Genomic DNA, 101,571 nt, shown 5'->3' on the forward strand with positions numbered 1-101,571 from the left:
TGTCTCTGTGCACGTTTTTCATGCATTTCCTTGTAGCTGACGACCTCAGGTTGTAGCTGCTGGTTGGTGCTGGGAAGGAGTGAGCGAAGTCTGCGGCTCATCAACAGCTGGGCTGGTGATTTGAAGTTGTCAACTGGAGTGTTGTGGTATTCAAGGAGACTAAGATAGGGGTCTCTCTTTCCTGATTTTGCTTTGTCCATGAGTGATTTAGCAATCTGCATTGATTTTTCAGCAAGGCCATTACTTTGAGGGTAATGTGGGCTTGTGGTGACATGTGTAAACTCCCATGCTTTTGTGAAGGATTCAAACTCATTTGATTTGTAACAGGGCCCATTGTCAGATATTAAAGTCTCTACAATGCCATGCCTGGCAAAGGCTGCTTTCAGCTTGTATATCACAGCTGCAGATGTGGTGCTGTGAAGCTTGTCGAGTTTGAAGTATCTGCTGTAGTAGTCCACTGTTACGATGTAGTCCTCGTTGTTCCAGGTGAACAGATCGGTTGCCACGACCTGCCAGGGTCGGTCTGGGATACAGTGAGGTAACATTGGCTCTTTAGTGTTTGAGGGGCATCGTTCAAGACATATGGCGCATTTACCAACAATGTCCTCTATTTGTTTGCACATTCCGGGCCAAAACAAAATGTCCCGTGCTCTCTGTTTGCACTTTTCCATGCCCATGTGTCCAGCATGGATCTTTGTCAAAATCTCTTCTCTGAGACTGGTAGGAATAATGATTTTCTCTCCTTTGAAAATTATTCCGTTGATCTGTGATAGTTCATCACGATGGTTCCAGAATTCTGAGACGCTCTGAGGGCATTTTCTCCTCTCCTCAGGCCATCCATCCTGTATGACTTTCCTCAGCTGTGCGAGTTGTGAGTCCTTTTCTGTTTCTGCTTGGATCTCCTTCAGTTTTGTGTCACTAACTGGTAAGTTGCTGTACACAGTGTGCACTTGCATGTCCATGCCTTCACTGAGGCTGCTGTCCTTATAGGTAAGAAACTTCCTGGAGAGCGTGTCTGCGACAGGGATGTCTTTGCCTGGACAGTGAGTGATTGTGAAGTCGTATTTTTGTAGTTGAAGAATCATTCTCGGTAGCCTTGGCAGGGCTGCGGCTAGTGGTTTACTCATGATTGACTCAAGGGGCTTGTGGTCGGATTCCACAATGACTTGTCGTCCATATACTTACTGATGGAAACGTTTACATCCGAACAGAATGGCGTAGAGCTCCTTTCAATTTGAGCGTAGTTGATTTCACAGTCTGTGAGAGATTTGGAAGCGTAGCCGATGGGCTTTCCTTCTTGCAGTAGCACTGCACCTAGTCCATACTTCGACGCGTCCACTTGGAGTCTGAGCTCTTTGTCGGGGTCGTAGTAGGCAAGGATTGGTCCTGGTTCTCTCGTGATCAAGTCTTTCACATTCTGGAAAGCAATGTCGTGTTGCTTGTCCCAGAGAAACTCACTGGACTGCTTTAGCAGTTGACGCAGGGGTGCATTAGCATTGGAGAGGCTGGGTGCGAACTTGGCTAAGTAGTTGACCATGCCAAGCACTGTTTCCAGCTCTGCACGGTTCTTTGGTGGCTCCATTTCTTTTATGGCTGAGATCTTCTGTGGATCTGGCTTGATTCCAGTCGCTGTGAGAAGATGTCCGAAGTAGCTGACCTCTGTAGCGCCGACTGTGCTCTTCTCGGGGTTGAGCCGGACTCCTCTCTCGCGGGACCTTTGCAGCATCGCGTGGAGGTTTCGGTCGTGCTCCTCTTTGGTTCGACCATCGACAAGAATGTCGTCCACAATTGCCCCAACTCCGTCGAGGCCTTCGTACACTTCGTCGATCTTTCGCTGAAACTCGTCTTGGGCTGAGATAATCCCAAAAGGCAGGCGACGGAACCTGTAGCGTCCAAACGGTGTGTTGAATGTTGTGAGCTTAGATGACTCTTCTGTGTTGATAGCCCAGTAGCCTGATCTAGCGTCCATGACACTGAAGTAGTGTGCTCCCGCTAGCTTGTGTGTGATGCCATCTAGCATCGGTAAAGGATAATGGAGGCGTTTGATAGCCATGTTCAAGTCTCTTGGGTTGAGGCATACTCAGAGCTTGCCTGTGCATGGTTTCTCCACCACCACTAATGCATTTACCCAGTCAGTCGGTTCTGTAACCTTGGGGACTATGTCAGATTGCTCCATGCTCTCCAACTCTTTCTTCAGACAGGCACGGAGAGCAAGGGGAATCTTTCTCGGTGGGTAGACCACAGGGGTTGCGTCTGGGTCAAGGTGAATGGTACATTCTCCTGGGAATAATCCTATTCCTGTAAAAACATCAGCAAACTCCTCCAGTACATTTTCTGTCTCTACTGGTGCTGTCACTGATAAAACTAGCTTGATGAGGTCCATGTCTAAACATGCTGTATTCCAAATACAATACGGTCCCTGACCATCTCATCCTTGTTTGCATAATCACAGTCTTTCACAAGCAGACGCAGCTCTGTCACAAACTGTTCAAAAGACTCGCTAGCTCCTTGTACTTTCTCATGGAATTTGTACCTAGGGAAAATCGTATTGGTCTTCGGCACAACATATGCTTCAAAACGATCGTAGTATGTTTTCAGTACCTTTGATTCAGCCTCGGTAAGTGTCCATGTGTTGTAAATATCTCTCCCTTTTTCACAGATCCAGAGGAGCAAGTAGCTACACTTTTCCTCTTCTCCTCTTACCTTCAGAGGACCAGTGAACATTAGCTCCACATGCTGTTTGTACTTACGCCATGCATCGGGTAAGTTTGTAGACTCCCAGTCCATTCGAGGTGAAGGAACTCCAGAAAAATCCATATTTTAAGACCTTTTACATTTACATTTTACATTTAAGTCATTTAGCAGACGCTCTTATCCAGAGCGACTTACAAATTGGTGCATTCACCTTATGATATCCAGTGGAACAACCACTTTACAATAGTGCATCTAACTCTTTTAAGGGGGGGGGGGTTAGAAGGATTACTTTATCCTATCCTAGGTATTCCTTAAAGAGGTGGGGTTTCAGGTATCTCCGGAAGGTGGTGATTGACTCCGCTGACCTGGCGTCGTGAGGGAGTTTGTTCCACCATTGGAATTTTACTCTGACACCATGTCTTGTTTTGCACGCTTTGTACAAAATAATAAAATGCAGTACTACAGGATATTTGTTAACGTAACTCTTTATTAACTAGCTATAACTTGCATGTTCACGTATCTCCAACCATGATCAACTGACCATGACCTAACCATCTGGGTTGTCTTAACCAATCATAGCACAGTATGATACGGCGGTAAAATGCATCCAATTATAATTCAGTATGTTTACACATATGAATATTACAGTGGTGTCCCATCCTTTCAGGCTGTTGGCCTGAAGTAGCACTAAATATATTTAAATAGTGGAGCATGGTATTTATTAATACTTTTTGTGAGTGTAGTGTTAGATGGTAAGGTATTTGTTGAATCATTTTTAATATTTAATTTTTTTAAACAAAGTATAAAGGAGTTTCACTCCGGTCTAGTAGGTGGCGGTAATGCAACATTTATCGGACGCCAACCGCCGTTAAACCTCATCGAAGAAGAAAGAAGCTTGCGTGCATGACAGATTCATATGCTCACTCTGCTTTTTCTGTCATTCTGCGCCTCGACTCAACCATGTCTCTGTTGAAGTCCTGCAAGGTGATCTCCAGTATTGGGACTTTCTCCCCATCTCTGGGAGTTTTGTCTACACGTAACAGGTAATACCAGACATGCAATCTCTGTACTGTCATGTTTGACACGTAGCTACTTTGGTAGTTTGCCATTGAATGAATAGCTAGCAGCACTTAGTAAGCTAGCTAGCCATGCAGCAATGACTCAAGTGGCCTAACTTCAAGTTTATGAATGGGGGTCCGAAGCGGTCATGCACTTACGTCTCTCGCCGTAGTTTAGCTATCTACCTAATATTTAAATTACATTTGATTTGGTTAACTAACTGACTGAAACTCGCATTCATTAATCCTCCGCCTGTCGTGACTGACATTTCCCGTTCATATCTTTGGGTTTAGTCGAGTCATACTTTGTAGACTTCAAGGCTCAACCAGTTCACTGACAGTCGAACTTGGCAAGGTTACTTTACAACTATGGATACTGATACTGTTATTTGGTGGCTCTGTAAAAATATTATTCAGATTTCAGTGATAGGCTATCTGTATGTTGTCATCATATCATAGTGATCATTCAGTTCTTCCCGTGAAAGTTAAATTATTCAATTATTTTGTATTATTTTAGTGTCGCAGTGGCATTTTGCCTTTGAGATTCGACATATTTTCTCGGTTTGATCTCCCTTGCATACCGTAGCTCCCTAATTCTAGCGTGATCATTGGGTATCGTGTGCAGGCCCCTGGTCGCTGATTGGCCAAGGGATGTCCCGGTTTCTATTGAGATGTGACGACAGTAACTGGTGTCTTTTCGCTTTCCTCTTGGAGGGCAAACTCTGTTTCTCACTTATAAGATACCGCTTCACATCTCTGGAAAACAGGCTGTGTTCGAAAAGCATCAGCAAATACACTCTGCGTCACTGTCTTGTTAGAAGACCGTGCGCCGAGTTACCTTATTCTCATTCAAAAATAATTTCGGTCTGTATTCAAGTGCATTTTAGTCCATTAGCAGGCTAAATTCAAGTCTGTGACTCAACATTGGATGGCCCCTCATTGATGCTGTCATCGTGGCATAAATAGAACTCAGTCAGTGTACTCCCTGGCCTATGAAGTGTTTACCAAGCATATTTGTTTGCTCGACATCTCGCAAGTTAAAATGTTCAAAGGTTCTGTGTGTATGTAGTATGCACATACTGCTGATAATAGTAGCAGTATGCACCAGTGGGTAGGCTGATAATATACCCAGGTTCTTCTCACTCTAACAGATTTGTCAGAATCAGATAACAAGTATTCATATTTGTTATCAGTTTTACTGATTGAGGATCTGATTTTAATGTCAAGTCCCAATGTTTCTGAGTGGCTGAGTGTTCAATTTTAGTCACCTTTTTTGTTATTGGACAATGGGTGTTCTATAAGGACGTTCTATAATGCTATGTAAACAGGCTCTATGACAGGTGACTGTTCAGTGTGTTCCCTAAAACTCGAGGTGGGTGTCATGTCATCATTCTTGTCTATAGTCTCATGTTGCGGTCTTGGCGTTGCTGCCCTTTGCGAAGCATTCGGCTCAAAGTATCGCTGTGAGTTCCAGGGTGTTTGAACACAACCGTTGAACCTGAATCTCAGTGAGCTGCAGAGTATCACTGCTCAAGTCATAGTGGCTCACCACTACATTTGACATATCAAAACATACTACTGTACCAGTACGCACTGGTGAGTAACATCAGACACAACACGGTTTTAGAGAGTTCAATATTACAGAAGGCTCCAATAGAAATGTTGGGAGTCTTGCTGTGAACTTACATTTAGAACATTGCATGGAAAAAATGTATCTCTAGTTCAGCCTCAGCAGGCCTATAGCCTCCACTACAGCAGTGAGAGGAATATGTCAGATTAGAGGCCCTGCTTGCCCCTCTTTCAGAGGTCATGTGGAAGAGGTCAGGGGCAAGGTCATGTGGAAGCAGTATGTGTGTGTGTGTGTGTAATTCTATTAGTTCCTGACCTGGGCCCCTGATAATTTTCTGTTCTTTCCTCCTCATAAGACACATTCCATACAGGGGGAGAGAATTGTTTTGTGTGTGAGAGCATATGTTTGCAGTGCCTGACCTTCGTGTGTGTGGCTGTGGAAAGGGAAGTGTAAAGTATTGGATGGATAATGTCGTGGAAAATTGTCTCAGAAATATAACACTCTTACAAGAACTTGTGAATTCAATATAGACTTTAATACAAAGTAGCAAAGCTGAGCCCTTCCATGGAAGGACCCTATCACAAACGTAACAGAGCCGAGCCCCTCCATGGAAAGAGACTAAATTCTCATATTAGAGTCCTGCTTTTATAGGATTCTGCCTTAGCATAACGTATAGAGTCCCCTCCCTCTATATGAAAATAGCTTCGCTTGACCTTTCTCCATTATTATCTTTTCACCTCAGTTCTTGCTTGTTAACGCCCACATCTGACAGCTGTATAGGTTATATTGGTAGCGGGGCCCTGGTCCTATATGTTCCATTCCTTATATAGCCATTCTGTCTCAGCTCTTCAAAGTGGAAAGCCTAGATGCTGCTAATATTGGAAATGTAATCATAGTCACGAGTTTTGCTCCCACAATAATCAGCTTGGTGGGGTCAGTGTGAAAGGAAGACCAGGCTGTAATGACCAGATCCAAAGATATGATGAATGAATGTGTTCTGAATTTCAAAGAACCAATCGTTGCCTTTGTTTCAACCACTCCCCCTGCCCTTTAGAGTTGTCATTCTGGTAGTGTAGTGGCGATGGAGAGAGATGTTCATGTATTTAGTGCAGTACATCTCCTCCCTTTTAGTGACTCCCCCTAATGCCATCCAACCCGGGCCCTTCACCTCAACAGACTTCAGCTGTGTGTAGTGGTGATTTTGTAGTGTGTGTGTGTGGCTTTTCGCTGTGCAGGGACCAGGCATTCACCAGGTCATAGTCCAGAGTGTTGGTCTACTGTGGGTGGGTGGTGCTACTCTCCTCTGGTTAGGTGAGAGCAACCGTTTCTTGAGCAGAGTATAGTACTGTTTCCGTTGAGTTTTAGTCTTTTATTTTAAGTCCAGTTTCTTGGAGAAATATAAGTCTACACTGAGTGATTAGAAAAATAAACTTGTCCACTGTGAAACAAATATGAACACAAGTCTGCAAAATGATAAATTAAGCTGCTTCTGTTTGTTTCTCCCCCTCCCCTCTGTTGCAGTTCATGGTGGGGTGGAGTGCAGATGGGCCCCCCTGACCCCATCCTGGGGGTGTCGGAGGCCTTCAAGAGGGACACCAGCCCGAAGAAGATGAACCTGGGGGTGGGGGCCTACAGGGACGACCACGGCAAACCCTTTGTGCTTGATTGTGTCCGCAAGGTAGGAATACCATGACAACCAGTGTAACTACCCAGGATTCCACACAGACACAGACAGGGACTAGATAACTATCCCCAGTTTCACCCAGCCGTTCGTATTTTGTTGAGGCTCACTCCTCAGAGGAAAGGTGAGTAGCTACGGCGGCTCTTATTGTTTTGTAATCCCGAGCTCGGCATTAGGGAAAGGCCAATCTAGTCACACTGCTACTAGCCCTTTTATGTAAGAACCGGATCAGTTAACAAACACGTAGAAGCATGAAAAAGGAGGTTTTCATGTTATTGAGCTGATTCTCACTATACAAGCTTTTGTGGAGTTGCAGGCCTGTGTGTTTCTGATTGGTGCATTTCTGCACTGTCATCCTGAGCTTAACTCGTATAATGTATACCCATATGGAACCTCTATTACTGTGTGGATGTGTGTTTGCATACTTTTTGTATGTAAGTTTGAGGTGCAGGCTCCAGCAGACCTATGTGTTAGACATTAACAGTATTTCTGCATAGTCGTTCTGCGCTCAACTCATACAGCCCTGCTAAACCCCAGCTGTGTGTGTTACGCTATTAGCTCTGATTTGGCAGGGCTTTGGATCTGTCAAGAAGTGGATGCCGAGAAAATGTCACCATTAAAAACCTTTCTACTTCCCCTCACACTCACTATTTCTCTACCATCCTCCCCGACCCTCTCTAGGCAGAGGCTCTGATTTCTTCCAAGCAGTTGGATAAGGAGTATCTGGCCATCGGTGGTCTGGGGGACTTCACCAAGTCCTGCGCTCAGCTAGCCCTGGGGGCTGACAGCGAGGTCCTCAAGAGTGGCAGGGTGAGTGGATGTGTGGGTGGTAGCTTGGAAGCACATTTGCTGTCTGTGTGTTAAGTGAACGATAGAAATGCTATTAACATCTCTCCTCTCTTCAGTACATCACTGTCCAGACCATCTCAGGAACCGGCTCACTGTGCATCGGAGCCAACTTCCTGGTAAAGACCCATCTCTTTTAGCAGCTAAACAGGAAGAGAATGAATGCACCTACACTACCACGGTTCCATTTGGGCCCATAGCCCCCTAGAACAGTGCACCAGCCTAAACATACCTGAAACGACTGTCTTCTCTATAATATATATGCATTACAAATTATTGTGTTCTATAAAACAATAATTTCTTTATACCAGTAGTACTTCGGAGTGTGTATGGTGTCAGTCAGTTAATTCATTATATTTTTCTCTAGTCTCATTTCCACAGTGCGTCCCGTGACGTGTACCTGCCCAAGCCCTCCTGGGGGAACCACACACCCATCTTCAGAGATGCTGGCATGCAGCTGAAAGCCTACCGCTACTACGACCCCTCCACCTGCGGCTTCGACTTCAGCGGGGCGCTCGACGACATCTCTGTGAGAGAGGGATGGGAAAGGGGGGGTTGTATGATTCCACACTGACATGGAGGACCATTACCACGTCTTCTGAGATCTGTCTTTATATTGTTATGTTGACTTAATAAGGTTAAGGTGTGGGGGTCTATTTCCGTCATGAGAATCTGATTTGAATGTTAGTGTAACACTATTTTCCCTCTGAAACAGAAAATGCCAGAGAAGAGTGTGATCATGCTGCATGCCTGTGCCCATAACCCCACCGGTGTGGACCCCAAGCCTGAGCAGTGGAAGGAGATCGCTGACCTGGTGAAGGTGAGTGTGCTTACCATAGATATGAAATGTTAAGTTCATGTTTTAAGTATCCCTATATTTCTGTTATTACGGGGCTATCATTCAGTCAAGAGTGCGCCTGTGCAGGGAGTCTTGTTGTTGATGGACCTAGCCTGGAGTGGAATGGCTACCTTGTAGTATGTTCATATAGTAAACTTTGTTAAACTGGAACCTTGTGTCATTTCGAGTTAACATTGGTAGCAGAGGATGGTTAATAACTACAATGTGCCACCTCGCTTCGACGAGAAGAGGTCGTACGAAAGTTGGAAAAATGAACTTGGAATCTGGACACGTTACTAATCTGGACGTGAAAAAGCAAGCACTTGCAGTGGTATTATCGCTCGAGGGAGGAGCGAGAGATACAGCACTGGAAATATCCGTTGAGGATTTGAACAAGGATGACGGTATGGTGAATTTGATCAGAGCACTGGATTCTGTATTTCTTAAAGAAGAGAAAGACCGTGCCTACGAGGCATATTCAAACTTTGACAGTGTTACGAGAGATATTTCAGTTGCAATGATGGACTACATCATTGATTTCGAACAGAGGTACAATAGGATGTGCAAATAAGACATGGTTCTCCCGGATGCAGTGTTAGCTTTCAAGTTGCTAGATACTGCCTGTCTATATGGTAGGCTTTGACTGCTTGTACTGTGCTGACTTCTGCATCGATGATTTTTGGTGTAAAGACATCTGTCGCGCCAATAACAGGTGGAAAGCAAGTGAGTGACGCAGCATATTACACTGAGCAGCAGAGAAAAGGCGCCAACAAGTCACGTTCTCAAGACAACCAGAAGAGGGCGCCATTTCCCGGCACAAATCCACTGGACAAATATGGAAGGAGATCAAAATGTGCTATTTGTCAAAGCACTTACCATTGGGTTAGACTGTCCTCATAAAAATGAACAAGTTAAACTAACAGAGGAAAATGTAAACACAGAGATAGAGCAGTGTAACATTATACTGTTTTCAAATGAATCTTCTGATACTGAGATATTTATAGTTGAATCCTTAGGATCTGCTGTGACACACCAAGCAACAGAGCTTTCAAATTTGGAGATGGGAGAATTGTCCAAGAGAGTTAAGAGTTAAGATACCAGCAAAAATTGGTCAGACAAAGTGTCACATTGAAACAGAGGTGGTCCCTACAGATATCCCCTTACTATTAAGCAAAGCTTCCCTCAAGAAGGCAGAGGCTGGGCCTCCCGGGTGGCGCAGTGGTCTAGGGCACTGCATCGCAGTGCTAGCTGCGCCACCAGAGTCTCTGGGTTCGCGCCCAGGCTCTGTCGCAGCCGGCCGCGACCGGGAGGTCCGTGGGGCGACGCACAATTGGCCTAGCGTCGTCCGGGTTAGGGAGGGTTTGGCCGGTAGGGATATCCTTGTCTCATCGCGCTCCAGCGACTCCTGTGGCGGGCCGGGCGCAGTGCGTGCTAACCAAGGGGGCCAGGTGCACGGTGTTTCCTCCGACACATTGGTGCGGCTGGCTTCCGGGTTGGAGGCGCGCTGTGTTAAGAAGCAGTGCGGCTTGGTTGGGTTGTGCTTCGGAGGACGCATGGCTTTCGACCTTCGTCTCTCCTGAGCCCGTACGGGAGTTGTAGCGATGAGACAAGATAGTAATTACTAGCGATTGGATACCACGAAAATTGGGGAGAAAAGGGGGTAAAAAAAAGGCAGAGGCTGTACTAGACGTAAAAAATGACAAGGCAGTGATGTTTAAACAACCAGTGACTCTTGAACTTACTACCTCAGGCCACTATTGTGTAAACATTTTAGACAAAGACATCACACAGAGTCCATGCAAAAATGAGATTCTGACTGACACAGAGCACATGGAGATTCTGACAGTCACAGAGAACATGAACACAAAAGAAAAACTCAAGTATTGTTAAAGCTTCACAAACAGTTTGGACATGCTACAGTTGACAGACTTCAGAAGTTACTCAGCAGTTCAGGGAATAATGATGATGAGAAGTACGAAACTGGAAACAAAGTGTACTACAAACGAGTTGACTGTCAAGAGTGGAAAGGACCGGGAGTAGTCATTGGTCAAGATGGTGTGGTAATATTTGTGAGGCATGGAGGCATCATTGTCAGGGTGCATCACTCAAGATTGCGGAAAGTAAATGATCAACAAGATAGAGGGGCTGTTGCTGAGAATCAGTCTCGTAATGAAAATGACAAAAAGGACACAGTAACAGACACAAACCTACCAGATGTCGCATCCAATGATATGGACACTGAAACTGACACAGGAAATGGAGCAGAGACCTTCAACCATGCCACAGGTAATACTGTTGAGCGTTCAAATGAGGAAAACATTCAACAACAACCACATGTGTTAAGAGAACATGGTTGTTCCAATCTGAAAACTGGACAAACTGTTAAATACATGGACAGAGAAAGTGGTATTCCACATACAGCAACCGTCATTGGACGAGCAGGAAAAGCAAAAGGAAAACACCAGAACTGGTACAACTTGCAGTACTCTGAACCAGCTACATTTTCTGGTACAACAGGGTCAGCTGACCTGTCACTTGTAGATAATATCAGAATTGAACCAATGGAAAATCGAGAAAAACAGAATGACATTCAAAATGATGATGTACTTGAAACAAAGGACGTGTCATTTGACTCAGCTAAGCTAGATGAGCTCAGTAATTGGAGGAAAAATTTAGTGTTTGAGGAAGTCAAAGACATTGGCCAAAAATGCATCTCAACAAGGTGGGTGTGTACCTTTTTTAAAGAATCCTTAACTGGAATAGTGCCTAATGCACGTCTAGTGGCTAGAGGTTTTGAGGAGCTGGCTGCTAAAGAACTCCCAAAAGACTCACCGACATGCGCCTCAGTCACTCAGATTGCTGATGTCAGTGATCTGCCAGAAAACTGAAACTTAATTTCATAGACATCAAATCTGCATCTTTGCAGGGAACAGAGCTGTCAAGGGACATTCACATCCGACCTATGCCTGAAGCTAAAAGTGAAGGAACACTGTGGAAACTAAAAAAGTGTGTGTATTTATTGGCAGATGCATCACTCTACTGGTACAACAAAGTCAAGACAACAATGCTGAATACAGGTGGAAAAATTCACAAGTGGATCCTGCAGTCTTCTATTGGCTTGATCAAGACTGCAATGTGACTGGAGTACTTGCCTGTCATGTTGATGACTTTATCTGGGGTGGCTCACAGACCTTTGCTTCAACTGTGATTCCACACCTCAAAGCTGTTTTCTAGGTTGGCCGTGAGGAGCATGATCATTTTTGTTATGTTGGCATAGAGTTTATTACAGTTGATGGAAAAATACTGATGCAACAGGAGAGCTATATCAAGAATCTTCAACCCATTCACCTGGATTCTTCAAGAGCCGTACAAAGGAATTCCCCTCTGTGGAGGTCAAAGCTAGGACAAATTTTATGGGTTGCTAGACAGAGTAGACTTGATGTTTGCAACTTGGCATCTAACACAAAACACGCCACTGTACAAACCATTCATGAGGCGAACAAAGTTGTTCGTAAACTGAAATCACAACAAGTGACTTTAAAGTTTCAGCATGTTGGAAAAGATGACTTTGAAACTAGTTGTCTTCAGTGATGCTTCGCTAGGGAACCTTACAGATGGAGGCACACAAGGTGGACATCTAATCGTGTTAATGGGTGAAGGAGGAAGATTCTTACCTATCTGTTGGCAGTCAAAAAGGATCAGAAGGTTGTCCGAAGCACACTTGCTGGAGAAACACTTACTCTTGCGGATGGAATTGACAATGCTATCTTTCTTGCAACTCTGTTCTCAGAGCTTACCACTGGTGAGACAAAGCAGCACTTTCTACCTGTAGTTTGTGTCACTGACAACTACTCATAAGTTGATGCTGTGAAGTCAACCAAGTCTGTCACAGAGAAAAGACTCAGCATCAAGGAACTTATTCAAGCACAGAGAATCCAGCGGATTCTGTGGTCAACCACAAAGGAACAGCTTGCTGACTGTCTGACTAAAAAGGAGCATTCGGTCTTGTGCTCCTACAGGCTCTCAGTAATGGAAAGTGGCAGCTTGAGTAATACAAATAACTGTCACACAACCCATTTGTAATGGGGATCTTGAATAATACTTGGACATTTAATTATGTTTTATTTGTCTTTAAAGAGAAGGGGGAGATTGTTAAGTTCATGTTTTAAGTATCACTATATTTCTGTTATTATGGGGCTATCACACAGTCAAGAGTGCGCCTGCGCAGGGAGTCTTGTTGTTGATGGACCTAGCCTGGAGTTGAATGGCTACCTTGTAGTATGTTCGTATAGTAAACTTTATTAAACTGGAACCTTGTCGTTGTGTCATTTCGAGTTAACATGAAAAGGCCCTAACTGGCTAAAGTCTCTGTCACTATTGGGACTCTACTGCTGAAGAGCTTTACTGCCCAGTGCCTACAGGTGTTGTGTGAAGACTGACATCTTTACTGTGCCAGACAACTATTTACACACACACACGGTCCTAATAATAACTCCTCTGCTGTTCCTTCAGAAAAGGGACCTGTTGGTGTTCTTTGACATGGCTTACCAGGGCTTTGCCAGTGGAGATATTGATCGTGATGCCTGGGCTGTTCGTCACTTCATCGAGCAGGGCCACAACATTGTCCTGTCGCAGTCGTTCGCTAAGAACATGGGCCTCTACGGTCGGTCTCATTATATATATATATACACACACACAATCTCACTCACAACTATGGTATTGACATAGGAGAAGGGTAAAAAAATCTCCCACCGGTATGGTATCTTACCTGTCTGTGTTTTGACAGGTGAGCGAGTGGGAGGGTTCACTGTGGTGTGTAACGATGCCGAGGAAGCTAAGAGGGTGGAGTCTCAGCTGAAGATTCTGATCCGGCCAATCTACTCCAACCCTCCAATGAATGGAGCCAGAATCGCTGCCACTATTCTCAACACACCAGACCTTTATAAAATATGGTAAGTGTGTATACACACACACACACACACACACACACACACACACACACACACACACACACACACACACGTTTGTCCATTTCACTGATGCTGTGATTTTATAATCTAGCTGACTGCCTAGGAAGGTATCGGAGTTCTCTTTGGAGTGGTCTCCTGTCTCTACGCAACTTCCATTCTGTTTCCTCATCAACCCCCCTGATTAACCTCTCTCTACACAGGTTGGAGGAGGTCCACGGCATGGCCAACCGCATCATCAAGATGAGGGAGCAGCTGGCGGTCAACCTGAAGAACGAGGGCTCCACTCACAACTGGCAGCATGTCATCGACCAAATCGGCATGTTCTGCTTCACAGGCCTCAAGCCTGAACAGGTACACACACAAACGACCACACCCACTCTTTATATCCACACCTGTACCTTACAACCTTATAAGACATTATTATATTCATATTGGTCATATTCATCAGTTGGAATTAAGTTCTAGTATAATGATAAATTGCGTTGACTCCAGGTGTTTGTGCGTGTCTACCCCAGGTTGAGCGTCTGACTAAGGAGTTTTCAGTATACATGACCAAAGATGGTAGAATCTCCATGGCAGGCGTCACCTCTGGCAACGTGGGATACCTAGCACATGGAATCCACGCCGTCACTAAGTAAAAAGGAGAATGCCGGGAGAAACAGTGGGGCACGGTGGCGCTGGACACAATCCATAACAAAATAATAATGGCCACTCCACCCACCCCTTACAGAGGAGCTGGACATACTTTAAGACTGTCAATTGTTCAAAAGTTCAACTTTGACCTCAACCCTCCTTGGGGTAGGGATGTTTTAATGGTTAGTTCCCTGTGACCTCCCCAACGAGGCCACCATGTCAAAGGTTGTTTAGTGATGGTCCAATGATCTGCCCTACATTTGACTAATGAGCTGATATCTGATGTCTTTCTTCTACGCTTATTTATTGTATGTCAAAGTTTAATATTAATTAACTTAATAAATGGCTTAATAGTGACAGGTTAATATTCTCTTTTAAACCTGCTCTGCCTGCTGTGGTCCAAATTGCTGTCAGGCTACAGATGAGTTTACCAACACTTAGGTTGTGTGTGTGTGTATGAACTGTGAACTCTTGTCTGTCATTGGATATTTTATGTAGGATGTGAAAGTTAATATTTTCCTCAACACCAGTATAGTAGCAGAAAACTCAGCATTTCCAGATAACAATTAGTTATAAGATTGTCTGGCACTACTTTTAGATGAGATACAGTAATTGATGTTTTAATATGCTTTAGAAATGGGCAATGTATGATCATTCTGTCCTTTCACTCTCTTGCATTATCTTGTCTTCCATATTCAATATAAATAATTATATTGCTGTACAAGTTTTGTGCTTTTTGCACGACTAGCAGGGTCTACTGCATTTCTGCTAAGTGTTGATGAGTGAGCAGTCAGTTAGCCAGTCTTAAACGCCCACTAACCCCCCCCCCCCCCCAAGCACTTGGTTTATGAGGTTTTAAAGGGGAATTATACAGAAATCACTCTGCCATTTCCTGGTTGCTAAAATTCTAATAGCTAATTTAAGTTTGACAAAACAAGTAATGTGTAGTACAATGATTCTCTATCTAAACCACTGTGAAATATATCTTAAATAACCAAAAGTGTTGTATTTTCAGCTGGTGTACAAAACTGAAAGTAAGATGCAAAAATGAAGCTTTGGTAAGCAGAACACAGAACAGATCTACTGTTTCTTAGACTAGTTTTCAATGACAATGACTGCTTTATAACTAAACATTTCTATGTGAATTTGGTCCAAAAAGTTACAAATTGCAGCTTTGAAAGGATAGACTGTCCTATGATGGTGCTCTTGTATTTCCACAAGAAAAGGCATTTCACAAGTGTTATTTAGATCACTGGGTGACTCCTATCCCCTCCGTTTCAGAACTAAGAGGTTATAGAACTTCTATTAATACATATAAAAAGTTGTATAGACAGTGTTTTGCTCTAATGATCAGCCTTCAAACATGTTCTCTGTTTGTGTCTTTCTGATTGTAACAAGACAGATTGTGCAGGTAAAATCACCTTTCTGCTGTCTACTCATGAAGATTAAGCTGCTCTGTCACCATGTTCGGGTTAGAGCAAAATAATAAAACAATATGGAGCATCGGTTATGTCTTTCTTTGAACAATTAATAAAATATCTATAATTGAAATAACTGGGCTTATTTGGAGTTCATTCTAAAAATAATATTGCCAAACCAAATGTAAGAAACTGAACTGATACTGTTGGACTACGGCAGTGATTCCCAACCTTTTTAAGTTACTGTACCACCAACTGAATTTTGTTCTGGCCGGAGTACCCCTGAAGTACCCCCTCGTGCATTTTACCAGTAGGACTATGGTCTCATGAATCTTTTCAAGTACCCCCTGTGGATAGACCAAGTACCCCCAGGGGTCCTAGTGTTCCTGGTTAGGAACCACTGGACTATAGTGTAGGACATGATTTTACTATGTAAAGCATTGGTTTTATTAGACACAATATACTCTTGTTTTATGAAGATGTATCTGTAGTACACAGGAGGTTGGTGGCAAATTAATTGGGGAGGACGGGCTCGTGATAATGGCTGGAACGGAATAGGTGGAATGGTATCAAAAACATGGTTTCCATATGTTTGCTGCCATTCTATTCGCTCTGTTCCGGACATTGTTATGAGCCGTTCTCCCCTTAGCAGCAGCCTCTGCTGCAGTATCTACCCTGCTAAATCCCTAATTGGAATGATTTGTGGTGTTCTCGTGGCCGTAAACTACAATTCCCACCATGCACTTCGTTTTTAAAGACGTCATTTTACATCGTCACATGACCTCATCCCAAACAAGTCACATGCCATCGTTGCTTGTTCAGCAGGAATTTCACTGCGCTTGCGGTTGTTGGAGAAAAACAAGCATCGGAGATCCAATAGAGAGGTATTTATTGAGTATTTGAGTATATTATATGCATTTTCATATTTTCAACTGAATAGGTTAAAGAATATGTAGATGGGGAGGTCGGTAGCAGCTTTCGGAAACTATCAGCCAGCTAGCAACAGCTGACGATGATGCGGTGTCCAGTTTGCTATAATAACATCACCAATCAGGTTCATTGTCGTGATTTGGGATTTTCTAGGTCTGTTGCTAGATCTGAATCTAAGATTCAGCTGCTTTATATGCAAAGTTGACTATTAGTAAAGCTACCAAATTTCTGTATTTTATGAATGTTTCTAGTCTTTGTTATTGTTTAGGTAGCTCCGGTGGTGTTACTATGATTTGATGACATTGGGGGCTTAGCCCAAATCCAGAAGGGGAACACTAGTAGGGGGGTCCGTGGGGATCCTCCCTGGAAGAAGACATTTTCGTTTCAATAGCTAAATGCATCAATCTGGTTAATTTTGAGATTAACATTGAGAGATTATAGTTATTAAAACTGCAACATGTAACTTTTTGGGTGGCTGACCAAATTCACATAGAAATGTGAATCATAGATCGGTCATTCTCATTGAAAGGAAGTCTAAGAAGCGGGATATGTTCTATGTGCGCTATTTCTATGCTTAAGTATCGTTTTTTTCTTTTACTTTCAGTTTTGTACAGAAGCTTCAAACAACTTAAATATATACCCTACCTTCAAAAGTTTTAGAACACCTACTCATTCAGAGGTTTAAAAAAACCCACTGAAATAACACATGGAATCATTTAGTAACAAAAAAGTGTTAAACAAATGAAAATATATTTTATATTTGAGTTTCTTAAAATAGCCACCCTTTGCCTTGATGACAGCTTTGCACACTCTTGGCATTCTCTCAACCGCTTCATGGGGTAGTTACCTGGAATGCATTTCAATTAACAGGTGTGCCTTAAGTTAATTTGTGGAATTTCTTTCCTTCTTAATGCGTTTGAGCCAATCAGTTGTGTTGTGACAAGGTAGGAAAATAGTATACGGAAAATAGCCCTATTTGGTAAAAGACCATATGATGGCAAGAACAGCTCAAATAAGCAAAGAGAAACGACAGTACATCATTACTTTAAGACATGAAGGTCAGTCAATACGGAAAATTTAAAGAACTTTGAACAGTTCTTCAAGTGCATTCACAAAAACCATCAAGCTCTATGATGAAACTGGCTCTCTTGAGGACCACCACAGGAATGGAAGACCCAGAGTTACCTCTGCTGCAGAGGATAAGTTCATTAGAGTTACCAGCCTTAGAAATTGCAGCCCAAATAAATTCTTCACAGAGTTCAAGTAACAGACACATCTCAACATCAACTGTTCAGAGAAGACTGTGTGATTCAGGCCTTCATGATCGAATTGCTGCAAAGAAACCACTACTAAAGGACACCAATACGAAGAAGAGACTTGTTTGGGCCAAGAAACACGAGCAATGGACATGAGATTGGTGGAAATTTGTCCTTTGGTCTGGAGACGAAATTGGAGACGTTTGGTTCCAACCGCCGTTTCTTTATGAGACGCGGTGTGGGTGAACGGATGATCTCCGCATGTGTATTTCCCACCGTAAAGCATGGAGGAGGAGGTGCTATGGTGTGGGGTTGCTTTGCTAGTGACACTGTCTGTGATTTATTTAGAATTCAAGTCACACTTAACCAGTATGGCTACCACAGCATTCTGCAGTGATACGCCATCCCATCTGGTTTGTGCTTAGTGGGACTATCATTTGTTTTTCAACAAGACAAAGACCCCAACACACCTCCAGGCTGTGTAAGGGCTATTTTATCAAGAAGGAGAGTGATGGAGTGCTGCATCAGATGACCTGGCCTCCACAATCCCCCAACCTCAACCCAATTGAGATGGTTTGTGATGAGTTGGACTGCAGAGTGAAGGAAAAGCAGCCAGCAAGTGCTCAGCATATGAGGAAACTCCTTCAAGACTGTTAGAAAAGCATTCTAGGTGAAGCTGCTTGTAAGAATGCCAAGAGTGTGCAAAGCTGTCAAGGCAAAGGTTGGCTATTCGAAGAATCTCAAATATAAAATATATTTAGATTTTTTTGGGGGGGTTACTACATGATTCCATATGTGTAATTTCATAGTTTTTACGTCTTCAGTATTATTCTACAATGTAGAAAATAGTAAAATAAAGAAAAACCCTTGAATGAGTAGGTGTTCTAAAACTTTTGACCAGTAGTGTATTTCAGTGGTTTAGATGGTAGTGATTCTCTACACTGAGGGCTTGTTTTGTCACATAAAAGGCAAACTATTTCGAATTTTTGCAACCAGGAAATGGCGGAGCGATTTCTACATATTGCACCTTTTTAAGAATTTGGTAAAAAATTATAATAAATGTAGGTAAACTATCCCTTTTTAAAATAGGTCTTGAAGAAAGTCCTGCAGGGGATATATTTCCCCTTCAGAGGGTTTGAAAATGTTCATGATAATTCATTTCTCCAAGTCACCTCAACTTCAAGAAAAATCTAAAGGTGGTTGAGGATGACTAGTTGCTGACACTTGTCATCTTTTAGTACGTAGACAAGATATTTTGTGTTTTTGGTCTATTGACAGGCCCCTTACCATGTCTGCCTGGCAGCTTGTGAACACAAACAAAATTACAAAATAATTGAGCAAAGATATGTAGTCTATTTCCCATTGACTAAATTAAGTGAGATTAAGTTGTTATCCACCTTGTATTTCAATATAACCTATTCTTATTTATGACTTACAGTCAACATGTCCATGACATAGCTTACCTACATGAATGACTACAAAATGCATTGCCTCTGACAAGCACTAATAAATAGCCTGTTTAGTGTGCAGGTCACACGCCTGACAGAGTGAGGTTTACAACAGTTATCTACTGTGACACACTGTGTCATCATGAGAACAGTGACCCTGATCACTGAAGTCCACTGTACTGTAATCCTTCTCATGGATATGAAGTGAAAATCTCTTGGGATCAGACCTATCTAAAACTAATGATCACACGTCTCTTTAGAATGTGTTTCTGAGGGATGCTGTAAAGCAGGGGTAGGCAACTAGATTCAGCCTAGGGGGCGATTAAAATAAATAAATATATATGTATATTTTGTCGGAGCGAATGGTCGGGAGGCCGGAACATAATTATAATAATTTTGAACACTGCAAGTTGACCACAATTAGGCCCAAAAAGAGATTGTATTTGAAAATAATTTCATACCTTGATTACATTGAGACACAATCATGTCTCTTTTTTTTTTATTCGTGGGAATACTTGGGACCAGATGTATTAAATTAAACTCATTTTTAGGCAAATTCCTGGTGATTAGTCTTTTTTTAACCAGTCTTTTTATTTGTTATTTTAATTTTGGTCACATTCTGGTGTTGGTGTGTAAAGCAAGGTCAGCCGACAGCACAAGGCAGGGGACCGGGGGGAGAACGCACTGACAAGAACGTGTAGGCTACTGGGAAAGCAGGTTGTAGCTTTACTAGGTAGTAAGCACTTAGAGAGAGCTGAGATAAGGTGTCGAGAAGGCCAAAGCTGTAATGTGTGTTTGTCTTGTTGCAGATTGAACTAAGGGTTGACTGCTGGGTGACAATACATCCACTTTGAGGATAAACTGACAAGCAGTCATCTGTGTCCTGAATGTCACAAGAGCCACAACAAACTTTAAACTTTCAGACTGACCCCTCAACCCAAACTCTGAATACCCTCAACTCAGCTCTTTAGTGTTGAAGTCTGTGTTGAACAGAGTAGGGTGAATTTGGGGGTGTTTTAGGTAGTGTTTTTGGGGCTGTGCCAGCCGGGTGGTGTCCCATGGCGATTAACAGTGAGGCGGGGGACTGGGCCGAGGCTGGGAGTGAAGATGCTGGTGAGAGGGCGTGGCTACTGCAGAGCCCCAGTGTGGAGTCCGTTCGCCCTCCTTTGTCAGACAGGGAGAGGAGTGGAGGGGTGTCTGCCACAGCCGCTGTCTTCATTGTGGTGAACGCTGCGCTGGGGGCAGGACTACTCAACTTCCCCGCCGCCTTCAACATGGCCGGAGGCGTGATTGCAGGGGTGGTGCTACAGATGGTGAGCGCTACATACACACTTTTGAGACCGAAGCCTGCACACTGTGGGACTCCAGGAGCAGAAGTGAGAAATACTGCATATACAGTGGGGCAAAAAAGCATTTAGTCAGCCACCAATTGTGCAAGTTCTCCCACTTAAAAAGATGAGAGGCCTGTAATTTTCATCATAGGTACACTTCAACTATGACAGACAAAATGAGAAAAAAAATCCAGAAAATCACATTGTAGGATTTTTAATGAATTTATTTGCAAATTATGGTGGAAAATAAGTATTTGGTCACCTACAAACAAGCAAGATTTCTGGCTCTCACAGACCTGTAACTTCTTCTTTAAGAGGCTCCTCTGTCCTCCACTCGTTACCTGTATTAATGGCACCTGTTTGAACTTGTTATCAGTATAAAAGACACCTGTCCACAACCTCAAACAGTCACACTCCAAACTCCACTATGGCCAACACCAAAGACCTGTCAAAGGACACCAGAAACAAAATTGTAGACCTACACCAGGCTGGGAAGACTGAATCTGCAATAGGTAAGCAGCTTGGTTTGAAGAAATCAACTGTGGGAGCAATTATTAGGAAATGGAAGACATACAAGACCACTGATAATCTCCCTCGATCTGGGGCTCCACGCAAGATCTCACCCCGTGGGGTCAAAATGATCACAAGAACGGTGAGCAAAAATCTAGTGAATGGCCTGCAGAGAGCTGGGACCAAAGTAACAAAGCCTACCATCAGTAACACACTACGCCGCCAGGGACTCAAATCCTGCAGTGCCAGACGTGTCCCCCTGCTTAAGCCAGTACATGTCCAGGCCCGTCTGAAGTTTGCTAGAGAGCATTTGGATGATCCAGAAGAAGATTGGGAGAATGTCATATGGTCAGATGAAACCAAAATAGAACTTTTTGGTAAAAACTCAACTCGTCGTGTTTGGAGGACAAAGAATGCTGAGTTGCATCCAAAGAACACCATACCTACTGTGAAGCATGGGGGTGGAAACATCATGCTTTGGGGCTGTTTTTCTGCAAAGGGACCAGGACGACTGATCCGTGTAAAGGAAAGAATGAATGGGGCCATGTATCGTGAGATTTTGAGTGAAAACCTCCTTCCATCAGCAAGGGCATTGAAGATGAAACGTGGCTGGGTCTTTCAGCATGACAATGATCCCAAACACACCGCCCGGGCAACGAAGGAGTGGCTTCGTAAGAAGCATTTCAAGGTCCTGGAGTGGCCTAGCCAGTGTCCAGATCTCAACCCCATAAAAAATCTTTGGAGGGAGTTGAAAGTCCGTGTTGACCAGCAACAGCCCCAAAACATCACTGCTCTAGAGGAGATCTGCATGGAGGAATGGGCCAAAATACCAGCAACAGTGTGTGAAAACCTTGTGAAGACTTACAGAAAACGTTTGACCTCTGTCATTGCCAACAAAGGGTATATAACAAAGTATTGAGATAAACTTTTGTTATTGACCAAATACTTATTTTCCACCATAATTTGCTAATAAATTCATTAAAAATCCTACAATGTGATTTTCTGGATTTTTTTTCTCATTTTGTCTGTCATAGTTGAAGTGTACATATGATGACAATTACAGGCCTCTCTCATCTTTTTAAGTGGGAGAACTTGCACAATTGGTGGCTGACTAAATACTTTTTTGCCCACTGTATATATATACAGGGATGTATTTGATAAAACGTCCTTTTTTTGTGTGTTGTAGTCCATGCTGATTTTCATAATCAGCGGTCTGGTGATCCTGGCATACTGCTCCCAGGTTAGTAAGTTAATACCCCCCTTATGAACACACAATCTACAATTAAAGACAGTCTTTTCCAGCAGTACTCATCCTAGTGACCCTGTGCTGTTTGTCTAGGTCAGTAATGAGAGCACCTACCAGGAGGTGGTGCGGGCCTCGTGTGGGAAGGTCACCGGGGTAATCTGTGAGGTGGGCATCGCCGTCTACACCTTCGGCACCTGCATCGCCTTCTTTATCGTCATTGGAGACCAGCTGGACCGCTGTGAGTGTTTCTCACACATAGATAATGAACATGTGTACACACACACACATTTTAAAGTACTTTATTTGAATCCACAAATCACATTACAGTCGAAGAATTCAAAAGGACACGGATATCTGGACAATTATGGATGCATTTACTTGAAAAGCAGTGCAGATGCAAAGTTTGGTAACAGAATGACGGCACTCGGTTACTAAACTTTGCATCTGCCACTGTTCTTCAGATAAATGTGTTTTTGGAAATTGTTAAAAGTAGGCCTTGTGCATATAGTTTTCAGGGTTGTTTAACTTTGCAATCATTGTTTTTTGTTTGACATTTTAAAGTGAAAAATCTAAGTCTTCGCATCACTTTGTTACTGTAGAATTGCCCACCAACTTCTCCAAACCGCTAAGCTGCCCATGACAGCTGACACACAAGGGGCTGATATTTCAGCAACTTGTCAGCAAAGGTCTGCTCTATGTAGGAGTCAAAAGAGTAACCCACTTGCAGAATGAGCTCCTCCCCTACAACAACAGTATCTGGCATATTCTGTATACAAGAAAACACATCAACATCAAACCAGCCTCCTCTGATGAGACTGTTTGTGAATAAGCACTGGTGATGTTACTGTCTGTCTCACCTCACTAGCTATCAGGTCAATGAGGCGGTCATGTATAAGTCCTTGAATGAACGGCAACCATTAACAACATGCCATAGACTCCATTACGTTTGACTTGTGTAAAATACAATACAGATCATGGTTTGCAGGGTACCGGAGTTTCACTCAAAGTTGCAGATTGTAGCATTGGCTAGCCTTTTTTACTAGGTTTCCGTTTCCTTTATACCTTCAAAAAAGGTTGGAAAGCCACCTTAGGTCAGTCTCAGATGGACTGACCCTGCTATCAGATAGCCAACACTATAACAATTCCACTTTAAATAAGACGGTAGTCAATGGAATGTTTTGTTTGCTCTGCTGCCTTTCCTCTATTTCTCTCACTTCCTCTACTCACTATCTTTGTCTTTCTGTAGTGATAGCTGCAATAGCTCATTTGCCAGACGGTGTGGTCGGTGGTCACTGGTACATTGACCGTAAGTTCACCATTTGTGCGACTGCTGTCCTGTTCATTCTGCCTCTCTCCATCCCCAAAGAGATTGGCTTCCAGAAATACGCCAGGTATGCGTATACTAAGTATACCTTCCCACACCACCCTTTAGTCTACAACTGATGATTGAATTAGAATTTGAAGCCTGCTTTGTATCAGTAGGCTACAGGAACACAGGTCCGTCTGATATTGCTGTTCTCCTGTTTGTAGTGCGCTGAGTGTTGTTGGCACCTGGTATGTCACCATTGTGGTTATACTGAAATACATCTGGCCTGATAAAGAGATGACGCCCAGCTACATTCCAACCAGGTAAGCTAACTGAACTACAGTACCAGTCAAAAGTTTGGACACACCTACTCATTCCAGGGTTTTTCTTTATTTGTACTATTTTCAACATTGTAGAATAATAGTGAAGGCATCAAAACTATGAAATAACACATATGGAATCATGTAGTAACAAAAAAGTGTTACTAATCAAAATATATGTTTCTTCTTCAAAGTAGCCACCCTTTGCCTTGATGACAGCTTTGCACACTCTTGGCATTCTCTCAACCAGCTTAATGAGGTAGTCACATGGAATGCATTTCAATTAACAGGTGTGCCTTCTTAAAAGTTCATTTGTGGAATTTCTTTCCTTCTTAATGCGTTTGAGCCAATCAGTTGTGATGTGACAAGGTAGGGTTGGTATACAGAAGATATCCCTATTTGGTAAAAGACCAAGTCCATATTATGGCAAGAACCGATCAAATATGCAAAGAGAAACGACAGTCCATCATTACTTTAAGACATGAAGGTCAGTCAAACTGGAAAATTTCAATAACTTTTTTCAAGAAGTGCAGTCGCAAAAACCATCAAGCGCTATGATGAAACTGACTCTTATGAGGACCGCCACAGGAAAGGAAGACACAAAGTTACCTCTGCTGCAGAGGATAAGTTCATTAGAGTTAACTGTACCTCATATTGCAGCCCAAATAAATGCGTCACAGAGTTCAAGTAACCGACACATCTCAACATCAACTGTTCAGAGGAGACTGCGTGAATCAGGCCTTCATGATCAAATTGCTGCAAAGAAACCACTACTAAAGGACACCAATAAGAAGAAGAGCCTTGCTTGGGCCAAGAAACATGAACAATGGACATTAGACCTGTGGAAATCTGTCCTTTGGTCTGATGAGTCCAAATTTGATGATATCCACATGTGTGGTTCCTGAAGTGTGGAGGAGGTGTGATGGTGTGGGGGTGCTTTGCTGGTGACACTGTCTGTGATTTATTTGCAATTCTAGGCACACTTAACCAGCATGGCTACCACAGCATTCTGCAGCGAAACACCATCCCATCTGCTTTGCGCTTAGTGGGACTATCATTTGTTTTTCAACAGGACAATGATCCAAATATACCTCCAGGCTGTGTAATTGTTATTTGACCAATTAGAGTGATGGAGTGCTGCATCAGATGCCCTGGCCTCCCCAAGCTCCCGACCTCAACCCAATTGAGATGGTTTTGGATGAGTTGGACCGCAGAGTGAAGGAAAAGCAGCCAACAAGTGCTCAGCATATGTGGGACCACCTTCAAGACTGTTGGAAAACCATTTCTCATGAAGCTGTTTGAGAGAATGCCAAGAGTGTGCAAAGCTGTCATCAAGGCAAAGGGTCGCTACTTTGAAGAATATAAAATATATTTAGATTTGTTTAACAATTTTTGGGGTTACTACATGATTCCATGTGTGTTATTTCATGGTGTTGATGTCTTCACTATTATTCTACAATGTAGAAAATAGTAAAAATAAAGAAAAACCCTTGAATGAGGAGGTGTGTCCGAACTTTTGACTGGTACTGTACATATACAATTCCCACTCATTCAGAACCGTTTCCTACACCCATGGTGCCAGACAGGACATAGAGTCCAGAAATGGCATTTCAGCCCACTGAAATGCACAGTCATTAAAGCACAGTCTACATCAAACTACTGTTCCCATCATGCTTTGTTTGTGTTAATCAGCCAGTGTGTCTGTTACAGCCCGTCCTCCTGGAGTGCAGTGTTGAACGCCATGCCCACCATATGCTTTGGCTTCCAGGTATCTGTCTGTGTTTGTGAGTGTGTATGAATGTGCAGGGGTGTGCACATGGGTATTTCTATTACTTGAATGCTTGAAGTTACTTACATCCTCTCACAATCTCTCTCTCTTTCTCACTTTCTCGAAAGTGTCATGTGAGCAGTGTGCCAGTGTTTAACAGCATGCGAAGAAGTGAACTCAAGCCCTGGGGAGGTGTGGTCACCGTCGGCATGATCATCTGCCTCTTTGTCTACACTGGCACAGGTGTGTGTGTGTGTTTGTGTGGCTCTATAGTCAGTTTTGAAGCATCAGTTTTTTTTTTATGACATTGCCCGTTTCTTGTGTCATTCGTTGATGTGTTAATAGTGCATACTCTCTGTGTCAGGTGTCTGTGGCTTTCTGTCATTTGGGTCTAACGTCAGTCAGGATGTGCTGATGTCATATCCTCCTAATGACATCGCCGTGGCGATTGCAAGGGCCTTCATCGTCATCTGTGTTATCACCTCCTATCCCATTTTACACTTCTGTGGCCGGTGAGACACTAACCTTACACTACAAAGCACTGTGTGCCACCCATGCCATTTCAGTACTACATTGTTGTGTTGTGTAACCTGTTTCTTCAGGGCGGTGCTGGAGGGGCTATGGCTCCGTTTCCGCAGCGAGCAGGTGGAATTGTGTGTGAGGCGTGAGCGGAGACGCAGGGTGTTGCAGACGCTTGTGTGGTTCACGATCACACTCGTCCTCGCACTCTTCATCCCCGACATTGGCCGAGTCATCTCCCTCATCGGAGGCCTGGCAGCCTGCTTCATCTTTATCTTCCCAGGTATGACCAGTGTGTCTGATTCTGTGTGTGTGTTTATATCAGCAATAAGCATAATGCCTGTATATAATGTCTGCTCTTCCCTGCAGGTCTGTGTCTGATTCAGGCAAAACTCTCAGAAACAGAGGTCCGATCTGCTAGGTAAGACTAGACTCACTACCTGTACGTAATCTCCTCATGTGACTGTTACTGAACGCTGATCTTCTCTCTCCATAGCTGGCATGGGATGGTGGTCTACGGTGTCATCATGGTAACCATCGGCACTTTCGTCTTTGGCCAGACCACCGTCAATGCAATCTATCAAGACTTCATCCACTATCCGGACAGCCAATAGAATTCTGACCAGGAAGGAGGATGCAGGTCTATGCTGCTATTCTGAACTTTATTGACTTATATCAGGATGTGGAGGATCCAACACACACATGCAAACACACTCCCTCCTGTGACATCTCCTGCATGCCGCACGTCTTGTTGTCTCCCTGACGATGAAACCGCTCCATAGCAAGCACTCGTGTCACCCATGGAGCGATGCTCTAGGATTGGACGAGAGTCCTGAGCGCAACCACTGACAATGACCTTTTTTTTTTTTTTGATTATGCAAATGCTATGTTGTTTTTATTACATTTTATTGTGGGAACAGTCCTCAGTCTTTTCACCCCGTTGTGGGCTGCAGTACTAAATCCATCTTGACATTCTCAGCCCCTCCTTATGCCTTTCCCTGCTGGCCCAGCATACACCACTGCACTACAGGTGGCATCCCATCCCTCATGAAACTGGGCAGTGAGAGAGGGTACCTCTCTCTGATGGGTGTTGTTACTGATGAGTAATGAACATACTGTTTTAAGAGTGTGGCCAAACATTTCCATCCATTTTTATAGTAATTTTACAATTCCAATGATTGTGGTTTAAAGACGTATCCTTCAACTGTAGTTCTGAAACCTGTGTAATGTGGCAAGTGTATAATTTTAATCGATTTTGAATGCCTTTGAGATTTCAGAAGTCTGGTGTCTCAGGCTGATTCCTGTGGTTGAATGATTGTATTGGGCTTAGCTTTAAACAGACAGATATTTTAAATGTGCTTTACCGACAGAGAGAGATTAGCTATAGGCTACAGAAAGAGGTAAGGAACAAAAATCTATCATGTTCAAAGGGATTGTTCTTAAGGGCAGAAATTACTGTTTTACAATGACTTGAATGAGATTGGAAATGCTTGAAATTCAATTACTTTTTTATTGTTTTATAACTTGTATTCCATAATTGGAGCCAAGGGAAATAGTTTTTTCTGAACTGAACCAATTTAGTAATCTGGTTGAACAATAAGCAGTCTTATATTATCATGAATTCTCCTGTTATCAATCTACATTTTAATAAACATGATGGTTTTGTCATTGAATTCAGATTGTCATAGTTTTGTCTTAAATCCTCATGTTAGTAAAAACATATTGTCTTATCAGGTGAATAGCTACAGTATACATATCTCCCTGGCATATTACATAATTTATGCTGCAGCATACAATACATGGACTCACCCTGTGCTGTGCTCACTTGAACAGGAAGGTGGCGTGGCAGTCCTTTGTGGGCAAATTTTGTCATCCAAGTCTGCCATTTTCTGAATTTATGGTTCTTTCAAAACAACTGGGAACTCAGAAAAAAACAATGTAAAATCATGATGACGTCATTGATCTTCAGGTTGTAGCTCTAAAAAGAGGATGGATTTACAATTCCGAGTTGGATGACCATTCAAAACATACTTTCCCAGTCGGAGCTTATTTATTCCCGACTTCCCAGTTGTCTTGAACTCACGGAAGTCAAGTATTTGCAGTTCCGAGTTGTTTTGAGTGTGGAACAAATCATGCGTCATTGACAGCATGACCAATGTTGAATGTTTATCATTTTAAACTTGGAAAAGAGCCCCTTAATCCCAGAAGTGGAACCACACAGCCACTGATTCCTTACCAACACACTCATTGTTGAATTTGCGATTTACGTCCAGTGGCCGATGAGCACCGATACTTTTTATCTATTATTTCTCTTCATATGACAAGGATTTGCCAGTAGATTGTCAACTTGTTTCATAACTAAGAATTACTGTTAAGATAACGTGATTTGACTTCATTTTATCTGTGACCAATGACCTTGAGCCTTCTTGGATGGGCACTTATGTAATTATGGCAGCACCCAAGGGACCAGAATTTAAGGTCTACCCTTAGACTTGGCGGTGACGTAGTGTCCCCATGAATGATAGAACAGGGCCAATCGTAACTCTCCATGTTTTCTGCTGGCTTGCCCCGCCACCACAGAAAGCACTGAGCTAGGCTGAAACACCTGCATGTTTGTGCTGCCTTCAAGAAAACAAGACCATGTTTGTATGTGGCTTTATTGACTATATATTTTTTTGCAAAAACGTGGGGCTTAAATGACAGGTCGCCACTGGTGGTGTAGAGACAATGTAAAAGAATTCTGCAATGATACACATTTTTCCATTGAGCTGGAAGAAAATGTAGCAGTTTCTAAACTAATTTCCAGCAATTCTACACAGTGAGACAATTTTGCCATGACTAATGCCTTGCGCCTCTGCTCAAAAAAAAGTGTGTTCCAAATACCTGTTTTTATTTTCTGTCTGGTTTTTGATTGTTCTCCAACACGGCATTAATTGTGTTTAAAAATACCAATATTTTTCCTCCCCAAAAGTCATTGCGGACCGCTGCAGTATCCCATTTGGAAAACGCATGGACTAGTCAAATGTGTTTATAAAACCCTTTTTATATCAGCAGATGTTAAAGTGCTATACAGAAACCCAGCTTAAAACACCAAACAAGCAATGCAGATGTAGGAAGCACTAGAGACATTGATGTATCCTGACTTTTGCAAGAAGGACTACCTGTAAGTCTTGAAGCAACTAAAAATATATAGCTTAATTTCAGTAACACAGGAATCACTAGTCATGTCCAGTTAATCTCTGCTACACTGATTGGCCTGTTGTGTACTGAATCTTCAGTATAATGGCTGAGGAGATTTTTGGTGCTCAATCACCATCCCTGGAATTCACCATTATCTTTACATGTCTATGGAAGTCACTTAAGATTACATGGATGTTTTTACACATTCGGTAATTAATCATGTTCAATAAAAAAAAAAAAGCTCTTAAAATGATAATGAGATACAAATGGTTTCATAAAAAGCATTTATTAGAAAGACAAAGAATGTTAGATTATTTTAAAGTGCTGATTGGCCTTTTGGCTATTTGAGTTCCGTGGCATTTCAGCTCCCCCAAGTGGTGACAATTGAAAACCCGATACAAAAACTGCATGAGGAAATTCAAAAGGCAAATGATAGTTCTGATGCGACTAATAAGCTGCTAATCAGTTAGAAAGCCAACCAGAGTGATTGCACAGCATCACCAAAGGAAGATTTGACATGTGATGCATCTAAACATTTCTATAAGGCTATTAATATGCAGTTTGCTTCAAATAAAATTATAATGGCTTAGTCCGATTACTCTCCTGTCACCCCAACTCCAGAGTTGTGTTTTGATCTAATGAACTTAGTTGGAGTGCAACAGAAACATTATATACGATCACAAAAACAAAACATTTGTTTACCCCTTTCCACCCAACCCTCCCTGAGAAAAATGGGCCATCATCCTGACCCACTAACAAGTTCCATTACAGACACTGGAAGCAGCCCCAGGAGCATGCTCAGTAGGGTTTGTTTGACAGGAAGGACTGGAACATGTCTAAGGCGGGGCCTGGAGCCCACTGCGGCACCATGTGACCAGCGCCCTGAAACAGAAGATGGGATTAGAACGCAGCAGCCTCACCCCTGTTGCATCCACTAATCTTTATGAACATGTCTGTGGTGTGTTAATGAGTCTGAAGACAGTGAATCAATGCTAATGTGCTAACTAAGTAAGTAGTGCTTACCTTCACAGTCAGGAGGGTGAGGTTTCCATACTGCTCGTAGAAGCCGGCAATCTGGTCATCAGATATCCAGCTCTGGTACTTGGTGGTTGTCTGGAAAAGAAAGAAAACAGTCTTCACAATGCATGCCCTGTGAGTTACAAACATGCCAAATACCCTGCAAGCCAGCATCCAAATCTCTATGCCACATGACCCAAATACCAGTTTTCAAGAGCTTTACCTTCTGGTTGAGCTGCTCCACAAACCACTTGTCTCCCAGGAAGTTGCAGGCCATGTCAGTGTCTCCGTTATAGACCAGTGCCCGGACACCCAGAGACAGCAGCTTCAGATACACATCCTTCACTGTCGGGTAGATGTTTGTGTACTGTCCTCCCACCACGTCACTACATAGAGTTATGGTAAAGATGTCCTTTTGTAGGTAGTTTACTGTTGTCAAGTTTTAGATGTCCCGTCACTGAATTTAGATTTCATGAGTGTTAGGGATGTGTGGGTACAAGTAATATACCTGCAGATGTCCCAGGGTGGAAGTGTATCAGGGATGTGTAGGGCTTTCCTCACATCATCCCGGTTGAGCCAGTTCATCTGAGCTGTGCTGTTAATGCAGGGAGGGACCTCACCCACAGGAGGAGTTTGGCCAGTGACGGACGGCACCTTCAGCAGCTACAGCGAGACACATTACTTACATAAAACACCAATATCTTCCCTCAACCACTTCAGAAGGGTTGTTCTCAAATTGTTTGAACACAAGACTAACAAAATCTAATGCCAGGATGGACTTGAACACTGTATTCCTCCATAGGGGGGCACTTACCTGGAAGGTGTCCCAGTGCTTCCTGTAGTTCCTGAAGAGGTGGCTCATGCTCCTCTCATAGGCTTTGGCCCCGACTCCACCCTCACAGTCCATGTAAAGTGCATACTCATTCAGCCCAGAATCATACACAATACTAAAGGCCTGGCTCAACTGAGAGAACAATAATGAGTGAGAGGGAGAAACAAGTATCCATTTATATGTTAAACCTGTGCATGTAATAGCTCAATTGTTGTATTTGATATATAATACTTCTTATCCGATTGTAAAAGTGTTTCCATGTGTACCAGTGTCTTGCAGGCCTCCTTGCTGTTGTTGAAAAAGTTACAGGTTCCCTTATCGCAGCAGTTTGTGTTCAGATCTGTCCACAGTCTGCAAGAGGATAGTTTACTTAAACGCATTGCAATTTCTTGTAACAGAAGCATCATACAAGCTTGGATTCAAATTGTGGGCCTTTCAAAAGGAATGATCCCTAGTCATGTAAACATAACTAAACAGTCTGGGCCCACATGAGTGAATGTGTTGTGAGTTCTTACTGTTCTCCGAAGAGGCCGTGGTAGTAACCAAAGTAGATCAGAGACTGGTCATTCAGGGCATAGCTACTGAGGCCATTACCCACTGCAAAGCCCTGAAAAACACATTAAAGGAGTTCTTTATAACTGTCATACATATTGGATTCATACCATCCTCTCCTTGCCTTCTCTACATAATCATTGACAGGTGGTTGGATAGGATTGAATTCCATTGCATTGCTTTTAACTTATGCTCAGTCTTTAGATTTTCAGAGAGCGTAAGAGTGTAATCCACTCAAAACAATCAAGTCGGTGTGTAAATCAACTCACCTTGAAGTTAATCTTTGCGGTTCCTGTGGCCACACGCTGGCTGAGTGTCGGGGCATATATCCCACCATAACTCTCACCGATGATGAAGAACTCATTCTGTGTGAAGTTTGGAAACTTGGCAAAGAAACTCTGCAGAGCTAGGTAGTTGTCATCAGCCACCTAATAGTAAGGGGGAGAAATCAGTTACTATTACTTTAGTATTCAGTAAGGAGGAGTGAACTGCATGATTTCTGAGCCGCTGTCAGTGGAGCACAACACTGGAACATTCAGATAGAAATACAGTGTGTATAACAGACATGCCTATGACAAGAGGTAAATAATTGTGTCTGATTTATTCAATGCATTCCACTCTCCCGAATGAGACCTTGATCTCACCTGGTCGTCGTCAGTTTTGTACTCCTGGTCATCAGAGTAGGAGTATCCCACACCTGCAGGGGACTCTAGGTACAGAACGTTGGCGATCCTGTTCCAGCTGAAATTATTCTCATACAGAGTGGCCCCATCATCATTCACCTGAGGAAGACAAAATTATGTTGTTATTCTGTGGGACTCAGAATCACTGCATACAATAATGTTACACTGGGACACAGGCACACAAACTGAAATCACAGGTCCTGCTAAGCTCATGCTGAAAAGGTAACGTGTGGGATAACTAACATGGAAGGGGCCGTTCTCTGACAGAAAGCCATCCAGCGAGCTGCAGCCTGGCCCTCCATTCAGCCACAGCACAACAGGGTCCTTCAGTGGGTCCCTCTGTGAGGTCACAAACCTGGGGAAGCAGGGAGGTAGAGTGCCAGGTTAACAGGAGATAAGAGAGCACCCAAAGACACACTTGGTGCACTCCGCACTTAGTTCTAGACCCCAGGTACAACAGTGTCTGCTGATTATGTTTATGTGCGCGTACATGGACCTGTGTGTGTGTGTGTGTGTGTGGCCTATAGAACACTAGAATAAAAGTATGTCATGTGTTATTTTGTCAATCATTAACTTCTCATAGCTTATGGCAAAGGATGTTCTAGCTCTTAAACGTCTCAATGAAAGGTACAAGCTACAACACAATGCATGACCAATGCTGGAGGAAGTAGCAAAAGAGGAAGTATAAATAATCATCTAGTCCAGCTTCAGAAGCGTTCTCTTCTGCCTGTGTAACTTTCTATTTGAAGTGTTGTTAAACAAGCTTCAGTTGTCTCTGTAATAACTTCTGTATTCATTTACTATTGAGCAATAGTCAATCTTGTAAGTTTATTTGATGACTTAAAAAGATAATACGGTTATTTATGCCATGCCTTGATTCATTTATTATTTTACCCATTTTGAATAAACCGATATATATAGATATTGTAGTAGTAAACTAATGTTGTGCACGAGCTGGAGTTTCTGAAAGCATCCCCAACCAAAACAAACACTAAGTTGTTAGTCAAGGTGGCGACGTATGCCGTTACTGATACTCACCAGTAATGGAGAAACTTTCCAGGGCTGGCTTTCAAATAGCCCGACCATTGCCGGTAGTTTGGTTTAAACGACATTCCCGGTAGTTCGGTTACCTCGTCAGGGGCGTAGTTAGCCCATGTAAGACACGAAACAGCAAGGAAACACACCACCAAACTAACAAAAAACATGCTGGTCATGTCGAGGACGAAACTAGCCTAATATGCCAACAATGTTGACCTCAAATGCTAAACTCGAAGTCATGTGTGCGGAACAATTGCCGTGTCCATGCCCTGTATTTGGAAGCACCACAGGTCATATGACTACTAACTGAGCTCTCTAGTCACGTGATCGATCTTTTGTTTTGACGTTCATCACCCGATTGCGTTTCATTTGATAGGCTACATTTCTGCATTAATAAATACTGCTGGCGTCTCGGTTATATCAAGGACGGGCATTTCGATGTATTAGTTACTCAATATGTTAATCGGTCGAAATGCCAGCGCGTAGCAAAACAACTATGGCGAGCTCTGAATCATCGAGAAAAGTATAAAGCTGAAAATATTACAACTAGTCCTACCAAGAATTGGCTACATTTGCCAACATTGTTCCATCATGGCGTAACATTTAACATATCAACGTTTGATGTAACATGACAGTGAAGAATGTGAGGGTGGTATAATTAGGTGGCAATGTGTATTAGGTGGGTGAGTGTCAGAGAAAATGGTAGCCTATTAGTCGACCTGAGTTTTCAATAGGCCAGTAAAAGAGTAAAAACAAAAAAGACAAGTGAGTATCAGTCATGCGTTTTTATAAGGGTCTCTGGCAAAAGATCCCAGATGCATGATTAAGGTGACGCATGTATGCATGTTAGGCAATCAAGAGTTAGACAATACATAGCCTAGGCCTACATTTAAGTTGAAATATGATCCATTGACTATTGCATGTTATACATTGACTATTATACCTTTTACATCAACAGTTAGACAATACATAGTTGTCTATGCATAGTCACTTTAATAACTACCTACATGTACACATTACCCCAATCCCTCGACACCTGTGCCCTCACACATTGACTCTGTACCGGTACTTCCTGTATATAGCCCTGCTATTGTTATTTACTGCTGTTCTTTAATCATTTGTTATTCTTATCTCTTACATTTTTGGGGGGTATTTTCTTAAAACTACATTGTTGGTTAAGGGCTTGTAAGTAAACATTTCACCTGTTGTATTCGGTGCATGTGACAAATAAAATGTGATTAGATTTTAATACACAGTGCTTGACTTGGGCAGGAGCTCACTGGAGCTGAGTACTTGCACCTCAATGTTACTACTGCTTGAGCTCCTGTACCTCTTATTTTATTTAACCTAGTCAGTTAAGAACAAATTCTTATTTACAATGACGGCCTACCGGGGAACAATGGGTTAACTGACTTGTTCAGGGGCAGAATTACAGATTTTTACCTTGTCAGCTCAGGGATTCAATCCAGCAACCTTTCGGTTACTGGCCCAATGCTCTAACCACTAGGCTACCTGCCGCCCCAAAATAGAATATTTTAGAATATCTTCTAGAATATTTGCTCAAAAGTATTGTGGAGCTCTTGCACCAAATATAAAAGTACTGGCACCCAAAGTGATTACCAGCACCCATTTCAGTCCAAGTCAAGCACTAACAATACATAGCCTAAGCCCTAGGCCTAAATGGAAAAAGTTTCAATATGGTCCATTGGCTATTGAATGTTATACCTCAGTGTGTTTTCTGGTCTTATTAAAGTGTGCGTGTGCACTATTATTAAGCCCCTGGGTCTGTGTGTGACCTCTGGGGTTACGCTGTAGTGCTACAGAATCTCTCGTTGGCTGTGCTTGTTCTGTAGCCTGCGGAGAACTGAGACACAGTGACCCTTACTAACCCCCATCCCACTATCTTCCCTCTGTGTGTTACTGTGTCCATGTTTGAGTATGTGTGTATGTATCAGTATCTGACAGAATAGTGACACAGATCATGTACTTATATGTGATTGAATAGTGCCCTGCGTCTCTCTCTTTTCCCTCTCAGGCGACTCCGATCAGTGTCTCATTGATGCAAATGTGTAAAGGGGTGTGTCTTTGCCACTAGGATTTCACAGTCCTTTTCTACACACCCTTCAATAATAGTACAATCATCACAGTCAGAAGAGGACAAGCCATCTGAGGCCTCCTAGCCAGCTGCTTAGACAGGGCATCCTCCAGCTTTCATTACCCCATGTGGTTAGCCATTCTTGCTGGCTGGGACTGAAATCCAGAAAAGATCCAGACATGATTACTGCTGCTTATGTCAGAGGACAAGTCACTCTTCTCTGATAAGGACACATATAAAGTTTTATGAGTGGAGATGTTTATGAGTTTCTTGTTAAATTGCCTTTCAATCCATTCTCTTAAATGTTTCAATTCCACCTGTGTCTGCGTCTGATGTTTCTCTACTTGTTAAACAGAGGCCAGAAATATATTGAATGCAATAAATGTATATACTGAGTAAGAACAAACTTGGATATTTTGCGTGTGCAGCCTGAATGTCAGTCTGCAAGACTTTTGAGTAAACTCATATTGAGCTTTATATACATGTTTTGTCGGGTGCGGGGACTCCTGTCCTCAAGCAAGAGTTATAGATGCAAAGGGATCCGAGGAAATAAAATCAACGGTCACATTTAAAAAAAATCTAAATCAAGTTTTTAACCATTGTTATTTTTTTTTACAAACACTTTGAAATAATATAGTATGATTTTTCTGTGATAGAAACACCATTCGAAGGATTTTAAAAATGGAAATACAAAGCATCAACAATAGATCCGACCTGCGACAAATTCTTCACCTGGAAGGCCCAAGACTGTCCCCTGAAATCAATGTTGGAGATCATTCTAAGACATCACATTGAAGGACATAAAGACATAATACATGGTAAAGCATACTGGATCATCTACGTATTGAATGATCATTCCCATATCTGCTCTTTACAGAACCTAACACAGATGATAAGGCATTACATTGTGGGTTAAACATTGTTAAACTACTGCTGTAGTTTTATTTTTCATGACCTAGTAACTGCTGAAGTTGAATGAATTACAGAATAAGATCTCCCTAGCTCTGGCAGAACTAGTGCTCCCTTGTGGAGACAATGGGTAGTTCACCCTCACTCGCTGCTACTCATGCGAAATGCCAAGTGGTAGGGCTTTTGAGACTTTCCTGCCAAAGAAGAGACTGAAATCTGGGACAACTCCATACTCAGGCAAGCATTTTTACATCAACAGTTGTCACAAACTGCTTTACAGAAACCCAGCCTAAAACCCAACAGAGCAAGCAATCCAGGTGCAGAAGAACAGTGGCTAGGAAAGGCAAAATCAAATCAAAGTTTATAGGTCATGTACATATATTTGCAGATGTTATAGCAGGTGCAGCGAAATACTTATGTTTCTAGCTCCAACAGTGCAGTAACATCTAGAAACAATACAGTAACCCCAAAAAGTAGAATGCTTGTTTTGGAACATTTGTATTCTTTAATTTATGTTAGTATTGTGGAGTAATTACAATGTTGTTGATCCATCCTCAGTTTTCTCCTATCACAGCCATTAAACTCTGTAACTGTTTTAAAATCCCCATTGACCTCTTGGTGAAATCCCTGAGCAGTTTCCTTTCTCTCCAGCAACTGAGTTAGGAACATTTATAGTGACTGGGTGTATTGATACACCATCCAAAGTGTCATTAATAACTACACCATGCTCGAAGGGATATTCAATGTTGGCTGTATTTTTTACTCATCTACCAACACTTCATTGACTCCCTCCAGTTTGCATACCGGTCGGAGAGAGGAAAAGATGTACATGCATTTGAAGGGCAGCAAAAACGTGCATATCATTTTCGAAGATTTTTCCTTTGCATTTAACACAATCAATACGTTTATCCTCAAGGACAGACTTAGAGGAGACTTCGGACTTGATTCTATGCTTATCAAATGGATCACCAACTTCCTCACTGATAGGTCTCAGCAGGTACGAGTTGTCAACACACTCTCTGAGATGTGCACTTCTTCAGTTGGAACCCCACAGGCCAGCGTTCTTTCACCGGTTACATACATATTGTATACAGACAGCTGCCGGAGCCAGTTTCCAGGGTGCCACCTGATCAAATATGCTGAAGACACGGCTTTGGTCAGTCTCCTCGAAGGGGATGAGACCGAACACGGACCAGCTCTGAATGATTTTACTGGCTGGTGTGAGTCATCCCATCTAAAACACATACAAAACAAAGGATATGGTGATTGACTTTCGAAGGAACACTACCATGCACACACAATCACTGATAAAAGGTGAGCCCATTGAAATAGTGGAGTACAAATATCTTGGGCTAGTCGTTGACAACAAGCTGTCCTGGGATCAGTGTACTGACACTATTTTTAAGAAAGGCCAACAGAGACTGTATTTCCTACGGTAATTGCACTTTTTTAATGTTGACCTAACCATTGTGGTTCTCTTTTATGAATCATTATTTGAGAGAATTTTGTCCTACTGCTGGAATATCAAGGTTGCACCAAAAAATAGGTTAGGCAAGATAGTCAGGACTTGCGGAAAAAGCAAGGAGCAGCAACAGTAAAAACTGTCATCTTTCTACCTGGGCAGAGCTCTCCAGACTGCAAATGATATAGCGGTTGACTCTTCTCAACTACTCCACCCCGTATTCCAGCTCCTTCCCTCTGGCCGCAAGTACAGACTACCTAAGGTTAAAAAAAATAGACAGGGCCAAGTACTCTTTTATTCCGAATGCAATTCGGTAATTTAACAAAATGTTGAACTAATTGCACTTTAACATGTAGCCCATTTTTACATTTTATTATGAAAATCCACTTACCCAGCCTAGTTGCTTGTAAACATCCTTTGCTATTTTTATTTTATTTAAATTTGTTTTGTTGTGTGATATGTTTTATGACTGCTGCAAAATGAATTGCCTCTCTGAGGACATTAACGTTTTCCGAACCTGAATAGTAATAACACTTCTTTGCAAATCATTGGAAAACCTCCCTGGTCTTTGTGGTTAAATCAGTAACACTTAATTTCATGGGGTCCTTATTACAGTGTAATTACATGTGTAATTACACTATAAAAACCAATAGTGTAATAACAACATGTAACTAGTAGTAATTGCGGTCTGTAATTACAAAGGTGTAACAATGAATGCTTGTTACCATGCTTGTTACAAATGGGCAGGTTTCCACTAAATTCACAAACTTAATGTTTTGATCCTTCTCAGCTTCATCTGCTTCAGCAACAACTGTCCCAAAGGTTGTGACCCCTCGGGGATGCGCTGGGTGTCTGAGAGATTATGCTCAATAGGCTCTAATTACACTCAACAAAAATATAAACACAACCTGTAAAGTGTTGGTCCCATGTTTTTTGAGCTGAAATAAAAAACTTCCAGAAATGTTCCATACGCACAAAAAAAAGCTTATTTCGCTCAAATGTTGTGCACAAATTTGTTTACATCCCTGTTAGTGAGAATTTCTCCTTAGCCAAGATAATTAATCTACCTGACAGGTGTGGCATATCAAGAAGCTGATTAAACAGCATGATAATTACACAGGCGCACCTTGTGCTGGGGACAATAAAAGGCCTCTTTAAAATGTGCAGTTTTGTCACACAACACAATGCCACAGATGTCTCAAGTTTTGAGGGAGCGTGCAATTGGCAAGCTGACTGCAGGAATATCCACCTGAGCTGTTGTCAGAGAATTTCATGTTAATTTCTCTACCAAAAGCTGCCTCCAATGTCGTTTAGAGAATAATGGCAGTACGTTCTCACAACCGTAGACCACGTGTAACCATTCCGGCCCAGGACCTCCACATCCGGCTTACCACTGTAGTGTTGTCAGCAAACTTGATGATTGAGTTGGAGACACGCAGTCATGGGGAACAGGGAGTATAGGAGAGGTCTGAGCACGCACCTCTGTGGGGCCCCCGTGTTGAGGATCAGCATGGCGGGGGTGTTGTTGCCTACCTTCACTACCTGGAGTCAACCCATCAGGAAGTCTAGGACCAAGTTGCAGGAGTTCAGACCCAGGGCCGTGAGCTTAGTGATGAGCTTGGAGGGCACTACGGTGTTGAAGGCTAAGCTATAGTCAAATAACAGCATTCTCACATAGGTATTCCTCTTGTCCAGGTGGGATAGGGCAGTGTGCAGTGCAATAGTGAATGCGTTGGATCTGTTGGGGCGGTATGCAAATTGTAGTGGGCCTAGGGTGTTGGGTAAGGTGGAGGTGATATGATCTTTAACTAACCTCTCAAAGCATTTCATGATGACATAAGTCATTTAGTTAGAATACCTATGCTTTTTGGGGTACAGGAACAATGGTGGATATCTTGAAGCAAGTGGGGACAACAGACTGGGATAGGGGGAGATTGAATATGCCCGTAAACACTCCAGCCAGCTGGTCTACACATGCTCTGAGGACACGGCTTGGGATGCCGCACGGCTGTGGCACCCTGTTGCTGGCTTGAATCTGCAGAACATTGTCTCAGGGCTGCCATTGTGCAGTAGCAACTCATTAACCCCAATGCTCCTCAGATGTGGGGGACGTGGCTCTGGTCCCTAAATCTGTGTTCATAACCAAGTGGTAAGGTGCTAATTACTAGTTGTGAAGTCGTGAATACCGGTTGGATGCCTTCACATGCTTTGAACTCGTTGAGAAACGGCGATTGGTTAATGGCCAAAAAGCTCCATTAACCATAAACTAAAAATACAGCTATCATGCTTGTAAACAAATTATAGTGTTAAAAAAACATATTGATAGATTGCCTCTTGTGGTGAATACCACCTTCCCACTTGGTTATGAACGCAGTCAGCTGCAGGATTCAGATACCCTTATCATGAAAAAGATGGACTTTTGGGCATTTATTGTTACGGTGATAAACTGCACTACAGGAGTGGTAAAGAACTCAGAAGGATTGCTATTATTGTAGCGGAAGATGAAAGATTCTTGGGAGTGAGGGATGTAAAGGGTGAAGGGCTGCATGAAGTACTGGCAGGAGCATGGCATCCTCTCAGGTCCTCGGATCTGTGTAGGGCACTGAGTATTTTTTTGTTTTGTTTTGTATGCTGTTTTCGGATGTTAGAGGGCATTATAAGTTTTGTTTTCCCATTTCCGTTTTGGATTTGTTTTCTGAGTAAGCTTGACCCTAATCCAATACAACTTTTCAGGATGTAGTCCCCCTTAAAACTCCACCAAACAAGAAGGTTGTGAATGCAGCATTATTAAAGGTAGACTCAGTGATGTGACATAGATGCAGAAAGTAAACAGCTTAGTGGATCAATTTCAGCAACAACTAAGAGCGTTGAAGCGTTAGGCTCAACTTCTTCACTGTTTTGGTCCCGTGGCTACCATGCTGTACACAGTCTAAAGCAAACCCATGCACATGCCAGATACTGTGTGTGACTGTGTGAGAGCAAAGTGTGGCATCTCTCTCTCAATATCTCCGGTGCAGCTCGTGGCAACATCATTTGGCTGAGTCTATCCTGAAGAAGGCATGGTGATGCTGAAGCATTGGTGGTTTACCCAATAAATTACTTGGAGCTTGTATGTAGAGCGTGCTACTCTCTTTATTTATTTTTTATAGTTGAATCTACCTTTAACACTCATTCCCTCACTCACGCAAAGAGACAAACACTCAAAAGGGGGTTAACCAATTCAAATGAAAAGGAGTCACTCAAATAAGTAAATAATATGTAAACCTAAATAGAGCACACTTTAGGAGTAATCAATATTTAAAGCACTTCTAAGTAAATAAATTCAAAATAAAGCACACATGAGGGAATAAAGAAAATTACTAAATTAGAGTCATAGGCACACAGTTAGGGGAGACCAGGTTTGGCTGTCTCGGGGGTTGGTTGTCACAGTGCTTATACTCCCAATCTAGAGGTTGCTTTGTATGAATTCTTTAAAATAATTTATCCACCTGCTCGTCAATTCATGTCAGCGTGACAAAACATTGAGGTGAGGGAAAATTGAGGTGAGGCCAAATTCCAAGTGGAATTTTGCATTCAATGTCACTATCAACTCCATTATAACTATTTGGGGGGTTGGTTGTCACAATCTAACCCATTATAACAACATTATTCGTGGACATTGCCATTGCCAGTATATAATAAATCCCGAGCTCCATTCTGGGCTTGTGCTATAAAGAGCTCCCTTCGTTGCCTCTCTCTCACACACATATTTTTTTCTGTCACACAACTACACACGCAAACATGCATGTGCAAACACGCATTCACACACAAATTTACTCAAAATGTAATATGTTGTTCTCAATGAATAAAATGCTGAATTTTGTTAGGAATATTGTTCGATCAAAGAAAGGCTATTTCAAAGACTGTATGGTATAGGCTATAGCTTAAAACCTTTTAAGGATCGGACCCTTTTTTTTCAATTTTCGCGTAAAAGGACATACCCAAATCTAACTGCCTGTAGCTCAGGACCTGAAGCAAGGATATGCACATTCTTGATACCATTTGAAAGGAAACACTTCAAAGGTTGTGGAAATGTGAAATTAATGTCGGAGAATATAACACATTAGATCTGGTAAAAGATAATACAAAGAAAGGGGGGGGGGGGGGGGGGGGCAGCAACCCCGTAGAGATTAATTTCTTGTTACAAAAGGAATAAGCTACTAGCAACATTGTGACAACCAACCACATTCTGTGTGACATCCAACCCTGCTAATAACTCCATGTCAACCCAAGAACTTGGTCTTTCTATTAATGTTGAAAAGATTATTGTAAGGGATATTGGTGCCTGAAAATACACACAAGAGTAAAAAGTGTGACAACTGCAACCCCGGTCCCGGTCTCCCCTACAGTCTTGATAGTCTATACTGACTTGTGTTTGAACAAAACCTTTTGATTGGAGTAGTTTTCCAAGCAACAAATTGTGATAACTGTGCAAGGGGGTGAATCAGGGTGGCACTTTACCAGACTATCAAGTAGGTCCCAACATTAATACGGAATTCAACAATGTTCAAAATGTGTTGAATTTAGAAGATTCATTAAATGTATTGAACTTATTAGAAAATCTATTGACCTACACAAGTTTCTCACAAGATATGAAAATAATGCACCAGTGATTGGTATTTCTTGTAACTTTTTGAAGAAGCAACAGCATGGGAATTCCTGTCTGTGTGGTGGGTGCTTGTCCATCACTTTGTATAGCCAGTTAGCCAGTTCGCTCGACCTTATTCATGGTTTCCTCGTGCATAAAGGTGGTGGAATTATGAGGGAAATAAGTAAAGGTCAGAATATGGCTTATCTGTAGACACACCGGTCTGCCATACCTTAATTTATTAGATCTCCACCTTGAAAGAAAAGCGGTGTGAACAGCATGCTATTTTCATGTTTAAGTTCAAGGTCAGAATATGCATATGGGGAAAAGTGAATAAAAAGAAATAACATTCAATTTATGGCTTAACTCAGGCCGGATTCAGGCCTTAGGTGCGCAATTAAAGGAATCTACACAAAAAAAAGGAATCTACACAAAAAAATCTACATTTGTTAGTTTTTTTCTTTTCCTTTTGATTTGATTGATGCATTGACATGGACTCAGAACATCCAATGTTGATGTTTCTCTATAAATAATTGGAGTTTTGAGAGTAAATAACTGAATCTGAAACTAGAAAAAATAAAACAGAGAAACTCAATTTGGGAAAAATCTAAACGGTATTGGGTAGAGGGTATGACATATTTAGTATGACAATTGGTGTGTTGTGTTCTTCTGTCTTGGAATATTAGTCACCCATCATCAGCTCCTACAAGATCATAGAAATCACATTCAGTCCTTTAACCCCCTCCCTCATACTCGCTCTCAAATTTTTCTCCTTCTTTATCTTCTGGCTCATTCTTATTTTATTGCGAGGAAGAGGCCCTCTCATTGTGTTGTTGTCTCTTTAGGATGGGGATGTGAGGTGGGAAATTCTAGTTTTGGTTTTGGAAGGAGAAGGGGGGGCATCTGGTTGGGTGTACTCTCCAGATACCCTTGTTCCCCCTTAGTCTCTCATCCTCTGTCCCATAGGGGCCAAATGCACTGTGGGTTGTCCTGGGCACCGTTAGCCTTTTGTCTGTCAAACAATGCCCCTGCCCCAACAGTGCAGGGACAGCACAGCGGCCTGGGCTTTCATGTTGTTCATTGTGCATTCATAGCATACGGCTGTCCCTGACCCCCAATGCACCCGTTTCCACACAACCAATGCATCAGGGGTTGTCTCTCCAATGTGACCCTCAGACCAGGGTTTAAATCATTTTGACCGTGGCTTGATCCAATACTCTGACCGTAAATGGTCCATGTTATTTGAACAACGTGGGTTCAATTCCCGCAAAGATCACATTTAAAAAAAAATATATATATTATGCACTCTGTCATACATGTCGCTCTGGATAAAGAATAATCTGTTAAGTGGCATATAGTAAACTGAACTAAATAGTACCATAGTATTTTATTGTGCTGCTCCTGCATCTTGAAGCATTGCTACATTTTGGCCTCCATGCTGAATTGAGGTGAGGGGGATGCTACCCCAATTGACTGTCCCACTCCAGTCTTCTCTGTCTGGGCTGGGCCGCCTGGGAAGGCTTCTTTGTGGGTTTATAACCACGGTAGACAGAAATAGGTCAGGCTGTAATTTTGGAAGGGAGATGCCCCTTTTGGCCCCTCCCCACCTTGTGCCCCTTTGTGTTTGACCATCACACCTTTAGCCTCTGATCCAGTGGTAGGATGCAGAGGTATAGCACACACATGCACACTCACACACACAAAAACACACACATTTGAAATACTTTATTTGAATCCACAAAATACATTACAATCCATAGGCCACACTGTCAGTTAAAGTACAAGGCCAAGACTGTCACACACACACACACACACACACACACACACACACACACACTGAACATAATTGTAACCCCAATCCTAAAGCTTACCCCTATGCCTAAAATAGGCTTTTTCCTCATGGGGACCTGGGAAATATCCCCACGAGGGAGAATTTTCCTTGTTTTACTGTCCTTGTGGGGACTTTTGGAGATTTCTGGTATCCATGATTTCTGGTCATTTCAATCTTACACTTGGGTACTTTCTAAAAACACTGCACTTCAGTACAAGTGACTTTTTGTAGAATGTATGGAGAGCATTTTCACTAACCCTAACACTTTTCCTGACGTTAACCTAATTCTCCTAAACTGCTACGTTAATTCTCCTAACCTGTTACGGAAAAGTCCTAGCTGTATCGAAGTGGAATGTTTTTAGGGAATCTACTTACACATGAGTGACTCAAAGAGGGTAGGGGCTTTGCGAAGTAGTGGAAAAGAGTCCTTGACTTGTCAAAATTATTTCTGCTTTTAAACTTGTCTGTGGGTGTATGGTTTATTGTTCATTCTCTACATTGTTCCAAAAATGTGAATGTCATCTTGACATAGTTCTGAAAGACATTCTAATACCGTGTTTTATTCAAGACACTGGGTCAATATACACTGAGTGTACAAAACTCCCCCCCGTCGGGACATGGACTCTACCAGGTATCGAAAGCGTTCCACAGGGATGCTGGCCCATGTTGACTCCAATGCTTCCCACAGTTGTGTCAAGTTGACTGTATGTGTTTTGGGTGGTGGACAATTCTTGATACACACAGGAAACTGTTGAGCGTGAAAAACCCAGCAGGGTTGCAGTTCTTGACACAAACTGGTGTGCCTGGCACCTACTACCATAACCTGTTCAAAGACACTTAAATATTTTGTCCTGCCCATTCACCCTCTGAATGTCTCACATACACAATCCATGTCTCAATTGTCTCAGGGCTTAAAAAAACGTACTTAACCAATCTCCTCCCCTTCATCTACACTGATTGAAGTGAAATTAACAAGTGACATCAATAAGAGATCATAGCGTTCACCTGGATAGTCTATGTCATGGAAAGAGTCGGTGTCCTGCATGTTTTGTACACTCAGTGGATATTACAATATCGTTTCATTTTGCGCTGTATCGTGATACTCTTCTATGTGTGACGCTCCCTAGCGCTAACGTGATTTCATTGGCTATCTCCTGCGTCGCTCCATGCCCGGTTCGGTGTCAAATTCGCTGTACGCGAGACATTCGTGAACAGGAAGAAAAATGCATTGGTTCTGTTGGATGAAAGATGCAGTAGGAGGGAGTTTTTAAACTGCCTTTCGAATATTAGTTGAGTAAATGCCCTGAGTGATTGCTTGCTTACAATATATCGATGAAACAAACTCAATTTGAATAGCATTCCAACGCTGTTTTGAGGACAACTCATTGGTAAGTACATACGACCATTCATCAGGACACTCGTGACAGGAGATAGCTAGGTACTGTAGCTAGCTAACGTTATCTAGCCTGTTGCTAATCGGGTGAGTTAGTTATCTTGCCACCTACGTTAACGAGAGCCAGTTTGCCACTAGCCATCGTTGTTTTAGTGATATGCATGTACCTATTGTACATGTACCTAATGTACACTACCTAGCTAGCTACCTTGTTGTGCTAACTACTGTAGTTAGCTAACGTAACTATGGGTGGTTGGCCAAAGAGTTGCCAAGCCAATCCAGTGGCGGAGGTCTAATCGAAACCGGTTTGCATTTACTGCTAACTTGGTATTTTGCACTCATACACAATCTGATCAAATCAAATTGGAGTAGGAACTCTAAGAGATATAGCTAGCTACTCTACTGTAGCTTCGTCTCCGTATGCAATGCATACAGCAGGTTATGGTACAGTGAGTAGGTGTGTATTTTTCGTTTCACTTTACCTTGGTGTCCTCACTTTGCAGACGCTCCCTACGCTTGAAACCATCCCAGCTTCCAACGGCTCGAGCATAGGACCTCATTGCTGGGTGGCTGCTTACTGTGTTCTGGCTCACGGGGAGACGAACTGGACCGACGAACTGGACCGACCACTGACCCGGTGTCGGCACAGCCTTTCTAGGGTTGCAACTATCCCTGCGGTTGTACTGGACTAGGACGGCCGAGGGCATAGGCCCAGTGCTTTACAGCATTTAGGGAAACCTCCCATTCACTAACGTTATATCGTCCAACCGATTCAGACTGGTTATGGCGCTGGAGGTGAGCCGAACCGAGCTGGAAGGTTCCGATGCTCCCCAGTCTCAGAGACACGAGAGGAGCCTCGGACTTCTCACCACGAAGTTCGTTACTTTGCTGCAGGAAGCGGAGGACGGGGTGCTCGATCTTAAAGTAGTGAGTTATGGGCTGCATCTCTTTTGACTGTCTGACTGTGTGAGAATTGTTAGCCATGGTTTGTTTATGTTTTAGTATAATCGCAGTCTTCAATTTTATAACCTATATAAGTCTAAGCACTGCCTTGTTTGATTGATATTGATTGCTACATTGTGTTGTAACAGATGTGCAACAAACTTCGAGGAGATGGATGTGGAATATGACATGCACTCAGACACCCACACCAGGGTTTCCACTAGAAAAATGTGTCCGGGAAGATTTTAATTACAATGTAATAGGTGTTGACTAACACTAATGCTTAAAGGGATACTTCGGGATTTTGACAATGAGGCCCTTTATCTACTTCCCCAGAGTCAGATGAACTCGTGGATAACATTTGTATGTCACTGTGTCCAGTATGAAGGAAGTTGGAGGTAGTTTTGCGAGCCAATGATAACTAGTGTTAGCGCAATGACAGGAAGTCTATGGTATCTGCTAGCATGCTAGCAGATACCATAGACTTCCAGTGTTTATGCTAACGCTAGTTAGCAAATGTGCTAGCACTAGTTATCAGCTTACTTAACTGCAAGCAGAGACATTAAAATGGTATCCACGAGTATCTACTTCCCCAGAGTCAGTTGAAAAGGGCCTCATTGCCAAAATCCCGAAGTATCTCAATAAATGGCAAATGCAAGGCATACTTCAATTATCAGTTGAGAAATAAAGCAATAGTAGCTATTTTTAATCATGACCATCAAAACCGTTTTTAACATGTGATTGCATTTAGAATTGTTGCCCAATGACACTCCAGAAGCATCGAGCTGAGGATCTGCAGCAGCAGCTTTAGCGCTGTTTGACAATTGATATTCTGTTAAAAATTGGCTCTGTATGCTGTGCACATGTAATAAATAAGATGCATGGCGACTAACAAAAATAAACACACCCCAATTTAATTACACAACATTTTGTCAATTGAAGCTGCACTATGCAGAAATCAATACCCCGTTTCCTGGTTGCAAAAACTGAAATTAGGCAAACAATTAGAATTTGTGACAAAACAAGCAAGTACCGTGTGGGGAATCATTCTGCCATCTAAACAGCTATGATATATATATACACTGCTCAAAAAAATAAAGGGAACACTTAAACAACACAATGTAACTCCAAGTCAATCACACTTCTGTGAAATCAAACTGTCCACTTAGGAAGCAACACTGATTGACAAATTTCACATGCTGTTGTGCAAATGGAATAGACAACAGGTGGAAATTATAGGCAATTAGCAAGACACCCCCAATAAAGGAGTGGTTCTGCAGGTGGTGACCACAGACCACTTCTCAGTTCCTATGCTTCCTGGCTGATGTTTTGGTCACTTGAATGCTGGCGGTGCTTTCACTCTAGTGGTAGCATGAGACGGAGTCTACAACCCACACAAGTGGCTCAGGTAGTGCAGCTCATCCAGGATGGCACATCAATGCGAGCTGTGGCAAGAAGGTTTGCTGTGTCTGTCAGCGTAGTGTCCAGAGCATGGAGGCGCTACCAGGAGACGTGGAGGAGGCCGTAGGAGGGCAACAACCCAGCAGCAGGACCGCTACCTCTACCTTTGAGCAGGAGGAGCACTGCCAGAGCCCTGCAAAATGACCTCCAGCAGGCCACAAATGTGCATGTGTCTGCTCAAACGGTCAGAAACAGACTCCATGAGGGTGGTATGAGGGCCCGACGTCCACAGGTGGGGGTTGTGCTTACAGCCCAACACCGTGCAGGACGTTTGGCATTTGCCAGAGAACACCAAGATTGGCAAATTCGCCACTGGCGCCCTGTGCTCTTCACAGATGAAAGCAGGTTCACACTGAGGACGTGACAGAGTCTGGAGACGCCGTGGAGAACGTTCTGCTGCCTGCAACATCCTCCAGCATGACCGGTTTGGCGGTGGGTCAGTCATGGTGTGGGGTGGCATTTCTTTGGGGGGGCCGCACAGCCCTCCATGTGCTCGCCAGAGGTAGCCTGACTGCCATTAGGTACCGAGATGAGATCCTCAGACCCCTTGTGAGACCATATGCTGGTGCGGTTGGCCCTGGGTTCCTCCTAATGCAAGACAATGCTAGACCTCATGTGGCTGGAGTGTGTCAGCAGTTCCTGCAAGAGGAAGGCATTGATGCTATGGACCGCCCGTTCCCCAGACCTGAATCCAATTGAGCACATCTGGGACATCATGTCTCGCTCCATCCACCAACACCACGTTGCACCACAGACTGTCCAGGAGTTGGCAGATGCTTTAGTCCAGGTCTGGGAGGAGATCCCTCAGGAGACCATCCGCCACCTCATCAGGAGTATGCCCAGGCGTTGTAGGGAGGTCATACAGGCACGTGGAGGCCACACACACTACTGAGCCTCATTTTGACTTGTTTTAAGGACATTACATCAAAGTTGGATCAGCCTGTAGTGTGGTTTTCCACTTTAATTTTGAGACTCCAAATCCAGACCTCCATGGGTTGATAAATTTGATTTCCATTGATAAGTTTTGTGTGATTTTGTTGTCAGCACATTCAACTATGTAAAGAAAAAAGTATTTAATAAGAATATTTCATTCATTCAGATCTAGGATGTGTTATTTTAGTGTTCCCTTTTATTTTTTTGAGCAGTGTATTTTCCATAATCAAAAATATTGTATTTTCAGCAGTTTGAAGCTGGTGTACAAAACTGAAAGTAAAAGATGCAAAAACGAAACTTAAGAACAGGAAGCATAGAAATAGAGCACATACAGTGGGGAGAACAAGTATTTGATACACTGCCGATTTTGCAGGTTTTCCTACTTACAAAGCACGTAGAGGTCTGTCATTTTTATCATAGGTACACTTCTACTGTGAGAGTCGGAATCTAAAACAAAAATCCAGAAAATCACATTGTATGATTTTTAAGTAATTAATTTGCATTTTATTGCATGACATAAGTATTTGATACATCAGAAAAGCAGAACTTAATATTTGGTACAGAAACCTTTGTTTGCAATTACAGAGATCATACGTTTCCTGTAGTTCTTGACCAGGTTTGCACACACTGCAGCAGGGATTTTGGCCCACTCCTCCATACAGACCTTCTCCAGATCTTTCAGGTTTCGGGGCTGTCGCTGGGCAATACGGACTTTCAGCTCCCTCCAAAGATTTTCTATTGGGTTCAGGTCTGGAGACTGGCTAGGCCACTCCAGGACCTTGAGATGCTTCTTACGGAGGCACTCCTTAGTTGCCCTGGCTGTCTGTTTCGAGTCGTTGTCATGCTGGAAGACCCAGCCACGACCCATCTTCAATGCTCTTACTGAGGGAAGGAGGTTGTTGGCCAAGATCTCGCGATACATGGCCCCATCCATCCTCCCCTCAATACGGTAGAGTCGTCCTGTCCCCTTTGCAGAAAAGCATCCCCAAAGAATGATGTTTCCACCTCCATGCTTCACGGTTGGGATGGTGTTCTTGGGGTTGTACTCATCCTTCTTCTTCCTCCAAACACGGCGAGTGGAGTTTAGACCAAAAAGCTCTATTTTTGTCTCATCAGACCACATGACCTTCTCCCATTCCTCCTCTGGATCATCCAGATGGTCATTGGCAAACTTCAGACGGGCCTGGACATGCGCTGGCTTGAGCAGGGGGACCTTGCGTGCGCTGCAGGATTTTAATCCATGACGGCGTAGTGTGTTACTAATGGTTTTCTTTGAGACTGTGGTCCCAGCTCTCTCCCGGTCATTGACCAGGTCCTGCCGTGTAGTTCTGGGCTGATCCCTCACCTTCCTCATGATCATTGATGCCCCACGAGGTGAGATCTTGCATGGAGCCCCAGACCGAGGGTGATTGACCGTCATCTTGAACTTCTTCCATTTTCTAATAATTGCACCAACAGTTGTTGCCTTCTCACCAAGCTGCTTGCCTATTGTCCTGTAGCCCATCCCAGCCTTGTGTAGGTCTACAATTTTATCCCTGATGTCCTTACACAGCTCTCTGGTCTTGGCCATTGTGGAGAGGTTGGAGTCTGTTTGATTGAGTGTGTGGACAGGTGTCTTTTATACAGGTAACGAGTTCAAACAGTTGCAGTTAATACAGGTAATGAGTGGAGAACAGGAGGGCTTCTTAAAGAAAAACTAACAGGTCTGTGAGAGCCGGAATTCTTACTGGTTGGTAGGTGATCAAATACTTATGTCATGCAATAAAATGCAAATTAATTACTTAAAAATCATACAATGTGATTTTCTGGATTTTTGTTTTAGATTCCGTCTCTCACAGTTAAAGTGTACCTATGATAAAAATTACAGACCTCTACATGCTTTGTAAGTAGGAAAACCTGCAAAATCGGCAGTGTATCAAATACTTGTTCTCCCCACTGTAGAACGGATCTACCGCTTCTTTAACTTGCTTTCAATAATGACCGATCTGTAACTCACATTTCTATGTGAATTTGGTCGTCGCCCAAAAGTTACATATTGCAGCTTTAGCCTATAGACCAATAAGCATGACAGTCAAATGTATTTCCATCAACGAATAAAAATGATTTGTAATTTTATTCTCACGGTCAAATTGACTAGCAACAATTTTATTTATTGTCTTTTAATATTTTTATTGTCCAAAAGCCAGCAATTACACATGCACTGTGATCGTGATGATTTATACTCTAAAATAGAAGCTTAAACTCTAATATAAAACTAAGTGTAAAACTGTTACATTATCTAGGTTAATGTCAGTAAGGAGTTCGAGGAATAAAAGAGGGTAAAACACAGAGAGTGTGTGTGTAAAAGAGACAAGCTGTGTCTCATCGCTCAGCGGGTAGCTGTGTCACAGTCTGTCATTATTGTCCGCATTGTTTAGTCCCCCCTCTGATAGGCTCATAGGGTTGTGACCTCTCCTATTATTGGCTACCAGGGCTATGACATATCCAGTGATTGGTTGACAGGCCCCTGTCTCACAGGCTTTGACCTTTTGTGATTTGTTATTAAACCCCACGCTGGATATGCATTTCCCTTTAAGGAAAATAGCCTTGGTAGGGACATTTGAGTGCTTGCATTTTAAAATCATTCATTAAGTTATTTTGCTTCTGATCAGAGAGGGTGACCTTTGACAGTTGTGTTGTGAGTAATGTCGTTTTTTCTGCTCTTGTAGGCAGCAGACACCCTGGCCGTCAGACAGAAGAGGCGCATCTATGACATCACCAATGTACTGGAGGGCATCGGCCTGATCGAGAAGAAGTCCAAGAACAGTATTCAGTGGAAGTGAGTGTACGGCCGCGGGCTTGTATGTGTATAGGTATGCACACAGTATGTGCTTACATTTCTGTATACTATCTGTCTAAGGGGAGTTGGGCCAGGCTGTAACTCAAGGGAGATTGGTGACCGGCTGATTGACCTGAAGTTGGAGCTTGAAGATCTGGATATGAGGGAAAGTGAGCTGGACCAGCAGAGGGTGTGGGTCCAACAAAGCATCAAGAACGTGACCGAGGACACACACAATAGCCCATATCCTTACTATGTACCCACATTCTCATACCTACACCAACATCTAAATTGTTACCCCAACCTAACCTTACATAGGTATCCATGACAGTCCACACCAGTAGAAAAGTATAGAAAAAGAGCTGCAGTGCCGTATTGTCTGTACAATAGCAGAGGATACACTTGCCAGCATTAACACTGTTATAATACTCTGTTAAGGTGTGTGTCTGACCTTAACTCTGACCAACTCTAGCCTATGTTAATCATGAGGACATCTGCAGTTGCTTCAAAGGTGATACCCTCTTGGCGGTGCGTGCTCCCTCTGGTACGCAGCTGGAGGTGCCCATACCTGAAGCTGTAAGTTAGTTTTGTTTCTGCCTCCTCCCCTCCTAGTCAGTCAGTCTTCTCAGGGTGAAAAGTAAGTGTGTGTTTGTCTCCACTTTTAGGTTCAAAGCGGTCAGAGGACGTATCAGATCCATCTGAAGAGCGCTGCTGGGCCCATTGATGTTCTGCTCATCAACAAGGACGCAGTTAACTCAACCCCCATGGTGCTGCCAGTCCCGCCCCCTGAGGAAATGCTGCAGAACACCAAGTCTGCTGCAGCCTCTGCAGACACAACCACTAACACACCCACTCACACATTTGTTAAGACCACCCAGAGCCTGGCCACCAGCAAGCCTAAAGCACATACAGCAGCTAAGCCACCAGGTGACCTCACTGTTATATCTCTCATGGTCTATGAAAATGTTGTCTGCTAAACTCTCAATACAATATCATTGAATTGTCCCATGTCTACATCTGTATACATATCTCTTTCTCTCTCTATCTCTACCTCTACCTACCTCCCAGACACCTCCAGCACTGAAAAAACTGCTCAGCAACCACCATCATTGGACACCCGATCCCTCCAGTCTTCTGCTTCATTGGACAACAACTTGACTGTCTTTGAACCAATCAAATCCGATTCATCTGACTGTGAGTTAGAATTCAATTTGATATGAATATGACTTAAGTTTTTATGCATGCTGGCTTTCTCCTGCCCCTCCCGCCGTGCTACTTCATGATCAAACAATTAGCTTAGAATGCCGTTAGATAATTTATCTCTAAGTTTTAGGTTGTTTTTGAATAACCTTAAAACATGATAGGCCTAAGGTAATAATGAAAGAGGTAGAACAAACAATAACAAGATAGAAAAAATCTAATTAGTAGTTTGTACAAACCTTACAGTTGAACAAAGCTTAGTCTATTATAAAATAATGCATGCAACCCTCCCTATTTCTGTTGTGAACCAAACGGCTAAAATCCAAATCCCACTAATTTAAAATAGCCTATCAAAAGCATGAAGTTAAAATTATGAATACAATTAACCAAATAGGCTATTCTAATGAAGTGTTTAAAGTCCTAAAGTTGCAGCTTTCAAATGCGAACATCTGTGAAAGGCAGTTGTTAGGCGATTCTCTATCACAGCTTTATTTTAAATAACAAATGTTACAGGCAACAAGAAGTCAAATTGAGGAAATAATATCAAGATGGAAAAATGTAATGATGTCAAAAGAACTTACAGCTGATCAAAGCTTATGAAAGAAATGATGTGTAGAGTAGGCCAATTTCCATAGCCTATAATTAGCAATGTAGTCTACAACCTACCTATACAACATATAGAAAGAGATCTAGGCCTAATAAGGGAGGAAGATTAGGCAAAAAATGTGTATCATTTAATAATTATCCAGTTATGGGGACAGCGGAGTTGCATGCTCTGCAGCTGAGCCCTTGATAATTTACAACCCATCACACGACACACAGCCAGCGAGGATCCTTGACTGTCACTTGCACTTTGGCACACAGACTAAGGCTGGGCGATATCAAATTAATTAGATACATTAGAATTTATGTTTTTGCACGATATTTCTAATGCCTGTATTGCGGAATATTTTTTTTGAGTGTGTATGTTCGCTTGTTCTCGTCTCCTTCGCTCCTTCTGTCCTGTGTGCACCTTCCCATTTACACCAGAGATCTATATATAATGACAGGATTCTCATGTCTCTGCCCTAACAATGGGGGGAGTCGTCCCAAAGGTGGGAAGGCATGCGACAAGCTTACCTCCAAAATAAGCCCATAGAAACGCATTGGGCTTATTTTGGACAGATTTTTGCGAGAAACATTTGTGAAACCTCTCACTCTGCCTCTTCCTCTCTATTTACACACACATTGATCCAACAGAATCGGTCATATGGAGACTGAAACACATTGAGACATTATTTTACTGTAATAGAGGAAGTTAACCTTTCTAAATGATACCCTTTTTATGTCTCAACTCCTCGAGTTGCTCACAGAGCGGACAGTACTAAAACAGGAGTTTCAATGAACATTGGTTCTGGAAAATGAATGCTCAGTTTGTCACGCACGCATTGCGGTACCACGTACAGCTAGCAGCATTTTAGTCAAAGATTGTTCTGCTAGCTGTCTAATTTGTTTGAGACCTGTGTTAATGTTCTATAAATGCCTGCTACAAGAAGTTAGTCATTATTAGTGAAAGTGCATTATACATGGTTCTGGTAAAATTTGTTACAAAAAGGCAATTTTCATAGACTGACTTGAAAGCCAGATCAGTGATTATTGCAAAAAAGCAGGTTAAACTATTTAGATTAAATTATTATTGGGTTTTATGGTTGTGGAAGGTGTATTTTTAGACTAGGTATAATTTCACAAGACCTGAATCCATTTGTTTATTGCTGACTAGTTGAAATGCAGTGTATTTGCCCTTTAATTGTACAACAAAGCTTATTTTGTGAAAACATCAACAACAAAAAATCTGGAAATATATATTGTGAATCGCCCATAGGTTTGAAAGAATCGAGAGATGATTTTTAGGCCATGTCGCCCAGACCTAATACCGGCACACACCAGGAATACACTACTAAAATAGATTTGGCTCCAATGTATATTTTATCATGATTCCTCTCGCTTGTGGTCCTTTTTAGCAGTCTTTTTTTTTAAAGGATTTTTTTACCTTAAAATATATATTTTTTTTTATTAAATACACTTGTGGGGTTGGCCATTAGGGGGCGATACCATCGTACATTACAATGTTTTATGGGTACTTAATTGCGATAAGACAAAGGTTGACTGCCCAACCATAAGCAGGAATGTGATGGAGGGAGATAAACCTTGGCACTGGGCTAGAATTCCAACGGTCTCTCTCTCACACGTACAGTACCAGTCAAGTTTGGACACACCTCTTCATTCAAGGGTTTTTCTTTATTTTTACTATTTTCTACGTTGTAGAATAATACTGAAGACATCAAAACTATGAAATAACACATATGGAATCATGTTATATCCAAAAAAAACTGTTAAACAAATCAAAGTATATTTTATATTTGAGATTTTTCAAAGTAGCCACACTTTGCCTTGACAGCTTTGCACACCCTTGGCATTATCTCAACCAGCTTCATTAGGCAGTCACCTGGAATGCATTTCAATTAACAGGTCTGCCTTCTTAAAAGTGAATTTGTGGAATTTCATTCCTTCCTAATCTTTCCTTCTTAATGCTTTTGATCCAATCAGTTGTTGTGACAAGTTAGGCGTATATAGAAGATAGCCCTATTTGGTAAAAGACCAAGTCCATATTATGGCAAGAACAGCTCAAATAAACAGAGAAACGATAGTCCATCATTACTTTAAGACATGAAGGTCAGTCAATCCGGAAAATGTCAAGAACTTTCTTCAAGTGCAATCGCAAAAACCATCAAGCGCTATGATGAAACTGGCTCTCATGAGGACCGCCACAGGAAAGGAAGACCCAGAGTTACCTCTGCTGCAAGATGGGCTCCCGAGCGGCGCAGCGGTCTAAGGCACTGCATCTCAGTGCTAGAGGCGTCACTACAGACACCGTGGTTCGAATCCAGGCTGTATCACAACCGGCTGTGATTGGGAGTCCCATAGGGCGGCGCACAATTGGCCCAGCATCGTCCGGGTTTGGCCAGTGTAGACTGTCATTGTAAATAAGAATTTGTTGTTAAGTAACTTGCTTAGTTAAATAAAGGTTAAATAACTCTAATGAACTTATCTTTTGTTTTAACTGCACCTCAGATTGCAGCCCAATATATGCTTCACAGAGTTCAAGTAACAGACACATCTCTACATCAACTGTTCAGAGGAGACTGCGTGAATCAGGCCTTCATGTTCGAATTGCTGCAAAGAAACCACTACTAAAGGACACCAATAAGAGGAATAGACTTGCTTGGGCCAAGAAACACGAGCAATGGACATTAGACCTGTGGAAATATGTCCTTTGCTATGATGAGTCCAAATTTGAGATTTTTGGTTCTTACTGTGTCTTTGTGAGATGCAGAGTAGGTGAATGGATGATCTCCTCATTTGTGTGGTTCCCGAAGCATGGAGGAGGTGGTGTGGGGGTGTTTGCTGGTGACACTGTCAGTGATTTTATTTAGAATTCAAACCACACTTAACCAGCATGGCTACCACAGCATTCTGCAGCGATACGCCATCCCATCTGGTTTGCGCTTAGTGGGACTATCATTTGTTTTTCAACCGGACAATGAACCAACACACCTCCAGGCTGTGTAAGGGCTATTTGACCAAGAAGGAGAGTGATGGAGTGCTGCATCAGATGACCTGGCCTCCACAATGTCCCGACGTCAACCCGACTGAGATGGTTTAGGATGAGTTGGACTGCAGATTGAAGGAAAAGCAGCCAGCAAGTGCTCAGCATATGTGAGAACTACTTCAAGACTGTTAGAAAATCATTCCAGGTGAGTCAGGTTGAGAGAATGCCAAGAGTGTGCAAAGCTGTCATCAAGGCAAAGGGTGGCTACTTTGAAGAATCTAAAATATTTGGATTTGTTTAACACTTCTTTTGGTTACTACATGATTCCATATGTGTCATTTCATAGTTTGTCTTCACTTTTATTCTACAATGTAGAAAATAGTTTTTTTTAAATAAATAAAGTGAAATGCAACTTGAATGAGTAGGTGTGTCCAAACTGTGGACTGGTACTGTGCGTACATTGTTTATCTGTTTAGTAAGCACACACTTCCGACCACAGAGTTTTAAACGTTTTTTAAAAAACATTAAAACCCTGGCTATGCCCAATGCACTGTAACACAGGAAGCATCTGTGTGGCAACAAATGATGTACAATGCCTGCCTGCTATAGAAATGTGTGTGTGTGCAAGCTGTTTTATTTTTGGTTGTTTAATAAATGTACACAGGAAAACGGTGTGTAACTTGGCTCTGCCTTATAAAAACAACCTCTAATGTACTTGTATGGTGTCTATATTGTGCCTTGTGTTTTTCAGTGCTGGATTTCCCCAAATACTTTTCTGACATGTTTGACCCCGCTAAAGGTACTGTGTTTGACCCCGTGCGCATGTGTATCATGTTTTAAATGTATACGAACAGACCCTTGAACTTAATTTCCTGAAATAAAATGCATGATAAACTATGACTTTGTGTACAGCAGACACTCTCTCACCTCTGTGTGTGTGTGTGTGTGTGTGTGTGTGTGTGTGTGTAGAGATGGTGAGTGCAGATCTACTAGAGGAACTTATGGCTTCAGAAGGTAAGAGTCTAAAATGGATTATGTTATAAACACCTTTACTTTGACTTGATGATTCCAGTTATTCATGTTTATATCCCACTTTCTCTCTACCAGTGTTCTCTCCACTCCTCCGCCTTTCTCCTCCCCCGGGTGACCATGACTACATCTATAACCTGGATGAGAGCGAGGGCCTCTGCGACCTCTTCGACGTCTCCATCCTCAACCTTTGACCTATGAACCTTGCCACAAGGCTCACATGAAGAGACCCTTTTTTAAAGAAAGCTAAGAACACTTTTTTTAAACAATTCTTTGAGTACTAACAAACAGGTCTATTTTTGGAGTCTTGTAATATAAGCTGAATTGATGAACAAACAGTTTTTGATAATTTTCATACTCTTTATTTTTGTTGCGTCCCCTTTGTTGATGTTTGAACAGGGAGATGATGCAATTTACCCTGGAGAGCATCCCTCCCCTACAGGAATTATAAGCTTTAATGATGTCATGGAATATATTTTTTGATCTGTGCTACTTAAGTAACAGTGGATGTGTTTTTAAAAGTTGAGTTGTGCTCCATTTGGACCGAGTAAAGATGGGTTGAGGTGAAGATAGCAACCCATTCATTTCCTCAAGGCAAAATCAACCACTACACCTAGGTACTTATGTACATCTGGAATGGTTCGATAGTAAGCAATATAGTGAAAATTACATCTAGTCTTTTAGAGGGCAAGGTAGAGCTATTACCATATTGCAGACCTATTTGATCCTTTCAGATCTACATGGTGACTTAGGGTAGGGAGGGATAAGTGCTGTGAGGAGCTGCATTGTTTGTATTCTACTGTCAATGGGCTGTGAGGAGTGCAGCTACTCCATTGCCCACATAGTGGTGCTAGAGTCACAGCAGGAAGAGAAAATCAGCTCCCTCACCTGCTGCAACCTAGTCTCCTATGAGTCAGGTACACAAGACCAGCCACAACACCACAATATACTGACAACATGTAAATCCATTCAAAGCCTTTACCAGTCCTAATCTTTTGACACTATTGTTGAGGCTTACAGTTCTCTTCAGTTGCTGGTGCATTTTATATCTTGTCTGTTTCTCCCTCAGTGTATGCGTGTGCATGTGGAGCACATTTTTTGTGTTTGTAATTTTCACAAGTCTCAACTCTGAATTCAATTGTAAAATGCTCTTTATTTTGGTGTATTTTTTTATAGTGAACTGACACTGTCAAGGACAGTACATACATATTTTGTCTATCTCTGTTTTTTTACATCCGGATCCAGATTCAACTATGATGATATGTGTTCGTTCAGCAGTAAATATTTTTCAAATTTAGTGTCAAATCTGCTGTTTCATTTGTATTGTTTGGTTTTATTGCATATTTATGTTTGTAACCTGCTCATGTTCTGACGTAAGTTCACATCGGGGCAAACTGGAACCAGAAATGGGCATGGGAATTTTGTCACCCCTGCCTATCAGTTCGGGACCGTATATTTTTGGTCAGTGTCTGTGAAATGGGATGGCAGCAAATAAGCAAAATTATTGTGGGAGATAAATTGAAATGGAGAGGCTGAACTATTCTGCAGGTGATATATTGGTTGTATACATAAATGTGCTTAACTTTTTTCTATTATCAGGCATATACTAATTGTAACCCCTATCTCTACAATGTATTAGTTTCAGATTGACACTCACACACCCGTCTTTGTTATCATATGTGCAAACAACCTCAGCGTGTAGCCACAAATCCACTGAGTAAACCTGCCTATGTTTTTATAGGCTAAGTGAGGCTCAGAGGATATTTGTTTTAAAAATGGGCACTCACTCCTGATTACCTGTATGAATTAAAAATAATATATGAATTTTTTTTAGAATTTTGTCTTTCTTTTTTTGCATCACACAACATTACACACTTTTGTCTACTTAGTTGATACCACGAGGAGCATGATATTATGTTATGTTGCTGGCAAGTGGTCAGTAGCTTCCAAACAGGCTGAGGCAATTTAGATTGAGTCAAGGATACAACCTTGGAGTTCAGTGGTATAAAAATTATTTAAAGTAGAATTTAAGTTGGGTTTTTTGACAACTTTTACTTCACTACATTCCTAAAGAAAGTAATGTACTTTTGGTCCATACATTTTCCCTGACACCCAAAAGTACTCATTACATTGTGAATGCTTAGCAGAACAGAAAAACTGTCACTCACTTATCAAGAGAACATCCTGGTCATCCCTACTGCCTCTGATCTGGCACACTCACTCAACTTAAATGCCTTGTTTGTAAATTATGTCTGTGTTGGAGTGTGCCGCTGGCTATTTGTACATTTTTTAAAACAATAAAATTGTGCCTTCTGGTTTCCTTAATATAAGCAATTTGAAATGATATATACTTTTACTTTTGATACTTAAGTATATTTTAGCAATTACATTTACTTTTGATACTTAAGTATATTTAAAACTAAATACTTTTAGACCTTTACTCAAGTATTTTACTGGATCATTCACTTTTACTTGGGTCATTTTCTATTAAGGTATCTCTACTTTTACTCAAGAATGACAATAGGGTACTTTTTTTTACCACTGTTGGTAACTAATTCAACTAATTCATGACCCGCTCAATTCTCAGAGTTGTGAGTGACTGCTTGCTAAATTCTTTAGGGCTATCTGACTGAAGGTGACAGACTGACATTTGAGCTTGGCTGAAGCAGTTTAGCTAAAGTAGCGGAGCTGTTTCACAATTGAAGAAATTAAACAAGTGTTTTTGGCCGCCTGCCAATCATGATGTAGTGGTGGTGCAGAGGGTAGTGTATATGCCCCAGTACATCACTGGGGCCGAGCTCCCTGCCAGGCCCTAAAAATTGTCAAAGACTCCAGCCACCCAAGTCAGACTGTTCTCTCTGCTACCACATGGCAAGCGGTACCGGATCACAAAGTCTGAGACCAAAAGGCTCCTGAAAAGCCTCTACCCCCAAGCCATGAGACTGCTGAACAGTTAATCAAATGGCTACCCGGACTATTTACATTGACCCCCTGTTTTTTGCACTGACTATCTTTCACTGACTCTATGCACACTCATACTCTACTCACACACTCACACATACTACACTTACATTCCAACACACATACACACACACACACACACATGCATATTGACTCCACACACACGTTCACACAGACAAACTTTCACACTTTTCACATACCCTGTTGCTACTCTGTTTATTATCTGTCCTGATTGCCTAGTCACTTTAAGCCCAACCCACATGTACATAATACATACAGTGGGGAGAACAAGTATTTGATACACTGCCAATTTTGCAGGTTTTCCTACTTACAAAGCATGTAGAGGTCTGTAAGTTTTATCATAGGTACACTTCAACTGTGAGAGACGGAATCTAAAACAAAAATCCAGAAAATTACATTGTATGATTTTTAAGTAATTCATTTGCATTTTATTGCATGACGTAAGTATTTGATCACCTACCAACCAGTAAGAATTCCGGCTCTCACAGACCTGTTAGTTTTTCTTTAAGAAGCCCTCCTGTTCTCCACTCATTACCTGTATTAACTGCACCTGTTTGAACTCGTTACCAGTATAAAAGACACCTGTCCACACACTCAATCAAACAGACTCCAACCTCTCCACAATGGCCATGACCAGAGAGCTGTGTAAGGACATCAGGGATAGAATTGTAGACCTGCACAAGGCTGGGATGGGCTACAGGACAATAGGCAAGCAGCTTGGTGAGAAGGCAACAACTGTTGGCGCAATTATTAGAAAATGGAAGAAGTTCAAGATGACGGTCAATCACCCTCGGTCTGGGGCTCCATGCAAGATCTCACCTCGTGGGGCATCAATGATCATGAGGAAGGTGAGGGATCAGCCCAGAACTACACGGCAGGACCTGGTCAATGACCTGAAGAGAGCTGGGACCACAGTCTCAAAGAAAACCATTAGTAACACACTACGCCGTCATGGATTAAAATCCTGCAGCGCACGCAAGGTCCCCCTGCTCAAGCCAGCGCATGTCCAGGCCCGTCTGAAGTTTGCCAATGACCATCTGGATGATCCAGAGGAGGAATGGGAGAAGGTCATGTGGTCTGATGAGACAAAAATAGAGCTTTTTGGTCTAAACTCCACTCACCGTGTTTGGAGGAAGAAGAAGGATGAGTACAACCCCAAGAACACCATCCCAACCGTGAAGCATGGAGGTGGAAACATCATTCTTTGGGGATGCTTTTCTGCAAAGGGGACAGGACGACTGCACTGTATTGAGGAGAGGATGGATGGGGTCATGTATCGCGAGATCTTGGCCAACAACCTCCTTCCCTCAGTAAGAGCATTGAAGATGGGTCATGGCTGGGTCTTCCAGCATGACAACGACCCAAAACACACAGCCAGGGCAACTAAGGAGTGGCTCCGTAAGAAGCATCTCAAGGTCCTGGAGTGGCCTAGCCAGTCTCCAGACCTGAACCCAATAGAAAATCTTTGGAGGGAGCTGAAAGTCCGTATTGCCCAGCGACAGCCCCGAAACCTGAAGGATCTGGAGATGATCTGTAGGGAGGAGTGGGCCAAAATCCCTGCTGCAGTGTGTGCAAACCTAGTCAAGAACTACAGGAAACGTATGATCTCTGTAATTGCAAACAAAGGTTTCTCTACCAAATATTAAGTTCTGCTTTTCTGATGTATCAAATACTTATGTCATGCAATAAAATGCAAATTAATTACTTAAAAATCATACAATGTGATTTTCTGGATTTTTGTTTTAGATTCCGTCTCTCATAGTTGAAGTGTACCTATGATAAAAATTACAGACCTCTACATGCTTTGTAAGTAGGAAAACCTGCAAAATCGGCAGTGTATCAAATACTTGTTCTCCCCACTGTATATACATAAATTACCTCAACTACCTCGTACCCCTGCACATTGAATCGGTACTGGTACTCCTTGCACAGTATTTAGCCTCGTTATTGTTATTTTATTGCGTTACTATAAACTTTTTTTATTTTGCTAATTTTTCTTCCTTGTAATTAAGAGTATCACGGTACAACACATGTTGTATTCAGCGCATGTGACAAATAACATTTCATTTGATTTGTATGAAAGATAAGAGTCTGCACACTGTTCAGTCCGCTCTACAAGTAGGTTGAGCTGGAGAAATGGTTGAACTCAAACGTAACTCAACTTTCCCTGATCGGAACCCCTCTCTACTTGTTTGTGGTTCTTTTTTAATTTCAATTCTTAGAGTTGTGACTGCTTGCCACATTCTTTAGGGCTATCTGACTGAAGGTGAAATAGACCGACATTTGAGCTTTGTTGAAGCAGTGTAACTGAAGCAGCTGAGGAGTTTCACAATTGAAGAAATGAAACCAAAGTGTATTTGGCCCCCTGTCAAACACGATGTAGCGGTGGTTTGAAAGATAAGAGTCACCCTGCACACTACTCAATTGGCTCCACAAATAGGTTGAGCTGGAGAAATGGTTACACTCAAACTCAACTCTCCCTGATCGGATCTCCTCTCTACTTGTTTGTGGTTCTTTTTAGTTTAATTTAATACCACCTGCTGTCTCAACAGCTGTAGCCTATAGGTTATTATTCATAAGTGTCCATATATTTAATAAAAATACTACATATCGCCTAGTCTCTATGAAGTCAATATGAACTACTTACTAGAACTTAAACGTTTATGTTAGTCATTTCTGTCTCTTAGATCTCAAATGTCACAGACACGTACTTTATGTTGACTGATAGTATTTTTTGTGACAATTTAAAAACCTATTAGCCCATATCAAATGTTTTTAACAGTTTTAAAGCATAGCCTAATCTATATCAAAATAAAACATTGCCTGAACTCATATCTAATGGTATGACTGATGCAGAAATTATTTTATTGAAGTAGCTGACATATATTTATGTTTTTATTTTTAACATGTTATCATTTGAAATGAGCTGTTCTGAGTGCTGGCTGATGACTTCAAATGGGTGCTGGCCAGTCAAGTACGGGCACAGACTGCTGTCCTATCTGTGTTACTGCATGTTACAGATTCCTCCCTTTAGTGAGTTGAACAGTAGGAGTCAGGTTTGGGCGCCCACAGCCTTCAATTGCTTCCCTTCAAAAGAAAAATCCAACTATAACTTTGTTTAAAGTGCTGTGGTTTATGACCTGATCTAGGTCATATAATAATGCATATTAAAATTGAAATATTATGATAATATTAGAAAAATTATAATACATAATAAAATGGAAAGGCAGCATAAACAGACAATGTGTGTAGGTGGCTTCTCTTTAAATCGTGAACAACTCTAATCAAAAAGTTGAATGAACTCCATTTGAGTGCAATTATTAGTGGTGAACACTGGGTTCAACCACAGGTTGATACGCTAAATAGGCTAGTCAATATCAAGGCTGTAAACTCAGAGTAAGCAAATATCCCTCATGAACACTGTCTGACTGCTAGTTTTCAAAGCAGTCCAATGTGTGTGGGTGGCATCTAAGAGTCAGCAAATATCCCTGGGTGGTGTGGTTGGTATCTTTAAATGGTGAAGAACACATTTCCTGCAGCCCAGTCACCATGATAGGCTCGGTGATGTTGTTGCTATTTTTCCTCCTGTTCTTCTTGATCAGGGTCCGCCGACCTCCCCCCAGGACCCCGTCCCCTGCCCATCCTCGGCAATCTGCTACAGCTGGACCCTGTCAACCCCCTCAAAGACCTGGAAAGGGTAAGAGAACTTCACAAAAAATCCACAAACCTGGAAAGGTTTGGTTTACACTGGGTTTATTTTTGTGTCATATACTGTATGTTGTCAGTGATTGAATAGTTACCAGTAATTTGGTTTTGTTTGAAGTTACCCAAACTGTGTGCAGAAAGATATGGTTTTGTAGCGTCCTTACAGACCTTTAAGCTTGAACAAACAACAATGTTTTTAGAAGACTTTCAACTAAAGCATCTTAGATACTAACTAAAATGCCATTGTGATTCATGTCAGAGCAGCAACAGCCACTAAACTGTGTTTGATCCAAAATAGGTCAGGTTCCAAAAGGTTTTATCAGGCCTAAATCAACATGCACTGTCTCCACTTTTGAAACAACCCTCAAAAAGGTTCTTGATGGGGATTTGTTTTGTTACAGAAGTTTGTTCATCCATATTAATTTAACCCAGATAGTGAGGAGTGTCAATGATACAATACAATAACTTTTCACAGGAGGTTGGTGGCACCTTAATTGGGGAGGACGGGCTCGTGGTAAATGGCTGGAGCGCAATAGGTGGTATGGTATCAAATTCATCATTCCATTTGCTCTGTTCCAGCCATTATTATGTGCTGTCCTCCGCTGGATCTGTCAGTAGTTGCTATGGTTTAGTTTCATCTTCAGATGTGTCTGACTTGTCACACAACTTACTGTTCAGCTTGGGAACTCTCTCTCCCTCTCTCTACCTCTGTGTTTCAGCTGAAGAGGCGCTATGGTAATGTGTTCTGTCTGTACATCGGATCACGGCCTGTCGTGGTTCTGAATGGCCTTGAGGCGGTTTGTGAGGCACTGGTGACATGCACAGCTGAATTTCAGGACGACCAAACCATCTCATGATCAGCGACATCACAGAATGCAAAGGTACTGTGTTTTTAACCCCTTGTGTCCCCTAGGCTGGTCCTGGGTCAGTTTTATAATTTGTGATATAATTGTATTGGTGTAGGTAGAAGTAGAGGTGATTGTCAATAGGGGGGCGCTGTTTTCACTTTGGAAAAAATCGTGCCCAAATGAAACGGCCTCGTACTCTTTTCTAGATCATACAATATGCATATTATTATTACTATTGGATAGAAAACACAATTCAGGAAAGGAAATCAACACATACATATGACCAACAGGGGGCTCTGGGTGAGCCGGGTGCTGACTCACCTGAGATGTTCGAGCCGTGCTCTGCCTGCCCTCTCGACTCCCAGACGAGCTCCTCCAGCACCGGTCAGCAGTGTGTCCTTTCCGACCACAACTGGTTGTTAAAGGAATTTAATTCCTGTATGTTCATCAACCAATTCAATTAAAACACTCTGCCCATTCATAAGAATTTGTAAGATACTTATTTGTATAAAATGGACAGAAACCAGTCTCAAAATCAATCAATCAATAGCGTTTATTCTCGAGAGTACTGACCATAGTACAATTTACATCAGGTTATATAATAAAAATGACATCATAGGTTTTAAAATGTCCTTCCTCCTCTCGGATACAATGGTAATACAGTTTCACAAGCCTTCTAACATGGTCTGGCACCTGTTAACTTCTTTGGGATAGGGGGCGCTATTTTCACTTTGGGAAAAAATTGTGCCCAATTTAAACGGCCTCGTACTCTATTCTAGATCGTACAATATGCATATTATTATTACTATTGGATAGAAAACACTCTCAAGTTTCTAAAACCATTTGAATTATATGTGTGAGTAAAACAGAACTCATTTTGCAGCAAACTTCCTGTAAGGAAGTGAAAAATCTGAAATCGAGACTCTGTTCCAGGGCCTTCCTATTCATTTGCTTGAAATCTATGGATATACATGCACTTCATACGCCTTCCACTAGATGTCAACAGGCAGTGGGAGGTGGAATGGGGTGTCTAGCTTGATCTGAGGTTGAACAAGAGCTCTTGGAATGACGTGATCCCAAATTTCCTTTGTTCAGCAAGGCGCGGGAAGGAACCCTGGATTGCCTTCTGAAAAGCTTTCGGTATAGACGGCTAATATCTCCGGCTTTGATTTTATTTGATACATGTGATAATATCATCGTAAAGTATGTTTTTTCAATATAGTTTTATCAGATTATTGAACGTTTATCGGGAGTTTTGGCGTTTTCCGTTCTCTGCGTTTGGTGAAGATGGACAACTTCGCGCCACTTGGCTAGCTTTGGTTGCTAATTCGACAGGAGAAGAGGACATTCTAACACCAAACAACAATTATTCTGGACAAAGGACTCCTTGTACAACATTCTGATGGAAGCTCAGCAAAAGTAGGAACCATTTATGATGTTATTTCGTATTTCTGTGGAAAATGTTTAGTACTATTTTCCGCCCTCATTGCAGGCGCTGTCTCACTATAACGTAAGCTGTATGTCGTACTAAAGTTATTTTTAGAATTCTAACACGGCGATTGCATTAAGAACTAGTGTATCTTACATTTGCTGTACAACATGTATTTTTTTTTGCTGTACAACATGCACATTTTCGAACAAAACATATATGTATTGTGTAACATGATGTTATAGGACTGTCATCTGATGAAGTTTGTCAAGGTTAGTGAATAATTTTATATCTTTTGCTGTTTTTTTGCGATCGCTACCTTTGCGGTGAATGAATGCGGTTGTGTGGTTGGCTATTGTGGTACGCTAATATAATGCTATATTCGTTGCAACCGTCGTTGCACCGATGTAAACTCCCACACACCTACCTGAGCACTCCTCTGACCACCCCTTAAGAGCCCCCTGTTTCCACTAAATTTTAGGATTGTGATAAGCCAACCAGGGAATACCCAGCACCACTGGAAACGCAGGAGAATCAATGAGGAAGAGACTAATCCGCTCCTCATGACCCCCCTGCGTCACCATGTCCAGTGGAACCGTGGCCTCCCTGATCAGCCCTGACCCTAACCGTCGACTATCTAGGGCGTGCACGGGGAAGGGTTGGTCTATCTGAACCAAGGGAATCCCTAACTTACGCGCGAAACCGCGGTCCATAAAACTCCCCGCTGCACCTGAATCGACTAGCGCCTTATGCTGGGATTGAGGGGAAAATTCAGGAAAGGAAATCAACACATACATATGACCAACAGGGGGCTCTGGGTGAGCCGGGTGCTGACTCACCTGAGATGTTCGAGCCGTGCTCTGCCTGCCCTCTCGACTCCCAGACGAGCTCCTCCAGCACCGGTCAGCAGTGTGTCCTTTCCTTTCTGTTAAAGGAATTTAATTCCTATATGTTCATCAACCAATTCAATTAAAACACTCTGCCCATTCATAAGAATTTGTAAGATACTTATTTGCATAAAATGGACAGAAACCAGTCTCAAAATCAATCAATCAATAGCGTTTATTCTCGAGAGTACTGACCATAGTACAATTTACATCAGGTTATATAATAAAAATGACATCATAGGTTTTAAAATGTCCTTCCTCCTCTCGGATACAATGGTAATACAGTTTCACAAGCCTTCTAACATGGTCTGGCACCTGTTAAACAATCTATGACCAGCCCAAGGTCTCTCCCCTCCCTGGGTAGAGACAGAATGTCCTGTTATGAACACAGCATTCCAGCCTGTCTGATGATAACTCCATTCGTTTCTAACAAGGAACAGACAGTCCTTATTTTAATTCTTGATTAAAATTACACACATTATATTCAGCACTATGATTAGAATAATGTTCATACATCCATACAGTAACATAGTAGTATTCTGTTTAGTTATAGTTTTAAGCTAAATGTATACATCATTTAGTCATTATTCATCAAAATCCCATAACACTGGTGCAGGAGGAGGCTCCTCCTCCGGTGGCCCTAGCAGCAGCACCCCCTAACTCCATGGGTGTCGGAGCAGGAGCGCTGGTGGGTGGAACGAACAGACCCTGATCAGGACGCCCGCGAGCAGCCAGCAAGTTGTCCAGCCTGATGGACATGTCTATTAGCTGGTCTAGAGTGAGAGTGGTGTCACGACAGGCTAGCTCCCTGCGGACGTTCTCCTGCAGGCTACACCTATAATGGTCCATCAGGGCCCTGTCATTCCACCCCGCGCCGACGGCCAGGGTCCGGAACTCCACTGCGAAATCCTGTGCGCTCCTCGTCTCCTGCCTTAAGTGAAACAGCCGTTCACCCGCTGCTCTGCCCTCTGGTGGGTGATCGAACACCGCCCGGAAGCGGCGGGTTAACTCTGGGTAATGGTCCCTCGCGGAGTCCGGGCCCCGCCCAGAACGCGTTGACCCACTCCAGGGCTTTACCCGAAAGGCAGGAGACGAGGACGTTGACACTCTCCTCTCCCGAGGGAGTCGGGTGAACGGTCGCCAGGTAAAGCTCCAGATGGAGCAGGAACCCCTTACACCCGGCAGCCGTCTCATCTTAGTCCCTCGGGAGAGCGAGCCGAGTCCCGCTGGGGCCAGACGCCGCCGGAGAAGGTGGTGGTGCAGGCTGGAGAGTGGCTGAAGACGGGGTAGGGAGGCCGCTCCTTTCCCATCTCTCCATTCTCGCCAACACCTGATCCATACCTGTCCCCAAACGGTGTAATACCGCTGTATGTTGTTGAACACGCTCCTCCATGGACGGGGTGGGCGCGTCCGCTCCTACTGACTCCATGATTTTCGGTACGGGATTCTGTCAGATCTCCCCAAGGAGATGTGGGTGTGGAGTCAGGCGCAGGAGAAACAAGTTCCGAAGAAAAGGGTGTTTTATTAACCAGCTCAAAAATAACAGGACATCGGACTACAGCGGTAGCCACGAAACCCCACTCAGACACAGTCCAGGGAAAAACCCACCTGTTAAACATGAACTAACGAAAACGCAACCCAAACTAACTGACAGTCAAACGAAAACAATCCCGCACAAAAACCCAAAGGAAATATCGAGATAAATACCCCCCCTAATTAACCAAAATGAAACCAGGTGAAACACAAAACAGACATAACCAAAAGAAAAGGAAAAAGGATCGGGGGCAGCTAGTAGACCGGCGACGACGACCGCCGAGCGCCGCCCGAACAGGGAGAGGAGCCACCTTCGGTGGGAGTCGTGACACCCAGTCTGGGTCGCTCTGTACTTTGCTCTTTGCCTCAATCCTGACTAGTCAAAAACGATTTTAAAAAATCCCCACAGCATGATGCTGCCACCACAATGCTTCACCGTAGGGATGGTGCCAGGATTTCTCCAGACGTGATGCTTGGCATTCAGGCCAAAGAGTTCAATATTGGTTTCATCAGACCAGAGAATCTTGTTTCTCATGTTCTGAGAGTCTTTAGGTGCCTTTTGGAAAACTCTAAGTGGGCTGTCATGTGCCTTTTACTGAGGAGTGGCTTCTGTCGGGCCACTCTACCATAAAGGCCTGATTGGTGGAGTGCTGCAGAGATGGTTGTCCTTATGGAAGTTTCTCCCATTTCCACAGAGGAACTCTTGAGCTCTGTCAGAGTGACCATCGGCTTCTTGGCCACCTCTCTGACCAAGGTCCTTCTCCGATTGCTCAGTTTGGCCTGGCGGCCAGCTCTAGGAGGAGTCTTGGTGATTCCAAACATTTTCCATTTAAGAATGATGGAGGCCACTGTATTATTGCGGACCTTCAATGCTGCAGAAATGTTTTGGTACCCTTCCCCAGATCTGTGCCTCAACACAATCCTGTCTCGGAGCTCTACGGACAATTCCTTCAACCTCATGGCTTGGTTTTTGCTCTGACCAGCACTTTCAGCTGTGGGACATTATATAGACAGGTGTTTGCCTTTTCCAAATCATGTCCAATCAATTGAATTTACCACAGGGGGACTCAAATCAAGTTGTAGAAACATCTCAAGGATGATTAATGGAAGCAGGATGCACCTGAGCTCAATTTCGAGTCTCATAGCAAAGGGTCTGAATACTTATGTAAATAAGTTATTTCTGTTTTTTTATGTTTAATAAATTAGCAAACATTTCGAATAGCCTGTTTTCGCTTTGTCACTCTGGGGTATTGTGTATAGATTGCTGAGATTTATTTTTTTAGAATAAGGCTGTAGCGTAACAAAATGTGGGAAAAGTGGAGGGGCCTGAATACTTTCCGAAGGCACTGTACATGTAGAAACGGCTTGTCCACCATGTTTACTACAGCATGTGTATGAAGGTGTTGTCAACATAAATAACTGTGTTTGTGTTCCACAGGCTCTCGTGTATGCCTGGGAGAAGGGTTAGCGCTCACGCAGCTCTTTCTGATAATGGTAACCTTAGACATTTCCAATTTGTCTCGCCTGAACAAGAAGGTGCGCCTGACTTCCACCAGATTTTTGGCATTGCACAGGCGCAAAAACCCTACCGCCTGGGAGTGCGTCTGAGAAGCACTCAGTGAACTACCGAAAGTTTTCACTGAGCGGCAATATCACTAAAGCAGCACATTAAACAATGCTATACCCTCCATTGAGTGCCTTATAGTTTTTGATAACCAATTTTGTGATCTGTGATGGACAGTCAAAATCAAATTACCTCTTTTCATGCTAAACAAATTAACCTCCTCAACAGGTAAACATCACATAACATGTAAAATTATGTCATATCCTGCAGCCAGTCCAGAAATAAATGGGATAGTGATTTTTGTGTTTCCTCTTCTCCCACCCATGACTCTTCAAACCACATTCCATACAGAGACAGTAAACAGACCCAGACTCGATACAAACATTTCAAATGAAACTAGAGAATAGAATGAAATGTAAAAATCCTAAAAACAACACTCAAACAAAAGAACCATTTAAGTATTTTTATTTCTTTATTTTATTAATTTTAAAAGAAAATGCTCATAGCCTCTGAACATACAGAATACTAGTTGACTGTAGAAACGGTATATACAAAGGTGTGTAAAAGTAATCTTTAAGGCCTAGATCAAACTATATGAATAAATGTTCGTTTTTTCAAAGCACAAATACAGTAGTGTCTTGTTTTGCACGCTTTGTACAAAATAATAAAATACAGTACTACAGGATATTTCTTAACGTAGCTCTTTATTAGCTAGCTATAACTTGCATGTTCACGTATCTCCAACCATGATCAACTGACCATGACCTAACCATCTGGGTGGTCTTAACCAATCATAGCACAGTATGATATGGCGGTAAAATGCATCCAATTATAATTCAGTATGTTTACACATATGAATATTACATCCCCCTTCTTTTAAAACTTTTTTTTTTTTTGTTTACATATTCTAAGCGTTTCTTTTGAAAACATTCTCTGCAGTTTGAACTCAAGGTAAGTAACCATTTATATTGCATACTACACCAACTGAATCAACATATACTCTGAACAATGATCCAACATACTGTTACTTTTCGAACAAGGGATTCTCAGCAACTCAGTTTTCACAGTAGAAATTACATCTTAACATTTCAAACAAATACAATACCAAAGCATTTCAAGTGAACTTTCAATAACAAGTTAACAGTCTGGAACTCTTTTAGGGCAGCGATCCGCCTACACCCTTTGACATTTCACAGGTCTAGCACAGCTCTGGGCTTGACCTCTCTTCCTGACCTTGTGCGATATGATGCTGAGCATGCTTCTGTGTCAGTCAACAGCTCTTGTGGTGTTGCAGGTAAGTATGGTGTATGTTGTGCTGTGTGTGTGTTTAGTCCATCACGTTCTCTTTCAGGGGAACAGTTAATCTCATCAGTGTGTTGTTCTTTTGTGTTCAGTAGGTGACGACGATTGCGGCGGTACACCGCTCCTTCTGCGGTGCGAACGTGATATGAACGTTCAGTGTCAGCTGGCTGGATGACGACTGCTGGCTTCCAGAGGCCATGCTCCTGGATTCTAACTGACTCTCCGTCGATCAGTGGTGGCAGTGGTCTAGCTGACCTGTCGTAGTATCGCTTTTGTTGTTGTTGTCTCTGTGCACGTTTTCCATACATTTCCTTGTAGCTGACGACCTCAGGTTGTAGCTGCTGGTTGGTGCTGGGAAGGATTGAGCGAAGTCTGCGGCTCATCAACAGCTGGGCTGGTGATTTGAAGTTGTCAACTGGAGTGTTGCGGTATTCAAGGAGACTGAGATAGGGGTCTCTCTTGTCTGCTTTTGCTTTGTCCATGAGTGATTTAGCAATCTGCACTGATTTTTCAGCAAGGCCATTACTTTGAGGGTAATGTGGGCTTGTGGTGACATGTGTAAACTCCCATGCTTTTGTGAAGGATTCAAACTCATTTGATTTGTAACAGGGCCCATTGTCAGATATTAAAGTCTCTACAATGCCATGCCTGGCAAAGGCTGCTTTCAGCTTGTATATCACAGCTGCAGATGTGGTGCTGTGAAGCTTGTCGAGTTCGAAGTATCTGCTGTAGTAGTCCACTGTTACGATGTAGTCCTCGTTGTTCCAGGTGAACAGATCGGTTGCCACGACCTGCCAGGGTCGGTCTGGGATACAGTGAGGTAACATTGGCTCTTTGGTGTTTGAGGGGCGTCGTTGTTAGGAATTTTGTTAATAATAATTAAAACAATTTCTAGATTTAGATAAAACTATAACTAATTGAACTCTGCACGTCTAGTGAAAAGAGATTTGTGCTGTGGGTTATAAAGTATTTTTATTTTTTTATTTCACCTTTATTTAACCAGGTAGGCTAGTTGAGAACAAGTTCTCATTTGCAACTGCAACCTGGCCAAGATAAAGCATAGCAGTGTGAACAGACAACACAGAGTTACACATGGAGTAAACAATAAACAAGTCAATAACATGGTAGAAAAAAAAAGAGAATCTATATACAATGTGTGCAAAAGGCATGAGGTAGGCAATAAATCGAATAATTACAATTTAGCAGATTAACACTGGAGTGATAAATCATCAGATGATCATGTGCAAGAAGAGATACTGGTGTGCAAAAGAGCAGAAAAGTAAATAAATAAAAGCAGTATGGGGGGTGAGGTAGGTAAATTGGGTGGGTAGTTTACAGATGGACTATGTACAGCTGCAGCGATCGGTTAGCTGCTCGGATAGCAGATTTTTAAAGTTGTTGAGGGAGATAAAAGTCTCCAACTTCAGAGATTTTTGCAATTCGTTCCAGTCGCAGGCAGCAGAGAACTGGAAGGAAAGGCGTCCAAATGAGGTTTTGGCTTTAGGGATGATCAGTGAGATACACCTGCTGGAGCGCGTGCTGCGGGTGGGTGTAGCCATCGTGACCAGTGAACTGAGATAAGGCGGCACTTTACCTAGCATAGCCTTGTAGATGACCTGGAGCCAGTGGGTCTGACGACGAACATGTAGCGAGGGCCAGCCGACTAGGGCATACAGGTCGCAGTGGTGGGTCGTATAAGGTGCTTTAGTAACAAAACGAATGGCACTGTGATAAACTGCATCCAGTTTGCTGAGTAGAGTATTGGAAGCTATTTTGTAGATGACATCGCCGAAGTCGAGGATCGGTAGGATAGTCAGTTTTACTAGGGTAAGTTTGGCGGCGTGAGTGAAGGAGGCTTTGTTGCGGAATAGAAAGCCGATTCTTGATTTGATTTTGGATTGGAGATGTTTGATATGAGTCTGGAAGGAGAGTTTGCAGTCTAGCCAGACACCTAGGTACTTATAGATGTCCACATATTCTAGGTCGGAACCGTCCAGGGTGGTGATGCTAGTCGGGCGTGCGGGTGCAGGCAGCGAACGGTTGAAAAGCATGCATTTGGTTTTACTAGCGTTTAAGAGCAGTTGGAGGCCACGGAAGGAGTGTTGTATGGCATTGAAGCTCGTTTGGAGGTTAGATAGCACAGTGTCCAAGGAAGGGCCGGAAGTATATAGAATGGTGTCGTCTGCGTAGAGGTGGATCAGGGAATCGCCCGCAGCAAGAGCAACATCATTGATGTATACAGAGAAAAGAGTCGGCCCGAGAATTGAACCCTGTGGTACCCCCATAGAGACTGCCAGAGGACCGGACAACATGCCCTCCGATTTGACACACTGAACTCTGTCTGCAAAGTAGTTGGTGAATCAGGCAAGGCAGTCATTAGAAAAACCGAGGCTACTGAGTCTGCCGATAAGAATATGGTGATTGACAGAGTCGAAAGCCTTGGCCAGGTCGATGAAGACGGCTGCACAGTAATGTCTTTTATCGATGGCGGTTATGATATCGTTTAGTACCTTGAGCGTGGCTGAGGTGCACCCGTGACCGGCTCGGAAACCGGATTGCACAGCGGAGAAGGTACGGTGGGATTCGAGATGGTCAGTGATCTGTTTGTTGACTTGGCTTTCGAAGACCTTAGATAGGCAGGGTAGGATGGATATAGGTCTGTAACAGTTTGGGTCCAGGGTGTCTCCCCCTTTGAAGAGGGGGATGACCGCGGCAGCTTTCCAATCCTTGGGGATCTCAGATGATACGAAGGAGAGGTTGAACAGGCTGGTAATAGGGGGTGCGACAATGGCGGCGGACAGTTTCAGAAATAGGGGGTCCAGATTGTCAAGCCCAGCTGATTTGTATGGGTCCAGGTTTTCCAGCTCTTTCAGAACATCTGCTATCTGGATATGGGTAAAGGAGAAGCTGGGGAGGCTTGGGCGAGTAGCAGCGGGGGGGGCGGGGCTGTTGGCCAAGGTTGGAGTCGCCAGGAGGAAGGCATGGCCAGCCATTGAGAAATGTTTGTTGAAGTTTTCGATTATCACGGACTTATCAGTGGTGACCGTGTTACCTAGCCTCAGTGCAGTGGGCAGCTGGTAGGAGGTGCTCTTGTTTTCCATGGACTTTACAGTATCCCAGAACTTTTTGGAGTTAGAGCTACAGGATGCAAATTTCTGCTTGAAAAAGCTGGCCTTTGCTTTCCTGACTGACTGCGTGTATTGGTTCCTGACTTCCCTGAACAGTTGCATATCGCGGGGGCTCTTCGATGCTATTGCAGTTCGCCACAGGATGTTTTTGTGCTGGTCGAGGGCAGTCAGGTCTGGAGTGAACCAAGGGCTATATCTGTTCTTGGTTCTGCATTTTTTGAACGGAGCATGCTTGTCTAATATGGTGAGGAAGTAACTTTTAAAGAATGACCAGGCATCCTCAACTGACGGGATGAGGTCAATATCCTTCCAGGGTACCCGGGCCAGGTCGATTAGAAAGGCCTGCTCGCAGAAGTGTTTTAGGGAGCGTTTGACAGTGATGAGGGGTGGTCGTTTGACCGCGGACCCGTGGCGGATACAGGCAATGAGGCAGTGATCGCTGAGATCTTGATTGAAGACAGCAGAGGTGTATTTGGAGGGCAGGTTGGTCAGGATAATGTCTATTAGGGTGCCCATGTTTACGGATTTAGGGTTGTACCTGGTGGGTTCCTTGATGATTTGTGTGAGATTGAGGGCATCAAGCTTGGATTGTAGGACTGCCGGGGTGTTAAGCATATCCCAGTTTAGGTCACCTAACAGAACAAACTCTGAAGCTAGATGGGGAGCGATCAATTCACAGATGGTGTCCAGGGCACAGCTGGGAGCTGAGGGGGGTCGGTAGCAGGCGGCAACAGTGAGAGACTTATTTCTGGAGAGATTAATTTTTAAAATTAGAAGTTCGAACTGTTTGGGCATAGACCTGGAAAGTATGACAGAACTTTGCAGGCTATCTCTGCAGTAGATTGCAACTCCTCCCCCTTTGGCTGTTCTATCTTGACGGAAAGTGTTATAGTTGGGTATGGAAATCCCAGAATTTTTGGTGGCCTTCCTAAGCCAGGATTCGGACACGGCAAGGACATCAGGGTTGGCAGAGTGTGCTAAAGCGGTGAGTAAGGCAAACTTAGGGAGGAGGCTTCTGATGTTGACATGCATGAGGCCAAGGCTTTTTCGATCACAGAAGTCAACAAATGAGGGTGACTGGGGACATGCAGGGCCTGGGTTTACCTCCACATCACCCGAGGAACAGAGGAGTAGTAGGATGAGGGTGCGGCTAAAGGCTATCAAAACTGGTCGCCTAGAGCGTTGGGGACAAAGAATAAAAGGAGCAGATTTATGGGCGTGGTAGAATAGATTCTGGGCATAATGTGCAGACAGGGGTATGGTGGGGCACGGGTACAGCGGAGGCAAGCCCAGGCACTGGGTGATGATAAGAGAGGTTGTATCTCTGGACATGCTGGTCTCAATGGGTGAGGTCACCGCATGTGTGGGGGGTGGGACAAAGGAGGTATCAGAGGTACGGAGAGTGGAACTACGGGGTCCATTGCAAACCAAAACAATGATAATGATAACTAGCCTGAACAACAGTATGCAAGGCATATTGATATTTGAGAGAGACATACAATAAGGCATAAAGTGATTGCAGGTCTTGATTGGGAGAGCTAGCTAAAACAACAGGTAAGATAACAGCAGCAATAACAGGGTGCTAGTCTAACACAGCAACAACAGGTAAAAATGGCGACGACTAGGCAGAGAGGGTCGGATTAACTACACACAGATCCTGAGTTAAAGCACAGAGCCGACAGATAAAACACAAATAAACAGAATGGAGTACCGTGAATTAATGGACAGTCAAGCAGGCATCAGCTATGTAGCCAAGTGATCATAGTGTCCAGGGGGCAGCCGTAGATGGAGCAGGGAGGCCTCCACTAAGCTAGCACGCGGCGTTTAAAGTTAGTAGCCCGGGGGGTGGTCTGCTCAGACGGAGGGGGTCTGCTCAGACGTGGTCGTGTCGACAGAGAATCCAAGCCGGATGGCGATGGCGAAAGAGAGGTTGTGAATTGTAGAATTGTGTTTGCTAACTGGTGCTAGCTTCGTGGCAGTGGCGCTAGCTGCGCTAGCTGCAAGCTAGCTGTGAGGATCAGAAGTAGTGGCTCAGGGATTACGGCAGGAATCCGGCGTTGTTGTCGAGAGACAGTCCGATGCTGGTAAATTGGTGAGTAATATCCAGGCTAATAACAGGGCTGGTGTCTGTGCAGAAGGTAAAAGCTGCTAGCAGCGGCAAAAAATGGCTAAATTAGCTTGTAGCTGATTTAGACCAGTTGTGATGGATTGGCAGGGCTCTGTGTCGGCAAAAAAAGGTCCAGTCCAATTGGCAAAAGAGGTATTGTAGCCCAAGAATTCGCTGGTAGACCTCTTCGGCTAGCCGGCAGATGGGCCTAGCTCGAGGCTAGCTCAAGGCTAACTGGTGCTTGCTTCGGGACAGAGGTGTTAGCCAGTAGTAGCCACTCGGTTGCAGCTAGCTAGCTGTGATGATACGGTGTAATTGTCCAGAGCTTGCGTCAGGAATCCGGTGATGTGGTAGAGAAAAAGCAGTCCTATATGCTCTGGGTTGATATCGCGCTTGCAGACTGGCAGGTATTGGCCCGAGCTGAAGCTGGCTGTGTCCGAGTTAAGGGTGAAGACCGCAGCAGTGGCTAACTGACTACTAGCTAGTAGCTAGTTATCTGGCTAGCTTCTGATTGGGGTTACGGTTCTAAAGTATAAAAAAATAGCAGGTCCGTACCACATTGGGTGAGGCGGAATGTAGGAATGTATATTCAGTTCCTAGATGGAAAGTGAAATTAAAATATATACGAAATGTATACGAAAAATACGAGGACTATTTACACGGGACAAGACAAACACACGTCCGACTGCTACGCCATCTTGGATTCTAAGTAAGCAGAAAGGGTCGTTAAACTATGGTTGAACTGACCCAACTTAGCCCTGAGATGTTTAGATAAGGTAGTGAGTAACTTTTTAGGTCTTCCATTATCTTGAGTTGTCTGCTAAAGTGGTAATAAATTATAGTGAGCCTTCAGGAGAATAGATTATATTGTGTGTCATGTGTGTGCGCTGGGAAGTTGGAATGAACTTTTGAACCTGTTTTATATTGGTCAGGAGGAGGAGAATTATTCTGTAACCTATGACGTCATATCTTGTATATAAACTGTTGTTTATGGTCAAATGGTAGCGTGCTCCCGAGAATAAATACTATTATCTAATTTTAATAAGACTATCCTGTCTATTTTATGTTAATAAGTATCTTACAAATTCTTATAAATTGACAGATTGATTTTAATTAATGAGTACATTAGAGGAATTATTTAATTCCCTCAACAGTCGTTCAAGACATATGGCGCATTTACCAACAATGTCCTCTATTTGTTTGCACATTCCGGGCCAAAAGAAAATGTCCTGTGCTCTCTGTTTGCACTTTTCCATGCCCATGTGTCCAGCATGGATCTTTGTCAAAATCTCTTCTCTGAGACTGGTAGGAATAATGATTTTCTCTCCTTTGAAAATTATTCCGTTGATCTGTGATAGTTCATCACGATGGTTCCAGAATTCTGAGACGCTCTGAGGGCATTTTCTCCTCTCCTCAGGCCATCCATCCTGTATGACTTTCCTCAGCTGTGCGAGTTGTGAGTCCTTTTCTGTTTCTGCTTGGATCTCCTTCAGTTTTGTGTCACTAACTGGTAAGTTGTGTACACAGTGTGCACTTGCATGTCCATGCCTTCACTGAGGCTGCTGTCCTTATAGGTAAGAAACTTCCTGGAGAGCGTGTCTGCGACAGGGATGTCTTTGCCTGGACGGTGAGTGATTGTGAAGTCGTATTTTTGTAGTTGTAGGATCATTCTCTGTAGCCTTGGCAGGGCTGCGGCTAGTGGTTTCCTCATAATTGACTCAAGGGGCTTGTGGTCGGATTCCACAATGACTTGTCGTCCATATATGTACTGATGGAAACGTTTACATCCGAACAGAATGGCGTAGAGCTCCTTTTTGATTTGAGCGTAGTTGATTTCACAGTCTGTGAGAGATTTGGAAGCGTAGCCGATGGGGTTTCCTTCTTGCAGTAGCACTGCACCTAGTCCATACTTCGACGCGTCCACTTGGAGTCTGAGCTCTTTGTCGGGGTCGTAGTAGGCAAGGATTGGTCCTGGTTCTCTCGTGATCAAGTCTTTCACATTCTGGAAAGCAATGTCGTGTTGCTTGTCCCAGAGAAACTCACTGGACTGCTTTAGCAGTTGACGCAGGGGTGCATTAGCATTGGAGAGGCTGGGTGCGAACTTGGCTAAGTAGTTGACCATGCCAAGCACTGTTTCCAGCTCTGCACGGTTCTTTGGTGGCTCCATTTCTTTTATGGCTGAGATCTTCTGTGGATCTGGCTTGATTCCAGTCGCTGTAAGAAGATGTCCGAAGTAGCTGACCTCTGTAGCACCGACTGTGCTCTTCTCGGGGTTGAGCCGGACTCCTCTCTCGCGGGACCTTTGCAGCATCGCGCGGAGGTTTCGGTCGTGCTCCTCTTTGGTTCGCCCATAGACAAGGATGTCGTCCACAATTGCCACAACTCCGTCGAGGCCTTCGTACACTTCGTCGATCTTTCGCTGAAACTCGTCTTGGGCTGAGATAATCCCAAAAGGCAGGCGACGGAACCTGTAGCGTCCAAACGGTGTGTTGAATGTTGTGAGCTTAGATGACTCTTCTGTGAGCTTGATAGCCCAGTAGCCTGATCTAGCGTCCATGACACTGAAGTAGTGTGCTCCCGCTAGCTTGTGTGTGATGCCATCTAGCGTTGGTAAAGGATAATGGGGGCGTTTGATAGCCTTGTTCAAGTCTCTTGGGTCAAGACATACTCGGAGCTTGCCTGTGCGTGGTTTCTCCACCACCCCTAACGCGTTTACCCAGTCAGTCGGTTCTGTAACCTTGGTGACTATGTCAGATTGCACCATGGTCTCCAACTCTTTCTTCAGACGGGCATGGAGAGCAAGGGGAATCTTTCTCGGTGGGTAGACCACAGGGGGTGCATCTGGGTCAAGTTGAATGGTACATTCTCCTGGGAATAATCCTATTCCTGTAAAAACATCAGCAAACTCCTCCAGTACATTTTCTGTCTCTACTGGTGCTGTCACTGATAAAACTAGCTTGATGAGTTCCATGTCTAAACATGCTTTAAGACCTAGCACTGCAGGTGCTCTAGTGTCAACAACGTAAAAGTCCAACATCATGTCACTTTCCTTGTATTTGCATTTGAAAGTGCATGTGCCTTTTACTGGGAGCTGTTCACCACCATAACCAGTCAGTCTGCGCCTGGTGGGCTGTAGCTCGCACTCAGATGTCAAGCTGCAGTACTTATTCAGAGGAATAATGTTTACTTGTGCACCAGTGTCTAGTTTGAACTTTAGCTTTGTGCCTTGTGTTCCTATCTCAATGTCAGCAAAGGCTTGCTCTGTCTCTGATATTTGACTTTTCTGTGTCACTGAATCAATAAACAGTTCATCAGCGTTTGACTCTTTGATTGACATTTCATCTTCACTCACTGTGTGTATTGTTTTTCCACAGTAAGCTCTGCACACTTTTGCAAAGTGATTCCATTTTCCACATTTAGTACACAGTTTGCCTTTAGCTGGGCAATTTCCTTGTTCGCCATGCACTTTGTATCCACAATATCCACATGTTTTGGGGCGTTTTGAGTTTGTGTCGCTCTGTTTTGGAGTTATGTCTCTCTCCATTCTAAAACGCGCTCTCTGTGCACCAGAGGTGTGCGTTGATGTCTGCCTGATTGCGTGCACTGCTTGTTCACGTGATGCGCTCGTGCTGCAGCGAGAAATGGTTTTCATCTGAGCCAGTGCTAGCTCGTGAGATCTGGCTATGTCGATAGCTTTGTCCAGCGTTAGCTCAGACCCAACATCCAAAAGTTTCTCTCTCACTCGCGGTGAGTGTATTCCAAATACAATACGGTCCCTGACCATCTCATCCTTGTTTGCATTATCACAGTCTTTCACAAGCAGACGCAGCTCTGTCACAAACTGTTCAAAAGACTCGCTAGCTCCCTGTACTTTCTCATGGAATTTGTACCTAGCGAAAATCGTATTGGTCTTCGGCACAACATATGCTTCAAAACGATCGTAGTATGTTTTCAGTACCTTTGATTCAGCCTCGGTAAGTGTCCATGTGTTGTAAATATCTCTCCCTTTTTCACCGATCCAGAGGAGCAAGTAGCTTGTGAGGATCTGTGTTTATTACACTATAACCCAATACTATATCACATGTGATATAATATTAGCAACTGTTAGCCTGGGCGCCTGGGTGTCTGTGTGTGTGTGCTGAAAGTAACATTGTGCCCCAGATAGTGTGCTGAGAAGCTGTGGTTAACCTTGAGCGAGAACAGTATGCTTTCTATGCAGGTGCAAATAGCTCAAACAATGTTACAGAACTGTCTGACCTCAGTCTCCAGGGTGTGTGAGCGTAATCTACACAGCAACAGCGCCGGACACCAAGTAGCGCCAAGAGGCTGGGACCAGCCTGAGCGCCGGCGATAGGCTGATCAAGTTTAAACCACGCTCAGCCTCTACTGTGATAGTGTAAGAAATTGTATTAGATATTGGTAACTTGTTTTAACAACTTCTCAACATTAGCTATAGTGGACACAACATGCACACAACCCCTCTTTCTCTTGGACATATGCTGGTCTCATTAGACATGACAACCATCGACACACACAACTCCCCTCCCCCATGACAAATCATAGACACACACAACTCAAGGTTGGAGCACAAGACAAAGGACTGTGGGAAGAGCCAATGGAATGTCGACATCAGGCCCGGACAGGACAACCCACGACCCAGATCAACCAATCGGAAGGCCAGACTTCAAGATCAACCTACTTTGCTAGTTGCCTATATAATCTGTATGTACTGTTTAGAGCGTTCTCTTCTCCGACGATTCCATAAGAATCAGACAGAAAGGGGCCGTGCTGCACGCTTTGCCTGATATCTTTACACTTGAATAAAACGGCCTTATTATAAAATTATCCACCTCGTCCTATGTCTCCACTTGTTCTCCTGTCTCCAGTAAACGTTTTATCAACAGAACTTGGTAAGCAGAGGATGGTAATTAGACACCTTTGATTTCGGTCCATAGAAAATTGATCAGACAGGAGACGCGTGGGAGAAAGATTCCAGAAGGAGAGGTGACCTTTTTTGAAGGAGAATCGCGATTCAACTCACCCAGGAAACTGATCAAAAGAGCTCGAAACTAAAAGGTAAGCAGATGCCTGTTTAATCAAAATCTGTATATTGTATTATAGCCAATATCTAAATTCAATGATCAGAAGTACTGAGGTGAGTGTGAATTGTTGCTAAATTTATGTGGAATTGTTTAGAATCTAAGGCATTGTGTAAAGATATCTGAGTAATCATAGGTTAAAGACTTGTTCACATAGACTTGGGCACTAGTCGATATGTTGATCGACTAGGTGTACAGTGAGGAATAAGCTTATAAGGATTCAAATAGACGGGCCATAGGGGAAAGTTGACGACCTAGGGGGTTACCGTGAGGAATCCACAGAATTAAATAAAAATACGATTCATACAGGCGGGCCATAGCTGTAAGTTGACCAGCTAGGGGTTACCGTGACGAATCCATAATTAATAGATGAGATCCATATAGTCGTGCAATAGTTGAATTGGCAATCAGCTAAGTGTTACGTGAGGACTCATAAAAAAATAAAAATACAAATACGATTCACACAGGCGGGCAATAGATTGATCAGCTAGGTGTTACCGTGACGAATCTAATGTGATATTGTATGTTTAAGTTGTGTTAGCGAAATTAATGATTGTATGTTTAAGTTGTGTTAGCGAAATTAATGGTAGAAGGTATTAAAACCTGAAAATCTAATGTGGTATTGTATGTTCCAAATTAATGTGAGTGATTGAACGTTCCACGAGACCGATTGCTACTAATTAGCCATATGCTAAGTTGAGGCTGTGTTGAAGTGACCGCCGAGTCTACTGTGAAGCAGTTATTTTCTGTTGAGAAGTTGACTTGAATTTTCTCTCCCGTGCTGTTGGGATTGATTTAAGAATTAGAATTCAGTTGATAATTATTCTAGAAGCGCTAGGATACACCATATATTGTCCCAAAAGGACACGTTTGAAATACTTTGGGAAAGTATTTAATTAATTAAGTTAGTTTTTGAGTTTTCAGTTTTTTAATTAGTTTTTGAGAAAAATGAGTCCTAGAATTAATTAAATATTTATTCTAGAAACGCTTGAATATACTAATATAATGTCCCGAAAGGACATTTCTGAAATGTTTTGGCAAAGTATTTAAATAATCGAAAAAGTGAAAACGAATAATAACTGTTTGAAAATAGTTCCTAAAATTATTATTATATTTAAAATAGAAGCGCTAGATAATACTAGTAGATTGTTCCAAAAGGATATTGCCGAAATACTTTGGGAAAGTATTTAATTAATTCGCCAAACATAAAGCAATAAAATTCTTTGTACACAAGGGGGAGACAGACACCAGAGATAAGACTGTGTCAGCACCAGAGATACATTGCTAGTTTTGGCCAGTGATGGGCTAAGTGCACCAAAATAGCATAGAGCCAGACATAGCTTAACGACAAAATGGCCACGACCACCGTCCCCAAACACAAATTCAATGAATACTTAGATCAGAGAATGAAAGATAGATCAGGGGGAAAGATGCAGTATAAGGAAGTTAAGAAGGTCTGGGAAGGTGTGAGGCTAAAATGGACACAGGCAGGATACCTCAGTGGGGTGGTCCCATCAAAAGGGCAACTCCTCACTATGGAGAAGGAATTAGAGGAAGTAGTGAAGGAAGGGATAGAAAGTGAAGTTGAAAGGAATAAGAACCACTTATTCAAAAAGGAAGGAACAAAGCATAGGGAAAGAGCAGAGGCTGAGCTGAAAATAGGAATTTGGGCAATTGAAGAAATTAGAAGAGCACTCCCTTACAGGAAACCTGATATGATGGGGGTGGCCACTGAAGCCCCAACTGACACCAAAGAGGGCAGGCCCAACAATAATGATGCCCCACCTACCACCACAGCAACCCCATCGGCCCCCACCCAACTATACCCGGAACTGCCACAGGGAGAGAAAATAACACCACCTCCCTATTCTCAAAATCCATTCAGCCACCTCCCTCAAAACCCTTTTTTGACCCCTGCTGTGGTACAGGCACCAGTGTTTGTGGTGCATGAAGGACACCTAAAAGGAAGCATGACTTTAGGGATCCAAGAAGGGCAACTCGTGTGTGAAGAGAGGCCTGATCATCGAGAAAGGAAGGAGAGGGACAGAGCGCACACACAGGGACGTGGGGGGGGTTCGAACCCCGCCTCACTACAGGGACATGGTGGGTCTCAACCAGGCCCTTTGAAGAGAGAAGACAGAGAGCTGATTCAGTTTTCTTCCACTCCAAACCCAGACTGGTTCAGAAACAGAACACGGGGGGATAGTCAAATAATCTCTGAAGGGTCATGGTCGCCACCAGGACAATGCTCCTCTGGGGCCTCATTAAGAGGAAACCACAGCAAGGACGATGAAGGTGAGAACAGAACAGGACAAGATGAAGAGGAGGAGGAGCGAGACCTCAGGGAGTCACTGGCACGGGCCAGATCTATGATAGAAGATGTTGAACGTGGAGAGGGCTCGTACCATCAAAGGCTTTTGCACTCTTGAAAACAGATCTCTAAGTGGCAGCAGCCTTAACAGCACCTGACTAAAAAACAAGTTCCATCTGGATGTTTCTGAAAAAGAAGGATTTACATCATCCATCCTTTTCCAGAACCTAGAGGGGGAGAGTAGAGTGTTGATGTAACACTCCTCCAAACTGGACCACATTGAAGAAGGACAAACCACATGCTCCAGGTATGTGGCTGCAGTGGCAAAAGCTATTGGAAAAACAGCCCACATGATAATGTGCCATACATTGGAAATCCACACCCACCATGGGGTTGCAGCATATCTGATGAGCAAAGAATTCACGTTCAGCGCTGAAAGAAAAACGAAAATCCAGAATAAATGCACACAATCACACATCACATTTGTCAACACTGACAGAAACATGGCAGACGCACTCAATGCTGAAGAAGGTCTGCCCCACTCCTGTGCAGAAAGAGCTGCACAAGAACTGAAACTGAGACCTGACCTGGGGAACGAACCACTCACCAACCCGGACCTATGGTTATACACAGATGGATGCTGCTATAGAGGAGAGGAAGGGAACATAGCAGCATACGCAATGGTGCAGCAGCTCCCGGATAGATCACATGTGACTTTGGAATCTGCCATCATCACACACCTGCATCAGCCCAGTTAGCTGAAATCATAGGGTTGACACAAGCTCTGGAAAGAGCTGAAGGAAAGACTGTAAACATCTACACCGACTCAGCGTATGCTCATGGAGCAGTCCATACTGTTGGACCACAATGGGTTAGCAGGACATCAGCATAGATTACACAGATATGGGGCAAGACAATGTGACAAATGGAAAAAGGTACCTGTTAGTTATGGTAGACAGGTTCTCTAAATGGGTTGAGGCAATACCAACAGCAAGGGAGGATGCAAAATCGATCATTAAGTGGCTCCAAACCGAACTCATACCAAGGTATGGAGTTCCAAGGCAAATCAGATCCGACAAACGGGTCCCATTTCAGTAACCAACACCTGAGACAGGTGGAGGAAAGATTGGGTATTGTACACAAGTTTGGGTTAGTGTACAGGCCACAATCTCAAAAGTCTTGTGGAACGCGCCAATCAAATGTATGTGCAGGTTTGAAGTTGATTTGGGTTGAAGCCCTGCCCCTGGCGTTGCTGGCCATGAGAGCCTCTCCAGGTGCAGGCACCCATCTCTCTCCTCATGAGATAATGGTTGGAAGAATTATGCTTGGTCCACCAAGGGAGGGAGGTCATATGCCCGCCCTTGATGTATAACAAATTGTAATGTCTGATAATTGACGGAACTTTCTGCAGCTCTCTCCACACAGATTCACAAGGTCCAAATGGGGAAGCTGACAGGAGATCCGCCATCACTGAAGGTAAAAATTGGTGACTGGGTGGGGTAAAAGTCCACAAGAGAAAGTGGCTAGAACCCAGGTGGACTGGACTGTACGAAGTGAGGGAGGTTACTTCACACTCAGTCCAGGTCAAAGGTAAATCAGGCGCACCTTGGCACCACCTCACACATTGCACTCCAGCCCCAATCCCTTCTAGAACACTGACAGAAGTCAGAGCTGAATTAAACAGCTTAAATTCGATTCCAAATGAAGACATTCCTGACTCAGGGGATGCGGCATCAAACTCCGCCTCCCCTGATAAAGGAACATCGCCCAGTTAGAGGGACATTTCTCCCTCCCTGGGCAAGGCTAGGGATATCTGGCCCCTTATTTGTGATATTCCTACTGATATTTGGGGTGTCCCTGGGCACTTTCACATGGTTAATAGAATAACTATAACCGGATCCCCATGGATGTATGTCACGGACACTCTAGTCTAACTAGGTAATAATAGATAAAAAATAAAAATAAAAAATCAAAATTTAGAAAACAATAGTTAAAATAAGAAACTAATATGGCTCAAATTGAGAAGGTTGAATAAGAGTGGGTGGAGAGCTGTGCAGAGAATGGACAGAAGATGGCAGTATTACAGCACCCAACGGTCTCCCAGCCGACGGGGAGCCTGGTTGAATGCTGGTGACATAATTTTGTTTTTTGGAGTAAACATTAAGGTTAAGGGTTTCCGTGTTCCCAGAGATAAGATATCTTAAAAGAATACACTCATATTGGAATAGGAGTTTTACTTTCTGAGTTTTATTTAGGCAAGGGACTTTGAGAAGATAAAGGGTTCTTTTGGTATGTCTAGATATGGTATGGAACACGAATGTAGGTGTAACCTTTTGACCTATTTTCTGTTTTCGTTGCATTTTCCGGTGACTTGATCACTCACGGGGAAATGTAGTGAGAATAATGAATTTGTGTCATTTGGGATACTAGTTTTGAGGTAAATTGATTATAATAAAGTTTATAACTATTGACCATAAGGTTAGCATTTGTATTGGCCATTAGAAGATAGAGATAGGTTAATTAAGGTTATGTAAGGACTTTAGAGATTGACATGTTGACATGTAAGACATGTTGTTATTTTTAAATCCATGATTTCAGAAAAAGTCAAAACAGTGAGACACTTAGTTAATATTGCAAAGGAACACATAGTTGTTATTGAATATTATTTAAAAAAAGGCAGACAGAGGGGTCTACCCCGCACTGTTGAGACCTTGAAGGTTTGAGAGCAGGGTGATGAGGGTGGACCAGGAAATGAGCAAGGTAGGCTGTGAAATAAGATAGGAGAGAAAGGGTTTAACATATATAAGCAGCACAGATACATTTCAAAGTAGATAAGTCACTTGACAGAGAATTGGAAAAGAATAGATATGAATGTACGCCCAAGGGAGAATTGGATATGCGGCGAATAAAAGGGACGTTCCTATAATATGATGTACTAAGTCATTATTTAGAGTAGGTAAGGTTGATACCTGGCCAGAGCCAGGTATCAAACGGGGGAGGGTACATTGTGGTCTAGGATAGGATGGGGCCTATTGGATAATAAACTTAATTAAAAATTTCTAGCTAAAAAATAGGCATAGAAGTTAAATATATAATCAGATAAAACAAATGAGAAACTGGTGGTTAACCAAACCTGTATGTCCAGGATTCTATGCGTTGCAGGTGAATTAAAGGAGAAGGTGAATCACTCGACCTGGGAGCATATCGCACTTGGAGGGTGAGACAAACTGACACTGCCGAATGATCACAGAGTTAAGGAGAAGAACTGTTGCTAATAAAGCTCGGGGGTCAACTCCTTAATGAAAAATCCCTGACCCCGTCCTTTCATCACTGTGAACGTTCATAGAAGTGAAAGTGTTGCTTGAGCTCTGGCTGATGATGTGTTCTCTGGGAGAGGATGTGGTTTTACAGGACTGCTTCAGGTCCTGAGCTGTCTGATTAGGATACGATGGGGATGTTACCATCACAGTACTGCCAGAGCCACCACCAGTTCCAACGGACCAGGGATTCAGCCGGCCTCCTCCACCACTTCAAGACCAAGTCCCACACCACCACCTAAGCTCTCCAATCCGGTACAGGTAATAAATGTGAAAGACATCTCAGATAGTGAACAATTGGGGACTGAAACTGGTTATGAGGAAAGGGAGAATATGTGGTTGGCCTACAAAACAATAAATAGAAAGGACTGTGTCGCATGTGGACATGCCAGACCTATTCTGGCTGCTCACCCATTTGCCCTAAGTAATGGAGAAGGTTGGATGTGTATATTGGAAAGTTTAAGCCAAATTCAACCCTGTGTAAAACTGAGTCTTGTGTTCCCAGAAGTCCCTCCCCAGATGGTACCGTGGGGAGTTAAGGCATATGGGGGATATTACAGCTGTATCACTGGTACAGGTAGGGGTATAGACTATGGGAGGCTCCCTACTACTGCCTGCATCACTAATGCCACTATTAACTAGAGGTGTTGCTGATGTATGGTGGATGTGTGGACCTGCCAGGCGATTGACCCCATTTTGAAAGGAAATTGCCGTTGCACATGTGCTTTGGCCAGTCTGATAACACCATTGCCAATTATTGAGGTTACAGCTAATCAACTTCTGGGAGCTGCACATGACACAGAGGCTCGGAACCAACCCAGGAGACGGCAGAACCGTGACGCTCCTTGGTCCGAGGGTACAGATAACATCCACACCAACCTGTTGGGGGTCCTAATAGGGGTCCCCCCACGAATTCCAGGCATTAAACAGAAATGATGGTCTGTGGCATCTGATGCCCACCATTGGGCCAGCTATTGTTGATACTAAACAAAATGCCTGGATCAATTATATCTTTAATATAATCAACAATGATTTGTCAACTACACCCACACTGCACTTAGGGGGATGGCTGAACAATTGGATGCCACCTCTCGAACTGCTAGACAGAATAGGCTAGCACTAGACATGATACTGGCCAACCAGGGAGGTGTATGTAAAATGATTGGAGAACAGTGTTGCACGTTTGTCCCTAAACAATACTAGTCCGGATGGGAGCATGTCAAAAGCTCTGAGTGGGTTGGCGAGGTTATCAGTGGAGATGAAGGGTCTTGCAGGTGTGGAGGAGAGTGGACTGTTCCCCTGGCTGGGTGGTTGTTTTGGTAAGTACACTGCAATGATGATTACTGGATTTCTGACACTAGTTGTTGTTTTTCATTTTTGTGTTGCCTGTATCATACCTTGTTTGAAGAAGTCTGTTACAGATGTGGAAAGGGCCTATGGTATGATGCCGCTGCTTGATGCTCCAGTTGGAGAGGCTGATACGAAAACAAGCTTCCGCAGGAAAGTGGGCTTGACAGAGGAGGACCCTTGGTTTGCTGTAGTTGATGTTGTCGAATGAATAAAAAGTGATGTTTGTCCTCCCTGTTGTGAAGGTTTGAAGTTCCCGGGTGGCGACGAGCCCACCTGGTACAGGTTGTATAGAGGGATGGACCTGAGGGTTTAACATATTCTCGTTTTTTGGGTTACTAATGTGTGGTTGGCCATTCCAGGTGTAGTTATTGGAGTGGTCTCCTTTTTGGTCCTTGCTCATTTACGACTCAACTTACATTGATGCTATTGGTGTCCCTAGGGGGTGCCAGATGAATATAAACTGGTGGACTAAGTGACAGCTGGGTTTGAATCTTCTGTCTGTTGGTGGTGTACAGTTAATAAAAATGTGGACAGAATTAACTACATTCATTTTAATGTCCATAAACTGGGCAATTGGACTCAACAAGGCTTCGAGGCGGTCCATGGACAATTGGCAGCTACGTCCCTGATGGCATTTCAAAATAGAATCGCGGTTGATATGTTATTGGCTGAACGGGGGGGGGTCTGTGCAATGTTTGGTGAGCAGTGTTGTACTTTCATTCCCAATAACACAGCTACGGATGGGAGTCTGACTGTAGCATTAGAGGGACTTCGTGCCCTTAATGGTAAGATGAAACAGCATTCTGGAGTGGACACTTCTATGTGGGACTCATGGATGGATGCCTTTGGTAAATATAAGACGCTGGTTTCCTCTATCCTAGTATCTATTTCCGTTTTTGCAGGCATTCTTGTACTTTGTGGATGCTGTTGCATTCCATGTGCGCGGACGCTTGCTAGCCGTGTTATCACTGCCGCCATAGACCCTAGTCAGGAAAGGGCTCAAATGTTTCCATTGCTTGATGATGGGGAAGCTGGACCTGTCTATCTATTTGAGGACTAAGATACTTTTATGTCACGTCTCTTGTGAGACGTGAAGAGGGGGAATCAAAATTTGTCTTCTGACAAATTTTAACTAGTTTATTCACGTCTATAAGACGTGAAGAGGGGGATTTGTAAGAAATTGTATTAGATATTGGTAACTTGTTTTAACAACTTCTCAACATTAGCTATAGTGGACACAACATGCACACAACCCCTCTTTCTCTTGGACATATGCTGGTCTCATTAGACATGACAACCATCGACACACACAACTCCCCTCCCCCATGACAAATCATAGACACACACAACTCAAGGTTGGAGCACAAGACAAAGGACTGTGGGAAGAGCCAATGGAATGTCGACATCAGGCCCGGACAGGACAACCCACGACCCAGATCAACCAATCGGAAGGCCAGACTTCAAGATCAACCTACTTTGCTAGTTGCCTATATAATCTGTATGTACTGTTTAGAGCGTTCTCTTCTCCGACGATTCCATAAGAATCAGACAGAAAGGGGCCGTGCTGCACGCTTTGCCTGATATCTTTACACTTGAATAAAACGGCCTTATTATAAAATTATCCACCTCGTCCTATGTCTCCACTTGTTCTCCTGTCTCCAGTAAACGTTTTATCAACAATAGGCCAACAGACGGGTTGGAACTACGTCTATCACAGTATAAGAACAGCTGTTTACTTACATCCTGTCAGTTCCCTGTTCTACCCTGCGAGGTGTTACAGTGAACCCATATATACGAAAATTGCATTTACCATTTATCGCTTGAGTTTAATAAAAATACTTAAAGTATATTCGGTGACTCTGAATCACATTTTGTCCTGATACCAGATTTGAATTGACGCAAATCCCTAATAAGCTACACTTTTCCTCTTCTCCTCTTTCCTTCAGAGGACCCGTGAACATTAGCTCCACATGCTGTTTGAACTTACGCCATGCATCTGGTAAATTTGTAGACTCCCAGTCCATTCGAGGTGAAGGAACTCCAGAAAAATCCATATTGTAAGACCTTTTACTCTGACACCATGTCTTGTTTTGCACGCTTTGTACAAAATAATAAAATACAGTACTACAGGATATTTCTTAACGTAGCTCTTTATTAGCTAGCTATAACTGGCATGTTCACGTATCGCCAACCAGGATCAAACTGACCATGACCTAACCATTTGGGTGGTCATAACCAATCATAGCACAGTATGATATGGCGGTAAAAGGCATCCAATTATAATTCAGTATGTTTACACATATGAATATTACAAGTAGCTACTCACATTTTATTTTTGATATTAACCTTTATTTAACCAGAGTCACATTGAGATAAAACTCTTCGACAAATCAAATGTTATTAGTCACATGCGCCAAATACAACAGACCTTACAGTGAAAAGCTTACTTACGAGCCCCTAACCAACAATGCGGTTTTAAAAAATACGGATGAGAATAAGAAATAAAAGTAACAAGTAATTAAAAAGCAGCAGTAAAATAACAATAGGCAGACTATATACAGGGGGTACGGGTACAGAGTCAGTGTGCGAGGTCACCGGTTATTTGAGGTAATATGTACAAGAGAGCCTTGTATAAGTTTACAAATAAAACCCAATACATAAATAAAACACAACAGCCCTACAAAACCCACTATAATTAAATACATAATACACAACATTACATATATTTAAGAAAAGCTATCGAATTCTGTAACATAAAAGTCTCCAATCAATAATTTAAAATGCCTGAAAGGTACCAGAACATCTAATTGCAAAGAATTTTGTGTATTGTTCCACACATAAGGGCAAACAAACTAAAACCATATTTTCCCAACTCTGTGGAGACCAAAGGGATCTCCAGAGTTAACCATCCCTGAGAACGGGTTTGGTAATTTGTACGTCTAAAATGAATCAATGAGGTAATGTAATGTACAGAGAAAGTTTCTGCAAGACTAAATAAATAAAATAGAGTGCAGTTCTCTTCTTACAGACAGAGGTCCATCCCACATGTGTGTACAGAAAATAATAATGAGTCCTAAAACCATCCCCAGTGATAAAAGGTATTGCTGAATGTAATACTGAGTCCAATTGTTTCAAAACAGAGGCTGCCGCTTGCATATAAATAATGTCACCATAGTCTATTACAGGGAGAAGCGTTGTTTGAACATTCTTCCTTCCATTTTCAAAACTGAGGCTGGATTTATTTCTATATAAAAAACTATCGTAGTTCTCAGCTTCTTTGTCAAGTTTTCAATGTGTTTCAAAAGACAACTTGACATCAAGCCAGATACCCAAATACTTATAGTGAGAAACTTTCTCATTTTGGGCTCCATTTGGAGTGCAAATACGCAAGTCCTCAGGGTCAACATTATGGGCTGGCTGTGAAATACATGATGTACATGTATGCGCGAATTGAATGTGAGGTTGGGCTGCGCTTAGAGAAGTGCTTCCATACGCCAATTATTGTATTAGTTCTACCGTCAACTTGAATCACTTTATCCCAGTGTTAACCAGCCCACACACACTAGAGACAACAACCCTGTTGACAATACCCAATCCATCCATTTGCCGGTTTGTATCGGAAGAATAATCATCCTTTATATTTTTATATTGAGATTTATTTTTTAAATATAAAAGGGTAATACCAATTATTTTATGATCGTATTGTCACGTTCCTGACCTATTTCGGTTAGTTTGTTGTATGTGTTAGTTGGTCAGGACGTGAGTTTGGGTGGGCATTCTATGTTGTGTGTTTCTATGTTGGTTTAGGGTTGCCTGGTATGGCTCTTAATTAGAGGCAGGTGTTTTGCGTTCCTCTAATTAAGAGTCATATTTAGGTAGGTTGTTTCACTGTGTTCGTTGTGGGTGGTTGTCTCCTGTGTCAGTCGCACCATACGGGACTGTTCGGTTTGTGTTGTACATCGTCATTTTTATGTGTAGGCTATTTTCCCTGTTCGTGCGTTCTCGTGTTTAATGTAAGTTCGTCGTTCAGGTCTGTCTACTCCGTTTGTTGTTTTGTTAGTTTATAGTGAAGTTCGTGTTTTCGTATTGTCTTTAATAAATATTATGTGTTCACAACCCGCTGCGCCTTGGTTCCCTCAATACTCCTCCTTTTCGGTTGAAGAGGAGGAGGACCACCGTTACACGTATATGCCTATTCCAATAGAGAACCTAGGCAGGTTTTTAATTATATAATCCTTTATCCTAGCCCTATAATACATATTCATATTTATTAAATTATATCTTAAAAGCTAATCATTCCGATTCACATCGGCGAACAAGTGCCGCACTATATACCGGCTTTTAATTCATAATATACCCGACCTCTACAATTAGGACATATCATATTCAACTTTTTTTTAAACTACCTTGGTTTTTCTAATGTACAATCTTCGAATTAAATACATTTAAAAAATCATACCGTTGCCTCTCTGTAGTGTCTTTTAGGGAGTCCACTGTAGTTTTCAATATCTTATTTTCTGCTCGTATTTCTTCCATCCTTTTTACTGTAATCCAGTCCTGTTTTTAAGGCCTCAACCTCCCCCAGTAGCCCAGGCAATATATCCAGTTTTTTTAACTGCTCGTTCATGCTTGTAAGCAATGCTCTATCTTCAGGAGACATAGTTATAAAAACGACCCCCTCCAATGTTACATTTGGAATTTTAGACGGCGGATTTCCTCCCGTTTCTCTCGCAGAACTCGAGGAAAGGTCTTGTCTGGTTCGCTTCGATGTATCCGTTTCTTTCTCGAGCATTTCAAAACGCTGATCAATAAATCATTCCAGATTCTCTATATTATCCAGAATGTTTGTTTCGTAGTTTTCAGCTAATTCTCAATTTTTGTGATTCATTCATGGGACAAGCCTTGCCATACCACGCTGCCACGTCATCACCTCTACTAGTCCATTTTTGGCAAAAGGCTGCGAACGTTTAGGTGCATGAATTTCTAACCTTTGTAGGGGTTTGAAATCACCTGGGGTGTCAATAGCCGGATCATTACCTGCCAACCTATTATTCATAACCAAAGGCTGCATAGCAATGGGAATTACATTGTCAAAATTGACCCCAATCCGCCCTACATATTGTTTATCTATTACTGTTTGCTGGGGGCGTTGAGACGTAATAGTGATTACCTATGACAGCAGCGACTTCACTTTAGAATACACATTTGTAAAAGTGCTAATGGAATGTACCCTCCTTTCTAGCCATAGCAGAGTCCATTTCTTAGAGCTGCCTTGTAGTGATTAGATAGTGTCCACGCGCCAAGGTGATTTGGGTGAATTCCATCATCCCTGAAAAATATTTTCTGTTGCCAAAAGGTATCAAAATTCTCGATTAAAGAAATGCCTGCGGATCGACGGTAGACTTTCAGACAGTCATGGAGTGATAGCAGTCTGCTGAATCTGCCACTTCTATGACCCAGTGGAGAAAGGCCAGGATGAACGGACACTTTAAGTCTTTCAGCTTGTTAACAAGGTGTATAAAATATTTTTTTATGCTGCTCTGATCTGGCCAACTAAATGTAATTTGATCTTAACATACATAAGGTAGGCCGTCATTGTAAATAAAAATGTTTTCTTAACTGACTTGCCTAGTTAAATAAAGGTTACATTTAAAAAATATACAAAAAATAAGACAATACTTGTGCATAAGTGAGAGTACTTTTAGATGATTTATCCAATCGTTTTACACTACCAAGTTACCAAGAAACATACAATGTTACAAGTCATCCTCAATGTTTTACCAAATAAAATGCATTATTATTCCCATACAATTATTACAGAGAATCAGACAAATTATGCTACCCTCTACCTATTTAGTTTATTCAATACTTTCTTTTCAAAGATATCTGGAAATGTACACATTTTGTGCTGTTGTAGGAAGCAATCACTCCCCTATTGCTGACTACAAATGATCTATAACTGGGCTAATAACTCACTAATTAGCAAAGGATATGAGCAAAATGTGCACACTTGGCTACATGCAGCTCTTGCTTTGATCTCAAAACAAGTGCATCTACTCAAGACCGCTCATGCTGTAAACACAGTCCAGCTCAAAGTAAATGGCACAGATCCATGTATGGCACTGCTCTATTTGCAAAATAGGTCTACTGCAGGTCTGATTGGTTATGCCGCACCGGTCTGTGTAGAGAATGGGTTGAGTCCTGCTTGTCAATGCAATGGAATCCTACTCCGATGCGTTCTGCCTACAACAAAATCTCGTGCATAGTTAGTTTTGCATACTAAGTCTTGCATCGTTAGTTTTGTTTCTGTATGTTGCATTGAAATTGGCTAATATTGTGTTGATTCAATCACATTTGCCACAGTAAAGGGAAACATTGATAGTGTTAACTAACAAGGAAAACTCTAGAAAGTTCAGTGAAATTCAATCTCGTGCTTCTCTCCATGGGCTGATATTTGTTCTGTGCGGCAGTCCTGGGGGATCTGCGTGGCAGTCTCGGTGCTATTGCGCACTCACGTGCAGCTTAGCGGGAACATTGGTCATCATGATAAAAGATGGGAGGCCTAGAAGGCTCGGTCTTTTCTTCTTTCTTCGTGGAGCAGAGGAAGTTCAGCCTGTCCTCACAGTCCCAGGTTCTCCAGTGCTCTCCCATCTTGGCCAGAGTCCCACAGCGGATGTGTTGGGCGGGGCAGTGGGGCAGCTTCCCCCCGGTACATGCCTGGTACTCCAGGGGGTTTCCGCTCACCCACAGCCACTCGCCAGCCAGGAAGAGCAGACCCATCCACACGTAGTCCGTCTGGGCTTCTGAGATCTGCTGTTGGGTTTGGAGATGCTCTGTCTTAGAGAGCAGGCTGGAGAGGTTACTGTGATGCTGCCTGCAGTACTCAAATCAAAGTTTATTTGTAACGTGCGCCGAATACAACAGGTATTCCTTACAGTGAAATGCTTACTTACAGGCTCTAACCAATAGTGCAAAAAAGGTATTAGGTGAACAATAGGTAGGTAAAGAAATAAAACAACAGTAAAAAGACAGGCTATATACAGTAGCGAGGCTATAAAAGTAGCGAGGCTACATACAGACGCAGGTTAGTGAGGCTGATTGAGGTAGTATGTACATGTAGATATGGTTAAAGTGACTATGCATATATGATGAACAGAGAGTAGCAGTAGCGTAAAAGAGGGGTTGGCGGGTGGTGGGTGGGACACAATGCAGATAACCAGGTTAGCCAATGTGCGGGAGCACTGGTTGGTCGGCCCAATTGAGGTAGTATGTACATGAATGTATAGTTAAAGTGAATATACATATATGATAAATAGAGAGTAGCAGCAGTGTAAAAAGAGGGGTTGGGGGGCACATAATGCATATAGTCCGGGTAGCCATTTGATTACCTGTTCAGGAGTCTTATGACTTGGGGGTAAAAACTGTTGAGAAGCCTTTTTGTCCTAGACTTGGCACTCCGGTACCGCTTGCCATGCGGTAATAGAGAGAACAGTCTATGACTGGGGTGGCCTAAAAATGGTCTTTGACAATTTTTAGGGCCTTCCTCTGACACCGCCTGGTGTAGAGGTCCTGGATGGCAGGCAGCTTAGCCCCAGTGATGTACTGGGCCGTACGCACTACCCTCTGTAGTGCCTTGCGGTCAGAGGCCGAGCAATTGCCGTACCAGGCAGTGATGCAACCAGTCAGGATGCTCTCGATGTTGCAGCTGTAGAACCTTTTGAGGATCTCAGGACCCATGCCAAATCTTTTTAGAGCCTTCTTCTCCTTTACCAGGACCAGATCACTGTCACGCTTCTCCTTATATCAGAAGAAAGGGTGTACTTCAGCACAGTTCTCACATAATCGAGCAAATTTTGCATTACAGCACAGTTATTTTTGCCCCCATCTGGTGGCTGAGGAGCCTACAATTCAAAAAAAATAATATTATTATTAATTTTTTTACCCCCTATTTCGTGGTATCCAATTGTTAGTAGTTACTGTCTTGTCTCATCGCTACAACTCCCATACGGGCTCGGGAGAGACGAAGGTCGAGAGCCATGCGTCCTCCGAAACACAACCCAACCAAGCCGCACTGCTTCTTAACACAGCGCGCATCCAACTCGGAAGCCAGCCGCACCAATGTGACCTGGTCAGCGTGCACTGCGCCCAGCCCGCCACAGGAGTCGCTAGTGCGCGATGAGACAAGGATATCCCTACCGGCCAAACCCTCCCTAACCCAGACGACGCTAGGCCAATTGTGCGTCGCCCCATGGACCTCCCGGTCGCGGCAGGCTGCAACAGAGCCTGGGCTCGAACCCAGAGTCTCTGGTGGCGATCCAGTGCCTTAGACCACTGCACCACCCGGGAGGCCACGGAGCCTACATTTTAAAGAGTAAGCTTTCCCCTCCAGACAACTTCCACTCTGTAGTCAAGTCATCTCTGTACATGCCAATCCAGGTATAGGTGCCATATTTGCCCCCTACGGATTCGAGCTCATCATCATACAGCTTTTTGAAGGAGGCCAGGTCAGTATAGTGCTCTTTGCAGTACTTCTAAGCCTGCTGCCAGGTCATTTCTTGTTTCACATAGATGTATTCCTTCTCCAGACTGGAAACCACTGCAAACAGAGCAGTAATGAGGAGCCCAGGGAAGCTGGTCTTCCTCTGTATGATGCCCCAGTGCTCAGTCCCGGTGGATGGAATCTCAGGCCTTTGCTGCTTCTGTCTATCATGTACCTGACATCAAGTACGTGTACACACCCACAAATCAGTTGGCTCAGTGCCTGTGCCCGTACAGCCCACCAATCAGAGAGGTCTCTCAGTACCTGTGCCTGTTCAGTCCACCAATGAGGAAGCTTTCTTTTGTGATCTGTGAAAGATAGCTGAAGCCAAATGACCTCTTTTCCTGGTAAACAAATGAAGCTCCTGAAAAGGTAAACATCACATAACCTGTCAAGTTCACAAGGAGAAGCTCAGACTGTACCCACGTTGTCTTTGTAGGTCCTATTAGTAAAATTACAGAGCTCAGTACATTTTAATTTAGTCTCTACCAACTTCTTCATGTGGTCCAAGAACATTGTTGACACAATAAAGGTAATATAATGATTCATAAAATCACCAGGAATTAGTATACAGATGATTTGGAAAATAGAGCTGTTATAACATGGGTCCAGCCTGGTCTCATAGAATAGACGTAACATAGTAAATGTAAATCCAGGACATTCAAATTAGTATGATATGTTAAGTTTGGTATTGTTACATAAGACAGAAGGTTACTTTAGGCAAAAATTAGGGTGGTTGGTTGGGGTGAATCAGTGGGCATATAACCCCAAAGGTTGCGGGCTCGAATCTCATGACGGACAACATAAGCATTTTAGCTAATTAGCAACTTGTCATCTACGTATTACTTTTAAGCTATTTTGCCACTACTTAGCATGTTAGCTAACCCTTCCCCTAATCCTAACCTCAACCCTTTAACCTAACTCCTAACTTTAACCCTAACCCCTAACTCCTAGCTAACGTTTGCCAGCTAGCTAACGTTAGTCACAACAAATTGCAATTCATAACACACAGTATCATACAAAATGGATGATGAACATCCACAAATGAATACATACCATACGAAACATAACATATCATACTAAATGAAGTGTCTTACATTTACATAAAGAATAATATGAAATGCTCTGAGACCAGGTTGCAGCCAGGGATGGTCGGACCAATACCACATTTCTTCAGTCACAGATCTAGGCAAAACACATTTAGGCTGTGTGGTCTCCAATGGTCTTGAGACTGAGACCACAATTGACTCCATCATTGATAACAATTGTGATTCACAATATTTGCCAGGACCAATGTACCATTTTCATTATCTTGAGTGTACTGTCCCCTAGTGGCGATTTAAATTTCATAGCAGCTCTTTGTTCTCATTTGGAGCACATGGCCTATACCTAAAGAAAAAAAGGGTCAGCCTTACCCATCCTCGCCTTCCCCTAAATCAAAACCTGATATTACGTCCATATAGTCCAAAGTTCCATATTGCCAAAATAGAAAAAGGATAAGTTCATCATACCCATTCTGCATTACCATAAATCCAACCTTGTTTTAAGTCCACGGTTCCATAATGCATGAATAAAAAAAGTTGTTCATGCAAAAAAATAGTTTTTGTAAAAAAATCAATGAATCCATATTTGTAATGCGGTGCAAATATGTATCGGGGACTACTTCAACAGGAGGTAGCTATCACTCACAGCCACGTTGTAATATTCGAGTCCTTGAACATTTTTGATTATTTACATATAATTTATCGACCACTAGACGAACATTCTGCTTCTCTGCTTGGAGCCTTTTGAAAGTGGGGTACAGGGCACGTCGTCTCTCCACTATTTCATGAGGAAATTGTTCTTTAATAGAGAATGGGAGTGTTCTTCAATTCCCTACCCTGTTGTAACAAGGCAATTTTCCTTTTGTAGTGGGTATGTATAGCTACGATCGGACGGGGCCTTCGCTCTACTCTGCCACCAAAACGGTGAGCTCTTTAAATCAATTGTTTCCACCTGTTCGTCCGTCATTTTGTGATTACATTTCATGAACACTTGTTCACTTTGAAAATGCATCCTTAAATCATCCCTACCTTGAAATAATCCATGAATTTCCGGCGCCGACAGAGATGGCCGCCTCGCTTCGGGTTCCTAGGAAACTATGCAGTATTTTGTTTTTTTATGTGTTATTTCTTACATTGGTACCCCAGGTAATCTTAGGTTTCATTACATACAGTCGGGAGGAACTACTGAATATAAGAGCAACGTCAACTCACCATCATTACAACCAGGAATATGACTCTCCCGAAGCGGATCCTGTGTTTTGCCTTCCACCCAGTACAATGGATCTGATCCCAGCCGGCGACCCTAAACAACGACGTCGTAAAAGGGGCAAACGAAGCGGTCTTCTGGTCAGGCTTCGGAGATGGGCACATCGCGCTCCACTCCCTAGCATACTACTCGCCAATGTCCAGTCTCTTGACAACAAGGTTGATGAAATCCGAGCAAGGGTAACATTCCAGAGAGACATCAGAGACTGTAACGTTCTTTGCTTCACGGAAACATGGCTCACTCGAGAGACGCTAACGGAGTCGGTGCAGCCAGCTGGTTTCTTCACGCATCGCGCCGACAGAAACAAACATCTTTCTGGTAAGAAGAGGGGCGGGGGTGTATGCCTTATGATTAACGAGACGTGGTGTGATCATAACAACATACAGGAACTCAAGTCATTCTGTTCACCTGATTTAGAATTCCTCACAATCAAATGTCGACCGCATTATCTACCAAGGGAATTCTCTTCGATTATAATCACAGCCGTATATATTCCCCCCCAAGCAGACACATGATGGCCCTGAACGAACTTTATCTGACTGTATGTAAACTGGAAACCACACACCCTGAGGCTGCATTCATCGTAGCTGGGGATTTTAACAAGGCTAATCTGAAAACAAAACTACCTAAATTCTATCAGCATATCGATTGTGCTACCAGGGCTGGTAAAACCTTGGATCATTGTTATACTAACTTCCGCGACGCATATAAGGCCCTCCCCCGCCCTCCTTTCGGAAAAGCTGACCACGACTCCATTTTGTTGCTTCCAGCCTACAAACAGAAACTAAAACAGCAAGCTCCCGCACTCAGGTCTGTTCAACGCTGGTCCGACCAATCTGATTCCACGCTTCAAGACTGCTTCGATCATGTGGATTGGGATATGTTCCGCATTGCGTCCAACAACAACATTGACGAATACGCTGATTCGGTGAGCGAGTTCATTAGAAAGTGCATTGACGATGTCTTACCCACAGCAACGATTAAAACATTCCCAAACCAGAAACCGTGGATTGATGGCAGCATTCGCGTGAAACTGAAAGCGCGAACCACTGCTTTTAACCAGGGCAAGGTGACCGGAAACATGACCGAATACAAACAGTGTAGCTATTCCCTCCGCAAGGCAATCAAACAAGCTAAGTGCCAGTATAGAGACAAAGTAGAGTCGCAATTCAACAGCTCAGACACAAGAGGTATGTGGCAGGGTCTACAGTCAATCACGGATTACAA

General features: G+C 42.9%; 4 protein-coding genes and 2 long non-coding RNA genes across 7 annotated transcripts; 5 read left to right on the forward strand and 1 right to left on the reverse strand.

The window, feature by feature from the left end:
* The first annotated feature begins 3,526 nt into the window (after positions 1-3,526).
* LOC139563251 (aspartate aminotransferase, mitochondrial-like) lies at positions 3,527-15,795 on the forward strand. Its single transcript, XM_071381730.1, has 10 exons — positions 3,527-3,737; positions 6,844-7,000; positions 7,685-7,813; positions 7,909-7,968; positions 8,217-8,378; positions 8,565-8,669; positions 13,200-13,350; positions 13,474-13,639; positions 13,858-14,008; positions 14,173-15,795. Exons 1-10 carry the CDS (start codon positions 3,598-3,600, stop codon positions 14,293-14,295), a joined length of 1,344 nt encoding a protein of 447 aa, XP_071237831.1. The 5' UTR covers positions 3,527-3,597; the 3' UTR covers positions 14,296-15,795.
* Positions 15,796-16,493: 698 nt separating this feature from the next.
* LOC139563250 (sodium-coupled neutral amino acid transporter 7-like) lies at positions 16,494-28,015 on the forward strand. Its single transcript, XM_071381729.1, has 12 exons — positions 16,494-16,592; positions 20,152-20,655; positions 22,370-22,423; positions 22,523-22,667; positions 23,676-23,820; positions 23,960-24,058; positions 25,766-25,823; positions 25,952-26,066; positions 26,188-26,335; positions 26,426-26,625; positions 26,712-26,763; positions 26,839-28,015. Exons 2-12 carry the CDS (start codon positions 20,401-20,403, stop codon positions 26,954-26,956), a joined length of 1,389 nt encoding a protein of 462 aa, XP_071237830.1. The 5' UTR covers positions 16,494-16,592; positions 20,152-20,400; the 3' UTR covers positions 26,957-28,015.
* A 1,777-nt stretch (positions 28,016-29,792) lies between these two features.
* On the reverse strand, positions 29,793-33,960 carry LOC139562797 (lysosomal protective protein-like). The gene is made up of 11 exons (XM_071380850.1): positions 33,645-33,960; positions 32,850-32,961; positions 32,568-32,705; positions 32,193-32,351; positions 31,887-31,978; positions 31,638-31,722; positions 31,354-31,503; positions 31,048-31,202; positions 30,763-30,925; positions 30,546-30,635; positions 29,793-30,404 (listed from the first exon to the last, which is right to left on the reverse strand). Exons 1-11 carry the CDS (start codon positions 33,818-33,820, stop codon positions 30,321-30,323), a joined length of 1,404 nt encoding a protein of 467 aa, XP_071236951.1. The 5' UTR covers positions 33,821-33,960; the 3' UTR covers positions 29,793-30,320.
* Positions 33,961-33,978: 18 nt separating this feature from the next.
* On the forward strand, positions 33,979-36,145 carry LOC139562798 (uncharacterized). Its single transcript, XR_011672447.1, has 2 exons — positions 33,979-34,409; positions 35,680-36,145. It is a non-coding gene; the product is annotated as an uncharacterized lncRNA (long non-coding RNA).
* A 9,439-nt stretch (positions 36,146-45,584) lies between these two features.
* Positions 45,585-59,762, forward strand: LOC139562878 (transcription factor E2F4-like). 2 transcript variants are annotated; one of them, XM_071381001.1, is made up of 10 exons: positions 45,585-45,956; positions 46,465-46,888; positions 52,006-52,115; positions 52,197-52,357; positions 52,582-52,691; positions 52,781-53,042; positions 53,184-53,309; positions 57,656-57,703; positions 57,874-57,918; positions 58,012-59,762. In XM_071381001.1, exons 2-10 carry the CDS (start codon positions 46,745-46,747, stop codon positions 58,125-58,127), a joined length of 1,122 nt encoding a protein of 373 aa, XP_071237102.1. In that variant the 5' UTR covers positions 45,585-45,956; positions 46,465-46,744; the 3' UTR covers positions 58,128-59,762. The 2 variants fall into 2 exon arrangements, with proteins under 2 accessions (XP_071237102.1, XP_071237101.1); XM_071381000.1 differs by lacking the exons at positions 57,656-57,703; positions 57,874-57,918; positions 58,012-59,762 and adding an exon at positions 56,427-56,931.
* A 4,572-nt stretch (positions 59,763-64,334) lies between these two features.
* LOC139563247 (uncharacterized) lies at positions 64,335-65,949 on the forward strand. Its single transcript, XR_011672517.1, has 3 exons — positions 64,335-64,612; positions 65,340-65,501; positions 65,759-65,949. It is a non-coding gene; the product is annotated as an uncharacterized lncRNA (long non-coding RNA).
* Positions 65,950-101,571: the final 35,622 nt, after the last annotated feature.

This window comes from Salvelinus alpinus, chromosome 33 (genome assembly GCF_045679555.1).
Source record: "Salvelinus alpinus chromosome 33, SLU_Salpinus.1, whole genome shotgun sequence".
In the NCBI taxonomy this organism is placed as follows: domain Eukaryota; kingdom Metazoa; phylum Chordata; class Actinopteri; order Salmoniformes; family Salmonidae; genus Salvelinus; species Salvelinus alpinus.

Excerpts from the sequence above, each read along its gene's own strand:
- LOC139563251 (XM_071381730.1), top strand. The coding sequence starts at position 3,598 with ATGACAGATTCATATGCTCACTCTGCTTTTTCTGTCATTCTGCGCCTC. Across the intron at positions 7,814-7,908 it reads AGGTCCTCAAGAGTGGCAGG|TACATCACTGTCCAGACCAT; the intron begins GTGAGTGGATGT and ends TCCTCTCTTCAG. Across the intron at positions 13,351-13,473 it reads TAAGAACATGGGCCTCTACG|GTGAGCGAGTGGGAGGGTTC; the intron begins GTCGGTCTCATT and ends GTGTTTTGACAG.
- LOC139563250 (XM_071381729.1), top strand. The coding sequence starts at position 20,401 with ATGGCGATTAACAGTGAGGCGGGGGACTGGGCCGAGGCTGGGAGTGAA. Across the intron at positions 24,059-25,765 it reads CCCAGCTACATTCCAACCAG|CCCGTCCTCCTGGAGTGCAG; the intron begins GTAAGCTAACTG and ends TGTCTGTTACAG. Across the intron at positions 26,336-26,425 it reads ATTTTACACTTCTGTGGCCG|GGCGGTGCTGGAGGGGCTAT; the intron begins GTGAGACACTAA and ends CTGTTTCTTCAG.
- LOC139562797 (XM_071380850.1), bottom strand. The coding sequence starts at position 33,820 with ATGACCAGCATGTTTTTTGTTAGTTTGGTGGTGTGTTTCCTTGCTGTT. Across the intron at positions 31,504-31,637 it reads AGGAGGCCTGCAAGACACTG|TTGAGCCAGGCCTTTAGTAT; the intron begins GTACACATGGAA and ends TTGTTCTCTCAG. Across the intron at positions 30,405-30,545 it reads TCACCCTCCTGACTGTGAAG|GGCGCTGGTCACATGGTGCC; the intron begins GTAAGCACTACT and ends CTTCTGTTTCAG.
- LOC139562878 (XM_071381000.1), top strand. The coding sequence starts at position 46,745 with ATGGCGCTGGAGGTGAGCCGAACCGAGCTGGAAGGTTCCGATGCTCCC. Across the intron at positions 46,889-52,005 it reads GGGTGCTCGATCTTAAAGTA|GCAGCAGACACCCTGGCCGT; the intron begins GTGAGTTATGGG and ends CTGCTCTTGTAG. Across the intron at positions 53,310-56,426 it reads CAAATCCGATTCATCTGACT|ATTGCAGCCCAATATATGCT; the intron begins GTGAGTTAGAAT and ends ACTGCACCTCAG.